At 39.4% G+C, this 144,179-nt stretch overlaps 4 protein-coding genes across 6 annotated transcripts; 2 read left to right on the top strand and 2 right to left on the bottom strand.

Moving 5' to 3' along the window:
* Window positions 1-22,947: 22,947 nt before the first annotated feature.
* Window positions 22,948-49,005, bottom strand: GABPA (GA binding protein transcription factor subunit alpha). Of its 2 annotated transcripts, none has more exons than XM_084303603.1 (10): window positions 48,873-49,005; window positions 46,550-46,650; window positions 44,228-44,372; window positions 43,565-43,649; window positions 37,015-37,260; window positions 33,610-33,804; window positions 32,753-32,809; window positions 31,596-31,736; window positions 30,015-30,207; window positions 22,948-25,901 (listed from the first exon to the last, which is right to left on the bottom strand). In XM_084303603.1, exons 2-10 carry the CDS (start codon window positions 46,624-46,626, stop codon window positions 25,673-25,675), a joined length of 1,368 nt encoding a protein of 455 aa, XP_084159729.1. In that variant the 5' UTR covers window positions 46,627-46,650; window positions 48,873-49,005; the 3' UTR covers window positions 22,948-25,672. The 2 variants fall into 2 exon arrangements, with proteins under 2 accessions (XP_084159729.1, XP_084159728.1); XM_084303602.1 differs by lacking the exon at window positions 48,873-49,005 and adding an exon at window positions 46,875-46,894.
* A 74-nt stretch (window positions 49,006-49,079) lies between these two features.
* ATP5PF (ATP synthase peripheral stalk subunit F6) lies at window positions 49,080-53,733 on the top strand. Of its 2 annotated transcripts, none has more exons than XM_084303633.1 (4): window positions 49,080-49,203; window positions 49,365-49,553; window positions 51,203-51,327; window positions 53,610-53,733. In XM_084303633.1, exons 2-4 carry the CDS (start codon window positions 49,384-49,386, stop codon window positions 53,636-53,638), a joined length of 324 nt encoding a protein of 107 aa, XP_084159759.1. In that variant the 5' UTR covers window positions 49,080-49,203; window positions 49,365-49,383; the 3' UTR covers window positions 53,639-53,733. The 2 variants fall into 2 exon arrangements, with proteins under 2 accessions (XP_084159759.1, XP_084159760.1); XM_084303634.1 differs by having other exon boundaries at window positions 49,133-49,194.
* A 242-nt stretch (window positions 53,734-53,975) lies between these two features.
* Window positions 53,976-89,910, bottom strand: JAM2 (junctional adhesion molecule 2). Its single transcript, XM_084303622.1, has 10 exons — window positions 89,648-89,910; window positions 69,199-69,264; window positions 65,178-65,291; window positions 63,790-63,942; window positions 60,855-61,060; window positions 59,312-59,414; window positions 57,367-57,474; window positions 56,606-56,621; window positions 55,647-55,680; window positions 53,976-54,888 (listed from the first exon to the last, which is right to left on the bottom strand). The coding sequence occupies exons 1-10, from the start codon at window positions 89,700-89,702 to the stop codon at window positions 54,856-54,858; spliced, it is 888 nt and encodes a 295-aa protein (XP_084159748.1). The 5' UTR covers window positions 89,703-89,910; the 3' UTR covers window positions 53,976-54,855.
* A 6,882-nt stretch (window positions 89,911-96,792) lies between these two features.
* MRPL39 (mitochondrial ribosomal protein L39) lies at window positions 96,793-106,124 on the top strand. Its single transcript, XM_084305988.1, has 10 exons — window positions 96,793-96,870; window positions 97,155-97,361; window positions 97,743-97,882; window positions 98,360-98,459; window positions 100,177-100,244; window positions 101,530-101,642; window positions 102,666-102,731; window positions 103,650-103,803; window positions 104,723-104,770; window positions 105,994-106,124. Exons 1-10 carry the CDS (start codon window positions 96,819-96,821, stop codon window positions 106,078-106,080), a joined length of 1,035 nt encoding a protein of 344 aa, XP_084162114.1. The 5' UTR covers window positions 96,793-96,818; the 3' UTR covers window positions 106,081-106,124.
* Window positions 106,125-144,179: the final 38,055 nt, after the last annotated feature.

The raw sequence follows: 144,179 nt of genomic DNA, 5'->3' as shown, positions 1-144,179 counted from the left end.
ATAGACAGAGGCAGAGCTCTAAACCCCTGAGGATAAGGAATAAACATCTACATCCTCAGTTTTTCTTGCTGGCTTGTTCTGGAGGGCTTTCCACTCATTATCCTGACTTTAAGACTTGATCTGAGGCTTGGGAGCCACACACATTAAAAAACTCTCACAGCTTTTATGTGCATCAGTCTTCTCTTGATCTGCCTAAAATCATGAGCCCTGGCATGTGGCTTTGATAGCCATGTGAGAAAGCTGTAGCAAGTTTAGTTGAAAGAAGGAGCATTCTGCAGCATTAGCAGTCCTATGCATGCAAAATGTGTGCTTGAGCAATGCAGGACCCTGAGACTTCAATATATTATGCATTCTTGTCTGCCTCCCAGTCTCAGGACCTTGAAGATATGCTCACATCTCACTTCCAAGCACTCAGCAGCAGTCACATGGGCTACAACCTGCTTGTGATGCTGTGGTCGAAGCAGAAGGTATGGTATTGTGAGACCCAGTCCATCACCAGCCCAGGAGAAATCCCTAATGTTGCTGAGACTGACAGAGAGCAAAAGATGGTACTGCTCTTTCGGGATTATAAACTTGACACTAAAAAATAAATAAAACAAGGCAAACAAACAAACACAGAAACCTTCCATAATGTGCTTGTGAAAGAAAGCAATTTCATGTCTGAAATCTTACCAAGCTAGCATAGCTAAAATACCTACTTCTTCAAAATGTAATGCTTAGATGCGGGCAAGACATCAAGAGTCAGAATTAGACTCACAAGCGAGCATGAAAATCCATTTTGTCACCAGCAAACTCTCCTCCCTAGCCCACTAGTATGCAAAACCACAAACACATCTAATACCTATTCAAACCATTTCTCCTCCTGGTTGGGAAAGAAGACAGAAAATGCTGCCACTTTTTCTATTTCAAAATAACTGGGAGCTGTTTGAGGTGCACGGTTCTGCGCCTTTATAAAATACACAAGATTCTCATTACCATAGAATTTTATATCGGGGAGTTCAAATTTGAATACACAGCTCAGGAAATTTGTAAGTTAAAGGCCATAATAAAAATAAGCCTTTGTCACACAGTCAACTATATTAAGAGTACACACTTGTAGATGCATCTCTCTGAACCTATAATTACAATATACTCTAAATATACACACTGTGTAGGCAAGCCAATGTTAGCTGAATGGGGTTTTAAATGGCTCCATATGCTTTTGACTAAACTACTTTGTAAATGTACACAATAAAGTCCTCAATGTCTTGCTACTGCATAATGTTTTCTACTGTTTTATAGTGCAGCAGACTATTACAGAGCTCAAGAACAAACTCCAGTTCCATTTACAAAACACAAAACCATGGGTTTATTTAGACTTCTACTCTGATAATTTTTTTTTCCAGCTTGGCTGCAGACTGCATAAGCTGTAAACTCTTCCGAAGTGTCTTTTTTCTCCCCCACTTCTGACAGCACTTGGCTCAAGGAAACTCTGGTCCAAATTTGGTGCTTCTTCAATAATAAGTAATTAGACCTCAATGAGCATTGCTAGCCTTTTTGTATCTGCAAGCAGTGATCTTACTTACTTTAAAAAGAGGAAAAGTATTTATTGTCTTTCTAAATATATCACATTTTGCATTTTGCATCTGCTTTATGTTGGGAATGCTCAGCCCAGGACAAGCAGTAAGGCAAGCTTGAGTGACTTACAAGAAGCCACATTTGTTAGTGTTGGGAGTGCAGAGGTCTCACTATTGCAAATGAAATGCAAGCCCTTCTGGGGCTGCATTAAAGCTGTTCAAGCAACTGGAAAAGGAAGGAGGGGAACCATGAAATATAAAAGCTGTTGTGCAGGAAATGAGTGCTGAGATGCATTGGAAACTTCACGCTGCTGCTGTTTTTGATGAAGAGAAAGCTGGTGTGACATCTGGCTCAGCCTACCTTAGCGATTAATGCAGTGTAATAAGTGTGGATCTGCTGATCAAAGCCTTTGGACCTGAGGCGTCTCATGTCCTTATTACAAACCAAGTTCAAGGTGTTTATTTCAGAGTGTCTATAATCCAGCCTCCAGGGCTAAACAACTTGATTGCATTTACGGTCTGACACTTTCAGGAGCTGAGTGACCCTACCAAACCCTGGCTCCCCATCTTGAAGCCCCTTCTTCAGTATGACACTGTCCTTTGGTCTGTCTGCTCTTAACATGTCACTGCCCACATCAGTTTGTATACACATCATCTCTCTTTTAAGTCTTAATGCCAGAAAAAAATGTATTTCTGTCCTTCCTGGTGCTGCTCCTGAGTGGCATTACAAATAGAGGCTTACTGTCTGCCTCTGTTGTATTTGTGACCTGCAAGTGTCCGTGGGCTGAAGGTGGGAGCCAGTCCTGTGGTGGTGCTGGGAAGACACCAGTGGCTGTCACCCTGGGCTGTGTTTTTACTAAGGATGAGGGCAGGTGGGATTTCCTCCTGGGTAAGCACTGTGCTAGGACTTCTCTATCAAGTCTGACCAAGGGCTTGGGGACATGTGGGGACCTGTCACCCAGCCAACATAAATCTTCTGGGTGCAAGAGGCCACAGTCAAGGCCATTGATTGTGAGCAAGCACCACACTCCAGGTCACCTTTTGGGCTTTCTTCCCTGGGATCAGAAGAGGAGGTACTGTCCTGGGGCATCCCACCAGGTACGTCCTGCCAGTCAGCCATTACCCAGTTTGGGGTTGGCAAGACTGCCAGGGTAAGGAGGTCCTCAGGGTCTGTAATGCCAAGACTAGGGAAGACTTCTGACGCTTTTCTCTATTGCTTTTCTCCACTCCCTCTCCTCAGAGAAGGTTTATTATTGCCTTCCTACAAACTTCTCTGAGATTTGCCTACTCCACTGTCTCACCATTAGCAACACTCGGTCTACAACCATGAGGCAAGCATGCTTACCCAGATTACACCTTCCCTGGCCCTCTGTGACCAGGACCTTTACATCCCCATCAGACACTGGTGTACATTTGAAACAGCTCTTCCAGGTTCATGTCCTCTGAAAGGGATCTAGCTTGCATACACCAAAACCCCTCTGAGAAACAAACACACCAACAGGGGAAATGGAGGCTCCTGGCGGTTGTTTCAAATCCCCGCACTATGGATCTTAACCAAATCACCAGAGTGAACAGTTTCTATTTTTACACTGTAAGACACAGTCAGTCTTTCCTGTCTTCTCCTCATCTCTCTTTCCACTCCTCCTTCCCACTCCATAAGATATGTTAGCACTACCCCTGTAACACCAAGTGATATTTCAGCTACACCTGTCTTGAATCTGGAACAAGTTAAAAGTAGTTGAAACTAAAGTCAGCTTAGTACGAAGATAGATTTGCTATTCCCTTACAAACTTTTTTTTTTTTTTTTTTTTTTTTTAACCCTTTGGACTGCTATCAGTTTGCTCGTGATAACTACATTCCCCAGCTAAAAAGCATACAGACACAGCCAACCTTTGAATTCCCCAGACACACCACAAAAGAGAGCAAGTGGGGTTAGGTCTTCTTACTTCTATCCCAACCATATCAGTACAGGCTGTGCAGTCTGTCAGTGCTTTAATGTTTTACAGTGTGTATTATAGTCAGTAAAGAGATGGTCAGTGAAGTCAAACAAGAGTCATCTCAACCCAAAATTTATACATTTGTCCACAGGAGTTGCATGCTAAACTGGATCACCATTGACTAAATGAGAAAGGAGGCAATTAGCATGGTAGGATGGGGGGCTGTAGCTGTTATAAGCACTTCTTGTGGCAGTACAAATGATAAAAATCATAGCTGGAGAATTATAACTTTCGCCTGAATTTGAGAAAATCTTCACTGTCCAGACTCTGGGTTTCCCTTTCTTTTACTTGTCTACAGTGTAGGCATCTGCTTCTGGGCTGATCTCCACTGACCATCTGGGTCTGGGAGACCCAGTCTGTCTAAGAGTAACCCCCAACCAACCCTGAAATGAGGTGAGATGAAATGCAGTAATCAAGGCTATTAACTGTAGGGGTCACTAGCTCTACAACAAGGACTCCAGTTCAGAACTGGGAGTGAGAGTGAAAAATTAGAGCAAATTAGCTAGCACAAACAGAAACTTTGTAAACTAATGATAAATATATTATGCATTCATCAGTTATCCAGAAAGAGCCCCAACTGGTAAATTTACTGACAGAGGAGTCTATTTCTAGGGCAGAAAAAAGCAGGAATTCCTACAGGTACCTACAGTTTCAGCTTTTTGCTCAAAATACCTGGAGAGCGAGGACATTTTTTAAAGCTTCTGATAACTGTCTCGGAAAGCGTCACTTGACAATAAACATTTGTTGCTGCAAAACTGCAACATTTTCTTCTTTTTCATTCTGCCTGTAAAACACCACCTTCACCTCTATGCCTGCAGACTGCTAATTAGACAGCTGGTGTGTGGATGCTGCTTATCACACTGGAGGAGAAGCCGGAGCATACAAGGCTTGGGGTATGAGTTACGAGGTCACTCGTCCCACGCACGCTCCCCGGGCAATGAGACAAATATTGCAGAGGTGAGTCAGCAAAGCCAGGCTTGGCAAACCCCCTCCGCAACAGAGATGAGATCCCAAACTTTGCCAGGCAGGCACAGCCTCTGCGCTAGTTGTCTGCAGGCACAGAGCAGCACGAGTACAGAAGGGGAAGTACCGGCTTTTGCACAGTAGGTGCAAAGTGGAGCAAAGCTGTAAGATGCTAGGGCAGGAGGACGGGGTATGAGAAGCAAAAATTGAGGCTTCAAGCTAACTATCAGTCTGCTGCTGGAAGTGCCAGTGAAGGTCTTCCTCCTTCCCAGGGAACCCAGGTTATAGCTACGTGGAGGAAAACAGAAGTGGAGAAGAAAACATTGAGACTGACTTGCAGATCCCAACACATCCCAGCTAGCTGATTATCCACAACAATTTTGCCCAGTACTTACTGTGAGTGATTTTGCCTACTGATACCACCCCACACCCACCAGTGTGCTGCATAGGTGGGTAGAGAGAGGCCAGTGGGGAGAAGCAGACCAAAACACAGCTGGAATAGAAAGGCTATCTAAAACATCCATATTCTGCTGCCTTGTACATTAGAGGAAGAGCCTCAGACTAATGCACCACCACTCAACATTAATAGGGAAACTAAACCAGAAATAGTCATGTAAAACAGCTTATGGAAACCTCAGTGAAGAGACAGACAAAAAAATAAAAGTGGTAATATGCACAACTGAGATATCAGCTTTTGAAGATCCTATTTTAACCTCTTAAAAAATGCATTTACACATCCCACACATTAGCTGTGTAATCTCTTCCTAATGCTAAGAAGCCAACAACCTTCCCCATCATTCAGAATGCAGAGAGTTCATCAGCTGCTTGGAAAAAGCAAAGGAAGCAGGTTTAGGAGAGGCCTTGGGGTGCGGCCCAGGGTTTTGATACTCATTACCAACTGTTATCCACCACCCTGTGCACAGCTAAAGCTTGAGGGCACCTGCTGAACCTCATGGGCCATTAGTCCCAGACAGACAAAAGCAAGTGCATCTTTACACCGCGGGCAGTCAGCTTGCACTCACTGCCTCGGGAGCTTGGAGCAGACACCTCCACACCTGGCCCAAAAAGGCGCTAGAAAAATCCATCAATAACAGGTCCATAAATAAATACCAAAGGGACTAGGGGAGGATGTAGCATCTAACAGCCCGAATACAGTGCCTGGGAATGCAGGGGGAGTGCAGTGGCTACTGCCACTGATAGCTGGGCTCACGTGCTCACATTAAATGGCATCCCCTGCTGGCACTATGAGTTAAGATGCCGGGTGGTCAAGATGGCCCATTAATCTGATTCAGTAAGGCATTTATCATGTTACAAATAACCTTCAGAAAAAAAAAAAAAAAGAAAAAAAAAAGTTAAAAAAAAAAATAATAATAAAAAACCTGCCATGTGACTGCAGAAAGTATGAGAGGCAAAGAGGGCATTTGCACCCCTGGGAGTTTCAGCAGTGCTGGCTACCTCAGGAGCTGCTTAATTATACCGCTAACCTCATTCACCTCCGGGGGCTCTAAGCAGCCAGCTAGCACTGGAGAAGCACTGGGGGGTAAATATTTCAGATGGACTGACAGCAGAGGTCACTGGCAGGGTCATTTTGCTGCTCTTTCATCCTGCTCTAGGTGCATTAGAAAATTAATAAGAAAATTCCTGTGATGGCAATTCTGAAGCAGGAACGGGTACTGGAACAGAAGAGTAACGCTGCTGTGCTGACAAGGAAGAAACTCAGCGCGGGGAGAGGTCAGATGTGTGCATTGTCAGTGCAGAGGGAAGCACAGGAGCACACCTATCGCCACCAGAGAGGTGCAGTGCTTCGGACATTGCTGAGCTGATGGTTTGCTGTTCCCCTCTGTGCAGAGCCAGTCCATGTGACACTGTCTCAGTCCATTGGTGCCACAGCCAAGGTTTTCTTTGATGGACATGCTGGGGAGAAGGGCAGGTGAGCTGTCGTGACCTGAATCACCTGGACGCTACACAGCAGCAAGAAGGGCTGGTCTGCTCCCTCTTTACCTACGTTTGCCTTTTCATTCTGAAGGGTCTTTTGGGCCTGGGAATACTTTTTTTACATGATTGCTAAGGTATTGTGGCATTCAAATCCAAGTTGGGACACCCATGTTCTAACAGAATTTGTAGCCATCAGGAATAAGTCAGCTTTACAAAAAGAGCAGGAAGAAAATAACTTGCTCTTTTTGTAAGCTACAGGTCATTTTGCTGGTGCTACCTAAAGGCAGTGGGATGATACACCTGCAGTTACCAGGCAACAGCCAGGAGTTATCTTCTCGTTTGGGCTTCACCCAGTGGACTTGCCAGCTGAGGCTCTCTGGTCCTGAAAGATGTGGAGGCTGCAAGCCTCAGGGAAGGAATTGCAGGCAGTTGCTCAAGAAGCCTGTGGAAGACGAATTCCTTGCTAGTCTTCAGATTTCTCTCCCTTTCCTGTCATCACAAGATATTAGTTGGTCCATCATTAGTTGGTCCATTCAGATTAAGGATCTGGAGCTGCAGGCTCAGATACAACCATGCAGATCAGAAGTTGGCATGGAAACATGCTTGTTGGACTATCTGGACTATCTAGGCACTTTTCTCTCTCTGAAAAAAAATAAAATAATAATAATAATAATAATAATAATAATAATAATAATAATAATAATAATAATAATAATAATAATAATAATATGTGATCATCACAGAGAAACTCAATTTGAAATCTTATAACCAAGTCCTATGACTTAACACAGTAATTTTCCTCTGAGCTTTCCTGGGAGGAGGAAGGCAGGAGGCTAAGCTGGGCTGTTCTCCCCTCTCCTTTGCTCTGTACTTTCTCCTCACCCCACTCTGTGCTGGGCACTGCAGCCATGCAGCCAGCTCCTGCTTCTCCCCCCCTCACAGGGAGAGCCTGACCTTTCCCGGGCTTTAATATATTTATCTTTTGTGGCTTTTATGATGCTGATATTATAAAACTCTGGGAAAAAAAAAAAAAAAAAAAAGCTTTCATTAGTGCAATGCTGGAATGAAGCAAGTGTGTGCAAAAAGAGGGGGACAAAGAAATGAAAAAGCCAGCTTAGCCTTAGAGTCTGTCTCCATAGAGAGCATTGGTGTGCCTGCTTGCCTTGCCTGCAGTAGCTTGTGCTGTGAGCATGCATGGCAGGGAATTTACCAAGATGCCAGTGCTGTACAGCCTCTCTACAGCCACTCTTTTTGCCCATCCCTTGGAGCTATGAGCTTCTCCCGAGGGCAGAGCCCCTGCTGCACACTGCTGGTGTGATTGTGTAGAGCAGGCAGGTAGATTGTGTAGAGCAGGTGCTTTCCCCCTCTTGAGCCTTCTCTGAAGGACAGCCTGTGGCAGGTAGGGTGGCTGGCAGTGTCCTGTCATCCTCATGCTCTCAGCTATTGGCACAGGTCCCTCAAGCAAACAGACCCCCTTAACATGGTTTGGTTATATATATATATATATATATAAAATGAATTGAATAGCAGTAAGCTCAGGTTGTTGCCCCAGGAGCAGTAAGTAATTCTCTGGCTAAAGAAAAGCAGCAAGTCAAGGAAAATGTGTGGGCTGAAATGCACGGTAACTTTCACTGATCCCAGCATCAGGATGAATCACCATGAGATGGTGTGAGGATGGGCCAGCAGAGGGCTAATAAATCTGTTAGGTAAGCAGGAGCGCCTGAAAGTGGAGTCTTCATTAAAATACTTCAGAGAGACAACATACTTTCAGGGCTGGCTTGCAAAAAAATTGAGACACAGAGGAGCAACTGCTGCTGACAGCTATTAAAGCAAGAGCAGCCACAGCACAGGGAGCCCAGGCAGGGAGCAGGAATGTACAGGCTGGGTGAAAAGGAGCAGTGACCTTCCTGTCTCTTAAAGGCCTGTGTGCACTCCTTCTTGGCAAGGGGTTGCCAGCACCCTGGGGTCCTTAGCACAGGGTCCAAGTCAGGTGTGGACTGCTGCAGCATGGGTGTCCCATGGGCGGCAGCACCGCCAGACCACCTGCTCTACCATGGGCTGCAGCGTGGAGATCTGCTCCATGTGGGACCCATGGGCTGCAGGGGGACAGCCTGCTCCACCAGGGGCCTCTCCCTGCACAGCCTGCAGGGGAACTGCTGCTGCCTGCCTGGAGCACCTCCTGCCCTCCTGCTGCACTCACCTGGGGGCTGCAGGGCTGCTTCTCTCACATTTTCTCACCCCTCTCTCCAAGATGCTGTTGTGCTGCAACCCCCCCCCAAAGTATCTGGGGTGATTAATGCCATGCAGGTTCAAAGAGCAAGGGCTTAATGCCATTGAGGGAACCATTTCCCCACTGGTCCCAGCTCCTCAGACATAGCAGACAGACACACACACACAAATTTTTATTGGGCTCACTGGGTCCCCACAGGCCCCAATGCCAGGCAGTGGCACAGGCAGTAGCTTTCCCTGCAGGCTGTTGTGCTTCCCAATTTCTAAAAACTACGTTATATGCTAAGATGTGTAGCAGTCAGGCACCAGACTTGCACATGTGCTTCATCACTGCTGACCTCTTTGATTTTTGCCCCCACAGACTGCTCCTGGTCCCCCAGCACCCTCCCACACTTGATGTGGCAAGCAGGACAGAGTGGTGGATGGGAGAGCAGGCAGAGCCTGGTATATCACTGTCTGTATCTCGGGAGGAAAACCAGCCTGCATATTTGTGCCCTGCAGATCTATGTGTCAGTCCCCCAAGAACCACTTTCATGAAATGGTCGCCCCCTGTGGCCCCTGTCCCTGGAGGGACTGCAGGATTTAGGACTGAATATTCAGTAGCTCCTGACTACTACTGGTCCTGATACTGACTGATGCATATTATTTAGCTGCATCTTAGAGCACCCCAGAGAGGTGACAAAAGCAATAACAGAGATGGAAATAAGGCTCAGTAGACCAAGCAAAGGCCTGAGGGAGGCAGGGAAGCTGGTTTCTAGGCCTATCTGATTACTGTTTCTGATCTTTTTTTCCATGATCATATGACTTTTAAAACAACAAGGAAAAAACAATTTATTTTTTTGCTGTTGCGGACTGTGGTGACATAAAATTCAGGGATGCTGTTTGTGGCTTTGCAGTCAAAAATGAATGCATTTATAGAGACTGGAAATAAAATATAGCCCTTCAAAGAATAAATTTCAGAAAATACCTCACTGGTAACCTGTCCATCAGTTCTAATGATGCAATATCTAGTACTGTCACCCTCTTAAAAACAAAACAAAACAAAACAAAACAACAAAAAAGACTCTTCCAACCAAGCATAACATCAGTGCAGAAAGTGAACTTTCAGAGCTTCACTGAAGAAGCATCTCATGGTCCCCTGGGTTTCTTTCTGGCTGTGTTACCCAGATGTTTCTAATAAACCCAAACCCACTCAGAGGTGGGGCTGGCACAATCCTCCCCCATGTCCTGCTGGGCTCTCATCCCAGGATCACATTTCCCATCTCTGTACAATCTGCTCTTTCTCCTTATACTATATATGCTTAGAAAAATCCCCAGAGCAAGTCCAGCAGGCAAGGCTGTGTGGGGAGCAGGGCCATAGGATGAGCACCAGGACACTGTCCACCCCAGAGGGCTCCTAGGCACAGCTGAGGAGCCCCAAGCCCCACAGATGCACCCTCAAGGGATTTTCTAAGTACCCAGGAGGCAACGTTGAGTGTCTCTAGCCTAAAACTAGCTGAATGGTGCCCCTGCAAGGACCACAGTTTTCCTCCAGGCAGCAAAATTCATTTTTCCCTGTGCTGTGAGAGAGCTGAACTGGCTCTATATTTTGCATCAGCAATGTTCTTTACACCCTGGCTGCTGCCAAGTGGGTTGAAGGAGAGAGGTGGGCAAAGATAGCTTCCCTGCTCTGGCAATGACTCACCTGAGTGGGAGACCTCCTTTTTCTCCATTGAGAAGTCTGACTGAGGGTTTTTCAGGCAAAACATTCTAATTTTCCACATTAAAATAAAATAAAATAAAATAAAATAAAATAAAATAAAATAAAATAAAATAAAATAAAATAAAATAAAATAAAATAAAATAAAATAAAATGTTTTGTCACAGAGATGCCAGAGGGAAAGACAGAGAAACCCTAACCCATGTATTTTCTTCAGAGAATAAAATTTCTGTTAGTGAACACCTAAATCTGAGAGAGTGCTCATCCAGCATTGATGCTGACATGGAAAAGTTTCTTCTTTTTTTTTTTTCTGGTCATGTCCTTTTATCCTCTAACCCAGAAAACTGTGGTATAATTTGTATCTTGCTCTCCAAAGACCTGAATAAATTCAACCAGACAGACGTATAATGAGGTTTATTTAACAGACCCTTTTACACTTCAGATGTTTCCACAGACAAGCATGAATGTGGAATCCATCAGTTTCACAGGAAGCCCTTAACACCCACTTGAATTTAAAATACACACTTAAGAAAAAATTGCATTGTATTTTAATGATTGTGGGTGACTTTGGAGGTCATGAACGCAGGGAGACAAGTGGCTGTATTAGCGTCAAACATTAATTCCCATTTTAAGTTCTAGCAATGCGTGGCAGTCCCTGACCTGTCACTGTGCAGCTGTGGTGTTTCTGATCTTGAGAAGACCTCTTCTGACCAGAAGCCAGCAATCATGGCACGCTGTATTGCAGCTTTGTTAGTCAAACGCCCACTGGAGACCACTATTTTCAGGAACAGCTTGCCAGCACGTTTGGTCAAATCCTGTGCATAATGCCAGCAGAGGTTTAAATGATAATTCAAATTTCAAGCCAAGGCTCATTTGTGCCCTATCAGGGTCACCCCTGTAGCTGTCAAAATTTCACGGCAGAGGGAGGCTGTGAAAGAGGGAAAAGAAATAGCCAGCACAAGCTAACTCATCCATGAATTGCTTTGGATGAGAGATTCCTGATGGCATCCCTTTATTTACAAAACCACTGATTTTCTTTCCCTGATGCTGGTTATGAAAGACAGATATGAAGAAGCACCGCTGACATCTTCCATATGTCCACGTACCTTCCCGTGCAGCGGGAGATGCGTGCGAACAATTCCTCATGGCAGGACACGGCTCTCACAGAGCTCCCACTCACGGAAGCAGCCCGCAGGCATCCACGTAGCCTGGAGGCATGGTACCTCCTTGGGCTGAGGGTCACTTATGTGATTATCCTTTTGTCTCAGCACTGGCTGAAAACTCACCCTGTTTGCATCTTGAAGAAATGATGCCTAGCCACACATTTCCAGGCCGCTGCCTGAGAGCATCGCGGCGCTCTCTTATTTTCGTCTGTATAAATGCTTTTAGGACAAATCTCTCTGGCAACCCATATTTATCATCTTTCTGTCACATGATCTACAGTCTTTTCAACATTATTCAGTCAATGCTCAATTAATCTCTGTTGCAAATCTTTATATCTAAATCATTTACATCTTTCTTTTCAACAATCAAAACAAAATTCAAACCTGGTATTGAAGCATAAGAGGTATTATTACATGGACAGCTTGTGTGTAGGAGAATATTTTATTACCTCTTTAGGTTCTTTGTACTCTCAGGACAAAAGATGAAGTGGTCAGGCTATCCCAATGTCCTTTAAGAGATGTCAGAAGCAAAGATTTTGTTGAGAAGCCCCTACTCAGGCACATGGCAGCAGGTTGCTAAGAGAAAATATTTAGCTCTGCCTTTTTAGCGTTGTAGACAACAATCTGGGAAGGCTCAAAAAGGCTTCAGGGGGCTTTGTGACTTTTTTCTATGCACCAAAACTTATCAGAAATAATAGTCTTTTAGGAAAACAAGATAACCTTGATTGGATATTGACTCCTATTTTAGGGTTGTGTAGGGCAGTGATTTCTACCTGCATGGCATCGCATGCAAAAACCACCTGAAACCAAAAGTTATCACAAGGCTCTATTAAATCCCTGTGACTAAGAGACCGTTTTTTCACACTGCTTTGCTGCCATATCGGCTGCCTCTACACAGTCAGAGAGTTGAAGTGGAATGAGTTTCACCTTGAGAAAGGCAGCTCAAATCTACAGATGCTGTGAGAACTTGTCTGAGTATCAATTTTTCCGCATCATGCTGCCTTCATGCATGGCCTCAGTCTATCAGTGTTGCTTGACATCAGAGCCTGGAGCAGACTGCTGACATGAGCCATACAGAAAGCAATAGTGTAAGTAATGCACACAGTCATCTGTTCGTTTTCAGTGGCCGTGCTTTACATGAGAGAGAGGATTCTTGCAAATACAGAATATGCTGTCTTGGGGTTCAGCGTGATTGCAGGCACCAGTAGGAAGCTTCTGAAATAGAAAAATGTCATAGTTTTAACAGAATAAAAGACTAATACAGTGGTTGAAGGAAGGGAGAGACCTTCTTTCTCCTTAAACAGTAATGGTTACAAAATGTGAGACTCCTGTGTCTCTAAATTACTGCTTACTAAGGCACCTCAGTGAATCAATCTCTGCAAATAGCTATCCCATTTTAACTTCTCTCTAGGCATCCACTAACCCAGCCTCCTGCTTTGACTCTGAAAGCAGAAGTGGCTGCCACTGGCTACTGAATTATAGGCTCTGGCATCACTGGAATGACATTTCATAAAAACAAAAATTAGCTGTGGTTTAAACTATATAAAATAAATAAATAAACAGAATAGGAGAGAGAAAGCATCTGAGGGGAGAAGGATGTATTTTCCTTCCAATTGCTGTATATGTGCCATCCTCTAAGGCAACATGAGCAGGAGTCAGTGCCAACACACAGAGACGAGCCGCCTACCACTTCTCATGAAACTAGATGCAAGCAGGATTCCTCTCCAATTGTCTAGCAACATTGCCAGGCCAGGTATTTGAGCCTGCGTTTAATTTTAGCAGCTGCTGGCAATCAGGAGATGTGGGCAGTCATATATTGTGCATGTTAATGACACATAATGGTGTTGGCTGATCCTTTGTTTCTCTTTACAAATTGCAGTTCCAGTAAGCTAATAACGGAGAGCTTTAGGTATCAAAGCTAAGAGCCTCACAGCTTCAGTCCCAAGCCATGTCTCAGGCTCTGCTCCCAGGGCCTGGTGGCAAACCAAGCTGAGCTGGGCCTGCCACTTGTCCATTCTGTTTTATGTTTCTACCCCCTGAGCTATCTTCTTGGCTGAGTCCATACAGCATGTTACAGGGACACATACTTAAAAGGATCACAGAACTAATCCAGCTGAAAAATATCCCTAACAAAATATACCATGAGGGTTACGTTAAATAAGCAATCCATTCCATGTAAATATCAGTCACACATAGTTGCACATTGACATATATAATTATGTATTTTTGTGCATGTAAACTTACACTTTTTTTACTATATCTGCTGCTAAACATCAAAACTTGTCATTTTTAATCCAGATGAGTTTATTGCAGTGGTTCCAGCTGGGATTCCAGGTCTGATCTTGTCACCTTATGACTGAAACCTACATGCTGTAGTCAGGACAGCAATATTTATTTAATGTGGCAAGCATAACATCTGGGCAACAACAGCAATGGCAACCCAAAGGATCGCCCTTTTGAAACTCCATCATCTGGCTGGTCCATGAGCTGGTGATGGGGAGAAACAGGGCAGAGGTGCTCTGCTTCTGCTCACTTCTGTAGCTGCAGGATGGGCAGCTGCTTGTACACAGCTGGAACGGGGAGTCAGCAATGGCTCCTTCTCTGCCTCCCACGTGAAAGCTGCTGGGGACTGAGGGGCTGCAGAGGTGAAACCAGCTGACCTGTTGGGCCAGGGCATCTCTTCTGCTTAGGGAGCTGCAGCCCCTGAGCAATTTCCCTCCTGCACTCAGGGCTTCCCATTACGTGGCACCAGAACACCAGGTTGTATGTTAGTGTAATGGAAATGATTTAAAAACAAAAACAAAACAATCAAAACAACAACAACAACAACAACAAACCACCTTGAAGCCAGAGGTAAAAAGATCATAAATCTTCAGAAACAGCTCATTAGCAAGCTGGAATTAAGCACAAGTGAGTAGGAATTTTAAAGATGACATGCTAATTTTTTTAATTCAAATTATTGATATTGCAATCTTCTATTAATTTTCTTCTAATTTGTGTATGCACTTAAGAGAAAATATACCGCCCATCCATCTTGTCAGGCAGGTACACCCAGGATTTTAACAGCAAGAGACGGAGAGAACAACTCCAAGGTTAGCGGAGAGAAAGCTGTAGAAGTACCGCTCCGTCGCTGGCAAGTCTGAGTGCCTCTCCAGTAAACAGAAGGGAGTGCAGTTTTGTAACACGCAGGGTGCATAAACCCTATAGCTTCACAGTTTCTTTTTCCTGCATTACTTCAGTTGGAGTGCTTCAAGCACACTACTGAAAATGTCAGAGGACAAATCAATATCATCAAGAGAGTGTTGTTGATGTACTGCTGCATCACATGTGAGGAGAGGGACAGCACTCCTTTCTGCAGTGTTTTTGCTGGTATGAACGCTACTGTCTGACACTTAGCCCCTAGGGGAGAGAAAAGTGTTGGGATTCTAATCTTGCTTCAAATAACCACCCTCGCTCTAATTCAGCTCAAAGCTCAGAAACCATTAGAAACCATCTCCAGGGTGTGTCACAGCAGAAAACCAAAATGCTTGTTTAGAAAGGAAGGGAGTAATTTTCACATAGTTGGAGGAGGCCTGGGCTGAAAACAATCATTATCAGCTGATTCACTGTGTTGGTGCCTGGTGAGGAAGGATGGAGCTCAGTACCCACAGCCACCAGCCACAGGTCATGGTGAGGAGGAGGAGGGACAGGCATCTGCTCAGGGATGTGCAGCCAGCCAGCTTCAGAAGAGCTAAGGTGCAGCACAGCGAATGGGCAGCTCTCCACTGGACTTTGTGACAAAGCAGTGAAACAGCATTTAAAAAAAAAATAATAATAAAAATGAGTGGTTCATACTTTTCAGAGCAATTGTGTCAGACTCCCTGCAAATTCAGACTAGAGGCCATGAAATTGTGTTGATCATTGTGGTCCCCACCTCCGTGAAACTATGTAGGCAGCCAGGTAAGGAATTAACAAACCCAAACATCTTTCACACAGGAAGAAGAAAAAAAAAAAAAAAAAAAAAAAAAAAAAAAAAAAAAAAAAAAAAAAAAAAAAAAAAAGAGAGAGGCTTGAGGCTCTCTTTAATGGAGAGCTTTGCTATTTAACATTGTCCTATTTTGGTAATGTAAGAGAGAGTTTTGATAATGGTTTGAGAAGACAATACTTGGCAACCTGCTGTTACGTTATGCTTACCTCATGTGCTAAGCTGAAGCATTTTTAATGACTTCCTTACTTTTCATTTGATAAATCTATTTTTTTTTTTTTTTGCTTGCTTTCCTGACTTTTTATGCATTTGAATGTCATCTTATTAGATATTTTTTTTTTCTGGGCTTTGTTCTCATGTGAAATATGACCAAGTTACGTGCAAAGCCTTGGAGCACATTCATCATTACTTCTTTTCTGGATTTAATTTTCCCCACACCCTTGACAGCACTATTCACGTGGTTCTTGGCTGGCAGCACCCTTAGTAGTACATTTAGGCTACGAATGCCCACTGGCTCTACTGAGACTTGGACCACAAGAAACTTCCCCTGCGGAGCTGCCAACCCCCCGCAGCAGGCACACACCGCCCTGCTGCCTGCCTCAGCCTGCAAACAAACAGCCCTTGGTCCTTGGTGTCGTTTTCAGCTGAGGCCAACATGGTGCTGTGCCCAGTGGCCCCAAGGCCTGGACCTGCAGCAGCCCAACCACAGAGCAGCCCAGGCCCTTGGGGCACAGAGCCAGAGCGGGGCAGAGCAAAGCTCCCAGCAGCCAAGCTGCGGTGGAGGCCCTGTCTGCGCACCAGCTATGGCGAGACAGCCTTGCTGCACCACAGGGCTGAGGCACCCTCGGCTTCTCCCTCACACAGGACTCCCCTTTCTCGCAGGGACGACACAGGACACCAGGCTGCTGAGTGATGCCCTCCACCCAGCCCCAGTGTGGCAGAGGCCTGGCTGCTGTGGGGGCAGCGGCACCTGCCAGTGTTAACCCCAGAGGTGGTGCGTGACCCCATCAGCTTGGGGATGCCTTGCACCATTGCTGTGGGGCTGGGCTGATGGCTGGTGCCCATGCAGAGCCTCCAGCTCTGCCATATAGGTTAATACATTTCCTCCTTACAACCCCAGGATGAGTGTCCTCTCCATTCAGGAGCATCATTAAGTTTTATAAAGAGTGCTGCTTTTCTCTCTAGTGTGTTTGAATTCATTGTCAGAGTGACATCAGCTGGGAAAAGCTGGTACTGGAGCAGAACTTCATCTCCAAGAAATTTCTTCCTAAATAAAAGCAAATTACTCCATGGCTCCACAGAACGATATCCCAGTTCTTCTGACATCCAAAAATCCTGGGAAAACTATAACTTCTCATAAGCTGAAAGCAACAACTGACCTGCTTCAGAAGAGTTACCCAGATTAATATCAAATGAAGGTGTACTTCATAAATTTAAAGTGTAAATTCTTTATACTTGACATTAGCAAGAGAAAACTAGAGGGCAACAGCAAAGCTCAGCCTCTTTGAAGGACAGAGCTGTGCACAGTGGGGTTTTCTGCTTCAGTCATACAGGAATAAAGCTTCAGCACCAGCTCTCATGGGGCTTGGAGGTGGCAATTATCATATTGAAGGGCTGGCTGCTTGATACATTTTTTTTCTTTCTATGCTAGCTGTAGTAATTGTATTTTAATGTTATATTAAGACTACAGGCTTCTCATTAAAAGGCAAGGCAGTTGCAACACAATACTAAGTGATTCAACATATGTTTATAATAATTTCAGCTTCTGGCTGGCAACTCATGTAACACACAAGAGTATAATGGATTTCATATGATGTTGGCATAGATCAGGATTATATTTCTTTCTGAAAGATATCAACAACTGCTGTAAAATAAATTATCTTGGACAATTCTGGCATACATAGATGAGCGGGAAATATATCAAGATTTTCTTTAGAAATGAAGCACGCATACTTTCTGAATATGTGATAGGTAATGTTGGAGAAATCCTCCTCAAAGAAGAAGATATGTAAAGCAAGCCTAGGAGACTCAGATCAACATTGAAAGATTTTTTTTTGTTCTCTTACAGCAGGAGACCGTAATCTTTATGGAAGTTTGTTCAGCCAAAGATCTCCGTAGGTACAGCTGAGCTGATCTTTTGGGAAGAGAAACTGTATGAACTCTTATATAATAATATATGTGATGTTTGCTGCTCTAAAATCTATTACAAATACCAACATTGACAGAAGGATTTTGGGCTAGGATTTTGTTCAGTGAGCGAAGTTGTGCAGTCCCAGCAAGTGACAAGCATTTTCAGTGTCTAAGGCAAGCCTTGCAAAGGGAAGTCACTTTTTCATGAAGTGCTGAATACTATAAAGGTCAGAGGAAACAAAAGTTTCTAGACACAAGCTAATTTATGATACTATAGAAATATCCCACGGAAACAGAGTCTGCACAGAGTAAGTCTTTTGGGAGAAGGGAAAGAGCTGAGATTCCCAGAAGAATATCACTCTTGAATTTTTGTTGGCACCAACACCCTTTGGTAAAAAGACAGGTGCTGAGCTAGCACGTTCCCTGGGATTACTGTCAGGAAAAAGGAGTCATTTTACCTTTAGTTCTTCCATTTCATGAAACGGTTTTCAAGGTCATATCAGGAAAGGGAAGGAATGAAGTGCTGATGGGAGTAAACAGCTCCAGTAATTTTCATACTATTCATGAAAGTTAGATTGTGTCGAAATTCTGTAGTTTCGCAGCAGCGAACAGCATCTGGCTAAACTTTAATTTTGCTGCTGGTTAAAAGAAAATTATGAGCAGTAGCTGAAGCAATGGAAAACTGCAGAAAAAGCACAGAGCATTACAGCACTGTTCTCTTTAGCAAGAGTTGTTCTACACACGCAAGGCCAAATACAGTTTAAAAAATGAAACACAGGATTCACTGGGATTTAGAGGCTGCAGAAGCGAAGGCTTTAAATGCATCATTCCAAATGCTTCATTGCTCTAATACAACACTTTGTTAGGAACCTGTCAGCTCCCCAGGTTTACAACTCACAGGCCATATCTGTTAGCTGGTGTTGAAAATAATTCCACTCAGAACACTTGAAGTTTAATCAGACTTTTTTTTTTTTTTCCAAAACACTTCACTGAAGCCCAGATCATTAGAGGTGAAATGTTTCTAGGTGTATGCTGTTAAAAATGAAAGAGAAAAACTACATTTAGATGTTTACTCTTTCTTGCCCAAGGGTATAATCAATTTCAGTTGCTTCAGTTCGCAGATAGCAATGATACATAGGCAAGAGCTATGCTAATGCTGTCTGGTTTATTTTACAGGGACTTTCTGAGATACAGCACCAACAGGCAGTCTTTTGGCTTACAGAACCAGTATCAGCAGCCCTCTCACTGCTTTTCCTCAGAACTTCTTCAGCTGAACCAAGAGTTTCTGGGCTTCCTTGATTTTTTTTTTTGCTTCTGTTTCCCTCTCCTCTTGCTTGTGTGCATCTTCAGTCAACATCAGTGCTCTGCCTGTATGTATATTCAGCCTATCAAATAACGTGTCCATCCTCAGACTTAAAATTTGAGTAATTTGCACCTGTAAGGAAAAAGCTTAAACTTCTTCCTTCCTTTTTTTTTTTTTTTTTTTTTTCCTCTCCTTTTTTCTCTTTAACCATGTTCCTTTTAAAAATAAACGCAGAGGCTGATGGCCTTCCTTGTACCTCTCGGCCTGGTCTAGCTCACCTTCTGGCCCAGGGAGAAACTCTCATCTATTGCTGCCTGCCTGGTGTTACAACCTTTTTACAGTTGTTTTCAGAAGCTCAGTGCTGCTGTTTTCAGCTCAGTGCCAGTTCAGTGTCATAAATCAGCTGTTGGTCTTGCACCATACTCCATTTGGCTACTGCCTCTCCTGGAAGACTATCCTCCTTTTGACAAGACATTTCATGAGCAAGAAGTAAACCAATGAAAAAACCTGTTGAAGCCTCTTTTCCAAAGCATTTGAATCCTTTCTATCCCAACACGCACACCCATGAATCAGCTCTCTTTGAGTTCTTCCTGCTTCCCTAGTTGAGCACAACTCAGCAATGGCTGGTGCGCAGCTGCATACTGCTGGTTGCATAAAGGCTCACTTATGCTTTATTTTCCTACCTGGGCACACTGATTTGAGAGTACAATCTCACTCAGCTATTCAGCCTCACAGAACTTGGGAACATCTACTGGTTTGTATCCCTTTGGATGTACCTGGCCTGTGGGTAAGAAAGTTGGTAAAGCAGGGAAGATAAAACACACCTTTTCCTCCTACAAAAAACACACTACAAATCAAACAAACAAAAACCCCAGCTAACCAAAACAAACAAACAAACACTGAATGTCTTCGCTAGCTGAATTCTTCTTTTTTCATTATTAAAGAGTTCGCTTTAGGGATGGTGATTTATTCCTGAGGAGAAGTACAAGCTCCTGTTACAGTTCCTAGATCCACGCTGGGTAAAGTTCAGGTCATCTGATTAATTTACAGTTGTTAGCCAAAATGCTGCTCCATCAGCTCTGCCTCCCTCAGCTGTTTACAGTGGATGACAGCCAGGAGAAACTCAAGTTACACAGCACGTTTCACACCCTCACAAACCGTCTCTGACCTCCTTTCACTAATATTAATTGGAAAATCAAAGTCCCACTGTGGGTATATGGATTTCTGCACAGGAGATTTTCTGTGAAGCCCAACACTTTTTGGCATGCCTCAGGAGACAGAGAGAATACTTCATTTGAGGAAAAATATGGCATTGAGTTTCTGGAATAAAACATTTAAAAAAAATCCCAATGAAGGTAATCTTAGTCCTAAAATTTATTAAAACTGTACCTTACAGATGGCTTTCCTCCTAGTTAGTCTAATTCTCATCCCTTGCATTCTTTTTCCAACTAATTTTTCCATTTACTGTTTGCAGCTTCGCTCTTAGAAGTTTTATGGTGGTGGTGTTTTTTTTTTTTTTTTTTTTTTTAAACATATACTGATGTTTATGTAAAATCATTTCTCATTGCCTTCTAAAGCTGAATCTTCTTGCATACCCGCATCCTATGAAACAGTTCCAGCACACTCCCTAAAAAAGTTTATTATTTTTTTTTAAGAGTACTGAAAAAAATAAGCTTAATGGGAAGAACAGGGAAACAGTTGACATGTTTTCATCCAAAAATACCTTTCCTTATAAGGGAGGAATTACAAATAATTAACAAACCTCCTCATTTCCAAGAAACAGTTTTAGTATCACCTATGCTTGCTTAAATTAGAACTTACACAATTATTTTTTGCTCATCTTTGATTAGTGAGTTCTGATACACAGCATACATTAAGTCTAGAAGTAAAGCTTGTAAATTCTTATTTCTGCCGTTGAGATTATATTGTGAGTTGCAAAGGTAAGAAGATACCAGATCTATTATGGCCAGAGCTTTTTTTTTTTTTTTTTTATATATATACTAAAGACTGCCAGCACATTCAGATCATTAGTAGCAACTACAATTAAGCAAACAAGCAAAGTTTCCACAAGTTTTCACACTCATCAGAACTATGCTGAGCTAGCCAAGCAGTTTTCCTGCAGTGTTCCTAATCAGCAGTTTCAACACTGGCAACCTGAAAGCAAATATGAAGAATAAACTGATTTTTTTTTTTTTTTTTATTAACGTCCACTGCCCAATGGTTGTTCTACAATTCAGAAACTGTTTTTTTTTTGTTTTTTTTTTTTTTTTTTTTTTTTAAAAAAAAAGCATTTCAGGTAACTTCAGCTGTTTCTGGTTACATTAAACAACTATTTATGTAAGGAGTTCAGCTGTTTCTGATAGTTATCTGCTTTTTTTACTACTTGTCTTTTTATTCAGTAACAGCATAAATAAGTTGCTTGCAATTATTATCAATAATTAATTACCTTTGGATTCTTTCTTTCCTGTCATAACTAGTTATGGTGACACCACCTCCAAAAAGAAAATGCTTGGGAGTTGTGTGCCATGAACCACAAACACAACAATCAAACCCTCTGTCCTTTGAGGTGAATGATATATTTGTAACCCATTAAGTGGTTTTCTTCTAATACCACTCCCGTTAGCAACATTTAATTTAGGTTTCCAGAAGATCAGTTCCACAAGTTATTTTAATTAAAATCAGACATTAAACATTTGTTTTTCTCCCTTCTCAGCATTTTTTAATCTTAGTTTCAAATTACTAATAGCCAAGACATCAATATCCTACAATTACAAGCTGGTAAGGTTTCAGTTTGGTGCCTAGTTAGGTGCTTTGGGCTCTAATCCCAAAATAAAGATGCAAGATGTAAGAGTCATAACACATCTATTGTATTAAGTCCCACATTACAACTCTAGAAACTTGTCAATCATTCTTCTCCCTAATTACTGAAGTAATATTGTTTAGCATCATCTATACGAAGAACTACTTTTCCAAAAGAAAAGTTGCACACTAACACAACACAATCACTAATACATTTCTGGAGGAAAAAAAAGTCTAGTTGGTATATTTTCCATACACTGGTGCAAATGGATCTTCTGCAATGCTTCCTTCAAAAAATGTTCCCATAAACCCATGTCAATGGACAATATATATCATGCTTCTTTCATTATCAGGCAATACAGTCCTGTATGAGTTTATTTTGCTTAGGATCAATAATTGCGAGATATGAGTTTGTAATTCTCTATACTGTTCCAATCAAATTTTATTCAGAGAATGCAAATCCCAAAACAAACTCAGACTGACATTAAGACACTAATTACTGCGAACACCAATAAAAGGTCCTCATTTCATAGGATGCTGAACACTCGCAAGTGTACTTTAAAAGGCCAACAAATTACTGAAACATTCTCAGAATTACTTTCCAGCATTACTTACCTGTTTACATGCTATTGCTGCTGAGAGAAACAGAAACATGAAATCTGTTAGGTTTAAAGATGACTAAATATTTCCATACTGAACTTGGCAGCCTAGACGGATGACTTAAAAGGTACGAGAAGATTTCTATCAAGACACAATTTAAAAATAATGTAGTAAGAGTGCAAACAGAATTTGATTTTCTTTTTAAGAACGCTACTCACTACTGAGTTAGCAGGCCACATGAAGTTAAGTGAAACTATCTGCAAGAATGAAACCAACTCCTTGCTGGGATGTATTCAATTTACAGTTCAACATTAATCTTTCCAATTTAGATACCCTTAAAAACTTAACATTGGTGTTCTACTTGGTTCCATTTTGTCCTACTGTTAAGTTTCCATCATTATTTTTATAAAAGCACCAGTTTGAGGTTTGCAATGAAGATGTTAAAGAAAGCTGTTACAGCATCTTCGGACAGTATGGTCATTTTCCTTCTTCCTGTAACTAGCTAGCGATCTTAAAAGTAATGAGAATGAAATGCATGTGTTAATCCTTAAACTGTTTGTGCACAAACATTACAGATGGCTTTCTGAAAAATTAAGAGGTAAACAAGCATTAGCCATATAACATTTTTATTTTACTATATTGACATTTTCTGCACAAATATTTTAGAGTAAAAATAGAAAATAATTGTTTCATGTAAAATTACCAAAAAAATGCAAAACAAAAGAAATACATAATTTTAGCAGAGTATAAGTGTCTTTATTTAAAGAGTAAAAAGTATGCAAAAAACCTTCTGTTTTACAAAAAAATGAGAATATTCTTTCTGTGTTTTCCTTCTGGCAGCAACAGAACAACTCTCGACAATATATTCTACATCTTTTATTTCATTGAAGACATCAAGTTAGTCACAGGTTTCTCCCTCAACTACAGAAAATGTGACTGATTTTATAACTTTAAAAGATTTCTTCTTTACTAATTTGAACAAGGTGGAAAAGCAGATGATCCCACAATAAAAAACCCAAAGGACTGTATCATACCCACTGAAAAGCTTCAAAATAATAATCAGATATATTTACAAAGAAAGTGTGATATCAGAACTTCTCCCTAGAGGGCTTATCATGTAATAAGAACATTCGGGGGATAAAGTATTGATATTACATTTCAACTTTGCTATTAGTTTATCCTACTGCAGTCCAGCTCTATTTAGTAAAAATATTTTAAGCTCTTCTTTTTGTACTGTATTTTAAAAGGCCTTTTGGTGAACTCTGCTAAATATAACTAGTGACTTGTTTTGGATTTTTGTTTAGTAATGGAGCAGTGTTATATACATTGTTGCTGCCACTGAACTATCAGCTTCATCTTATTAGTAGTAAGCAAATCTACATCTATTTGCGCTAGTCACCGCAAACACTTGCCAACTGGTGGAATTAGACTATTTTAACAGTAAGAAATGGATTGATGATTGACCTCTTGTGACAGACACATACTTTGCTCAGGGTTTAAAAAAAAATGTTTTAAAAAAAAGTCAACATGCTCAGCAGATGGAGTGCTTTAGGCACCCAAGAAAGAAAACAATATTAAGAGTTATTGAAAGAATCTGTCAAGAAAATGTTATAACTGTGGAGGTAATGAAAAAAGCAGACTAGAAATGCATGCAAGATTTCTAATGTATCAAAAGCTATCTGCAGATGAACATCCACCTATAAAACAAAACAAGTTTGTCCTCAATGCATTTTTAAAATAAACATAAAAAAAGAGTATTCTGTATTTCCTGCCCTCTGACTGCAAGTATGACCATTCCTTTTCAGATCAAGAGCAACAGCCCAGTACTCAATATAAAGAAGTTTTATGTTTAGAAACTCTCTGTACAAGCACTTTTGATTTAAGGTTTAAGGGTAGCTTACTCCCACTGAATTAAAGGTTTTCCCTTAACCACTTTCGTTTTAATTAACTGTGAAGCGTTCGGAAGGGGGGGGGGGGGGGGGGTCAATTAGAAAAAGTTGGAAAATATGCCTTGTACCATAAATATTTATACTGTTTAATAACATGAAGGGGCAAAAACAAAACAAAACCACGCTATTTTCAGACATCAAAAGGAAGTCCAATAGGCATCAATATAGAAGCTCAAACATTGCAGCCTACTTTTTACTGCACATTTGCATGAACTACTCTCTATTCTAGTGTCTCAGGATTCAGAATACATTCCAACTATTTCTATTCATCATCCAGACTTCGAATTGCACCCAGCTCTGGAGCATGCATTTGGCTTATGAAGCTTCAAAAACATCATCTGAAGTTCAGAAAGAAATTAATTTTAAATAAAAGTTACACATCTTTGTATTTTTATATATGTCAGACTGTACAATAATTTGGAAATCAGACTTCAGTTCTCTTTAAAACTATTTCCAATTTGCATTTTGTTTCTAAACAGGAAGGGACTACTGACTGTGATTAACTTAGGTCTTCAGTTACTAAGGTTGACTACCATGCAGGTACGAGCACCTTGCAGAACAGAGCATTAAAGAAACCCCACCAAAGCAAACTACTCTTTGGGCAAGGGATATTTTTTCAAGTTTTCAAATCACCTGATGAGGGAGCAAGGGAGGGAGTCTTTTTTTTTTTTTTTTTTTTGTTAAATGTCTAGCATCAACAATGTCTTTCAAAACAGGTAAGTACTTGCCCTCATACACGCATATTATCTACATATTACAATGAATACTCATAATTGGCTTTTCACCTAAGCCAGATCTAAACCTGGATCTCCTTCTTCAGCACAGATCTTCAGTTCGGTCTAGTCTTAGTTTCCTTTGCTTATAAACACGGAAGTCATTTTAAGAACCTGATGCTTTGTAATGTTTAATACGTCTTTCAACTCTGCTTGATTAAATGAAAATAATGAACATGTTTTAACTTTGAAAGCATCAAATTCCATTTGGTAGTTCAGCAGAGAACAAAAGACTGGAAAGAACTGAACCCAGACAAACTGATCAGCCTGCTTACTCTATGTACTTCATTTTTGTTAAAAGCACTGCAAAAAATATTTCGTAGAGCTGTGGGCACAGAACACTGACCAGTTCAACTTTTCTCACCAATTTCAGATTGTATACCATAGAGGCCCTGACTCAAAGTTGCAGAAGCTGCAGTGATCCCTTAACTTACACTGAAATATATGCTGTTAAAAGATCCAAATTTATGGCAGTCCCGGTTCTTTGTAGAAAATCATGCACTGTATTGTACTGTGAAGAAACAGAAGAAGCTTCAAATTCTGATAAAACTAAGAGCAACTGCTCTGGTTATATAGGAAAGGCCTCAGGCTCCCACTTTTAGGTCCTAGTGCTCAATTATCTTTCTCTGTTTGCAGGGATGCTGTAGCTAGTGCTACTGCTGTAACTGGCTGAGCAATGCCGTGAAGCTGCATCTTGGCCAGTTTCTTTTGCTCACATTCTGTAACCAACCGATTCAACTCTGCTGCACTGTATCCAATGAGAGTTTTCAAGTCGCAGACAAATTTGTAGACAAACCTCTTGCCTTGCACTTTGCAGATCATGTCTCCATCATAGTAATATCTGTAAAAAGAAAAAAAAAAAAAAATCAAGTTTTCAGCATCTCTAACTTCCGTACACAGTCATTTACTTAGCGACAGTTGGACACCAAAACATGAATCCTTTGCACATCAATATTCTCATGTAATTTCATATACCAAGATAACATTTAGTCTTTTTTTTTTCCCCCATAAGAAAAGGGAAGAAGGTTGAAAGTTTTCCCTGCACCTTGATATGTTAAGTGAAAACAAACCACAATAATTATATTATGAACTGTAGAAAGCACCAAGGCCATTTTTAAACTGGAGAAAGTCAAAACAGCTTATGGGGACAAGGGAATAAAGTTTATATAGTGCTTTGCCTTAATAAGAAAATGTTATCTCCTCCCTCGTTATTGTCCTTTGCCTTCTTTATTCACCTCTGCTTTTCCGAGACAAACTGTTTATGTTGGAAACAGCTTGAAAATTAGTATTGTGGTTTTTACGCTACTAAAAACAAGGAAGAGAATGACTTTTAAAAGACAGAACTATAGAAGCACACTTTTTTAATAGTTACTACTTGCTAAACAATGTCCTCTGCCTTTATTTACAACTAAAAATGATTTCTCAAACTATGAACACTTTTTACCTTATGTCACAGAAGAGCTATCGCACTGAGCAGAGATGCAGAAAAGATAAACCCTATATGACCCCATTGCATTCAAGAGACATTACAGTATAAGTATTTAGGTAGTATCACTAAAATAAAGAAGCCAGCATTTAGTTTTGTTGATGTTCTTGTCTGACTGCAGGGATTAATTCAATGCACATCATATTTCTCATTAAGAAAACCTAAGTAGTTAGGAAATAACTTGGACTTGATGAGCTTAACAAACCTGTGATAAATTTAAAAAAAAATTAAAAATCCCAGCACACAATTTAGTTTCCTCAAAACCATCACCCAGATGTTGTACAGGACAGCAGAGATTTCTTGACTGCCTTGACTCAATCCTCTGAGTGACGTGCTGGTACAGTAAAGATATTTCTCATTTACCAGTAGAATCAAGTCAAGTAAAAGACTAACTTTAGTCTCCAAGTTCTAGGGGAAAATAGGTAAATTACTAAGAAAGCAACTATTTTTTTTTTGACACTTCAAATTCAGCATTTATGAAAAGGACCAAAACCATGCAAGATTCCCACACCTCATGATAGAAACAATCCAATTAGAATTGAAGCTATATGATACACACACACACACACATATATTAGTATTATGTTGAATACATTTCTGGTTACAGCACTTGCCTATTCAAAACCACAAATATTGAGCTAAAATACCCATGCAAGTTTAGAAATCCTTAGTTGTTGGAATCTTTTGAGTTGCAGGAGCACTTTGTTTCAGAGTAATATAGGAGATGAATTCTTTCTCTTCAAGTCTCACTTCCCTACTGGGTAATTAGGCAGATGCTGATTTTAGAACATTCACCAACTTGTATGTAACAAAAAAAGCTGCTATTCCTTTTTTTCAGGAAGATACTGCCTGATTTTCCTGCAGCTGGGCAGAAAATTTAGCACATTTAATAATATCAACATCATTTCTGGTACTAATCAAAACTGACATAATGATTTCAGTACATTAGTAAACAAAACATATTACCACTTTTGTTTTAATAAAAGTTTGGCTTGACAACACTGTTTATCTCAGTAGTAGTAAGAGGCATTAAATATCCCTTCAGACATTCAAGTGTTAGAAAACATGTCAATATTGATGCAGCTGCCAAAATGGCAAAACTTTGTGGAATGTCATTTTTGTAATTCTGACTGAAATATCAATGCAAAACTTCCCGAATAGTGATTTACGCAAATTAGTATGCAGACATCTGTTTAATATCCCAGCAATAAGAGCATTATCCCAGAGTTCTTCAGCTGCCTTTGAGATCTTCTGCATAGTTTGTTGACAAAACCCCAAAACCATTAGCATCGTTTATACGATTTGATGTTCCAGAAAGTTTTCACATATACCTTCAGTGCATAAATGAACAGATTCAGAAAAGCAAGCAGGAAATATGGGAATGGTATTGCAATGATAGAGGCTGGGGACTGTCTGTCTGGGGAGTGGCTCTACCTATCGGGAAAAGGCCCTGAGCACCTGCATTAACTGCAAGCTGAGCACAGACCAGCAGCATGTCCTGGGGGTGGAGACAGCCCAAAGTGGCCTGGGCTGCACAAACAGAAGTGCAGCTGAGAGGTGAAGGGAAGTCACTACTCTTCAGTTGGTGCTCACGAGAGCGTATCTAGAATACCACGGTCAGTTTTGAGTTCCCCAGTACAAGAAAAACAGACAAACTGAAGCAAGTTCTGTCAAGGGCCCTTGTGACAGTTGGGGCTGGAGCACTTCCATTGCGAGAAGGTTGAAGGAACAGGGCTATTTAGCTCAGAGAGGGCTTCAAAGGGACCTTCCAGTTAGACAGGTCCCAACACCTATGGAGAGGTCACTGAGAAGAAAAAGCCACAATCCTCGTAATGGCACACAGCAGAAGGACAAGGAAAAAAACAAACAAACAAAAAATAATAATAAAAAAAAAACAGCATAAACTGAAACAGTAGAAGTTGAAACTGGATATGAGGACTTTTTCCCCCAGAAGACAGGCAAGTAGTGGGAGAGATTGCCCAGTGAGGTTGTGGAGGCTTGTGGAAGATTCAAGATCTGCCCAGAAATAGGCCCTGAGCAGCCTTGTGCCAGGTTGGACCACGAGCCTCCTGAGGCCCTTCCCAGTCATGGGATTCTGTGATCCTATGAAAAAAGTAATGCTCTAGTTTAAAATATAAATATTAAGATTGCGAGGACAGCCATACGAGTTCAGACTTAAGATCTATCTAGAACAGAATAATTACTCAAACAAACCAAAAGCAGATGCCTAAGGAAATGCATGAAAGTAGATATATAATAATGCTCTTCCTTGCTTTCAAAGACCTGGGGCTCAAGAACTTCCAGGAGTTCCACCTTTCTGTATTTAATACACCTCAAAGTATTTTTTTCATTAATTTGTCCACTTGCCTCAAACTCATATAATGATTTAGACATCCACAACAATGCGCCTAAAGGAGTTAAAAGACAAAAAACAAAAAAAAAGGTTTAGGCTATGTATTTGCTGCCTGCCAATTTCTTTTCATGCCTCCTGTTCATGTAAATGAGATAGGGAGCAGTCATTCTTTATAAAAACATGAATGGCATAGTCAGTAGCTTACAACCTCCCCCAGCATTAGCATCATTTCTTACAGAGGTATATTTAAAGAGAATTTGATGTTTTCTAAACAACCATAGATGAGTTTACTTCCTTCTAGAAGGATAACATAGCCAAAAGTGGAAGTGATTAAAAGTAAATCTTGCATCTGACTTCAACCGACATATAACTTTACTCATATAAAGAGAGTTCTTAAAACTGCTTAAATATTTATTGCCTAATGCTGAAAATACCTTTCTTGAAAGCTGATCATATCTGAATAAGAAATAAGAAACTCAACGATTTAAGAGAACTTGGATGAATTTTCTAATGCTTCCAGAGACCAAATTAACTGGGAAAAAGTGTAAAATTCATCTATTTGCATTCTTCCCTATTCCCCACCTACGTTGTCTACAGTGATTCAGTAATACAAATTCTTTTTACCAATGTCAAACTACAGAAATCACAATGGAATGAAGACAGCATGAAACAAAACATTACAGAGGAATATCTGCTTTATATTACACAAGCAAGAGGAACATGAACAAGTAAACTGCAAAATATAAATCAGTAATTCAGAGTATTCACATATTTATGCATCTTTCCCCATTAATGAGCAGTTTGGCATGCTAGTGAAAGCATAAATGGTGAAGATGCATCTAAAAAATATATTTCTGAGCTGCACAAATTGACTGTCATGTCAGAGTTCAATAATCTTGAAAAAATAAAGTTTTCAAATGTTCCAAAATTTATTGCACTAGCTGCTACAAAGAAAAGTATGACCTAATAGGAAGGAGTGTCTTCAAAGGATCTGTTTATCCCCTTACTGAAAAAAACAAACACACAAGACTTGCATTATGATACTTGGAGAAAAAAAAAAAGTAGCCAAGACGAAACAGAACATTTTAGACCTGATCAGTTTCTAAATTTCTTACCTCAAAGCCCGACTAAGCTTCTCATAGTTCATTGTGGGTTTGTTTTTGCGCTGACCCCATTTTTGTGCAACCAGTTCAGGTTGGTTCAATTTAAACTCTCCTTCATCACCAACCCAAGAAATACAGTCCCGAGCATCCTTGTCAGTGAGAAGTTCTAATAAAAACTGCCACAACTGGATCTGGCCATTATTTCCTGTTGATAGAGGAACAACAAGATCCATTTCAAGTAGTCCTTTTTATGTTCCCATCAAGGCTAAAAATTTTCAACCAACATATTAAAGCAAATAAGCAAAAAATGTATGATGTAAGGAAAATTTCTTCTCCTCTACAATAAAAACACCACAATACTTTCTTGCAATACCAATATTAACCTATGCAAAAAGAAACTGAGTATTATGCAAAACAAGACTTCTCATATACTTGTTTCTATAACTTAGGGAAAAAAATTATGAAAACAAAATGACAAATAGTCATTTAGGCACACATCCATCCCTGAAATAGAACAGATTTAGCACACTCTGTTTACTCCTCTTCAGGCACGAATACAAATAGATATATTTTTTTTTCAAATGATTGTTTATTCTCTAACTTTCTACGTGAAATATTAGCGCTAGGAAAACAAAAAATACCCACAAACCACAGCTTAAGTCTATATAACATCTTTCATGTACAATCATTACATTTCTTTTTAACTCAAGTATATGCAGTTAAATTTCTGAATTCTCACTGAGATATGGATAGCAGACCTAATGCCTAAAAGAAGAAACCCAGAGTGTTTCCCACTGATATAAGATGATAAATTCTGGGCCTAAAAATCGTGAACAACAAAATAGACTTCCAAATAGACTTTCTCAAACAAGCAAAAAAAAAAAAAAAAGCTAAGAAAAGGAAGGGATTTAACAGAACAAAGGATTTAACAGATCTGCAGCAGTAGGAATAATCAAAGCAAAAATGATAGCAAGAAACAAAGAATTAGATGAGTTGTTAATGATCAAAGGGTATATATGAATACCAGTAATTCTGAAAATAAACTGCAGATTTAGCTTGCCATTTTCCAGAAGGTGTATTCACTTAACAGAACAGAAATCTGAGGCCTGCTAAATTCTGAGGCCATCCCAGAGGAGGGAGGTTGGGGCTGAACAGGGGTAGGCAAACAGATCAAGCAGTAGCTAGACTAGGTTTCTGCAACATACAGTTTATTTTCTCCCCCTTCTGCAAATGGAAGGTGGAAAAGTCAAATGCTGGAGTAAGTGCTATGCAATGGTTTGAGAGGACAGACTGTTAGCTACAGGAAGAGAAAAAATTGTGGGCATTTTATTTACTATGGCTAGCTCTATCTGCTCTGTGTCAGGAAGATTCAAAAGCTGTGGGACCATGCTAACAGCGCCTGTTAGAGCTAACGAACCTGCCAGGTTTGCATGTGCTTGAGATATGTTTTGTAGGTAACAGTCCCTTTTTTGTATCTATATGGATTTGTCACTCTGGTTATAATGTTTGCAGAAAAAGATGCATCCTACAAAACTGTAACTCAAATTAATGAATGTTTAGCTCATTTGCATTTAAAAATAATGTAGACAATACCTGTTCTGTTCCCAGGGGAACTTCTATCTTCCCCAGAGATCCTTGGAGCTCTCTGTACTTTAGCTGCCTTTGCACTGCTGTTTATTACTTTAATGGTGGTTGGGGTTGCAGGCTGTACAGATGCTGGAATAATCTGCACAGCTGTAAAGCAGAAAACATCGCAGAACATAAATTATAAATTGCTGATGAAGAAACGTCAGATGCATAGGCATGTATTATTTATTATCTACATTATAATATTAGGAGGTAGATTTTTTTCCATTGTTAAAAATATATATGCTGTATAAATCACAATGCCAAGAATTTAAAGATTTTTTTTACCGCTTACAGTAAAAACTCCGGTTTTAGAGTTGTAGTAAAGATTCTGTGTTGTAGATATAACACTAACTTTAGTCTACTATCATGTGTACTAGACATGTCTGTTAAAAACATCTCAAGCCTTCAATTTCAATTTTATGCTGTTCCTTTACCTTAATGCAATCTTCTTTACAGTCACTGTGCAATCCTTCATATTTGCTATTCAAACAATGAAATAACCTGCTATTGCTATGGTGTAAGATGATTCAAATGCCCTACCCTAGGTGGATTTTAACTAGACTCAAACCCAGGACAGAATACACAGTCCATCTATTTAACATGTAAGCTGCTTAAGTCTTCTGGAAACTGATCAATTTTAATAATTGATGACACTATTACAGCTAGAAGAAAATTTCAAATATTCTTTCCTTGTATTGCTTTCCAAACAAGTCTTCTCTTTCATACACTTTCAATTCTTTTTGGAAACATTTTATTTTGAAATCAAAATTGATAAATTTTAATTTATCCATTCAGTAATTCAATATATATCCTCAAATATCAAAACCTCTGAAGTCCTCAAGTATGTACGCCTAGACCAGAAAACCTACTGTCCAAAATGGGTTAGAACGTTCCATAGTTCAGGTCATACAACATCTTTCAGCCAGTAACAAAATACTGAGAAACCAAGAATTTTGCTTTGAAGTTTGAAGAGCGGAGAAGGGGGGGGGGGTGTATTTTAAAGAGAACTACTCTCTCTAGTGATTTTATGACTGTTGTACCATTATGGCGTGGAACCAAAGCATAGTGCCAAACTTGCAAATGGTTAATTGTATAAACTAACTGCTGGCAGAAATACTTACGCTGATCAATAGTAACGGTTGCTATTTCTCCAGAGTGTTCTTGACTAGCCAACACATCTGCAGACCAGAAAGAAGAACAATTAAGTTCTTATTCAACCCACAAACTTCAAGTTTACCTTCATCTTCACTTGTGTATCAAACACTTTCATATTTCACAGATGGAAGAAAAGCCAACACTTTGTATTAGTTTGCAAGAGACGCGCACAGCTCATGGTCTTATAGGTATGTATAAACATTTAATGTCTGTCATTCAATTTTTAGAAATAAGTATGTCCATGATGAATTTCAAAATATCTTTTTCATTCTTCATCCCCTAAAGCCATTAGATATTTAATGTAAATTGAGATTGAAATAGTTTATTCTGCCAAGTTATATTTAAGCATGGTAAATCTAAAAGCATATTAATGCACATACAAATACATCACTTATCAGTCAGGCTGTGCACAGTCTAAGGATTTCATTGCCTATGCTTAATACTCTTCAATTCTATGTGAGACAGAGATGTACATTAAATAACTCGCAATCAATATTTAATTATAAAGCTGTCCAATTCAGGAGAAGCATAAACTAAGAAAAAAAGGACTTAGAAAAAAAAGGACTCATCAGTCACTACTTCCTCCCTCCTAGTTATGAAGTTTGATGAAAAATGGGGAAATTGTTTAGTATGCAGACATGCTTTGTAACAGCCGACATTCTCAGTAATACCTCCTGTTATCTTGTGTTGATGCCCTTATTTATACTGCTATTATGAAGTGGAGAAAAAAGAGCTGCTCACAGCTGATTTAATTTTAAGCAAAAATAAAAGAGAAGATGCGAAAGGAATTAAGTAAAGTTGGTTACAGAAAGACATCCCATACACTTCCGAAGAAGTTCCAAATGACTCCAGAGAATTTCTCCACGTGGGACTCGCTGGAAGAAGTCTTCTTGAGTCAGGCTGCAGAGCTCACGCCCAGGAATGCTGAGTGCATTAAGGTCAATGTCTGACATGCTGAACTCCTTCATCACCCACACCACCCAGTGGAGCACCTGGTCTGTTGACCACTGCACAGGGTCTGGGGTAGGGGGAGAAAAAAAAAAAAAAAAAAAAAAGAGAGAGAAAGAGAGGGAAATGAAACTGAAATACATCTCACTGCATACCACACCGTTCCTCAGCAGGGAGGGTACAGAAGCAGGCCTTACTGTAATTTACAAGAATTAAATACACATGGCTTTTGATCCACAGGGTTCAAACGAGTAACCTACAGCTTGTTTTTTCCATGTGACCATCTCTGCAGACCTTTTTCAACCCTTATGTTGGTGTTTCTTGTTATCTTCCTTTTATTTTTTTTTTTAAAAAAGAGTATGCTTCTACACCAGTCAGTGCTTATATTCAGTCGAAGTATTGCAATAGTATGTTTTCAATTACTTCCATAAAGATAAATATGTAACATTAAGGAGAGACATGGTTATCATGACCTAATCTGACTGGTCAGAAAGTTGACTACCCTTAAAAACCTGATGGAGTGATGTGGCTTGGTGGCGAGATGGAAGGGATGAAAAAAGGGATTTTCTTAAGCAAAAGCTACATCAGAACTACACAACATTCCTCAAAACACAAAATGACATGTTTTATTTTTTCCATGGGTCTTCAGTTTCAAGAGTAGGAGTCTCTCAAATCAGGATGGTCCTTCTGCTAAACTCATTCAGCACTATTCCAGTTCCTATACTACTTAAAATCACAGTTGGACTGGGTTTTGCTAGGATGGGGTTAATTTTCTCCATAGCAGTCCATATGATGCTGTGTTTTAGATTTGTGACCAGAATCGTGTTGACAACACACCGACATTTTAGCTGAGCGGTGCTTACACAGCATCAAGGCCTTGTCTTTCCCACTTGGCCACCCCAGTGAGTAGATGGCGGTGAGCAAGAGCTTGGGAGGGGATGCAGCTGGGAGAGCAGACCCCGATGGGCCAATGAGATGTTCCATACAACACAACATCGCTCTCAGCAGGAAAAAAAAAAACAAACAACCACAAACAAACCCTAAGGTACAGTTTCTCCAAAGTAGCCCTTGCGTGGAGACTGGCTGGACATCACTGTGCTGGTGGTGACTGCTATTTTTATCACTTCCCTCCCGCCCCCCTCTTTTGACTCTCCTCTCCTCCCACCCACCCCCTTCACTTATGAAACCGTTGTGTCATTCAGCATTAGTATGAACAAGCCAGAGAAAGGATGGGTAAACGTAAGCATCTTCAAAACTCTTAGCACTGTATGCAATACATGAAACTACATCAATGAGTGAGAAGTGGAAAGGGAACGTAAAGCGGAAGTATTTACTTCCACTGTCACGAGTAAAGGGTAAATAAAAGACCAGAACAATTATGTATTTTTAAATTATGATACGCCAAACATTTTACCTTGACAAGATTTCATTTTAAGAAGCAAATAAAGCAAAGCTATAGACATTATGTCTATAAACAAATGTCTATAAACATTATTAAACACAATGGAAATTGTGACTCCAAGATAAAGGACAGTAACATTGCATCACTTGCAATTTTTTACGCTACCTAATACTATTAAATGTAACCCTTCGGGAAAAGCTACCAAAAGTGTCTTGTCTTACAAGACATGGGAGTGAATTTTCACCAAGAAATCTAATCTGCTCTTTGATGGAATATAATTGCAACATGAATTATTACTTTCCCAAACTAGCTCCAGTGTTTACAAGCTTTCTGCTGCTCCATTTTCTGGCTTTATTTCTCATACAAATTAATACTTTAATTCTTGCTAGGAACCTCTGCTATGGTACCAAGCTTCTGGATTCCATTAGCAGAAATAACTTTAAGAGCTGTGAATCTGTAGTCTCTGGAAAAGCCCACCAAAACATAACACAACAGGAAAGCCACAAAAGTTTAAAGACCTGCTAAAAGCTAGTTTTCCATTTGCGGGAAAAAAAAAAAAAAAAATAATAATTAAAAAAAAGAGAAACCTGTAAGGATGAAGATACTGAACCTTTCCTCGTGATGATTATTATTTACTGCTTGTATTTGAATTTTACTACCAACATACCAATCTTTTGCAAAGATTCGAGAATTTCAGATGAGTAATTTCAGAACACTGCACAGAACCAAGCCTCACAACTCTTTCCATCTGTCCTCTCTTTCCATTTTTTAAGATACTTATTTATAAATTAAGATTAAATTTAGATACTTATTATAAATGTTGAGAAAAGACATTTTTGGGGCTCCATAAGAACCTTAATATTCTCAGAAATCTCTGACTATAACATAATAGAAAATTTTACGGTGCCTTATTTCAACCCAAGTCCCTGCAACATGAACTCAAACAGTACTTAACATTTTACTCATTCTATGATGACAGTTTAGCTCATTCCTGTGATAGCAAACATTCCTATTCTTAATACAGAGATCTCTATCATAATTAACTAGTAGGATTTCCCTGGAAAACTTTGCATGGAAGACAGTTGTGGATTTTAGAGTTTTTCTTAAAGCAACAGAACTTAATAAAGCTTACTAACAATTTTATTCAACATGGTTTTAAGTAACTTTCTTCCTATATTATACAGGAGAGCACGCTAAAGAATGTTCAAGTCTGCTCTGGTAATGCCTTACAACCTCACAAACATTCTGCATCCAACCCTTGACTATCAACAGACAAGCACGATAAAAGTTATTTTGGAACTAGTTGTTTATGAAAACAATAAAAAGGCATCAAAAAGCTATTGCTTTAGTTATGAAAAATATGTTTGAGACATTGGAGAGCTACATGTCCTGCCTGCAAAGTCCCGTGACTTCACTGGAATTTTTAAGCACTTTCAAGTACCTTCCAAAGTACCTTTCCAAACATACTCTAGTTCTGCAAGTCTGATCACAGAGTATATTTCAACTTCAGACGTGTGAAGAGCTTTATCACTAACATACACATTTTTAAGGAAAAGGAAGAAATCTGCTTTCTGAAAGCTGCAACAACAAGAAGGTTCTGGAGCAAAAAGCATGATTTTAATCAAAGTACTTGAAGCTTTGATGATGGTTCTCTTTAGCTTTCTCCTATGCAGAGATATTTGTATTGCACTTATCCATACAATTACAAGTCTCCTCAGAGGTACCAGAACTCTTTAATTATATAATCAAGGTTAATTATCATGTATGAAAAATATGTGCAACCCCTCCGCACCAACTATAAAGTCCCCCAAATATAAAACCACCAACAACCCGAAGAACCAGCCAACATTTGCCCACTTCACAAACAGGTATTATTACCATAGGGTATTCCGAGGCGCTCCTGCTCTTTTCTGTAGCCTTCCAGAGCTGCAGCCCATCGTGTCACCTGTTCAGAGGTCTCATCTGAAATGGTTGTGATGTGTTTGGTTCCATCTAAGGTTATCACTTGAGCTTCCTCAACAAGGTGAGCTTCAGCTTCTGCATGATGAGCATCTGGATCAATCACTACCTCCACAGTTTCCACAGGCTTCACAATTTCAAGGATATTTAACTTGGGCTCTATCCCTAGGTGTAGATAGAACAAACAAAACGATAACAATGCAAACATAACAAAAAAATGTTTAAAAGTTTTGCAAAATTAGTAAGTATTAGAATACTTAGGAAAGAAGCATGATTGAAAAGAATGATCACCGTATTTCTGCAAGTCTCCTAAATGAGAACTATGTAGTCCATTATACAGAATATAAAGCGAATATAAAGCTGTCCCTCTTTTCTCCCCTGGTGTTACAGTTTATCTTTTTTTTCATTATTCCGTATGCATGAGCACGTGGGCATATACATAAAAGTTTGTGTTCTTTAAGAAACATATGGGGCCAAAACCAACCAACCAAAACCCCCAAACAAACAAAAACCCCCAAGCATCTGCCTCCCTCCCCCCACCAACAGGTATTACTTTCAACCTTTACAGTACTTCCCCACCATCTACATAAGTGTTAACATTTTCTCTCAAAGTGCCCTGCAGGAAGCAGTGCATTCAACAGCAAGTTAATTAAAAAAAAAATAAATAATAATCTTCTGATTTTTAGTTTTACCAGGTATTCATTTTTGTTTTCTTTTAGTTCTGCCACTTAAGAAGTTTGACTGTGGAGTTTAAAGATGTCTGCACTCCACAACAAAGAATTCACTCAGTAATGCCATTAATGCCTTCCATCCCCATCAATGCTATTGCCATCCCCTCTGTAGTCTCCTGAGAATGCATTTTGTCCAACTTGTACCTTACCAAATTTCACAGAATCATTTAGGTTGGAAGAGACCTCCAAGATCACCTAGTCCAACCCCTGACCTAACACTAACCAGTCCTCCACTAAACCATATCCCTAAGCTCTACATCTAAACATCTTTTAAAGACCTCCAGGGATGGTGACTCCACCACTTCCCTGGGCAGCCCGTTCCAATGCCTCACAACCCTTTCAGTAAAGAAGTTCTTCCTAATATCCAACCTAAATCTCCCCCGGCACAACTTTAGCCCACTTCCCCTCATTCTGTCACCAGGCATGTGGGAGAACAGACCAAGTAGAAGATCCTGCCCATCGTAATATGTTAAACTAATTTCTTTTCATTTTTCTGATGCATCATTTCCAATACAATGATAAAAAACAAATGCACTTTAGCAGATTTACATCAAACATGACTGCACATTCCTTCACCACTTCTAGGGGTGCATGGATCTGTAAAATTCTATTTTATTGTTTTATTTTGACCTTAAAGGCATTGACTATAGAGTTAGGCAGTTGACAAGGAGGAATCACAGAACATCACACTGTTACGATAACCTCAGTGTTTTTGTGCCATGAGGTACTGCTTTGTGTATCTCCTAACTGATAGTAAAGCTTAATGTGACACATGGATTCTGTATGTGACACAGCCTTAAGATCTAAAACCACAACCTACTCAGTTTGTAAAGAAGAATAAATACTTACCCATAGTATAAGTGAGAACAAACTAAATATTTTTGTTAAGTATAGACTTTAACAACAATTTAACTTGAGACAAATGTTAGAAAGGGAAAACTACAAAGACCATATGTACATCTTATTCACCTGCAAGCTTTAATGCAAACTTGTGAAGACATGCAATGTCAGTTATATTCTTCCCCCCCTTTTATTTCTTAAACCCTACTCCACTTGGGGTAAAACCATAGTTTTGCTGTTAAAATGAAGCATTTCATTCTACTCATGAACATTAAGTGTACTTCCTCTCCCAGTGCATGACTTTAGATTAAAAATCAACTGAGAAAATGACAATTAGAAAATGTGGTAATTTTTGGTACTCTGATTCAAGAAAAGGTTTATTTTTCTCTTTTACCAGAAATTTACTGTGGATGCAAGACAAATACTACCCTTTGTAGTACAGGAATGAGGTACTCCTCCTCTTGGTGATTTGATCATTGTCACATTCTGAAAAAAAAGACAACTGTGCTGCTGACAACCTTGCTGTCCTTTACCTGTTATTTGCCAAGATAGATTTTGTTCATAGTGCTGCTAATTCAGCATCTTTTTGAAGCACTAAAATAGCTTAAGAAAAGTCTCCTTAAGTATGATAAACTTCTGGTATTGTTCCTCTATAAACCTAATTAAAACAGTGTAATAATCTCTGCTGAAAAGTACTGTTTCTCCTTTAAAGAAATTCATTTTAAGTGTATTTAAAACAGACCCACACGCTGAACAGTTTGCCCTGAAGTGACACTCAAGAAACTTGAAGCTCCTTATTATATTTACTAGTTATGTACTTTTAGCTATATAGAAATAACTTATTATTTCAAATCATTTTTTGCAGGCCTACTTCTGCTTTTGATTACCAGACTGCAAATATCAGAGCTACTGTTTTAATGTTTATGCAACAGATTCATACCAAAAAGTTCTAAGGCCCAGTGAAGCAAAGAAAATAAATTAACAGGTACAACACACAGCAATATGAAATTAAGGAAGTGAAAGTAGATGTACACAACTAGTAAGTGATGGATTTGATGAAGAAACAAACATGAACATAAAGCAAACAAGAACCTCACCTGGCACAGTAAGTGTTTAAAGTAGGCCATCTAAGCTTAATGTTCAGCACAGGCTTGTTTGAAAGTCAGACAGAAACAGATAAGGGAAACACTAAGGGTTACGGTTCTATTTTTGATCTTCAAAAGAGAAGAAAAAAAGCTTCTAGAGAGGAACAGTTCACTACTGCTCCACAAAATAACTCCCTGTCTGTCAAACTACATGTCGAAAGAACTGTGAATCTACTGCTTTATCCACAAATCATACATGGAGATAGTGATATATCTCTGTAGAGGAATCAGCTTAGAAGTGTTGTGAAGTAGCAGAATGCCAGATAACCTAATGCAACATGAAATCCAAATGAATGTCCAGTCTCTATGTCTTGTCTTCCATGGACAGCATGCAAATTGTGGGACATAATGGTATAGAATATCACATCCCAGAAATATACACTGGTCCAAAAAATACAAGAATTCAAGGAGTTTAGCTATCAAAACACGTTTAAATGTTGCCTACACCACAAGTCCTGTCACCGCAAACTAGGATAGGACTGATCTGCAGGTAACCTGATTTTGTTCTCTAAATGCCTGGTATTAACTACAGCCAGAGAGAGGACATTAACCAGACTGCACCTTTAATCTAGATCAGTACAGTTCACACTACACTTATGAATCCTTCCTTTTCATACTAAAAACAATAAAAGCCTAGTTATTGCTAAAACAGTTTAGAAAACGTGGTCAAATGAGGAGTTACGCACTTAGAACAGGACTCAGTCTTCAGGTACTTAAATACAAAGGACCTCCCATCCTTATCACTGCTTAGTCCCGAATCTCTGTAAACACTGCACAGCTATGTGCATACACTTGCTGGGAAATTCCCAGAGCAGCTGGACACTAACTTCTTAAGTCAAGCATTCAGAAAGTCTGAGGAGCAGCATCTGTTCAGAAAAATGTTAATCCTGCAGGTGTGCTTTCGACATACATAAAAGAATTGGGCTTAACAAAAAGAACTGCTACAGATACTTTCATTCACAAACACTCTCTTGACCTGTTCATGTTTGTATGCGGTATGCGAACAATTTGAATGCCAGGTTAACTGAACTACCTGTTTGTAAACCTCACAAACAAGAAACAAAGCAAAAAACACCGCCCAGATACAAAACACAGGTCTCTCTTCTCCAATTGCTTAATACAATGTCTGACAGATTGCTGTTCCCTGCTGCCATAGTAACTCCTTCAATGTTAGGAAATGTCCCACACAGATCATCTCTGGGCAACCAGTGTGAAGAGTTACTCCCATTCTACCTTGCTGCCTCTACTCTGGTGATTAAGGAGGTAAAACAGGCAAGAAAGATCTCATCCTACACCATACCAAACACTGCAATTCACCACCTTTTTTTCCTTTTCTCCTTCTTTCCTCTCAAAAAAATAAAAATAAAAAAAAGGGGGGGGAGAGCAAGGATAAGCAAAATAAAAGGTCAGAATCAATTTTAGCATATCTCGAGAGAAAACACCAATCAACCTTTACAGTTTAAGGTTGGTAAAATGTTAATCTGATATTATCTGCACTCTGACAAGCAGGAGAAATCCTTGATCTGGTATTACTTGTGTCTACATAAAGAAGGCAAAAATAATCTCTATGGAGGTCTTCAAAATTAAAGATTCTTTCATATTCTTTGACATATGATGCAATGCAGTTACTTGTCTCTCCATAGACTTGCAAGAGGCTTACTTGACAGAAGTACAGAACAGGGCTGTGCTCAAAAATAGCTGTTTCCACAATTGTAGGAAAACCACATACATCTCCATTCTTTAAGCTAGGAGAAAGTAGTTACTAAAAAGGCCATTCTTTCATTCCACCTTGTTTTAAAAGGATATAACAGGAGAAGTAAAACAAACAAACAAACAAAAACACACACACATAAAAACACCTTACACATTATGCAGTAGTGGCAATGCCAATCTATTAAGTGCACTGCAGCCTTTTTGCATTTATGCTAATATTTCACCTGCCATAACTTATTATAAGGTATCTTTGTATGAAATACTGCAAAAGAGCTACAACAGACTAGATTCCAGTTGGTGTTTATTTCTTTGAATTTACAGATGTCTAACCAAAATCTGATAGAACACATGAACTGCTGTAACAGCTTGTCTCTTCTGGAGTCCACTCCAGAGCAAGGATTAACATCAGTGAATATCGCTAGCTTAATTCTATAAATGACACAAGCTGGGGGAAAATAAATAAATAGCCAAAAAACTCTTTCAGTGAGACCTCATTTGTGGAATAGAAGACAAATAGAGGAATTGCACAATAATTAGTTTTTCCCCCCTCTGGCTCAAAGGGACACTGCAGTCAGTGTAACAAGTTCATCTCTTCTACATTACTTATATCCATGCCATTTGTTTTGTCATTTTCTGCTATACTTAACCACATTCAACAGGCAGATTTCTTAAAAGTTGCTCACGTAACAGGTATCATGACCTGAAAAACAACATTGAGGACTGTTCTGATGTTAGACAAAAGAACTTAATACTAAGATGTTGCTTTTAATGAGGGGAAAAAAAAAAAAAAAGCTCCTTTAGCTATATGGTCATGCACCTCGAGTTTATGTTAAAATACAAATTAAAAAAAAAAAAAAGAAAGCACAGGAAGAAAATGAGAAAATAGAAGCTAGTAGTGAAGATATGTATCACCTGCATCCTTCTGAAATTGGAAGGCTAAGCACTGCATACTACAAGCTACTGGACTTGAATTAAGAGCAGTTATTCTAATACAATAACTCAAGAATATTTCTATTTATTTCTAAAACAAAGAAACAAGAAAGCTACTTGAATCACTATTACCTATGGGGAACTGAGGATTCAATCTAGCACTTGACACCTGACGCAGCATTAAATGCAAATCCTCAGTCCTGCTCAATACTGTTTAAATACAGTTAAAACAGACAGGCTTTCTTCTGTCTCATCTGTACTGAAGCAACAACAAAACAGAAGTGAACCCCAAATTTTGCTAATGTACTTTGCTGGCATTAATTCAAGAACAGATAATCAAAGATACCCTACTGCAATAGGAACTTGTTGCCACTGATGACTTGAAAATACAGCAACATCCATAGCTGTTTCCCAGAGCCCAATATGGACACTGTTCTCGGCAGGTGGTGGCAGTACTTCGATCCAGGCACATCGAGGGGAAAAGGACAACAGTACACAAAGAACTGTAAAGCTACTAATTGCTAGGGATTCAACAATGGGCAATCTTGGTGCAAATGCTGCTACAAACAGCTAGAGACATGCATCAACTTATACCTACCAACATGGTAAATGCCCCTCTGTCTTAATGGTTTACCCCAAGCTCCCATCCAAATAAGACAGCTGATAGTGGTCCTAGCCTTTCATACTCATTTTCAGTTAACTATAAACTCTCATAATCTAATAATTCACGAAACACACAAGCTCGTACTCTTCACAGAGATGACACCGTTGCCTATCTAGATGAAAATCCTTTGCTTGCTTAGACACTTTGTCTGATATGACTAACTAGTCACTTTTAATGAAAGACTTATATTTTAGGTAACTATGGCTTTTTGATCCACAAATTTTGCTTTGAAATTGATACAAATTTTCAGAAGACATTTTGCATGGCATCAGTTCATGACATCTATTTTAATTACTTCTACATATAACCACAGCACACAATGAAAAAGACATTCTGAAGCTATATTACCATCAATTTACAACTAGAAAGAGTATAGGATTGGGTTTGCTCACAAGCACTCCTGCAGTATTAATTTGTCCGTAAAACAGACAAATGTAACTGCTTACCTTGCCTAGATATCACTTGCACACTGAGCTGTACTGTTCCATCCGTTTTTACCCCTTGATCAAAAAGGCTTCGATCTGGGTCCAGCTTGAAAAAAAGCAAACAGACGCATTAGTCTTAATGTTGTAACAAACTCTTATTCAGTTATACCTTGGGCAGTTATACTGTCTAATATATGGTGATGCTTGTATATATGGTGATGCTTGTAGAAATAGGCGGGCAGGGAATTTCTTCAAATATTGGGCTATCTATGCGCCTGACTACCATAAAAATCTTCCTACTTCATTCAGATTCAAAGCTAGATTAGACTCTTGGACTTTCAGACAGCAACAACTGATGTGGGATACCTCAAGTCTTTGCTTATACAATTATTGTCATTGCCCTCATTCATCTTTCACTTAGTGATTTTTCCCTTTTAGGTAAGGGGGTTTCATCCCCCCCTTATAAAACATAATCCCCCTAAGCTTTTTGATGTTATTCATACTGAACTTGCACGTACATATTAAATGATAAGGAAGATTAGATGATAAGGAAGCTGACATAAAATTAATTTTGTACGTTGCAATATGGAGTTCAAGTGTGAATTCGATGAACAATGAAAGACAGGGAAAAAGTAAAAAGCTTCTCTTGTAAAAGTTTAAATCTGCCATAACCTTTCAATTTACCTGGATATCTTGCAGGCAAATTTCATGTGCGTCCAAGGAACATTGCAACCTGGGTTCCAGCAACTTCTTAAGATTTCCAATTGGTTCATTGATATCAATAGCTTGACTCACAAATTCTGCTGTGGTGTAGGTTTGCTCAACGATGCTTAAGTACCAAAAGAAAATAATAAATCATTATCTGTATGTTAATAAAGCTTGCACAATACAGACAGTATAGGTAGAGCATAAATTGCCAAATTTGGTCACGTTGATTTTACAACTATAACTCTTCCCTTTTTCTTTTTTTATAAAAAAAAAAAAAAAAATCATGTCACAGTTCCAAAGCTATACTAAATTATTTTCAGAATGGTGTTTCCAAGACATGAAGTTATGATTAATATATTATATATTGTTATATACATGTACATTATATATATATATATAACCTGCATGTAGGTAAAATAATTCTAGTACCTTGTGTAGACTGAATTTAAAAGATCCATGTTAAAAAACAAATACAGAAACTTAACAGGTAGGGAACAAAGAAGGAAGAAAGCATTCCCTCTCATAAAGAATAACCATCCCCATCTTTTAACTAGTCAGCATAAGGATAAGCTTAACACCTACAAGAGACGCCAGAAAGAAATATAGCAACATATAACCTTGAAGGAAACATTATCTAGGTATCATGGCTATCTTGCATTAAATTGATGACACTATTGGCATAGGCATTCCAAAATATCAATTTACAGAGAGGAAATCAGAAAGTATATGGACACAGTAAGGTCATATGTAATAAAAATACACAAGGAGCTCAGAATAAGGAAAAAATAATGAATGTTTTTGAAACAGTTCTCCTAAAAAGGTTCTTACAGAGCAGGTCATCTACCAGCCTCAGTTATTTCTTCTAAATGCATTAACTGCATCTCTGTATTTTCAAAAACAGTTGTGAAAATTAGGAGGGAAGCTCTTGGAAGAAAAAACTAGGCTGAGGTAACTACAGCAAAAGTGACTTTTGTATCTACAGTTTACAGGGCCCTGTTAACAATACAGTCACAACATACAGAATATAATTTCTGCTCCTTTAAAAAAGGGACACTGAATAACAATAAAGCAATGGACTGGAGAAACTGAAAATTTTTTAGTACATGTAAACACACTCCTACAGACATGAAAGTAGTGGAAAGAAAGAGAACTACTAAGAACCTAGGAAGAGATAAATAAAATGTTTTGGGATTTAGGCAATTAAGATTATGATAGAATGTGGGATGAGAGGCTGGAGTGCAGCACTGCAGAAAGGGATCTGGGGGTTCTGGTTGCTGGCACGCTGAATAGCAGTCAGCAGCGTGCCCTGGCAGCCAGGAGGGTCAACCGTACTCTTCGGTGCATCAAGCACGGCACGGCATGGCTAGCCAGTTGAGGGAAGGAATTGTCCTGCTCTGCTCCATGCAGTTTTGGGACCCACAGTACAAAAAGGACATAAAACCATCAGAGAGTGTCCAAAGGAGGGCTATGGAGATGGTGAAGGGTCTAGAAGGCAAGATGTGTGAGGAGCAGCTGAGGCCCCTTGGTTTGCTCAGCCCCGAGCAGAGCAGGCTGAGGGGAGGCCTCATGGCAGCCTGCAGCTCCCTCATGAGGGGAGCGGAGGGGCAGGCGCTGAGCTCTGCTCTCTGGGGACAGCGACAGGACCCGAGGGGACGGCATGGAGCTGGGACAAGGGAGGGTCAGGCTGGGGGTTAGGGAAGGGTTCTGCACCCAGAGGTGGTCAGGCACTGGGACAGGCTCCCTAGGGCAGTGGTCACAGCACCCAGCCTGCAAGAGTTCAAGAAGCATTTGCACAAGGCTCTCAGACACATGGTCTGATTTTTGGGTGGTCCTATGTGGAGCCAGGAGCTGGACTCCATGATTCTTTGTGAGTCTCTTCCAACTGAGAACACTGTACGATTCTATGGCAGCACTATACTGGTTTCCAATAGTGGCTACAGTTCCACTTCAAGAAACCACCACTTAATTGCATAAGAAAAGCTGAAGAGAGCACAAGCAAAATGACAAGCTTTGTATCCAGCAAGAAAGCTGAAAATCTATGGAAGTGATCAAGTGCAGGAATGTGGAGATGACAGTGATCCAGTTACTTCAGCCAGTTTCAAGTTACTTCTTTAGCCGAGCTAGAAACACTTGCACTTATTTCATAATCATGGCCATCTCTGAAGCATTACACGATACCTAATAATAAATCTGAGTAACTGAACTTAGCGCATGCAACCACAAACCTGAAATCAGTAAAACACACCAAATAAATAAATCATAGCCTAATGATCCCCCCAAAGTGAAGACAGTACCTACCTTTCTTCAGTGCATTCCTGTTTCTCAGTTCCATCAATTTCTATTTCTATCAACTCTTCTGCATCTCTCTTAGTCATGGCTAAAACGTCTTGAAAACAGAGCTATGAACAGAAAAGATTTTTTTCGTAAGTCACAGACAAACAAAACTAGACAATGTATACTATCCAAAATTTTTGTATACTATCCAAAATTTTTGAACCAAATACCTAGGCAGCTTTTTAAATATAAGAATTCACTGAAAAAAAATAAAATAAAATAAAAATAAATAAATAAAAAAAAAGAACAAAAAAAACTAATACAGATTTCACAAAGTAGATGACAATACCTGTTTCTCATACGAGTGTTCCATGGGACGAATTCAGGACTCTGAACAGACATAAACACTGAGTACAAAGCTTTGTTTCCTTGGAAGCATCCCTACTTACTGAATGCTTCTGGAATAAGCCAAATAACTTTTTAAAGTTCTTTGAAAGTTAATGCATATTTTTATGCTACATACTATCTTCATAACAGAAGAGGCTAGCAAGGTTTCAATCCTGGAATCATTCTTTCTGATGGACTCATTTATCCCAAACCCGTTAATACAAGATTTTAAATTATTCTCAAAACGAACAGTAAACAAGTCATGCAGTTTTACAAGGAAGGTTTAAAGGAATTCAAACTGCACATCTTATCGTGCCCTTCAAAAACTATTATGTAAAATTAGTTTTGTTACCAGAAGAAATCAAGTGTTGTATCTGATGTCAATCTGTAAGAAGCTATTAGGGCTAGGCAGGAAGTAAACAGCACCTCATTAACATCTCACCACCAAAAACAGAATCTGTTCCACTCTCACATCTAGCTCTGTGAAAACTCCTGAACTGTAAGGGATGGGTTCACTGAACTTTCCATATCACCTAACTTTGTATATCATCCTCATACTAAATGGGAAAGAAACACCGTTTCTGAAGAATGTAGACAAGCTTAACCAAATCTCTCTGAAGGAACTGATGCTACAGGTGAGCTGGTCAACTGTTAAGATTTTTGGAAATTAACGTTTGAGCAAAGTGCCTTACTGAAATCTCCCAGGGAAGCTAACTTGTACTACATAAAAAAAAACAAAACAACAACAACAACAAAACCCCTCATGTGTTAATCAAATTAGAAAAAAAAAAAAAAAAAAAAAAAAAGAAGTCCAAAACAACAGAAATAAGTTATTTTTTGTGAGGAAGGGAGTTTACTAGCTAGGCTGCAAGAAGGGTTGGACTATAATTTCTGCTATTTGACATGTTCATGACTTATTTATTAGGAATCTGAAGAACTCTTGAAAGAACTCAAGGTCTTGAATGACCGATGAAAGAAAATATTCAATATTGGTAAACGCAAAGTCACGTGCATTGAGTAAATATTATAGGAACGCTGTAACTGGAAACGTATAGAATTAGGTAATACATTTTGGAGTCCCTGTGGACTGGACTCTCAATTGGCAGCTGGACTAGCGGCAGCTCACTCACGCTTCAAAGACAGTTTGCCTTTCTACGTTACGCAGTTGCATTTTGCAGGCTATGCAACAGCCTAACTTCTGGTTACCCTAGGGAGGTAGAAAAGGTGAGCACAGACAGCAGGTAGGGAAAGAGGAAAAAGGACGGCTCCATTGAGCACAAACACAAGAAAGGGAGATGGCAGGGTGGAAAGAGGAAGAATAACGTTACCAAAATACATGAAGTCATAGAACAGTCTGGAGAAGAGTAGTGGGGAAAATTATTCACTCTCTTAGAGAGTGAATAATCGACTCCCGATAACATTACCAAGCAGCATGTTTAGAACAACGCAGACATCTCACAAGAAGCCCCACTGACGGCCCCTGCTCAGCTCCCCGAGCCCTGTCTGAGGACCCGCGCCGAGTTCTCAAGTTCAGCCCGGGGGAGCTGCAGCAGCCGGGCTGGCCGGGAGGCTCAGAGCCGCAGCAGCAGCGCTCACACGCCGGGCGGACACGCGAGGCGGGTGGCACCCGCAGCCCTCTGCCTTCTGCCGGCTGCCCCCACCCTGCCCGCTACCAGCCGGGGGGCGCCCGCAGCAGGGCCGGGCACCTGCTCGCGGCGGCTCTGCCCCTGCGGCCCCGCGGCCCGGCCCGGTCCCGTCCCGTCCCGTCCCGGTTCCCTGGCTGCGCACACGGCCGCGGCGGCCGCCCCCGAGCCCCATCGCGCCCCCCCCCCCGTGCTCTCCCCCCCCACCCCCCTCCCGGCGCCGTTTGAACCCGAAACGGAAATGAGGCCGGCGGCACCGCGGAGAAACGGAAACAAAACACGGGGCGGCCCCGCGGCTCGGGGCAGGCCGCCCTTACCCGCCGCCGCTCCCCGGGCCCGGCCCGGCCCGGCCGCGCGTTGCCGCCGCCTCCTCCTCCTCCTCCTCCTCCTCCTCCTGCCGCGGGCTCCCCCCTCCCGCCGGGTCCCGCCGCCCTGCGGAGGCCGCGGCGCGCGCTCGCGATTGGGCAGCGCGGGGAGGGCGCGCGCGCGCCGAGGCACCGCCGCACGAGCGCCGCCGCCGCCGCCACCCCCCGAGGCCCGGCGGGGACTACGACTCCCGGCGGCCCCCGCGCGCCGCCCGGCCGGGCCGCGCGCTCCCAGCAGCCCCCGCGCTGCAGTGGTGAGGGTGGCCCGGGCAAGGTGACCGCGGTGGGTGCCTGTGCTGGGGGGGGGCGTTGATTAACGGCTAAATAACGGCCAATTAACGGCTAGTTGCCGCGCTCATTACCCCGTGTACGCGCTAAATGTCCTGTTTGCGTGTCTGTGTCAGCGGCGGGTGTAGGTAACTGCGCGTTTTCCCTCGCTTTCAGCCCGACCGGCAGCGCCGCCATGGTCCTGCGCCAGCTGCTGCGCGTCCCGGCCCTGCTGCGCGCCGCCGTCGCGGTGCAGCTGCGGAGGAACGTGGGGCTCTCGGCCGTGGCCTTCAACAGGGCGAAGGAGCTCGACCCGGTGCAGAAGATGTTCCTGGACAAGATCCGGGAGTACAACACCAAGAGCAAGTGAGCGTGTGGGGGGCTGAAGGCAGGGGGCAAAAGTGGGGGAAAAAGGTGATTTTAGCAAATTACGGCATGCGTTAACGTTGTAGTTGGGCCCTGTGCATTGCAGGTGTGCTCCTCTGCCAGCAGGCAAAGCCTTGGTAGGTGCTGAGATCACCGGGGAGCAGACTGAGTTCATTCAAAAGGCATCCGCTTTAATTCACACTCAAGGTTTGCCTCCCTCTGGTAGTGGAATCAGGATACCTCAAGCTGGGAGGGATCCACGAGAATCAGCCAGCCCGACTCCAGCTGTGCTGCTCCCCTCTCACCTACTCCTACCTCTTGCACACTTCCTTATGCAACCAACCACTGATTAACAGGCCTTTGATGGCATGAAAGACTATGATAGGCATGATGCAGGGAAACTGCGAAGAGCAGTCTCTTGTTGAGTTTCTCTTTAAACAACCTATGAGACCCCGCATAAATCTGGATAAAAGCATTTCACATAATGTACTTAGCTTTAAAATTGGAAGGTTGGCATGATGATTTGTTTTCTTTGTAGAATATAACACTTCGGTGCAGTTCTTGCCGGCAGACTTTTTTGGTACAGAATGACAGCTTCAGCAGGATGTATTCCCTGGTTTAAAGCTAGGTTTAGAGCAAGGGTTTGAGTTTAGCTTTTACATTTTGAAAGAACACCTGAAACCACTGACCTATGTATCAGAACTGTGTATGTACAAATGTATTCTGATACTTGGTGATATTATTTCTCTGGTGGTGGTATATCCTGCTATAAGAATACATTTGGAAGGTGGTGCTGACAGTGTTGAAAATAGAAGATTCAAGTCCTTTCCTATAGTTCAGGAGAAAGTTGTCGTATTAGTACACTGACCATATTGAAACAGGTTTTTGGCTTGCTCACAAAAAGAAATTGAGTGTGTTTAACTCTGCTCTGAGACTGTTCCAAACGACAATTCTTGCTTTCCTGCAACACTTACTGATATTGTCATGAGTGAGAGAAGGCTTGCAGTTGGAAAGCTAACAGGAAATGTACGCTTCTTTCTCACCCTTAAAAAAACAACTGATGTCTTACTTCTTAGGGCGTTACGGCACTCAATATTTTTTTGCATACTGTGGAGCATGAGTAATCTGTAGAGTTACTATTTCAACTACTTTATATGTGTATCCCAAGAAATTCTTCTCTGAATCTGTATGAATTCATGGTGCCCTGTCTCTTGTTCTTTTTGCTTGTTTAATATTCAAATAATGTTCTTTTTGCAAAACTGAAGTTAAGCTTTACTAAGATCACAATTCAGAAATAGTAGAGGTACAAATCACAATTTTGTCAAGAAGTCACACCTGGAACAAGTGAAATGCCAGAGCCCTGCAAGTCTGGATATTCATTGTAGTTTTGTGTCTCAAAAGACTGCCTCTGTAGCTTGGATTTTCACTAATAGTAGCAAAAAGCCTGTACTTTACCAAGAGAAAGTTCTTTATCTGTAAGATAGGTAGGCCCTAAGGTGTGTCATATCTCGATTTTTGGAAATGCTTTAAATTATTTGCTTTAGTTGATTGTCAAAGTGGTAATTCGTAAATCACCATGAAAATGTAGAACTTCCACATAAAATTTCAGAACTGAACTGCTAATCAGAACTTCTCATTCTTTTTTTTAGGCAAGCTGGAGGGCCTGTTGATGTAGGCCCTGAGTTCCAGAAAGACATGAATGAATCACTTGCTAGACTTCAGAGGATGTATGGTGAGGGAGATCTAACCAAGTTCCCAGAATTTAAATTTGAAGGTGAGTTAATAATCTTACTGAACTTCTGATTGCAAGTAAAGTAACGCTCGCTAACTGGTCTTCACATAGTTAATTCCCTTTTAATTTTTATCTGGACCATTAATCGCACATAAGATACCCTCAGTGAATATCCTTATTTTTCCAGTTAGGATGTGAACTTACACTGATGCTTGACCAGACTTGCAGGCAGAGTGAGCTATCTTAATTACCTTTCACAGGCCCTAAAGAAGTAGCCCCAGATGGCCTGTTGCTGGCACCCGTATTTCTCCCCAAAGAGTTCAGCAGAGTAATTTGAAAACCAGTCTGTATCATCCAAACTGTTGTTCATAAACTTTGTAACCTTAGGATGTAAGGGCAAACATTTTATTTTATTGTTACTATTTTTTAATGACAGACTCTTTGTTGTTCCTCTTACTTTAAGAACACCTCAAAATCTCCATTGCTCTCAAGCAGCCTTACGTACAGTCAGGTTGGGAAGGGGGATAAGACATCTTTCATGTAAGCAGCCGGCAGCTAGGATTCCCCAATATTTTTTGAGGGGCAGCGCGTTGGGTTTACATGGCAAGGTTTTGGTAGCAGGGGGCTGCTGGGGTGGCCTCTGTGAGAGGAGACCAGGGGCTGTCCCCACATCAGGCACAGCAGGTTGCAGCAGGCTTACAGCAGGGCAAGGCTCAGCTCATCAGTGGCACTGGAGGCACCTCTGTGGTTTAAGGAAGGGTTAAAAAAAAAAAAAGCTGCACAGCAGCTGTGAAAGGAGTGAGGAAAATATGTGAGATAAAAAAAATTCCTGCAGACACCAAGGTCAGTGAAGGAGGGGGATGCAGGCAAGTCAGAAACAAAGGAGTGAAGTTGAGACTGGAAGACAGTGGGTCTGTAGGAAAGGTGTTTTCAGTTTTTTATTACTCACTGTCCTGCTCCATTAATCTTGCACAAGTTGAGTCTGTTTTGCATATGAGGGCAACTGATAAACAATCTTCTTTTGATTTTGAGTTCACTTACCTATGAACTTTTTCATCTTATTTTCTCCTCCCTGTTAAGGAGGAAGAGAGTGAGCAGCTTGGGGGGCACCTGGCAGCCAGCCATGGCTAGCCCACCACAGTCAGCGACCTGTAATTCTGATCAGACTAACCAGAAATTGTGGTTTAGACCAGGAACTCACCTTTTTATTTTTTTTTTTTTTTGGTGGTATTTCAGTTGGATTGAGGAAGAATTTGGTGTCAAACTCTTACTGGTGCAAATAAAACAGAGCATCTGTCAAGTAGGATCTATGGTGTTTCTTTTTTTTTCTGTTCCCAGTTTTAGGGATGTGGTTTATTTATATTCAGCTTTATTTCTATGTAATATATGAAACAATACATATGAAAGTTCAGGATTTTTTTTTCTTTTGTAATGAAACAATTTGTGTGGCAGTAGGGACAAATCAAATACATGAGGGGGACGCCATGTTACCCATTCCTTTATCACTGTTCTCTGTCCTTTCATCTAGGTTCAAGGAGTTCTCAAGACTGGCTAGGTTATTTCTTGCTTTAGCGAAGATTCCTATAAACTGAGCCTCACCTTTCAGACTCCTTGTAGCAAAGAGAAGAGGCATTAATAGCCTCTATGTCAAAACCCTTAGCTCTTTGAGTTTGTACTTTTGGCATCAAGAATTTGTTCCTCCTGGTTTCTGTATAATGTGGAAGTTACCTTTTTCTGAGTGTTGACTTTGTGCACTCCGTTCACTTAATTCTCTATGAGACGAGAACCAAGAGGACAGAAGAGCTTGGTTGCTACCTCTTGTATCAGAGCAATGTTGGAAGTAGTGGAGTCAGGTTGTCCCGTAACATTCTGGTTGATTTCTTCAGTTCCCCGTCTGCCTTTTTCCCCCGCCTCATGTGTTGCTAAAAGGTGTTGCAGTAGAGTGTTACGAGGGGGCATGTCTGTCTTAAACCACACTATACGCAGCTGTGAGGTGGTAAGCCCTGCTTCTAGTGTAGTTTTTGTTCTTTTGTGCTGGTGGTTTAACAGCTGACGGGCAGCTAAGTAAGTACCACAACACTCTGCTCTAACTTCCCTCTTCTTAGGACAGGCGAGAAAGAAAGCCTGTGGGTTGAGATGAGGACAGGGAGATCCCTCTCCAAGCAAGTGGAGGTGTAGACTGCAATGCATAGGAGCTTGTCTTGGCCTGCCAGCTGAAAGTTTAGTTTTCTTTGAATAGCAGATGGATGGTGGTATTTTAGGCTGCAATAAAAAGAAATTAACATGGCTTTTCTCTTTATTTGCCCTTCTTCTTTCTCCTTCAGAGCCCAACTTTGAGGAGACTCCGAAGTGATCTCTGCAGGTGGTACTCCAGACAGCAGTCTGCATCCAAGGAGTTGCTGAACATGGCATCAGTTGTAATTTAATAAATGTGATGTTTAAGTTTGATTTCAGAAGTGTGAAGTTCTTATGTGCATAGGAATCTGGTTAGCTTTGATTATCAACTCCTACAGTTATTGAGGCAGTAAGTAGCATTTCTTACTGCTAAACTCCTTTGGCAAATAATGGTTTAGTGCTCAGAAGATTATAATACCAATGGTGATGTACCTGAATAAACTATTTTTTTCTCTTGAGTTTGTGATATGTCAAGCTTCTGCAAGGAAAAAAAAAAAAAACGAGAGGACCCTAAGTCGGTAGCAAAGTCCAAGGGAGGTGAAGTACCTGCACAGCCAAAAGGATAGGTGCTCATTTTACACTGCATCAATGAATGCAAGTGAGGAAGGGTTACCCTTATACAGGGGACTGAAACCTGTAAATGAGGTGGTGTAAAGGCGGTGGTGGTATTTAAACTTCAGTAACTAGACTACTGACACAAGTGTTTCAGGTTCTGAAGAACTATTTATTTGTAACACTTCAATAATTAGGGTCCAGATACTACAGCTTTAGTTGTACTGGTATGATTCTTCTCATAATGCAAGTTACATATGCAGTCCACAGAAAGAGATGCTTCCTTGAAGAGATGCTGTAGGCATTTTATGTTCGACAATAAAATGATGTTTGGGCCTCAATTACAAAGCAGCTTTGGTCTCCCAGGCTAGTGAGTTAAAGTTTGAGCAACTACTTCTAGATGGCTCTGGCAAACCTGGTACGTTGTCAAAGTACGTGTAAGAACAGAATCAGAAGTGGGGGACAGTTCAAGCCCTTGACAATCTGGAGATTTGAGTAGTAGAAGCACTGGTAACAAGGTCATCTGTCAAAGTTGTTTGGATAGACTACTCCAAGCGTGAATCCTTTATTGCTGCATGTGTACATCAACAAAGTGAGAAGTCATCACACAAATTGACTTGTATATTCAACTTAGCTATATCTTTAACTTAAACGGTCTGTTTTTGTTTGTTTTTATTTTTTATTAAAAAAAACAATTAGGTTGACTAGATCTAAACAGTAGTAATTCCTACTTTCTGTATGTAGTACATGGAAGCAATATTTACAGAGCAGAGGTCAAAAATCCCTTTGATATTTTTGTATAACAAGTAGTCATTTGATGTCCCTCACAGAGGCTGAAATCTTCTAGATAACAAAGGACTTGGTATGCTTGAAATCCTAAATGAAGGAAAGTCATACGTAAGTAACAGTTCAAGTATTTTAATCATATTAACATTTAATGTGCATTTCAGAAGAAACTCAGGCATGCAGGCTGAAAAGAAGCACACCTGAAATGCTGTCAGTTACTAGTATATGATCTTTCTATAAAGGAAAGTCTACAAAATGTAGTTACACAGAACAGAAATAATACCCTATTAAAAGGTGAAAGTATCATGCATCATTCTTCAGCGTGCTCTGTTTTGATTAAAGGATTGGGGTAGATTTCAGAGACCTTTTAAGCCTACTAGTGTAGCCTTAAACTACAGATAATGAAATTTTCTAGTTGGAGCTCCATTCTTTTTGCACCAGTTTGGAAAGCTGGAGCAATGTATATGCAATTAAATCCTTTGAGATCTGTCACTAAGGAAACAGGAAAAAAAAGAAAAAAAAAAATACACTTCTAGCTTCCATATTTAATCAAGCCTTTTTAACCCACATTAATCTTAAGAGGAACTAAGGCCCAAATTTCTGTCACTGCTGCCTTGGTGCTTGTTTGACTTGCAGTTTCTTTGGTTGACTGATATGCACAAGCACATCAAAGTGGAACTCTTCCTCACAACAAATGGCATGGTTAATGGACAATATCTATTTTTACTCCCCTTTCCCCAGGTGTTAGTGGCATGTAAGGTTCTGGGTGCATGCAAAAACATCACAGATCTAAGGAATTTTGATGGAACCTGAAAATGTAAACACACTACCAAATGCAAAATACTTGCCTTTTCACTCATAGCTTGAGAGTTGGACTTCTTTCTGTTAATAGAACAGGAAAGGAAATTAGATTAAACAGTGACTTTTTTGGTGTTTGTTTTAGCTCTTTGACAACTTTATATATGAATGCATTTGTCCTGTTTTCCAGTAGTGTTTATTTTTCTTCTCTTAGGAAAATAAAGTTACAAAATCTGTAACAAATCCACTAAACGCTTTTAGACAGCTGTCATTATCTCATGAACCACTGGCAAATTACCTTCTCCCTAGGCTGACCCTTCAAGGCTTCCAGTTATGCTTCGTCTAATTCATGACCACTATAAACATCACAGTATTTTAAAATAGTATTTTTCCTTACTATATTGCTATAACCTGCCATTACCTGAAACTAGTAAGATAAACTTTAAAATCAATAAATAAAAAATGTGGAGGCCATCCAACCTCCAAGAAAACATGATTTTAGTCTCATGTGGGAGCACTAAAATAGATTGAGGAATTCTGACCTGCTAATAAGAATTACCTAGTGGCAATTCAAGTGCATTAAATAAATCCGTATCAAAGGAGTAGACCTTACAATGTCTATTCCAGTCATATTTTTACAAAACAACTCCTGAAGTAATCTGTAGTTATGGATATGGTTCAGTTTGGCCCTGAGCACCTTTTATGAGGTTTAGATGAGAAAAAAAAAATATGCCTCTAGCTGAGTTAGGGGTGTACACCATAACTACAAAAAAGACTTGTCTCTGCACATTTATCACAGTAATAATAATTGATTTTCTGACCAGCTCATTGGTTCTAATGAGGAAACTAGTTGGCGTGCCAGATCAGGTTTATTTCAGTGTTCAGAAAAGCCACTGTATGAGAATCAGAACAGAAAGACCTTAAGCATCACAGTTACTAAGTCACCAGAAATGTAAATGAAATTTATGGTGATTTGCATATGATTTGTATAAAACATTAAGATACTTACTGGGAAGAACTTTCCTCTGCAGGAGGGGAAAAAAAAAGAAAAATTAGCACAACAGTAGTTTCCTTAAACTTGTGTGAAATATTAACTCATAGTTTCAGTTACTAAATGAAATTTCTCATTTTGATGTACTGAGTTTGAACAGAAAAAGATTAGGTTGCTTTCAAAGGTAGACGTTTTAAGTGAGCGTGGATTCTAACATCAGCTCTGTTACCCTGTTACTTTCAGGCAGTGGCCTTTCTCACTGACATTTGGGGTCCCTTTTTGCTGTGCTGAACTCTACAGGCACTAACACAAATGCTATGGAGAGGTTGCTTGATGTCAGGCTTTTGCTAGTAATCCTCAAAAGCAAGTTGTCTCCATGTGCACTTTCACCATGAACCAGAAGAGGGAGCCCGTAAATTACTTCATCAGAGCTCGAAAAACTGCTTTTGAAGTAAGCTTGTACAGCTTGTTTTCATGGTGTCTTTCTTTTCCATGCCCTCTTGAAACTAGAGCAAAAAGGCTCTGGAAAACAGGGTTCTGCTCGTTGCTTTTCCTAGATTGCTGTCTGGTGGCCTTATGCAACTGTACAAACATCTTCATTCTTAGTGTATCTTTTATGGTAGAAGTAGGCAGAATAAAACTGCACAGTAAAGTTGCTGTTGTGCTAAATAGCACTTTAGCTTAGGACCACAGAGCTACAGTCTTCACGAAAAGGAGGACATGTAGAATGACAGCCCTATTTTTTTGAAACAAAGGAGGAGTGATTTTACTGTACTTACTTGTAAAATAACCCTTTTTTTGGGCATAAAATACTCCAAGGCCACATAATGCCATTACCAGTGCCACGAATACTACAGCAGCGATGATGCCACTTACATTAAGGTCATCTGTAATTATAAAACAGAAATCCAATGCTGTAAGTTTTCAAAAGTCTTTTTTTTTCTTCTTCCCTAATTACTGCAGGTTCCTTTTGTATTTATGGGTGTACTTCGGCCCAAGGTTTATAAATTAGTTACCAACATGCAGATGTGGATAAACTGTCTAAAAGCATTGCTGTATCACAGCCACAGTAAGAGGAGTGCTTCATACACTTCAAATCCTTACTCTGACACAGAAGTAAGAGAAGAGTAACAGAGGTCAAGGGATACAAATTTCTTGTTATATCTACCAACAGTAAGTATTCAAATCATATTTCTCAGAGACTTCAAGATATTTTCCCTTAGTCTATTTAAACAAGTGTTTTCGTACACAGTTTGCCTAAAATAACTGAAACAGCTGGTGTTGCGTCAGTCTTGAAGAACTCTTCAGGTGAATTATTTAAAATTTAATGTTTTTTAAAATTATTTTTAAACAGCGAGGTTTTTAAATTAAACACACTGAAGGAAAAAAATATTATCACATATATTTAAAGTTAAATTTTACACTGGGCTACTCAAAAGTGCAGCCGTTTCTATTTTGAAGATGACAGCCTATGCCAATTTCCCAATATAATCCCTAAATGCTTCAGGCAATCATCCATTTTAGCAAAAACAAACAAACAAAAACAAACAAACAAACAAATTAAAAACAATAAAAACAAACAAACAAACAAACAAAAACCCAAGCAGAATCATTTTAATTGTTTGTTGTTATTCGATCTGTTTTTGTTATATGACGAATTACTTATATGGATCCTGACTTTAAGCATACATTAATACATAGTTGGAAATTTTTCCACCAAACTTATCAATTGTGCACTGGCTAACAGCAATTCAGGACTTGGGTGAGTATTTCCACAGCAGAGGAATTCTGTCTTGGTAGCTTGTAGAATACTTTCTTATAATCAACCACAAAAGTTTAAGAAAGCACCAGACAACTTCTTTATGGAGTACTAACAGGAAATAGTAGAGTTTCTGCGCGGTATTTGTTAGGACCTTTTAGAAACTTTAAACATCTTTTTTTTTTTTCATAGCGAATTTGTAAGAGCTAATTTTATATTTTGCAAAAGCATTCACACATTTTGGATTATTATAGATTCTGGCCTTCCAAACTTTGCTAAATAACTGTATTAGTTAACCAATACTACAATTCACCTACACTGTGCAAGTAGAAAAGAAACAGGCAGCAGGACTGTTTTTTTTAAGTCAGTGTACATTCCATGTTCCTCTGGCAGGTATAAATGAGCTTTTTTTCAGCTAAAGCTCTGATCCCTTACACGACAATCTCATGTAAATGCATCTCAAAAGGGAGGCTATTCATTTAAAACAAACAAACACCATGTAACAACAAAAGCCCTACAAAACACACACAAAACAAAACATCCCAAAAACAAACCAACAAAAAGACACTGAGTGGACTGGTACATTATGCTGTACAACATCCACAAAACCATTCTGAATTGTTAAGGACCTCATGTGAATACTGCTGCTCCGTGACATTCAGTGTTTCACTACCTTAATGCTGCATACTGCAATAATTTTAAAGTACTCAACTAGGTGCTTTTTTTTTTTTTTTTTTTAATGAAATTCAGTGAGACATGTTTGTGCTGCTAAAAAAGAATGCTTTGGGTAGCTACCGTAACTATGTATAAGGTGCTCTAATGTATGAATATTATTCCTCCCCTAAAATGCCATTATCAAACAGTAGTCTGTAATTCAGTCTGGCCTTAGCTTCTCAGCTGCATCATGCAATGAAATCATTCCAATTGCAAGACTGCTTTCTGCCCCTCTTTGCTCTGACACATACCGACTTGCATTCGCCTCACTGAGCATTTCTGAGGTAATCCAATCCCATTGGAGGCTTCGCAGAAATACTCTCCAGTGTCATTCTTTGTAACGGTGTTAAATAGCTGTTAAGACAGAGTCCAAAACCATTATGAGAATGTGGAAAAACACACAAAAAAATGGATTTCCTACAGCATAAAAAATTTGACATATCAACAGTTAATATTTTTTTCAAAAAATATGAAAGAAAGAGAGAATTTCAGTTTCATGTCCATTTTGATCCTGCTCTCTAGACACATTCCCTAATACTTAACTTCAGTTACTGGTCCAAGTGGGTATTTTAAATGGATATTTTAACTAGATAGAGAATATGTAAAAGGAGATTCTTTTTCAGTGATCAGCACTTTCCAGTAATGTGTATTTTCTTAGACATGCTCCCATTTCAGAATCCCTGAAATCAAAACATTGTGTTCATTCTACAAAATAAATAAATACCTAATAAATACTTAACATGGTAAGTATTAATAAATATTAATAAATACTTAACATAGTACAAAATATATTTTCCAAGCTTTTTTTCCCTAGAAATGCCACTTTCTCTGTGATTCCAATGGAGAAATGCTGAACTGCTTTACTTATGAAATACTGTTGATGTAAAAACTCAAGTGAGAAAGCAAATAATGGATGCTGACCTCATGTCAGTTCCTGTGCTTCTCTGTATTTATTTTCATAATTAGCCCTGTTACATCTTCTCCCTTTAATATATTCCATACATTAAAACTAAGATTTTTCAGAAGCGATTAGTAATTTTGAGTAGCCCACTGAATTTCCACAGTGTACTGAAAGATCCACAGCACCTCGGAATGATTAGTTACACTGCAGTTTCTGAACTTGATCATGCACAAGAGCAGGATGTCCACAGAATGACCCTTCCAAAGAAAAATATCAGCTTACATTGCACGGTAAGTGGTATATAATTTTTATTTTTAGAAGGATCAGCTATAATGCAGCGCAGGGGTAGAATGGAATGAGAAAAAGATGGCTAGTTCTCAGAGGGAACATAACAGAAAACACAGTAAGCTTACTTAAAGCCACTACTCATTCCCCTTGACAACACAAGTACAAGACTGGAACCTTTAAATGCCACTGGATTGCTGAGACTCCGGACTGCCCTTGGTGCTTCTGCACTTCCCACTGAAGTGCATGAAGTTGCTATTTTAGATTTTAAGGTGCTATCAAATATAACTCTGTTGACATACTAAGAGATCATTCTCACCTCACACTGACTAACTGACAAGGTGAAATTTGTCATTTATTTGCTAGATTCTGCTCATTTATCACTACTACAACCTTATAATTCACCCAGCTTGCCTATTACACTCAATCTCTCTGTCTTGTCATTGGTCTGAGGCAGAAACTATACCTTGTACACGTTAGCACATTTCAGCGTGACATTGATCCCTGACAGAGACCTTGTGCCTTGGATTAAGCCAAGGAGCATCACTGTACAACACTGTACATTTGGTCTTCATAGATGGTTATTACAGAGCTGTTGCGACACTTACCAGAGTGCCGGACTTTTTATTCATGGTGTAAGTTACGTTTGCTGCTCTTGCACTGCCTGTTCCTGTCTTTTGCAGCAAGGGAACCCCGTTCTTGTACCACTGGTACTCAGATGGAGGGGACCCCTCAGTCTCCTTACAGCTCAGTTCCACCACTGTTCCCGTCATTGCGGAGCTGGGTACCTCACATACCGGAGTAGTTGGAGGAACTGGAAAATGAAATTGCACTCGTTACACAGTCTTACCAGTACTGCCTATCTCACAACAGTTTGAGAGTCGCAGAGGAGGTGACCACTTGTGCACATGCTTAACAACTACCACCGCAATGAACAGAGGCTCTGGCGACAGGGTGGAAGGCAGAGTCCTGCTGCTGAAGAGCACTGTAAAATTCCTGAGTTGCTAAAAGCAGTGGAAGGCAGAGGTTTGCTCTCAGCCTCCCCCACCACATGCTGTGTCATCCTGTCTCCAATCTATACATATTCATCCAAACCCTCGGTAGCTTGCTCCACTCCTCTGCAGAGGCCTCTGTGGGACCTCTTGCTTCCAGACAGAGAAGGGATGTCTCAGTGAATCTGGAGTCCAGCAATTATTTTTTTCCCCCTCATTAATATTTAAAAACAGAAGTGGAGAAGAGTAAAAAGATTTCTGTATTAAAAAAAAAGTCTACTGTGTTTTGAAAAGCACTTGTCAGGAAGAATTAACAAGACTGGTCATCATCACAGCCATGGTGTGAATCTCAAATAGAAGATGAAAAACAAACAAACAAACAAACAAAAAAACTAGTATTATGCCCACGCCTCCCTGGAAAAGTACTTGTTTAGCATTTTCTTCCATAATTCTCTGAGCAGTGAACATCAGTGTGGAAAGAGTTCAAATACTTTCCTTAGGTTTTGCTGGAGTATTCAGAGAGATTTCTGTCAGGTTCTGCATCGCAGATGCAGGACAACTCAGCTCTGTCATTAATATGAAGGTCTTTCATAGCTGCACCGATGGGCTGAGGCCAACTGCATGAAGTTCAACAAGGCCAAGTGCCAGGTCCTGCACCTGGGGCGCAATAACCCCAAGCAGAGCTACAGGCTGGGAGAGGAATGGTTGGAGAGCTGCCAGGAAGAGAAGGACCTGGGAGTGATGGTGGATAGTCGGCTGAATATGAGCCAGCAGTGTGCTCAGGTGGCCAAGAAGGCCAACGGCATCCTGGCTTGTATCAGGAACAGTGTGACCAGCAGGGCTAGGGAGGTGATCGTCCCCCTGTACTCAGCTCTGGTGAGGCCGCACCTCGAGTACTGTGTTCAGGTTTGGGCCCCTCGCTACAAGAAGGACATCGAGGTGCTTGAGCGGGTGCAGAGAAGGGCGACGAAGCTGGTGAGGGGCCTGGAGAACAAGTCCTACGAGGAGCGGCTGAGGGAGCTGGGCTTGTTCAGCCTGGAGAAGAGGAGGCTCAGGGGTGACCTTATCGCTCTCTATGGGTACCTCAAGGGAGGCTGTAGCGAGGTGGGGGTTGGCCTGTTCTCCCACGTGCCTGGTGACGGGACAAGGGGGAATGGGCTTAAGTTGAGCCAGGGGAGTTTTAGGTTAGATGTTAGGAAGAACTTCTTCACTGAAAGGGTTGTGAGGCACTGGAACAGGCTGCCCAGGGAAGTGGTGGAGTCACCAGCCCTGGAAGTCTTCAAAAGACGTTTAGATGTAGAGCTTAGGGATATGGTTTAGTGGGGACTGGTAGCGTTAGGTTAGAGGTTGGACTCGATGATCTTGAGGTCTCTTCCAACCTAGAAATTCTGTGATTCTGTGATTCTGTCTTTTTTCCAATTTTTATTATGTCAACAGAAAAGGAACTTGATTTTCTTTTGGTACCTTGAAACTATCCAGAAGAAAACTAATGGTGACGAGGAATGAATGTTACATTAAAAGCACTTTAACAAGTATTCACAATTTCTTGGTTGACTTTAAAATAGAAAGCAAAAACTCTGAAATCAAAACAAGACACACCAAACACCCATAAACTTTCAAAAAGGTTTGTGCACAAGACACACAGAAACCCACCACTCTCTTCAGGCTCCAAGATCTCAACTTTAAATTAAGAAGCTACATTTAAAAAAGGAAATCTGTTGGGAGAGTGGAAGAAGGGAGGAAAAAGTGTGGTTACCTCATTATTGGAGTTAAGCAAAAGCTCATGAACTTATATTTTATGAAGAAATTTGAGAGTATTTTTAAATATCAATTATTTTTCTAATAAAAAATACAGAAACCTCAAAAACAAATACTTTCCCTCCTCCTACAAGGAAAAAAAAAAAAAAAAGAAAACTACCCACCAAGCATTAATTAACTGGGAAAAAATAGGAGGGACGATGTAAGAAGGATGTGCTCGGTATTCAGTTTTCCCTCCTTTTCTCAAAGGGGGAAAAAACAAGCAAGAAAAAAAAACACACAAATAATAATAATAATAATAAAATAGTAACTTCTGTCCTGTAAATGAAGTCCACAGACTGTTAGCTGGCATAACGCAGACACTGCAGTAGTTTCTCCTTCCAAAAACAGGAGTAGACTGGAGCATTGGAACGAACTGCTGCTTTGGAATATTTGATAAGTGTTGACAGATGCTGACTTTCCAGTGCCAAACATCATGATCAGCTTATCTAGATTCTCAGCCACTGAGTGACTTCAGTTTTTGTAGAAACAGACATTTCACCATCACATAAATCAGCATACTTGCTAACTTCTGACAACAAAAATACACATTTATATCAATAAAGAAACTAATTATGTCCTTTGAACTACGTTACAGAATATGAACCCATGCATGAACATATGTTTATAACCCAACACAACGAAGACCAAAAAATCTAACAGGCACACACTATATGGACAACCCTGCACACAACACCTCTTGCCATCATTCAATTTCTTTACAGAAGCCCAAGTAGAAAAAGTTTCTTTCTACCCAATACTGTGAGAGTAATGGTAGCCTCTCCCAGGCGTTGCCCCTCTTCACTCTTTGCGCTGATTTCACAGCGGTAGGTCCCAGAATCCTTTCTAGTCACATTCCTAATACGGATTCCTGTATTCAGCATCTCTGCTCGGTCTTTAAGGTCACCTTTAAAAGAGAACAAACAGTGGCTTCTGATCATCGCTTATAGAAAACATCTGTCTCACTGGCTTGCTCTGAAATCACATACAGTTTGTGCACTATTGCTCATTTATTCAGTGTTAGTTATCTATCACCATGGAGCAGCACGTAATCCCCCTCCCATGACATTAAGAACCTTCCATAAACTTGTCCACTTAGTCCAAAAAAAAGAAACTCAGTTCAAAAACCTATATGACATTTTTTAGTTGGAAGATGAAATGCGCTTTGTTTGTTTGTTTTTGGTAATCTGTGGAGATTTCAAGAAAGCATGTATAGATTTAGTCATGTGACAAAAAAAATAATAATTTTCCACTTGGAGGGATGGCAATCACTTATTTCTCTTACAGAAATGATTCTGACCACAGCAAAGTATTTGACATTTTAACCTGGCAAGAAAAAAACTGAAGGAATTAGCAAAGGATATTGCCATCGGACTTCCTACAATGAGATTTTATTCGTTTTACATCTTGTTATGAAATTAAACTTACTTTTAAAATGAAATATATGCAGAAAAAAACAAGTTCATCAACAAGATCTACACATCTTGCAAGCTCTACAAACCAAGAACATTGCTGTGAGAGTTTTATTGCTTTAATTGCTTTATTTTACTTCTCAAGTAATATAAACATCTCTTTATTTACTTCTCTTTATTTGTCGTGTATCAGGGACCCGTATTTTCTTCAATACATAAAGCTGTGTTGTCTTTTAAAGAACATGTAAGCAGAAATTCTACTTCCAAAAAGTAGATACGAATAATTTAAAATGTACTGCTGAATTTATTTTTGAATGTATATATAAAATGTTGCATTATTCATATCTAAGCCCCCTGATCTACAGGAGGTTTCAGAAACCTCTTTGTAAGATAGGAGTGCAGAGCTTTCAACAGTTTTAAAGGAGTTTATGAATGAATGTAATTTCATTTAAAAAAATCAATAAAATGCAGGATCATTTTTCTTGTCTCCAGTTTTATTTTATTTAACTTCATTCAAAACGTGGCTAACCACTGAAGATTTTATTAAGAAAAGCTTTGTTTTCCCCTGAGGAAATATTCTTTTCCTCAGAAGGACTGATGTTCAGTTCAGCACAAGAGTCACGAGCATCCTCTTTCAGTCCTTTTCCTATTATTATTCCCCAAGAAACAGATGATATGTATGCTAGAGAAGGGCATGTTAAATCATCAGTCTGAGCTTGTATTGTCTTACCTGTAAAATCACCGTTGTAGTAGACAAATGAAACTCCTTGAGACTGGATTTTCTTCCATTCTATTCTTAGGCTCATCCCTTTTGAAAATTTGTGCTTGCAACTAAGAATAGCCTCTGAGGAAACAAACGAACGAACAAACAACAAAGGAACAAAAAGCAAAAGAGAAAGTTAGAGCTTTCAGCATTGTATTAGTACACAATCAGGTTCCATAAAATTAACATTCCCCCTTCATGTATCTTGAGCAGTGAGCAAGGCCCAGATCTACTCCTAACAGTGATGTCATCAGACCTTCTCCAGATTTATGCAACTACACAAGGGAAACAGAAACTACTAATTTCCCCATTAATTAGGTGGCCTTTGGATCGAAATTCACGTGTTGGATGAGCAGAGATTCTGTACTACTACCCTCATTTTATGTTTCGATATTTTTGTCAGTGAGCAAACCATTCTTAAAAAAAGGACACTGACCCAGTTATCATCTATATTATGAATTACCATTCTGAGTTCATTATCAGTAGTTTATCTGGTTAAATATGTAACTTAATGCATATGAAAAACACACGAGTAAGATGGTTAAATATTCTATTATTTAGTTACAATTTCACCTTGGTTATTTTGAGGGTACATGGATGGTGAGAGTCTGCTTCATTAAGGTTATCCAGTCAAGGACTTTTCCAATGCAAAATTGATAATAAGGGGGCAGCAACAAACAAAACCAGAGACACAAATATGACAAACAGAGCACCATGACAAAGACCATCAGTCTCCAATTAAACTGATGGGCCTGTGGTGCCAGCGAGTGCAGTCTCTGTGTCAGCAGTAGGAAAACCACAGATCTCAGCAGTGTGTGTTGGCGAGTCCTGAAGCACATGTGCCTGGAGTGCCAGGCTGGAAGGGATGGAGGGGAGGGGACTGACATATCTTGGGGCCAGCAACTGGGGTCACACTGGGGGTGTAGGCACCCCTGAGCCTATGGCACTGGCTGCTGGAAGTGGAAGTGTGTGGTGTATGTGCCGTGTTTGCATCTTGCCCCAAACCTGGTGTGCCTGTGGGCACGTAACTCACTAGCAAACCTCAGGCTGGGTGAACTGGCAAGTAGGAAGCCCATGGTCCAGGCAGGGGTATCAGGGCTATCCATGCCAGGACTCAGGGGATCCAAGAACATGCATGTGCTTCTGCACCCCGAGAGTGTTTGTTGTATGAGCACTCCCACCAATGAACTCCAAGCTCGAAAGTGGAGGAACGATGCTTGGTCTTCTACATTTAATATTTTACATGAGCCCAGGTAGTGTTCCATGTGGGTGCTGCCAAAAGCAGCATTTTGTATGTGGCAGTCTGCACATCCATCTCTGGTATACACACTGAGCCTTGCTGCTGACTGAACCTGCAGAAGGAAATGCAGCAAATTCGTCTGTCAGCTTGGGACAAAGACGCCCAGGACTCCAGGCACGCTGGGCTGGGCTCCAGCAGCCAGGCAGTAAGACACCATTGTACACAGAGGCTGAGATTTCAAGAGTTGCTGATTTTTACTATGGTTGCCATAGCTGGGTAGAAACCAGACCAAACAGGTTAATTGTTCTTTCTCCCTCACAGCAGGGCATAAGCACATGCCATCTCTAACATGGAGTTTGCATCATAGTAACTGTGGCCTATGGTCAGTGCTAGAGTTATGGGGGAACTGAAGAGGGAGAGAAGACGTGAGCTGTATGGGCAAATTATCAGGAACAGCCCAGCATTTCAGTAGTTCCACTGTCAGTGGAACAGCATGCTGGAAAATATATTTTCTTTCCTCCAGCAAATACCTTAAGTCAAAGTATTATTCAGAATTGTCTGGATTCTTTCCTCTAATACTGTTTCCAGCCACACATCTGAATGGCTCTGAATCTATTAATAAAGTGAAATTTAGCATCTCCCAGGAGTTTTTGCAAAAGAAACAAATACAGCATTGATCTCAACTGTTCATCGTCCAATACAGGGCAGAGCATCATGGATCAAAGGCCTTCAAAGTTTTGGCAGTGGCTCTCTAGTTTTCAGGAAGCAAACATCCACTGATCAAACACACAGTCTGTCGGCATTAACTGTCACTCTCCTTTCCAACCTCAGCAAAAAGGGCTGCAGTGTGATTAAGAGGTACCAGCAGATCTACCCCTTCACCCTTTTGTCTCATTTCCCAGGTCTGTTCTGTGGAGAAACAAAATGTTTCAAAGGGGCCGGGCTGGTAGCCTTGAGAATCCCTCATGGGGAAAAACTGTCCAGACTTGAAAGAAGAATTGGGGCAGGAGTGCATTCTTTGCCAGAAACATGTTACACATGCACTGGCTGACTACGAAAAACATGCTGTGCACTCAGGAAGCCTGAGGTTCCTGACTTCAGGTTGCGTGGATGGGTGGAGGCTTCCTGAATCTTAAGATTTGCTAAAGTTTCCTTTCCATTTTGTTTTTGTATCCTTCTAACAAAGAAAAGCCATCATTCAAGCTCAGCTTGCTTTTGCTACTGACCTTGTGACAGCTGGCAGGGCCCATGAGCAAGTCTGTGTTAGCTGACACAGAGACAACTCAGCTGAAGTGTCCTCAGCTTAACAAGTCACCTCTGTCCTGAAGGAGCTGAGCTGCTCCTGCCTTGCATGCCACATTATCTTCCTTTCAGAAAATGCTAGTATCAATGCCCTTCCACTGATCTTATCCACACAAAAGGTATAGAAAGAAAGATGAGGAATAAACACGGAACGGAGACATCATAATAAAATCCCCCTTTAGTTATAGCTCCCTTCTTCTGCTTTTTTTTTTTATTATTATTTTTTTCCTTCATACTAATGGTATCAGTGAGAAGTATTTTCCAGAACAGGTCTACTTGATTTTCATTACGGTGGACCCACAGGAAGTTGTGCATCAGACTGGTCTACCAGTCAGGGAAGAACCATCTTGGATCTTGGAGAGGTCTGGACAATGTTTACTTTTGGATGTATATCTGGTCCAGGGCGATCATTTGATTAGCCCTCCTCAACTGTACCAGAAGTTGGAAGAGAAAAGAAAAACACATTTCAAATCAGCTACATTTGGATGAATAGCTAAGTCTATCAGCTGCTACTGTTCCCTTGGTGCTGCTACACATAAAGAAAAGAGCATAGCTTTTAGTTATGTTAAACTGATCTCACTCTGTTATAGAAATAAGAACAAAGTACAAGCCACACATTTAAAAAAAAAAAAAAGAGAAGACAAAGAAGAGAGCATGAAGCCCATCTAGCTTTAACATTACCTCAAGAGCTCCTCTCTCCTCTGTCCTGTACTGAGCTCTAAATTTTTCTTCCTCAAAGGTGACAAAAATACTTAACACAGCTGACAGTTTCAGAGATCACTATTTCATTATTATCTCAGACAGATGAATAAAGCCTAAACCTCAGCAAACAGTTCTTTTAATTTCCAAATTCCCTTCTCTCTGCATTCTAAACAAATGCAATAAAAACAAAGAAACCCATAGCCTACAAACCGCATATACCTACACACTACTAGCATCTCTTTCTCACCTATCCAAACATCAGGTTTTCTTCCTTGCCTCCTTAACTTCTGTATATGATTATTTAAAGTGATTGCGTTTACAGATAATAAGTTATATACATATATTTTAAAACAGAGATTATAGTCATTGGCAATTAAAAATAGTCATTAAATTACAGATACCAAGAATAGCTGATTTACAATTGTTCTCCCTCTATCTCCTCACGCCTCTCTTTTCTATCATTTCTCAGCACTTTACATGGAAGGAAACCAGACAGATGTTACAGAGTGGGATATCAGGACTGAGAAACAAGTCACAGAATAGGTGGAGAAGGACCTCTGGAGAGCATCTAGTCCACAAGTAACCTAAAATGGGGCAAAACTAATGTTACAATAAGAGTCAACATAGAGAGTAGGAGCAATATCCCACAGGTAAAAGGAACACAATCTTAACTGCCCAGCTGTCTACATAGTTTGCATGTATTTATCCCATATATTTTTAATCAGAGCAATGTGCATACTGTACCTTTAAATTCCTCTGCTTTTACATTTTTGTTATCCGTTTCAATAGAAATTCCAGTCGCCTTACGACCTGCAAGGGGACAGAAAAAAAAAAAGAAGACAATTCAGCAATAAACTTGTACTTGCATAGGTGCTTCAGTAGTTACAATCAATGTGTTTGAGATTTCCTTACACAGAACAGATTAGATATTCTCTGGTAGAGGGCATGGGGACTAAGAGTTAGAACAGGGCTGGCCACGTGGGTGGCCTTAACAATTCATATCTTTCTCTCTATGTCCTGGCACCTGTAAAAGAAAATAGTAATATTTCTCTTTTACAATGGCATGATAATATTTACATGTGAGAAATACTACATAAACAATAGGTGTTGTTTTATACTGTGGCAACATCTCAGTCTGTTTTTAATTCTGGAGACTTTATTAATCTGTGAGTGTATTTTCCATGGTATTTCTATTACAAGGCAGACTTGTTTAATAAAGAATACCACGCACTACTTCTCCAGGATAACAAATGCAAGCAGTAACTAGCAGTTACCTCAAACTCTTGTTGAACTGAGAAGAAAATATGAGTCAACATTTCTATAGGTTTATATGAAACAGATAAAAAAAAAAAAAAAAAAGAAAAGAAATAAACAAACAAAAAGAAAAGCATACATTCTTGGAATTTCAGTATACTCAATACAAGAGAAACCCAGACAAAATGCATGAAATCACCATTAGCCCCGCATTGATCCCCACCAAGCTACCCTCTCCCTTACTGCATCTCATTATACATCTTCTCTTGAGAGCTGCTCTCCTCAAGAAAGGACACCAGTGTGCACTCCCTCATGATTCAAAAGTGTTCCTACAGGGCAGAACAGTCCATCAGTTTTTCTGGTTACTCCATGGCAGCCAACAAGCCTACCAAGCGGTTAAAACTGCTTATTAATAGAAAAATACAGTTCCTTACACAAGTTTACATTATTTTCAAAAGCATCTCAAATTCCAGTTGTTTAGACTAGTTTTGAAGACAGTATGAACACTCATCTTGCATCCCAATTCCTATGTCTGCATCAGCCAACTGAACAATTGCTACAGGAGGTATGAACAACTGAGCCCCTTTTGACATCAACATTTAGAAATATGGCTTGTTCAAAATAAGAGTGTAATGTGCTCTGACTGACAGAAACTAGTTTAGCCTTACTCCATTTAATCTAATCCCACCTCACTAATCTAATCCAATCCCTTCATTACTTCTGTTAAAGTATGTTCCTCATTTCTCACTTGTGTGAGTCCATTTGGCTTTCAGCTAGGGGTTCTCAAACCTCTGAGTATGCAATTTTCTCTACACACAAACATACAGTCAACGAGTTATCTCATGGTTTTCTTCTCAATTAGAGATCATCCCCCATTGTTCAAGTGTGGCACTGCAGATGGAATTCTCCATCTAAACTGTTCCTGTGGCCCCTTTCTCCATAATTCTACATTTTGCCCCCTCCCCCTCCACATATTTAAAAAGTACTGATTGCAGCCTATCAGTATCTTCAATGATTGTGTCTGAGTCATGGAGCAGTGATTAGAATAGCTATTTGAGTCCCCACTACTACAGCAGTTGCTCATTCATGGCATCCTGTAGTGGTGGGTTGACCTTAGCTTGCTGCTGGACACCCACCCATCCACTCTCACTCCACCTTCTTAACTGGACAGAGGGATGAAAAAAATATGAAAAAGTTCAGGGGTTGAGACAAAGACAGACATCACTTGCCAATTACACCACTCCCCTCACCGCCCCCTGCCCTGCGGTGTTTGCCCTCCCTTCCCCAGGCTGCCCCTGAGGCGAGGCGCCGCCATCTTGGTGCCCTGTGGTGCGGCCGCTAGGGCCAGCTGGGGCAGCCCCGGCATCGCCTCACGCAGTGGCCCCACAGCACTGCACTGCCAGCACCTCAGCACCCATACCCACTCCTTCTACTCAGAGATGCTGCTTCCTACACATCTCACCACCTCCCTCCAAATGAAACCCCAACATTTCTTATTTCTACAAGAATATAGCTTCATACTTGGCAACAAAAAGTGAATTTTCACATGTGCAGATTACCAAAGGATCCAAATTTATGTGTTAACTGTGCTGTCCTCAATACTCTTTAATTGTATTGTCATCTTTGTGTCACCCCAAAATAGTTACGGCAGAAGTCTGTAATATGAAAGTATAACATGAAGGTAAATATAAAGTGAAGATGACAGTTCAAGCAATGCCATTTATGTTCCCTTATAATACTGAAATAGCAAAAAATATTTCCATTACAAATAGTGCGTGCAAATTTTTTCCACTCGATCCAGAAAGGAAACTTTCTTGTTGGACTTCTAAAAAAAAGAACACAAACCACAGAAGGAACCCTGCTGACACCAGAGGAGGGAAGCCCTCCTCTCCTCCAGCACCTCCCAGAGTAACAGCTGCTCCTGCACATACGCACAGAGCACATCTCTGATTTTGTGCAAGCTTGGTCTACAATAAGGGCTGAAATAATTTTCCTTTATGTTTGTTAAGCCTTATTTAGGTTTATGGGAAGAAAATAATCTTTTTATTTTTACCCAAACTATACTGTTTCTAGAACAATTAAAAAAAAAAACGTCCTATACACCAATAGATAACAGATCACGTTATCTACTGACACATCTTCCTTCATGTTCTCGTGATGGGGGGGACAATTTTGTTCTGAGGCCCTGATAACAGATTAACACTTAGGATGTCTAGGACATGTTGGGGGAAGAATTAAAGCCATTTATAAATTACTGGCACATCAGCCATCTCTTTCTGGACACAAAACAGCTTGAACATATGCAGTTCAACACTTTATTGCATCCACTGTTCCATAAACCTGAAAATTCTCTCTCTTCCTCCGTAATATGGAGGTCACAAAGCTCACCAATGTTCTTTAAGTATTCACGAGTTAGAATGCACAATAAGAAATAATATTTTATAACTTCTGGGGCAGGATCATGGCACTTATTTGCATGGAAATTATTAAATTACTTTGCGCAGTTTGTATCGTGAACTTGCAGTTGCATCAAGTCTGTATAATTCCTCTTGCATCAAGGGAATTACGAATGTACAGGGACCCTAGTATGCAATGCAGTATGTACAAAATATGCCAGAAAAAAATTAAAATCATACTCAGTATGCACACAGCCCTACTCATCACACACAAATCACACATAAACATGCTCCTCTTCAAGCAGTGCTAGAGTCTGAACTGTAAATTAAGCTGGTGCAGAGAGAGGTGACAATTAAAGCTCAATCAAGCAGAAAAACAGAAGAGGTCTTCAAAGCTAGAGTACCTCTTCCTTAAAATGCCCTTTCAGAAGTGTCTGCCAATTATTCAGAATCCAAGACTTAAGCATTGCATTTTAATTCACGATATAAAGAGCAACAGAGAAAAGATGACAGATTACTGTACCACCGAACTTTTTGTTCATCAAATGCTTTTATACAGACTTATCCCCCCCCCCTTACATGGGAGCAGCTTCATTTGTTTAGAAGTAGGCCCACAAAGCGCACGCTTTCCATTTGATAATCCCTCACACAGCCGTAAACTGACGCTGGAGGAATCAAAGAAAAGCACATTAGTCAAACCAAATCAAAGGAAACAGTGGTGCCTGAAGGAAATTACATGAGAACAGAATCAAAACACAGTTATAAGTACAAGAGAAAATGCAGTCTCTCGGTGTTTGTTTTGCCAAGTTCTAAGTAGCAGGTGGCCGAGGGCAAAGCTGAACAAAGGATTTCAGAGGATACTGCAAGTATAGGAAGTCCGATGTCCCAAGAATAAAGCGATAATGCAGACAGCTCTCTTACCGTACTCCCCACCAGAGAACAGGAAGCCGACCATTACATAATCAAATGATACCTTGAGTCTTGCCATGATCTTGTCATTTAAACACCCCCAAGGGGCTTGGCTCTTCTGTTGCCGAATTTTTCCCTATGAGAAGTACCCATAGATGGCATAGTCCATAAATGAGGAACAGGAGAGGAGAAACTACCTAACTTTGGACAGAATTTGTGTATCACCTCAGAAGAGATTAACTCCCATTCTTCTTAGGAGTCCAAAATATGGTCACTACAACCAAAAGGCTGCCACCCAGCTCAGGGTAGCACTGGCAGGTTAGAACAGTGTTACCTGGAGGTGAGTGGAAAACAGGCATTCAGGGCTCACATCACAGGTCTGACCCAGCCATGTTGCTGTTGCCGGTTGAGTGTTTAAGCTGCTTTTGTCTTCCATCCATTCTTCTTGGTGAATGCTAGCCTCCAGCAATCATGCTGGAGGGAGCTCTGGAGTATTAACAGCCTTCATGACTGCAAGAGTCTCCGGAGTGTGCACCAGAGTCCTTAACTAATCTCTGAAATCAGTGATTTATGCACCAAAATGTAGCCTGAACTGAGTGAAGTAGCCTCATTAGGAAATATAAATAGGGCATTAAGTGCTCAAACTTCAGACGAGGGCTAGAAGAAATTACCAAACCTGATGGGAAAAAAGGGAAAAAAGCTCCACTTCCATCCTTCATTTATCCTGAGTTACAAATATTCTCGAATCTTAATAACGATAGAACAGGATTTACTTTGTGCAGAGTTTATGTTTCACAAAAAAAATACAACACCCTGCACACCTTTAGCCACAGAAAACAAATAAGGTATTAGTCTCAATTTATGCAGTGGCTGTAGAGTGGTAATAAAGAGTTCACTAAAATGCAGATGTGGATTGCAAGTTTTTATTTTACTAGGTGTGTTTTGAATGTGTAAAGCATAGTAATCCAGGGAAGAAGGCACATTTTTGGGTTGACAAACTGAGTCTAAAACATAAAAGGAACTTAAGGGGTTTCTCAGCCACCCCTGTGCTTGTGTCGTAGCTGTCAGCAGCACTACTGTAGTGTTTTAGAAACTGTTGGACTTAATCAGGGCAAGTTTTAGTCATTCAGGCACTGGAGCTGGTGGTAATACATACAGCTCCTGAGAGCATCTAACACACTATGGAATATGTGGCATGATTTTAAACACTCTTATTGGCTGATTAGGACATAGCCCTTGTTGATGTTTTTAACCACAAAAAAATACATACTAGAGATCCTACTTCATGTACATGTGTTATCCACACATCAGTGACAAACGAGAAGTTTTTCTACTAGCTTGAAGAAACTGCTTTTAATTTAGTTAAGTTTCTAAGACCTTACAGTTATAAGGAAAACTGCTCCTCAATATGATGCAGTGCTGGTCTCCTGGCACTACAAAGAAGTTGTTCTAGTTGCATCTGTGCTCTGCTAGTGTTTCAAGATGAAGGAAAAACATATGACTAGTTATTTTCACTCCTTAAACAGTACGAGAAATGCCGTGTGTTGGCCTTTACTCTTGGGATGACAGAGGTACAGAGGCAGTAAGCTTTTAGATATTCAGAAGGGACAGAGAATAAGGGGATAGGGAAAGAAATTTATAGGCAGAGTAACAGCCTAACTTTTATGCCACAGGAAGTGGCTTTTCTATAACTAGATCAATAATCTTATGAAAAGCCTTGTAAGGTACTTTGATTTGTGCACATAAATACCTGATAGCCTTTCCTCCTTCCCACACCTCCCCCTTTTCTGCAAGCCCTCTTCTAATTCCTGATGAATTTCTTCTTCATGGAAAAATGGACTAGTTTTTCAGAGCATGGGAAGAGAGTTTGGAACTAAAACCAAAAAAACTGCTAAATCCAGTTATTTGGTTTGGCTTCTCTTCTGGAAGAGCAGCTATTAGAAAATTAAAATTCCAACTCTATAGCTGAGTAGTATATGACACACAAAAATTGACCTTTCCCCCAATCCCTCCAAAACAACAACAAAAAATTTCCCCAAACCCTGTGACAATTTTCCCCTTCCAGCCCAGGCTCAGAGCCATGCACTGAGTAATGGAGTAATTCTCCCCTCTGTCTGCTCCCATGAGCAAAGCCATACATTCAAAGCTGATAACAAGGCCAGCATCCAGATGGTAGGGTAGTTAGCAATCTAACACACAGACACATTACGTGTCTTGCTGGGTAAGTCATCAGACACTCTCTACACTCTTTTTCATTAAAAGCTCTCAAATTAACAGCAAGGGCAGTCAGATTCAGAAGAAAAAATTGTCTACAGATACCCGAGACAAAGCAGTCAAGTTTTAAGGTACCTTGCCTGCAAAACTTATATCATAACAAAGCAAAGTGTACTTTAGGCTGGTTTCTCAAAACATTTCAGAATATTAGGTTATTTCAGAAGAAAACTTAGGTTAAAGTGACAAAGAGTTTAAATGGCCAAGCTGATCAACTTCAAGTAGTTTTTCTTTACTTATTGTACATCCAGAGATCTAGAACTTAATACAGAAATTTGCTGTTTTATTTAATATAGCATAAAAATAAAAATGAAAACAATTCTTCACACTCATCTGTTAGAGAAAGTTTTTTTTAATATCAGTGTCAGTGAAACTCTGCCTTTGTGATGGAAATAACAAGAGAAACAGAACAGAAAACCTCGGGTTCATCCAGCTGTGAGTTACACAGGGCAGTAACAGCGTTGTCAGAAAGTACATCGGAGTGGGATTTCTACCTGTATTGAAAGCTGGTATTGGATGATCTGAGGAGCTCTCAGTCCCACAGGAGGGGGAAGAGCTCTTTTGTTGTAATGCCTCAATTATGGAGCAGACTATCAAAGAAGTTTTCATTCACGATGTCAGCCTAGGGATGATTTAATGCTCAGCTTCATGTGAACTGCTCGGTACAATATGAAATTGGCACACCAGACGATGATGCCTTTTCTTTCAAGATATTTTTACTTAACTAGAAGGTCAAGAATAAAGAGAAACTGTGATTTTCGGAATGAATTATCTGAATTTACCAGCAGTGGTCCCGAGATTTAAGATCATGTTAGTGATCGTTTCTGAGCACAGCCCCAAGGACGGTCAGGCCTGGCAAGACTGAACTGGAAGTGCTTGTAGAGGAAAAAGCAGGGAATAACAAACAAGCGGCATGGGACAAAAAAGGGGGAGATTATTTAGGTCAGCCTTTCCAAGGAAACTGAACACCAAAGTAAATGAATTCCAGAGAAACTAAACAGCCTCCTAAGTGCTTTCAGCAGACCCAACACAAATTACTGTGTGACATGGTGTAGGAAATTAAAAAAAATAAATAAATATTTATAATCAACATGTAAAATTCCATTCCCTTCAAAGTTTTTTTGTTTTGTTTTGTTTTTTTGCCTCCTTTTCTCCTCCACAGCTTGCACAGGTTCAATGCAGTGCAGACTGCATCCCAGCAGACAGACAATCCAGAAAGCTTATGTTATTAACTGAGCATTCATAGCTCTGACTTTCACAAGACTCAAACCCACTTCTCCCCGTCTCCATGGAGCCTGTGACACTAGGGTACGGAGTTTTGTCCAGGCCAGGCCCCATAACAGGGCCGCTTTCCCGCTCACTGGTGCTGCTCCACAGCGGTTTCCACAGCAACCGGGCAGGGCGCACAGGCAGGCCGCAGGCAGGGCCCCAATGCTTGCTTTGAGGTGGATCCGGATGCTCAAAACTTGTGTTTGGTGCCACTGGGTTAAAAAAGACCATTAGAAGGGGCTACACAAGGAGATGTCTCTTTGCCACTGCTGTCGCACACGCCTCATGTAACATGCAGCAGTGGAGTTGAAGAAATGCTTCAGCTGAACACTGGCCTGTGCAAATACCTCAAGAAATAGTCATAGCACAATGACCGAGTTTACAAAACAAGGCTGGGTCCCTGGTGCAAACTGGCATGGTCCTCTGAAGTCAATAGTAGCAGGCTGATTTACATCTACCGTAAAATCAGCCCTGAAATACAGAAGAGCTGGGGAAGTGGAAAAAACAAACAATCTGCTCCAAAAAAAACCCCACCACACAACAATTAAAAACAAACAAACAAACAAACAAACAGAAAACCAACACAAATAACCCACAACCATCCAGGTCACATTTCGCGACAAGTTTCGTAAGTTTCATGCTAGATTTCAGAGGTCTGCATCAGGCTCAAGTGACTTTTGCTGGAACTGCTGGGCAATTTCAAAAGGATAAACACTTTCAAGTTGGGCATTTATATACCTGCAAATACACACAAACCTAAAAGAGCCTGAAAACAAATTTAATTTGCTTTCCAACTGTGACAGCCAGCATTAGTTATGATTCCGGTATACACCACGTAAAACTGGAGTTCCTGCTTGCTCAGAGCCAGAGGAGTCATCTAACTCCCTGAAGGTAAGATCCTGTTTCCAGATTCAAGGAAAGCCATCAGGCCTCTGGGATTTCCACACACGGAAGTAGACTTCACATTGTTTCAGTGAGGGAATGTCTCTTTCTATACGTAGTCTCATCCATATACGCTGGAACCAAATTTCCTGTGCAACCTCAGTCCCTTCTCAAGTTTATAACAGGTTTTTCCCAGTAGGTCTTCTCAACCCCTTTTGTGATTAACCTAAGCATTTCTACAAACTGCACTGCAGAGGATGTGTACAGATTAAGTTCTGGCTTTTAATGGTAAAGGAACACATAATGAGCCAGAACTGCACACTGCAGAGATCCCAAGTAGCAGGTGGGATAGCTCATTAGACCAACTACACCCAAACGTCTCATTTTCAGGAAAGTAATAATCAAAACCAAGTCAGCATTGTTACATGTCCCCCACTGAAAGAGATGATCCATCTGAAATCTGGGGGCTTAAAAAAGTTTGTCTCTGAAGCAAGCATTCACCCAGAATATACTTCTACGCTAATAGGGAATGGATGCAAGAACAGCTCATTGGGGTGAGTTTTTAAAGAGGGCTTTGCACAGGCTTCCTTCCATTCAATTTTTGCTGACTGGGATGACTTCATTCTAGCTAGTGTGCCCATTAAAAATAAATAAATAAAATAAATAAAAAAAAAGTCTCACCAAAAACAGTAGAATACTCTTTAAATGGAAAAATGGAAATACTCCGTGAGAAGCTGTGTAATGCTTTGTGAATTTAGGATTGAGACATTTCCAGTAGGTGGGGGTGGGGTGCCACTTGACTGAATTTCATTTGAACCATGAGTTCTAGGACTGCATCTTGCCTTGATCAGCAGCAGTGAGCTATGTATTCTTTTTTCTTTTTTTTTTTTTTTCTTCTTTTTTCCCCTTCAGACTACAAACCAGACTCTGCTAATATGAGCTGCAAGCACAACGACCTCTTCTCTCTTGGCCAAAAGAATCTGGTGAACCCTTCCTAATTATCTGCATACAGTTTGCCAAATTAGCTCATCCCGTTTTCATTCACACATGATCCCTTACGCTGCCAAGTTCACTCAATTGTCTCTTCCTGCCAGAAGCAGCTAACAGTCATGTTTGATGGCTATTACTTTCAACCAACATTGTGGTTTACAGTACAAATACACATCTTCAGCCTTAATTCTGCAGGCCTTTAATAGGCAGATTAGTTCTTCAATATCTGATTTTACAGGAGCACCTTCTGGCATATTTATTTGAACAGGACTGAACCCACTCTTTTGACTCAATTAAGGCTGTTACGTACCAAGAGGAGCTAGAACAAACAGAAGATGTTTTGCACACTGAAAGGAGAAGGGTGATTAGAAGAAATCCTCCGGAAGCCAGAGCTAGGAACAATAGGTCACAGTATAATAGGTGCCAAATTTTCCTTAAAGGGGATGAAGAGGGTAAAAAACAAACAAACAAAAAACCACCTTAAAGTCTTCATCACATTAAAAGCTATTCAAGCAAAACAACACATGGATATTCAGATTAGAAAACACTAGAAGAACACTGGAAAGTTACACAGGAAACAGGAATAAACACAGTAACTCTGTGCTTTATTTATTTTTAAATCAAGCATAAACGTTAACTCAGTAATCATCCCAGCTTTTCAACAGAAGAGATGTGTCAGGAGGCACATCCTTGAGAGTATTTGGGTAAGGTTAGCTAACAAACAATTCTGCAGCTTTGCGTCAGAAGAAGCGCAAGCTTAGGAAGCAAGCTATCGTGCACAATTCACTAGTTTGAAGCTTCACGTAATATGTTTTGATTATCTTGTCAGCCAATACTTAAACTGAGAAAGTACCAGCTCTTTCACTGTCACAGAAGTGAAATTAAAAAAAAGATGTCAGGAATTATGTAATATAAAATAAAAATAAATAAATAAATACTTCCAGGGCACCGAATAATTGTATAGAAGACAAATAATCTTGCCAGAATCAAACAGACAATCTTGTCATAATTCAAAGACAAAGATAATACCAGGAACACATAGAGATAGGAATTCTGTATTATTTATGCCATTAGATATTTTTAAAATAAAAAATACCTGATTAATGATTCAGACCCCTGGCCCATCTTCTCAAGTGCAACAAGTGCTTAAAAATCTGATGGTTACAACAGCTGTATCTGGAATGCTCTATAGTTCACTTAACGTATATACTATCAAAACCCCATATTACATTTCTAAAATGCCTGCTAGAGGCAATAGATCAACACGTTTCATGAAATCATGACTTCTAGATAGGCACATAAGCCACTCTAAATTGTTTTGCCATTTGCTTTGCCTACTTCTGCCCTGTATTATCTTTATAACCAACTCCTCCTGAGATATTGATACTTTATAAACTCATGTGACACTATTTTTCCTAAACTTAACTTTCCAGTAGAAATAAGACTAAATATAGACTAAAATATAAAACTAAATAAAGACTCTGGAGTACTCAACTCCAGTTAACTGAGTTCAGTTCAAGGACCTCTCTTTTTGAGAAAGGTGTCTGAGGAACAGTCCAAGGACTATGCTGGCATAAAGATATATGCTGGCATTATCCAGGCAGGCACATAATGCGCAGGCACATGAGCACTGCAATCACATTGAATCCAAACACAAAATGAGGTCTTCAGATTTCAGGTCTAAAGTCACAGAACAATATTTTAGTAAGATGAGGATTTGTCCCTTTTACCTATTTATTTCCAGTGTTGTTGCAAGGCATCGAGCCCACAAAGTACGGAACTAGCATCAGCAGAGAGAGCTCTGAATGATCAGGAAGCCAAGAAAGGGAACAAGATGGTTTGTTGAATAATAGATAGTTACCTCTGTTTCTCTCCTAGAAAGGGAACTCATCACCACCTGCTCACCACCATTCTGCTCAAAGCACCTCTGTTAAAATAAGCCTGTAAGTTTTTATGCTTTGTGTTGCTATGCTGTGAATGCCACGTTATGTTTTAAAGCAGCTAAGGACCAGGTTTCTTACAAGACAAAATGAATTATTCTTTCATAGAAAAAAGAGTACCCACTTCAGAGCTTACACCTATGTGAGTCCTTGTAGCCAAGTCTACATATACCTTCCACTTAAACAGTCTGATTACATAGCCAAGCCCCTTGACATATTCAGCTGTATGAGATTTTTGGAAACCCTCTGTCCACCCTGCATGTTTCCCATCCCAAAACAGAGGCAGCTAAAGGTCATGGATTATCTACTTTTCCGTCACTGCAATTAGCAATTAAAAATAATCAGATTTCATATTACATTTCTGCTTATAAGTCTTCAGCCATATGGACAGCACTCCATACATTTATAGGGATTCAAATGCAGCATCTAGCCACAGGATTGGAACCTGAACAGCAAAATCATGATGTATTTTCTTCTGATTTTCAGATTTTTTACCCCATCCCAAAACTGAAAGGGTTTTAGTTCCTAACCTGTCTATATTTTCAATAGCATGCCTGTAAGCAGGGTTACTAACAGTCAACTTCTGTATGTACATATTGGCCACAAACTACAGTTAGTTCTACTGATATTGTTGATATTATATATTGGTGTTATCTCACTGTCTTTGTATTCCATGAAACATGAAGATAATTCAGCTTCAAAAGAAGGGCAAATTCCTCCCTACCCCCTCCCAGTATTTCCTTAAATGCTTGCAACAACTAATCTCTGCTGGAAACCACAGATACAGCATTGCTTCAGAACCCCTCTCTGCTTCCAAGTTGACCTTTTGCTTTGTGAGCAAAATACAATAAAATAAATCATACATTAACGTAGAATCAATTGTTAAAGGTGACAATAAGACCCAAATTCAATTTTGCCTGCCCCTCCCCTCCCCCCCCCCCCCAATAACTAGATGAAATTAAAAACTGTTTTGTTCTGAGTTTGTCAAATACTAGGCTAATCACAAATACTACCTCATTCCCAGTTTTCCAACATAGTGTAAAACAATCTTTTGGTTTTAGTAGATTGTTACATAGCTATTAGATTCAACTGTTTTTCCAGTAAAAAAAAAAAAAAAAAAAAAAAAAGTATCTGCCTTAAATTTTTGTGATATTTTCCTAAGAGAATACAAGCTTTCTGGGATTTTTTTTGTGGGTCTGAAGACTAGCTTAAAAAGGTTAAAAAAATCCTTCTGCACTGCTTTGTTGTTCCCTAGCAGACATTAAGTTTGCTTTAACTCAAAAACATTCTGCACCTGCAAGTCTCTCAGCTGTATATGTAAGAATTGGCCATACCAACTCCTCTTTCTCTATTTACATAGCTTTAAAAACTTTGCACAAACTTTGTTGAAAAGCTTATAAACAGACATCACTTAATTATTCTCTCACAAAAGTCAGTGTGTTCTCCCAGCAGCTATTTATGTTAGAAAACTAATGCATATTACAAAACCTGGACAAAACCTTTGTAAGAGTGCTTTCTCTTCCCTTCCTCCTCCTCCTCAAAAAAGGAGACTAAAAATCTGAACACAGCTGGAAAGCAAACAGCAACTGTGTGGGCTGATGATAGTAGAGGACTTGGCTAGAGATACAACTGGAACACGACTGAAACAAAAAGTATTCAGCAACAAGGGAAATGCAGAGCTGAAAACAATTTTTAGTCCTGTCTCAATATATGCTGCTGATTCCCTGTTGATAATCAGCTTTCCCAGATGCCTCTTATGTCCTGGAACATTATTTACTGAAAGGCTCCAAAGACAAGTGCTATAAGTACGTTATCTTCTGGAAGTACCCGTCATTTCAACAACACTTAAACCCAACACAGAGAGAATTACGTTTACTTCTCATACTTGATACAGAAGTCTCCCAAAATGTTTTAATTAGTACTGTTTGAATCAAGGAATCAAGTGATGTCCAGGATGTAGGTCTTATATAGAAAAGGGAAAGAAAAAGAAATCGACTTAAAATGGAATTACGTGAAGGTCTCAGACTGTATTGCAAGAAGCAAAACCTTACCTTACACACATTGCTTTGTGATGTCTAAGCACACTTTCGCTATGGTGCACATCTGCATACTGCTCTCTACCTCCTCTCCTGGGCACCAACTTTGGTATTATGAGTAAATCTGGAGTCCCTGAATTTGTATGCTTTACTAGTCACTCCAATACTACAAAAGCAGTTTCTTAAAAACCTTAAGAGCTCTTACTATTACCTATCTGTCCCAACCTACCCCTCCCTCGCCACTTTTACATTTTCAACTGCTGTATTCAATATGGAATTACTGGTTTCCTTCAATACTGATTTCCTTTCAGGACCCTCTCAAATGATTACAACACTCTTGTGCATCAGTAAATCACATTACACCTGGGAGGACCATTATGTTGGTCAGCAGAAGGCAGCAGGGGCATTCACTGCAAGATGCAAAGAAAACTCAAATACTGACTTAAAATAAAACATTTACATTTCATTCATTCACACACAAATATTTAAAGAAAGGCATTTAAATGGAAAGTTATTAAATCTACTCATAGAATGCAGACCTTTTCTGCACAAACTTTTCTGATGTCTAAGCACTGCTATTAATAAACTTTTAATTGGACTTCATGTGGACACTGGGCTTAACCTGGTGAGACCAGCTATCAGGCTTGGCAAAGCCCTGCAGTGCCACGTGCAAGGCCCCGGGCACCCCAGCCGCACACAGGCCTTGGCATGGTGGGGCCTGTGCACCTCACCCCCAGGCACTGAGTGCTCTCAGAAAGGCTCCTCCATTACTACCTGGGCAAGCAGCCTTCCCAATTACAGACACACAGCCCACAGTTATTAAACACACAGGACAGCCCGCTTGAGTCACATTTTCAGAAGTGTTCACCACCAACAGTTTGAGCAGTACCAAAGTTGTGTCAGTGCCTTGTCACGCTACCCAAAACCCCAGTCAATCTGGAGTAAGGGAATGTGAAACAAGCCACAAACAAGAAGTCATAAATTTAAGCTCTCATCTTTGTGGTTTACCAGCTTCAAGACTGGGAGAAGTGTCAGAAAAATCAGTCTAGATGGCCCAGTACTCAAATGGCAAAACCCAAGTGTTTGCTTCTTTACATCATTTTATAGAAACAGAATGGGTACTTGAGCACAAAAGCTAGCTGTAACATGAGCCTGAACACGGCTACACACACTATAGATACCATTCCAGATGATGTGTTTTGGCTTATTTTTGTCACTACAACTACTAGAAAGCTTCAGTTCTGAACCAGTGACAGGTACTGCCCATACACTCAAGTGGTAAGTTGCTGTCTAACTCACATAGTATTATCCAAGCTCTGGTCTTCTGTGCATCATTCCCTCGTATGTTTACAAGTATGCCAAGCGTGAACATCTCTGCAGCTCCAATCCAACTCCAGTCAGCATACAGTAGCCCTTACCAAACTGTCCACAAGAATTTCTCCCAATTCATACTGGGCACTCACGTATGCCTCATATAAACATTTTGGTTTCTGAATTATATATTAATTTGACCAAGACCCACGTCTCAAGAATGCATGTTCCATCACTACCTCCAGTACTACGTTAGCAGTTTGCAAACAGCAAATGTAGCTGCTATTGTTAACATTGTCTGGTGCCAAAACAACCCTATAATCCATCGCTTCCCATCCAGACCACGTTTTGTTTTGCCTTGAGCCTCATCCAGTGGTTTGGACTGACTTGAGCGTATGTTATACCCTTACAAAGTTAATCCTAACAAAAGCTAAGTAAATATCTATCTTTTGAAACTTCATACCTGTAGGAACTGTTCTTTCCAACTCAAGTCTGACCATTTCTTACTTTTTTAAACAGTCAGGATCAAGTTGTTGCTATTACAATGCAAGTTGGAGATTCTTACTGAAAATTGCTGAGTTTAGAACTCGTGGAAAGCAATAATTCAAAAATAGCTTATTACCAGATTTCCCCAGTGTGTTTTCCCCTGTGAATAACCTTTGAGAGAAACTGGATGCCTCCTTAAATTCCTGTTAACCAAGGGGGGGCTACACTCATCAGTAGTTCAACAACTACTGCTGTTGTATTGCTTGCTGTTGTTCAGAAGTGGATATTTTTCCTTTCTTGCCTCTCCAAAAGCTCCTTCACCTCCTAGTGTATGTTAGAAAGTGACAAGTGAACGGGACCAGATGTTCAGCTGCCAAGCTTACCTTCTGCCTGTTTTTAAAAAATCATATCTAAAGTGCTCTACTGTATGCTGCTGTGAGCGTAAAGGTGACATAAGTCATTTGAGCTTTCCAGAAAAAGTGACTTTGGAAATACAGGTGAGCACAAGTGCTGCCAATCATCCAAATACTGCTCCACTTTCATTTTTGGGATTTCCAAAAGACTACTATTTAGATGAAGGAAACGTATCATTTGTCTTGATTACAAGACACCATAATATTTGCTTTAAGCTTCCTGTGGTAGAATTACAGCACAGTAACGTCCAACGCTTCAAGAAAGATGTGGCGGGCTTTTCTGCTGAAGTGTTTTGTTGAAACGGATAGTTCTTAGAGAAGTAATCAGGATGGAAAAGGACATGCCAGAAAGTAAAACTAAGAAAAACAGTCTTACAAAATCAGTTTTCCTTGAGAGGAAGAGGTGACCTAACAGTAAGAGAGAATTACCAGTAAAACAATTGTCTTTCAGTTTCCACATGTTTCCCTCAGTTTCCATTAAAGCATTCACACCATTGGATATTAGCCACCAAACGGGAAAGTAAGAACTTAGCCCATCTATCTTCCCAAATATGCAATGGTGCTTTAATGTTACCACGGTGGAGGAAGAAATCTCAACCAACCAAACAAAAAAAGCAGCAATAATATTGGGTCCCTGCGGATATATGTGATAGACTATCTATTTTAAGCAAGTGTCCTTGTTTTATATTGTTCCATAACTTCAAGGGAACCTTAATTTAGCCATTCCATATGGTCCTCACAAATAGCCTGCAATGACAAATATGAATGTCTACCTCACACTTTAATTGTTCTGATGAATGAAATATTTATACTGCTGTGTGGATACATCTTAATAATCTTCCTTTACCTAAGTTTTCACACTGGACTGACCTCTAGTATTGTTATGAGAAAGTATGACACCACACTTTACTTACTCTGAGAGAAGTAAATGGGATTGCCTCTTGTAAGGACCTGATTACAAATAGACTGTCTTCAGAAAGGCTCTGAGGGAAAGATGACATTTTAGAGTGTTGGTGAAATCTAAGTAGATTGTAACATACTTTTAGATCCTGATTCCACAACTAAACTAATAATTGTTTCTGCCCCTCCAAATGCTCTGACAGCCTAAACCTACACCTCCCCATCTAACAAGGGAAGCTTGCTTACTGTTACTGCAGAAGATTTACATACACGTCAATGTCTGTCTTCGGTGAATAAGCATCACTATTTTACACTCCTATGAAATGGTATGAGAGCTGAATTTTCTTTTGTATTAGTTGTACAAGAAGATTCTCCTGTATATAAAAATAGTTGCCTCTTTCACAACCACCGGCATCTGAAAAGAAACAAGAGAACTTGGGGTACCCTTTGAGGAAGCCGTATGTAAAAAAGCTCTAACAATTTCAGTGTATTTCTTTAAAAACAGGTCTGCACACATGCATCCCCAATAACATTTGGGGTTAGGCAGTGGCCTCAGACAAGCTTGGTAGTTCTAAATCATGAAAGATGAGCCTACAAGTTTTAAGTCAGTTAACTAAAGAGAAAAGATGAAGTCAAAGTTCAAGTACTTGTGAGTTCTTCCTCTTTTGCTATGTCATCAGCCAATTCCTGCAGCAGAACCTGGCAGCCAGCATGCTGCTGCCAAAATACTCTATAGTGGGGAATTCAGATATCATAGAGGAAATATTACAAATAATAATAATAATAATACTTGGTGTAATTCAGTTAAATAGCCAACAAGAAGACCTCATCCAGGCTCAATTAGATTTGCTAATAATACTGGTAATTTTAAGTCTCATTATAGATGCCAGATGCCCTATGGTAATCACAATTACCAGAAATACATGTCCTATGACATGAATAAAGAATTGTTGCAGCATGAAAGCCGAGAGAACAGGACCATGGCGGCCAAGCGACAGCAAAAGCAAGTCCACCACCTGCATACAGTCACCTTAAACAGAAGAAAATAGGGGGAATTGTGACTGTCTTGACATGATAGTACAGGTGCATTTCCTGCTTCCCATATGCAATGAATGAAGGCATTCATCTTCATTTTTCCTTCTGCACGTCCAATAGCAGGCTTTGGGGCCAGTAACCTGAACTAAGGATATGGCAGAGTGAGCCTTGGTCTTCCAACCAAGTCCTCATTTTTTATCCTCTTTGGAAGAATTCTAGTATCTTGTGCAGTGTCACCACAGTTCAAAGTGGGGAAAAAAAAAAAAAAAGTTAGGCTGAACATTTGAAACAAATGCCACTTTCTGTAGTTAATTTTCATTTGCTTCTTGGTATTTAAAGCCATCTGACACCCTATATTATGGTGCCTGAGAGCCTGTGCAGGTTTGTAGACCAACAGCCAAAGCTGTTTTCTATAGCAAAGAAATGTCACTTCTTAACTAAAAGAATAAGAAAAGGAACCGTCCTTGAATGTCTCTTTTGGGGCTGCCCCTGTTCCCTCTCCAAATAATAACAATAAAAAAGTAAGCAACATGGTTCATAGCCTTATTTTGTAGAGATATTAGGGAAGTATGCAGCCTAGCAAGTTTAAGAAATCCCGTCTCACCCAAATAAGGACTCTAATTCAGAAATTATAACTCCCTACAAAAGTTAATCCAGCAAACACAGAAGGTACGATAGAAGACAGGGGGCTGATAATGTTCTCAACATTGAGACAATATTATCATGTATAATATGGAAAGCACACTTTAAAGACTTCCAGCCCTACTGTCATTTCCTACAGCTAATACACTCATGCTTTGTAAGTTCTTGGAGGAGACTGAGGGTGGAGACGTGACTTTTTTGACCTAGAACCTCTGTATTTGGCTGAAAGATTCCTGAGCGCTAAAGAATGTTTGCTTTAAAGCCAAAATAAGGTGAGGTTTTATTATTTTTTTTATTTATTGCAGAATCAAACTACCCCTGTGAGCTCCATCAAATGTTTATGTAAGACTGTTTATTGCCTCTGCATTGTCCTCGCACAGACACATTGTACTGAATTTGTTTTCAGCATCACCAGCTTAAATTTAATTTCTCACTTACAGTAAGGCAGGAAAAAGGCAGGCCTAGAAGCTTCACAAAAGGGCTAGTTTATCAGTATACACCATCTCCTCAATGGTAGCCATGGCTATTAACAGCAAGCATTTCTGTAGGTTTTCTAGCTCTCTCAATAACAGAACTCACAAGTCTTACCCTGTTGCACCTTTGAAAACTTTCACAGATAACATGAGTTTATTGATCTCACGCAGACTAAGGCTGACTGATGATCTCAAACTTCCTAACTTTCCCCTAAATTAAAGGGGATAAGCTTTAATGCAAGAGAAACCACTACTTCTACAGGTCAATGGTATTTCCTAGTAGGTTCTCACCAAAAAGACCCCATCTACCTCAGCACTGTTCTTGGCTATGCTGATTTCCTATGATCAACTTACATGGCTCTTAAATTTCTACAGCTAAATTACCAAGCAAGCTCTCTACACCTGCTCCACAATACAATGCTCACACGCTTAAGGTATCAACCCGCTTCTTTCTTTTCCTCCTTAATGGGGAATGGGCAGAACCCCTGCCCTACATGAGAAACTACTCAACATCTGACTGGGATGCCGGTATTACTCAGTCTTATTGTTCATGTGAACACACTGCAGCCGCAGGAGGAGCAGCAGACTCCCGGCTGCCTTTTCTGCCTGGATTTTCTCCAACTCACACAAACAATCAGCATTTGCACACCCACCTACAGTTGCTTTCTTCACGTAGCAACATCTTATCAGCAGCACCTTGCTGGTGAACTCAGTTCTCCCCATCTGGCATTTTCTTGGGAATAGCGAAAAGAAGCATGAAAAAAAAAAAGTGAGCCTGCCAACAATTTATGCGCCCGATCCACTGTACTGCTTCCAAATCACCCTGTAACATTTCCACAGTGGTCAAAGCCAGCACCATCAATGGACACAATAAATCCAACAGCTGAGCAGCCTGAACACGCTGAAACCAGTCACCAAAAAACCCATAGCAGCCTTATCCAGTCATATATACATCATGAAATGAAAAAAAAAGATCAAAAAACTTTCATTTTTAAAATAAATTTATTATATGAAAGAGAAAGCCTACACCAGCTGCCCATCAAAATAAACCAAGTTTTCCATAAGGTCTTGTACAAGTGAAGAGAAAGGAAAAGAAAACTGCCACCAACCCCAAGCACTAGCAATGCGTATGTCATTTAAAAGTCTGTCCTCTTGGGACAGACTCGTTCCTCCTCTGCAACGAAGGATTTTCCACAGACACACACAGGTTTCTGCTAGGTGCGGAGTTAAACGCCAAATCGCCCAGCATCAGCACAGTCCCACATCCACAGCAGACTGAGCGCCCATCCCGTGCGGGTCCCAGGTCTCACCAAGCCCGTGCCACGCCGTGCTTTTCAGGGCATTATTTCCACCTACAGCCTCTTTCCCATCTGCGGCAGCGGGGCACCAGCATCCAGGAGGCGCAGGGTGCACTGCGACCTGCAAGCACGTCTCGGGGCAGGCAGGGCTGCCGCTGGTAACGCTGCATGAGCGACTCACCGCCTCGGGGCAGCGATTTTTCACTCGCTCCCACGTGCTTTCTGAGCGGGGCAGCTCTCCCCAACTTCAACGCTTCCTCTCGCTGTTTTTAACGAGTCACGCAACAGGACCACCACCGCACTGCAAACGCACGCCTGTTTTGGAGCTGCACCAGCCCGTGCCGGCAGCAGGCACCGCTCCCCCTGTCCCTCAGGGGCCGGGAGGGGGGCGCAGCCCCAGTGCTGGCAGACGCGGGGGGCTCCTGGCAGCTCCCCCCGACGGACCCGGCAGCTTCGGCGCCCCCCTCGCCCTGCCCGGGGCGCCCCCTGCTGCCCGCCGGCACCGGGACGGGGCTGGGGCTGGGGCTGGGGCCGGGGCCGGGGCCACTGCCCCGCTCCGTGCCCCGGGGTGGGGGGATAACAGCGCGGGCAGGCGGACGGAAAAACGGACGGACGGACAGACAGACAGACAGAACAGGACAGAGCGCGTACGTGCCCCCGGAGGAGAGGGGGGGGGGGGGCGACTTACAGCAGAGGACCCCCAAGGAGCCGAGGAGCAGCAGGCGGAGGCTGCGGCTCGCCATCTTCCCGGCAGCGGCCGCTCCCCCCCGCACCCCCGGGCGGCAGCGGACGATCGCCGCCCGCGGGGCGACGCCGGCTGCGGCGGGGCGTGGGGCGGAGGGGGCGGCACGGAGCGGAGCGGAGCGGACCGGCCTCGCCTCGCCTCGCCTCGCCTCGCCTCGCCTCGCCGCCCCTCAGCCGGCGCCCGGCGGCCGAGAGAGCAGCGGGGGCTCGGCCCTCGCCCCGGCGAGGCGGTGCCAGGCTCCGGGGGGGGCGGCTCCGGGCCGGTCCCTCCCGGTCCCAAAACGGAGGCGGCCTGGGGCTCGGGGCCCGCTGGGACGGGCGGGGCAGCAGGTGGGTGGCTCCAGCACACGCACGTACAAACACACACAGAGGTGTGAGCTCTGCATGAGCTGAAGGACGTTTCTTGCCACAGAATAAACGATAAGCTTTTCGCAATCGAAGCCAAACTTCCTAAAAGCTTATACTTCTCGCAGGAGAGGTTCCCAGCCTCTGCCTGCAGTATCTTCCCCCAGTGAAACCCGCCCAGTGTGGAGAGGAGCTGGATGGAAGCAGCCCCAACAGGGCGAAATTGTGAAACAAAACTGCAGCGCGGATGCTGCTGGCACTGTGGTGGCGAGGTAGCGCTTGTCAGGCTCACAGTGAGTGGACAAAATGCCACCTGCTGTAGGGTGCATCCCTAAACCGACAGAAGATGGACCACGCGGTCACCTGCAAAGCCTTCTTTATTGAGAGTTGGTATGAGCTTAGCAAATCATTCATCAAATACACACGGGCTGCAATGGCCCTTTAAATTTATGAATCGGGGAAAGTGCCTCATCGTGACAGTAAGTGGTGCATCTGAGTCGTTTCTGATGACATCTCCAAATATATTACTGTGGATGTAATATGGCTCTCTAACAGGAAAAGTATCACAAGTATTTGATAATCAGAGCAGCAACACTGGCTGTATTTTTAGACTGGCAAAATGAGGAAAAATTATTTATAAATAAAGCATCTAGCAGCTATTTTAATGGAGACCAAACAACTAGGATGCCATGATACTCTTTAAGTCTTCTTGGCTAATTTATCACTTGCAAAAATGTATATAGAATACGAGTAATATTTCTGAAAAATAAAAGACCATATATATATATATATATATATATATATAAAGTATGTATCACCACTGTATGGGAGGATCATGAGGGAAAAGTTACAGAGGTGGGGAATATTAAGAAAGAGCAGTATGGATTTAAGTTAAGGGGTAGCTTATAGAATAGCTACTGAAGCCAATATAACGGCCATGAATTGATAACGAGAATGAAGAGGTAAGGTATCCTGTTTAGCTACAGTAGTGTTTCCACCCCAGTAAATATTCAGTTATAATTGTAATAGCCCAAATACATGGACTCATATATAGCATTTAATTTGGATTTCATTAGCATGACTCATACCACAGTAAATCCACTTAAATGCTTTGGGTTTATATAAGCATGAGGTCAGAGTAAAATTCCTTTTTTTCCCCCCCCCCTTTTTTTTTTTTTTTTCCCTTCACTATTTTGTTTCTCTTGGAAGAAAAAGAAATACCTAGTGTACAAGATTGTCTAATGTACAAGACATTTTTTCTGACATTCTGGTACAGTTTCATATTGTTTTCACAGTTTCTTTGCATTCCCCTCTTTTATTTCAGCAATAACTGGATCATGGCTTCTCTGCTTGCTTTATACAATTGCTGGAAATACAAACAATTAAATATGAATATTTTGAATGCATTTACAGAATGCTCTGGAAAAAACACACTTGCAATGCATATAATTCACTTAATATATATACTTTTTCTGTATTTGCTGAAAATGGTATTCTTAAAAAATCTGTAAATACTTTGTTAGAAGAGTACAAGACTGCTATCAATATGCCTAATCTTTTAAAGTTAAAAGCAGTAAAACAGTAAAAATAGTTTCATTAAAACAACACAGAGAGCCCAACATGAAACAATTTGTTCAAAATATTCCATTTAACAGTTATTCTGGGAGAGCTTTCCATGCAGACTCCTTTTTAGAATAATAAAAATAGTCTATAATTAGCACCTGCACAGAGAATGCAGGTCAAAGATAGCTATCTTATTTTCTAATAACTATTCTAGTCAAGTTCTTTGCATACAAAAGCCTGTAAGAATTGTGTGGAAGTTTAATATGATTTCAAAGTTAACTCCTTCTTAATGATTTTAGTTATTCATAAACCAAAACTTTACACCTACTTCATTAGATGACTTGTTAGAGTAATCCACATTCTTACCTTACAATGGAATTCCTTCATCATTTAATGAAACTATAGTACAACTGACTGCAGACAATAATCTAACATTACAAGTTCTTCATTACAATACTATTCTGTTAGGTTATCACCACTGTGTTAAAGAGCTCTGTGGGGAAAAAAAAAAAAAAGGTTTCAAAAATTAATTTGCAAAAACTCTCTGAAATAGCATAAGTCAAAACTCATCATCTTAAGAGTGTTTAACATTTTATAGTTGCATGATGATAAAATCAAATACAGAGAAATTAATCTATATTAAAAATGACTCCTTTTGGTGATTTCTCCATTCAGAATGTCTTTTTTTTTTTTTTTCCAGCAGGAACAAAACCACCCTATATTTATTTTGCTGTGCTGATTTCTAGAATAACTTTGAGTTATAATGAAAAAATGAATACAACAACTTAGAAATGCTGAATTTGGCTTAAAGGCATTGCAATGCAAATAATCACATTACAGATACGTAAGAAAGGAAGATGATTATGATTCCTCATCTTTAAAAAAAAAAACAAGAACAACTTGTAATGGGGGAAAAGTACTGTGCTACGAGAACTGGCTGTTTAATTAACAGAAGAGTAAGATTTAATTCCTGTGTAATCACTCATTTACAAATGCCAAACTAGAAGACAGTCATGGAAGAACTAATGAATATTCATCCTTGTACTGCCATCAAAAGTAAAACAAAAGTTTAATGGAAATCCATGCTTCCCCACTATATCCCATTCAGGCATAAACCTGACATATTTCAAGTTTACTTCTTGACTTTAAGTACACCAGCTACTGTAAGCATAGTTTCATGCAAGCAACTACGTATTTTTAATCTGGTGATGGTAGTATTGCTGTATCTGTGAGTAGGTTATCTCTTGTTTGTGGAGTGAAACATCAGGGAAAGCACAGAGGATTATAGGTCTGCACTGCCTTTCCCTTTTCTTCCTGTGCTTTCCTAAGCCCATTTTCTTTAAACTTCTTTGTGTCTCTAAGCTGAGCTATGGTAGGCCACTGAGACTGCTGTTAACTGAAAGGACTAAGGGGAAAGATTTAGGAGATGGAGCCACTGAGGACGAGAGGGAAAGACATGCAAAAAAAAAAGTGCTCCTATGCAAACGCATATCCATATCTTTACATGGACAGTAGCAGGGAGACAGTAGCAGGGATGATTGTTATTGCAATTTACATTACTTAAGTTTTGATCAAGAAGAACCATTTGAATATAATTCCATAGTTAGAAACGTTACGTTTGAGGTGGTCAGAGATGCTATAGCATATATATGGGTTGAATCTATGTGTACATCAAATTGTTGTCATGTGTGTTCTCCTAAGTGCTGAAGACTGGAGCAAACAGCTGTAGAGTGATTGTTCTGGTGTGATTGGGGGCACGACAATGAGACAAGTTGACGGAATTCTATTTTGTAAAACTGCTAAAGCAGATTCCACTTAATTAATGAACTTAATCACGAAACACTTATTTCACACTCCATGTAACAAATTTTATTTCTGAAACTCATTGATCAATGTGCTATGTATTTTAGTTTGTGCCCAGACTAACAGCCTGAACTACACTGAATCCAGCTTGAAAGCTTTGCGCTTAGTATGAAGAATTATTAGCAACCGTGTATGTGATATGGTACACTTTAAGGAGGAAGTTTTTTCTTGTGCAATTTTCAGTGTCACCACACCTAGTTTTTTATAATGTTCTGAGTATTGCTCTAACAGCTGTCCATCCTCCAGATACAGTAGGCCTTGTCTCCTTTCTACTTCTGTGGCATTTTGTTAATTTGTTTTGCTGCTTCATGTTAATTGCTTTAACTGCTGTCTGGAAAAAACAAAAAACAAAAAACAAACTGATTTAGCTGGCAGATTATCTTCTTGTTTTCCACTTTGAAACTGAAAATTGCAAGTACAGTTTTGAGAAAAAAAAAAAAGAAAAAAAAAACACAAAACAAACAAAAAAGCACAAATACTTTTTTTTTTTTTTCTTTTTTTCCAATGAAGCTGTCGCTGATGGCTGTTTAGAGACAGACTATGCTGTAAACTACTTGCCTAATAATGATCTCATAATGAATGAGATCAAAGTGAGCGTTGTGATACAACATAATATCTCTATGAGACTGTCAAAATGTTGCATATCTAATGTGGCAGCCAAGCTAGAATCAGGAAAGAGAAAATGTGAGGCTAAAAGAAGAAAACAGTAATACATCTTACTTGTTCTCAATAGTTTTTTTTTTTTTTTCCTGAATATCCCCCCAATCTGTTGTATAGTTTTATCTTTGACTTGCAGAGTACAGTATTCATTCTGTTTTTTCAACTGAACTTGAAAGATTACTGTCACTGAGCAAGTAGTTCAGTAGCAATCAAAGGTACATTTCTAAAAAATATCTACCAAAGTAGGTGGCATTGTCGGATGTTTTGTGATTCCGTTTAAGCAACAGTGGGGAACATGATAGCAAGGATGCTGCTGATGGTAGATTCAGAATTGTATTTAAAACATTTTTCAAGAACATGTAGTTATACATCACACTGTCTTACAAAGAAATTGCTGCCTCCAGCCATGAATTACTGCTACCACCTCTGTTGTGCACAGGCATGTGTATATGAAGCTGTACTTTAAGCCAAGTCACTGAAATAACACAAACAAAACCCAAATCCCTGAGAAATACTCATTCTGTAACGTGTATCTGTTGAGTGATCTTGTGTTCAGCACATTGTAGGACTCTGCTGCAGTGGTGTGCCCAGAGGGTGAGTGGTAAGAAATGAGGGAGATGGGCACACGGAGGGACAGGCTTTGTTAGGGCCATGCTGCTCCTGCAGTGATCTGTCAGCAAGCCCAGGACCGGGCTGGGAGCCACAGGGCCACCAGCAGCCATGGTTTGTCAGGTACAAATTGCCAATGGGTCACACATGGTGGTGTAAAAGCACGGACGGGGAGATTGCCTCATAGGTCAATCTCCCATTTTCTGCACATTATAAAATACTATTTCTGGTTTCCGTGAAAGTCAAACAGCTTTATGAAGACTCATGCCTTGCAATTATTTTGGACCACTTTTTCTCTGCTTCTATTACCTGTCCCTCCTCCATACCACAGACACGCTTAGTGTTGTGATGTGCTAAAAGCCTCTGGCCTTCAGCCAAACCCCTCCCAGCGTACTTTTCAGGCAGAAGGCCTTAGTTTTGGGGCACTGACAGACAGATCAATAGCTCGGGGATTAAAGCAGGCCTGTAAACCCCCCGCCGGCTGCTGGCAGGGCCATGCGGGGCAGCTGAGCATAATCCCCAACCGGGCCTCGGCTCAGGCCCCAGCATTGTGGTGGGTTTGTGATTTTTTTTTTTTTCTCTATCACAGAAGCCTCAAGTAAACACACAGAAGTAAATGATGTTACAGTTGTAAGCCAGCTGTAGCATCATGTATCAAAAATGAGCTTGAAGACTGAACTTTGTAATTAACCCCAGATTGATGCCAATGTTGTTCCTCTTTTCTGCTTTTGTCCGGGGGCTGTAGATTTGGCAGGTGAGCCCCGAGTGAAATGTCCAGCAGCTTCAGATATCTTTTGATTTCCACTGGGGGGTAAAGCTTTGCACTGTCACTCTGTGGCCAGGGATTACCAGAACACAGAGGGCCGTGGCCATGCTCCTCCCAAAGCCTGCAGTGTGCTACAAGGCCCAGGAGGCTTTTCATCCTCTTTGTACTTCCAGAGCTTCACCAAGCAAGTGGAAGCAGGGAACAGATATGCTACCACCATTTTCCTGAACCTTAATAAGAGTTGCATATATTCATAAAAAAGATTTAGAGATTGGAATTTAAATTAGAGAGACTGTCAAAGTAATGTGCAGTATCAAATGGAATTTGACTCTAGTCGTTTGAGTTAAGTGAACAGCACATTCAAGAGTGACAGAATAGAGCTTATTTCTCTTTCATTCTCCAGACATTTTGAATTGACATCCTCAGAAACTAAAATATTCTTTTTGTATTCTTATTATAGTGTATCTTGAAAACATTTTTCAATTAAAAAAAAGATTATGTGATGTAATCAGTGACTGCTTATGAATCCTCAAGCCACAGAATAAAAAGATAATTGAACTGGCAGAATTGAGTGATAATGATGTAAGTACTAACAGCATCTTTGTGTTTTCTAAGGACCTTTCACTTGTAAACTGTTATATACACACAACCCACAGTTGTGTGTATATACACTACAATGTGCCCGCTGCGCTAAAAAATAACTTGTATTTAACTTGTTTCAAAAAGTGAGGAAGCACGATGTTTGACTTGCCAAAAATCTGTCTCTATCAAATAACGTGATGAAGGGCAGGAACAGCCACCGTACCCTCACACCTGGTTTTCTGGATGACAGCCTTGGTGAGCAGGGCTGCCAGTGCCAGGTGCCGCAGCAGCAGGAGCCAGCAGCCCTGGGGCTCACCTGGCCGCAGCCCATTGCGGTCACAGTGGAAAATTCCCTGCCCATTACTGTCCGTGGCCGGTATTAGCACATTTAATTTTTTGGATGCTGAGTTTAATTACAGCTTTTTATTTATTTATTTTTTAATGGCACCATGTCAGTGTAGCTGTTTTGACGCTAGCATTCCTGGTGGCCGTTTTGTCTTTGCCACTGGGGGATCTGGCTGACAACCATCTCCATCAGAACTGTAAGACACGGGAACAAATCGTGACTTATTTCACCAATTTTAACTTTGCCTGGTCCTCGCTCCCGGCCCCGCGGTGCCGCCTGGCGGCCGAGGACGGAGCGGCGGCCGGAACCGAGCCGCCGCCGCCGCCGTTTCCAGCGGAGCCGTGGGGAAGCGGCACCGGGGCGGCGGGGCTCGGCCGCAAAATGGCGGCGCGCTGGGCCGCGCACTGCCTGCGGGCCGGGCGGGAGGCACGCCGTGAGTGTCGTGTCGTGTCGTGTCGTGTCGTGTCGTGTCGTGTCGTGTCGTGTCGTGTCGTGTCGGCTGCGGGCTTGTCCCGCGGCCGTCGCTTCCAGGGACCGTGCCCGGCCGGGTGACCCCTTTACACTTATAACGCTAAATTAAGTCTTTGCTGCTTGAGAGGGTTGCATCGCTTTGTTTGTTTGGTGACTTTGCTGAATGCTCGCCTTTCTGCAGAAACGGACTTGTAAAGAGGTTTCAAAAACTGTTTATTGCTCACTTTACGTAATTTCTTCTACCAGGGTTTGTATCCACACCATCAGCTTCTCGGCTGACATCGGAGGAAATTATTCAGATGCGCAACGAGCTCTTTACCAAAGAGAAGGAGAGACAGCTGTCTCTTTGTCCACGAATTGAGAAAATAGAAGTAAAGTACACTGGAAAATCTCACCCTGGCAGTTTGCTTATAATGAACAAAGCCTTGTCTACTCCATACAACTGTGCCATGCGTAAGTGAACGGGCTCCTAAGCTAATGTGCCACTGAGGGTGTAAATAAGGCTGCCTGTTGAAGTATTTGCCTTCCAAATTTGAAATGTTAGTGTTGTAGACCTTGTAATGACCAAGGCAAGGGATGTCCATTCAGAGTATTTGTATTTAAGTTTATAGTATATTTGTACCGTGAACTTCATGACCTAAAATACATTTTACTGATTCAAAATACATCAGCATAAACTGGTTAATTTTTCTAGGCTCTATCTGCAGCTTATCCTTCTAAGTCATTTACAGTGGTAAAACACTTGCAGATTGTTGTTGCAAATACAGGGGAATAATTTGTTGACTCTGAAGAGCAATACTAAGAACTGTGTAACGTGTTTTTCACTTTCTTCAGACTTAAGTGAATGGCATTACAAGAAATCTGTGCTAGCTCTTGTGGATGGTGAAGTCTGGGACATGTATAGACCCTTGACCAAATCATGTGAAATTCAGTTCCTTACATTCAAAGATGAAGATCCAGAGGAAGTGAACAAGGTAAGCCTCCATCATACCTCATTGCAGGTGACCCTGATTGCAGCTTCTTGATTCTGTATGACCCTTTTAGTGCCATGTCCATCTGCCTCCTTGAACTTTGTTGTGAAAGTTTCAATATTTTTAACGGTTGGTTGGCACCTCACAGTTACTGTTAGCTGGACCACAGTGTGGGCTAGGTGATGTGTGGACATTCTTTTCAACCTATATTCTTGCATGATTCAATGATCTGAGATTTAAATATCCCAAGGGAAACATCTGGCTTGCCTTTCAGGTGCAATTTTGATTATCTCAGTGGATGTTTTAATCATCTCCAAGTAGAAGTCTACATTCTAAAGAAAGTAATGGTAGGGTAGACATCTAGGTTTGTGCCTAATTCAATGAAATGTTGGTGGATTTTTTTTTGGATAGCTGATGTTCATCTGGTATAGGTTGTTGGTTTCTAAGTAATAATTCTGTGTTTTGTAATTCTCTTTATAGGCCTACTGGCGTTCCTGTGCCATGATCATGGCATGTGTGTTAAAGCAGGCATTCAAGGATGAGTACTCTGTGAATCTGGTTAAAGCTCCAGAAGTGCCAGGTGATATAAACGTTTTACTGTTGATCATCTTGTCTTTCACTGCTTCTTAAGTGAGTGTGTAATTATGTAACAAAAAAAAAACAATCAGTCTCTTTTTCCATTTTTTGAAGGTACTTAATGTTTTTATATGTATTAAATGCTGTTGTTGCAGCCTTTATTTGTATTTGATGTGATGGGTGCGTTGAAGTAATCCAGAATTTGTTTTGGTTGTGTTAAGGCTTTGAACGTTATGATGGGCTTTAAACTGTGACAACTCAGTGGTCTCTACATAGCTGCTAAGCTGTGTGATTGCTTTGAAGGCCATTGAATGGACTGGAGAAAAGACAGAAGCCTATTTTCCTAAACTGCTTTTTTAATATCAGTTGATAAACTGAGGATTAAATCTTAGATCTTTGCAATATTTCCAAATTTCTAAAGTTTTAGCTTTGTATTACACTTTTAAAATGTCCAGAAGCTTATTTGGCCTGACATTATTGGTGGGGAGAAGGAAGAAGGTGCAAGGGAATGTATCCTCTTGGGTGCTCCACTGGAAGAGTAATTATAAGAAGAAGAGTGTGATGTACCAGCATTTCTTTAACTTACATTCATCAGGCTGAAAACAACTTCTTCATTAATGTGTGGAAGATTGGTCTATATGATAACTGAATTTCAGACCGCTTTGGACTACATAGATTAAGTTAGTAACTTAAGGGCATAGCCTTTTGATTATGAAGTTACATGAGTAATATATTTAGAAGACTTGATGTGTTTCTGTGGGATTTGTCCAAATAACTACGTAACCCTATGAGCACTTGATGTATAAATGGTGACTTTTAATAACTCAAGTTGCAAGATCATTGAAGTTGGTTGTTAATGGTGTTTGTTCACCTGTGACCCAAGATTCACTAAAATTAGCAAACGCACTAGGAAGGAGGTTACACGGATTTGATGATTTTTGTGGGACCCTTCCAACTTGAGATATTTTTTCTTATAAATAAGAGAGCCTACCACACAATTATATATTCGATATATAAGAATGTGGTTTGTTGTTTGGAGCCTTCCTGTGATCGATTCCCTTTTTAGTCATTTCAGCACTTGTCTTGATTGGTAGGTTTAGAGTGGATATTTCAATTCTGCCAGGATTTGGAATAATCTTGCATATACTAATTTGCATCATTAGAGTGTATGTGTAGAAATAGCATGAGCTTACTAGGTTCATAAGCTTGATTTTTAATATGTCAATAGCTTGATGAATATACACAAAAAGCACTTTAAGGACTACCACAGAAATTCGTGTTAAGTGCGTGTCATGGATAAATATCTTAGTTTAGCTCTAATAGCCTGATTTATCCGTGCAATAAATTTCTCTTTACAGTTGAATGGTGCAAATTTAGTATATGATGTGAAAATACTGTGAAATATTTTCAAAGTCTATTGTCTTTTTCAGTGTTTTTGGGAAGCAGTATAGTTTTTTTTGTTTGTTTCCTTTAATGGGTATATATTATATCAAAATTAAATTAAAGCACATTTAAAATGAATATTTCTCATTCAGTGAAATTAAAATGATACAGATTTAGTCTGCTGTTTGACTGTATAATCACATCTGAAAATTTATTCTTTATCTATTTCTTAAGATTGTGTTTTTCTTACTAATTTTCATACATCTGTAAGACTATAATATGGCAGTGAAATATGTACTTCATTAGAAATAAGAGTATTTTTCTTTTTGGAATTTCAGTGATCTCTGGAGCTTTCTGTTATGATGTAATTTTGGACAATAGACTGAATGACTGGCAGCCAACAAAAGTAAGCGCAATAACTTAATGCTCAAAAAGCTCTGTAGCTTACATTTTCGTCCATTGCTTTTTTTTTTTTTTTTTTTTTTGGCAGTGGGAGAGGTTAGTGGGGTAGCGGGGTTTTTGTTCTTTTTTTTTTTTTTTTTTTTAACATCAGGAATACACTTCAGAAACTAAATCTCTTCATTTATCATATACTGGCTCACGCTGAAGAGTGCTCTCAGCACACAAACTACATTTTTTCAGATGCAATAAAATCCAGAGCTGTATTCCAGGTACTTACAGGTTTTAGGTCTATAGGTAGCTCTGATCTGAAATATAATTCCAAAAACAGTTGGTATGGCTGTTGGGACCTAAGTGCCATCCATGTTACTGTACAGACCCACTCGTACTTAACTACTCTTGCCTGGTAGTGTAGATGTGACCATAGGCTTATAGACTGTATGAGTAAAACCCTCTGACAGTAAGGACGTATTTTCACCTGTTAGTTTACAGCACAATCAATTTATTGTTGTAAAAGAACTGTGAGCACATTCAGCTGAAACTCTTCTCAATAGCTTGCTTATGTTTCATGCTCTCTGGTAAATCTAATCATCTACAAACTTCTATAAAATCTAATCATGTACAAACTCCTAACAGTTTGGTAACTGGTGTGATCACAAACGTTTCACTTGTATGGTGCCTATTCTTGTTCTCATGATGAAGTATCAGCAGAGGTGTGTGTGGCTAACAAAGCAGTGTTAGTCCAATACAGGTGTTTTTTTCTTCAATATAATCTTGTAGTTAAAATATTTCAGACTAAGTTACTTTATAAGTGACACAGTAAATGCAATTTTTCCTAGTAACAGTTTATTATTTATCAACAAATCTGCGTGTACAAAGCTTTGGATTCTGGAATGAGGCAGTGCATTTTGTAGTTATTCAATAGTTTTTTTCTTTTGATTCCACCAGAGTGGATATTGTTTATAACTGGGATCATGACTATGGGAAACAGGATACACAACTGAAAATTGATCAGTGTCAAGACTGCATGTGCATATGTTATGCTAAGAAAACAGAGGATTTTTAACTCCGATTCATGTATATTGTTTCTGATGGGAGAATGCCTATTGATTTGTTCCTTAGCAATATGTTGCTGATATATAGTAAGAATTACAATCCTACAGTAGTATTCTTATATTTAGGATTTATACCAGATGGGCCTTGTCATTTTGACTAATCTTTAGTGTTTCCTGTGTCTATTCAGTACAGCTGTGAGACAGTGGTGACAGTTTTATGTTTCAATCACTTTTTAGGACAACTTCAATTCTCTTACAAAGGATGCTAGTAAGCTAATTTATAAAGACCTGCCGTTCGAAACACTACAAGTTGAAGCAAAAGTAGCACGTGAAATGTTTCAGCATAACAAGTAAGTGTATGAATGTGCTTTCCTTTTAGAAAGGCAATTACAAATTCATTTAAATCTCTGCATAAGATGTGATAGGTGAAGTAAGAAGGTACATCTCCCACTGCTCTGATTGCACTCAAACACATCTCCGTTGTCTTTGTTCCACTAGCTGATTACATTTTTAATGTTCTCTCCAGAGGCCAACACCTTTACTGGAGGTAGTTTTGTGAGAAATGGAAAGATTGTAGACTTCTAAGTTTAATATTGAGCTTCAAGATTTCATTACTTTTAAACTGGAGCTCTGGTGATTAGACTTTTTGCATGCTAGTTACCTTAAGCTTTTGCTGAAAGGCTTTCATATTCAAGTTTTTTCATATCTTGGTATCTTGAAATGCAGATTTGATGAAATGCAGTTTTTGAGCTCTACGTAGGGAAAATGGGTAAAATACACTGCCTTTCATTATAGAAAGGCCTGTTCAAAACTCTTTTTTTAGCTGACAGACCACTTAAGCAATGCTTTGGAAAAATTACCTGGTCCACAGCTTTTTGGTAGTTGGAGAGAAGTGGGGGAAAATGATAAATTATTTGTCATTTTGTGAACCAAAATAAAATTTTGCTTGAAGCTAAAGTTATGACCAAAATAAATACTGTTTTTAGCTTAATAATGTTTATGTGACATACCAACTAGCATCTCTTTACAATGTTGGTTGGCAAAGCATTTACAGCAGATAGGAACTGAGCTGATTTACGTGTAGTTTGTAGAAAGAGCAGAGACTGCTTTTTGACATCTTGCAGGTGATCAGTTGTTGAGAACCACGCATTGCATAAGACCAGTTTAGGTCTTACATACATGCTTTATGAAACATATCAATACACACTGGCATATAAAATTAAGAGTTTAATTTCTTTCAAAGCTCTCATAAATACCAATACAACTTTAAGAAATGTTCCCTGAATCAATCTGTTAAGAATTCTTATAAGAACTAGGTGTTAAAGGTTAGAAATTTTAATCTTTTTTTTTTTTTTTTTTTTTGTCTTGATCAGATACAAAATGGAGATGATAGAACAGAAAGCTTCTCAGAACATGGAAGGAATTGTAACATTACATAGGTGAGCAAAACTGAACTCATTCTGTAATATTTCGCTGAAAAGTTTGGTCGTATTACAAGTAGTATCTGCAAGTAAAAAGAATAAGTTATTTATGATGGCTTTTAACTTAAAAATAAAATCGTTTGTGTTCAAAGTGTTGGAGATAGGAATGGAGCTGATTTTTGGAATGCAGTGTAAGATGTAAAGTTCTTAGGCTGGAGGAAGGAAGCTTTTATTATAGCTCAATCTTATACATTGTGACTCGCTTAGGCTGGTGATACTCAGTTTTCTAGATGCCTAAACCATGTTTGATTTTGGAGTCCAAATCTTTTTAAAGGAGAGATGCCTTTGCCATGATGGTTCTTGAAATTCTAGAACCGTGTTGTGTCTGTTCTCCTTCCTCCTACCCTCCAGCTTGTTCAGGATGGGCTTGCCTGTTGATTGCTGGGAGACGTTTGTTCTGAGTATTCATTTGCTGTACATCTTCCTCTTGTCTCACTTTTCTTAATCGATTTACAACTTTCCAGGATGTGAAAGGGAAAAACCTGTGCAGGTAGTAAGCAAACTGTTCTTCAGAATGTGTGATCTTGGGGACAAACCTTGTTCTAGTGAATTGCAAAGTTAACCCACTATTAAAGTCAATGTGGCTTCAAAAATTTGAGAAACTAGGGATTATCTTTCTGGATTTGGGATTTAAATTTCATAAATTAATATTAGGACATTATGTGACCTGTATGTTTACTTCAGGAAATCCAGAACTGGGGATGTGTTGAGGGTTGTTTTGGGATTTTCTTTTATGGATTTTTTGTGGATTTTCTTTCATCCTTTTTGAACTGTTCTGTAGATAGGATTTTGCTAACCAAAAATAAATAGGATTGTAATTCTCTTTGATTATATTTGTCATAACTTTTTTTTTTTCCTTTTTTTGACTTCCATCAGGTTTGGTGACTTCGTGGATGTTAGTGAAGGCCCTCACATTCCAAGGACAAGTTTCTGTTTCCAGTATGAGATAACAGCAGCTCACAATCTTCAGACTAACCAATCTGAATTGATAAGGAGGTTTCAGGGTGTGTCCCTGCCAGTCCATTTGAGGGTAACTAATGCATTTTCTGTAATTTTTCTTTTCTTTTAAAGTTAGGGCATTTGGCATATTTTCTGATCGTTATTCTATGCTTTGATTGGAATAATACAGAGATGAGAGGAGGATGAGTAGCAGAAAGTGATGGCCCGTGATGATGACCTCATCGGGTATTTGGGGTTCAATTGACTTGGAACTATAATGGCTATGGAATCAGAGCTTGAAAGTTTGTGTCAGAGCACCCCAACGTTATTTTTTTTCAATACCGAAAGCATGATTTTGGTTGCACAATTGCTGCATGGCTATTTCATTCCCCTTGCCTTAGTGAATTGTTTATCGTAGTGCATGCTGATCATCTGAAATCGAGGCTGCTGGCAATGTTAATTCATTCAGGAAAGAATAGAACTTTGAACTGACAATCATGATGCAGGAGTCTTCCATGATACCAAAATAAAACTTTGTAACAACAGCAAATCTCATCACTAATCTATTTTAAGGAAAGGCTCTGCAAAAATATAACTGGAGGCAAGAGTCTTCCTTCCCATTTCTTTTGACTTGTATTGTCTTGGCCTATGGTCTAGAACATGTGTTACTGTCTCCATTGGGGAAGTTTACAAGTTGGGCATCGTCTTTCTTGCCCTCCTCTGTGTACCCTTCCTTATCTTTCCCAGTCATAAGATTTTAATGACTATTTTTGCCCGTTACCGCCTCAATGATTTTACACAGTGGATGAATGTCATAAGTAAACATAATTTCAAGCCCTCTTCAATCCTCCCAAACTGGGCAAACTGGACACTGAGGTAATAAGCTGTAACGTTTGGATAGAGATCATTAGTATTTGTTACATCTTTTCTATAAACCTGTCAGAATCTAATCTATAGTAAGATATTTTTTTTTTTCTTCTAGTAATATCATTTAATGACATTTGTTACAGGCTCACCACACTGTGTGGCACAAACTGCTGGAAAGATCAAAGTGGCTGGTAAGTCTCAGTGGTGAAATATGACTTAAATATATATATATAAAAAAAAAAAGGTGCTCTGATAGAGTAGCATTTGAATGATTAGAGATGGGTAATATCCTCAGTAACATATCTTTAAGAATGGAACAGGTGAAGAAACAGATGAAGAAAATTGGATGCACATGAAATTTAACTGCTTTGTAGTAGAAGATTATCTGGTATTGTTTTTGATGTCTGACTGCTGAAGTGTATTGTACCATTTAGAAAAAACATGCAGCGTTCAACCGATATTTTGTAATATTCTAAATAACGGGAGCAAATTCTGTCAGGCTTATCATCTATGACTGAAGCTGTCTGCTTTTTAATAATCCCTAATCTGTTTTAAATTATCACTTTAAACTACATCAGTATTTTTCAAATTAATCTCTAGAATTTATGTTGATACCACGTGTGTAGAACTTAAAATATTCTTTTTCCTGTTTTAATCATGAACATGAAATAAGAAAACTAAAATTGGAGTAATGTATTTATACTTACCTAGATTTTAGGTAATAGTAAGTTTTCTGTCACAGGCTTGAGAGAACACAAGCAAACATAATTTTAATAACTAAATGCAGGGATAAAATCTACCATTGGGTGAACCTAGGTGGAAACTACTGGAGATGAAAGGAAATACTATCTCAGTAAACTGCATAAATGCACTGGTTTATTTTTCTCCATTAAAAACCTGAATGGAAAATAAAAGTTTCTTGCAAATACTCTTCTGCCAAACAGTGTTCCCAAGTTGAAATGGGCTTATCCAAGAGAAGTTTTTCACTGACCGAATAAAAGCAAAAAGGCAAATTTTTTCAATAAATGGAACAATAAAATATCATAAGCTGCATATAACCAGAGACCGACTTTCAAAGCATGATTAAACCTAGGAAATTGTTGTGAGAAGTAAATAGCAGATGGTTTTGAGTGTTCAGAACAAATATTTTATTTGGATTTGGAGCAAAAGAGAGAAAAAATACAGTATGCCTACTGAAATTTGTTAGCCAAGGATGTTCTCAGAGTCTAGTCCATGATTTTTTTTTTTTTTTTTTTTAAATGAAATTGGTTTGCAGATGCTTCTTGTCCAGATTGTTTACTTTTGAAGACAACAGTTGTCTTTCTTGCTACACTGACAGTGTGAGGGGAGGATTTCCAGGATCTAGAATTAAGTCATGTTTAATAAAAATAACAATTTTGTTATTTTTCTGCAGGTCACTGAAGAGAAAATTGTGGAAGCAGCAGCAGAAAGTCATGAGGAAAAAGGTGGAACGGAAGAAGAAAAAACTTTATCAATTTAAATTAACCTCTAAATGTACATAATAAAATGTTTTTTTTTACATGGCTTATTTGTGCTACGTGTGAAACTGTCTTCATTAATTCATTTCAGTTCTGTGGACCTGAATTGTGAATAGGTACAAAGCTGGTATCATACATTTCAGTCTACTTTAATTTCAATTTTCTGTCCCTGTTAGAAAGGCATGGATTTTTTTTCTAAAAATCTCATTTGTGTTAACTCATTTTCTAAATGAGTTCTCAAGAACAGTATATGTCCAGATATTGTCCTTACTGATTAGTGTGCTTTAGGCATCCTTTTTAAAGTTGATAACAATTTCAAGACCACATTTTTAGGCTATCTCTTTACATGCTGTTTTTCTTGCTGGAGTTTCCCAATGAAATTCCAGTGACTTCTTTGCCTACTGTATTAGATAATGCATTATAAGGCAATGTCTTAAACAAAAACTTCCAGAAGCCCATAAAGGGTTACAAAACGGTTACTTCCCAATTTTAATTTTGTCAACTTAAATTTGATTCTTTTGTATTTGCTATTCAAAAGACTCCATTCAGTAGCTTAGTGCATAATTACCATTGCTTTATGAGTACAAAAATAGCTGAATGTAGAAACTGAAAAGTTCTTTGAGGTTATTAATTGTCCGCTGTACAAGAGCAGTTAAAGAGTATCACTTCTAAAGATCTTTTTCCAGAACAATACCAGGAATGTAGTCTTATGCACATCCCCACCGTAGTAAGATTTATTATGCATTTTCATTCCTTGATATTTAACTACAGTGGCTTCAGTTAAATTTCATAAGGGGTTTTTGCTGGATAATGCTTTCTGACATTTTGTATTTTCATTACTAGCTCATTAGAGCTTCTCTCATACCAGAAACTATTCTATTACTATGTGAAATGCAAATATTTTCTCTGAATTTTATACCACTTACTGCTTTTACCATTAATTGCATCACTTGCTTTCTAATCAATTGATACTACAGTTTTGCAAGAGCAGTAAAACATTTAAGTAAGGAAATCTTACCTAGCTTAATGAATCTACAGTAACTAATAAGGAAATAAATGCTAAATGTGTCAGAGCACAGAAGAAGAAATACAAATGATAAAAGCTGGTGAAATTGCACAAAGTATACTTATGTGTTAAAATATGTTTGCTCTTAGGCATTTCTGTGTGTGACACGCTATTCAAATTTGCTGTCTTACAATGAAGCCTGTCAGTATAGTAACAGGCTATGCCTTGTAGTATAGTTTCATGTTAAGTGCAACACATCCTTGAAATATAACCCACACCCTCGCAGATCATTTGAAGAACTCTTTTTCCTCTCAATTAGTATTGCAGATGATTCTTTAATAGTGTTGGACTTACTTAAAAAAAAAAAAAAAAAAAAGGATTCTGGATACAAGGTTTACGTTATGAATACACTCTCACATTCTATTTATTTTCTTAAGACTAGAAGTGATCTCTGTTCTGAATACTCGTGTTTCTTTTGAATGTAACCTGCAGTATACTTTGGCTTTGGATCTGTTGCTCTGGTGCTACTGAAAAAGCAGACATTGGTGAGAATGTGTGTGCTTTTTTTTTTTTTTTTGAGGTACCTACTGTCTCTGATGAACCCACAGTGAAGTGGGAACTGATCTAGGCCTCCTATTCTGAATTTCAAGCTGGTTATATACCCAGCTTAAAATTGGGGGGGGGGGGGGTGGGGAAATAAAACCCAATTTATGTAGTATTTAAAAAAAAACAAAAACAACAACAACAACAACAAAAAAAAACAGAAGGTAAATTTCTAGGCTAAAAGGTGTAGGGAGTGAATTTCTCTATTCTAGCTTTTTCTGTTTGATGGCTGCTTAGTTGGCAGCACTGCTGTGGTGTCGGCAGGCCTCAGAGCTCTGGGATGTGAGGTGCTGCCTCCCTGTGGGTGAAGCTTTGGAAAGGGGACTTTGCAAGCGTGGAGCTATGTTACTGAGAACTGTTAAGGCTGTTGAGGGATACCTTTATTTTTCCCCCAATCTTAGGAGTTTTGTTTGTAAGAAGGTGGGAAGGTGAGCTGCTCCAGAACTTGGTGCTAACTTGCATCCTGGCTTAGGTAGTGGAATCCAGAAGGCAGGTGCTCGTCTGGGAGAGGTTGAGCTGTGTGTTTGGAAGGCGTGTTTGGAAAGCAGTAGAAGACAGTAGTTAAAAGAGAACCAGGTAACAGAAGGTAGTGTCTGCTTCTCTCTTACCACCAGCATAGTGGTTGACAGCATTTTTCAACGTAGATGTAGATTCAATTTCACATCTAGCCAGAGAGAGGTTCAGAGCCATAGTTACAAGAGGAAACATCTGTGGGGTTGTTTTGGGATAGGCCATAAGTTACTCTGAGTACTCCCTACCCAGTCTGTATGAAGCAATTATGAGAAAGTCCAGAATTAGACTAAGCACGAGAACAAATGTAGACACTGCTCAGCGATGAGGGCATCCATAGAGTGATGGGGACATATGGTCCTTGAGCTCAGAGCCTCCTGTATTTTATCGTTACTTTTAGGCATAAAATGCCAAAATTGTCTACCCAAGAGGAATGTTAAATGGCTAGGCTATGATAATACCTCATCTGCCTTTTTGCTCTAAAAATTTCTGATCTTTTGTTGAACTGCAGGGTGGCACCCACTTGGTTGGCTGTTTATCTTTGCTCAGACACACACCTGGAAGTATTAAATGACCTATGTACCAAATTTAAAGCTGTGGAGTAGTATAAAAGTACCACAATGAACTTGGGTATGGCAGAGCTCTGTCTTGGTCTAGATTCTAGATCTGTTTGCCATGTGGCCTGGGCCCATCTTCTACATTGGAAATAACCCAAAGAAGTTATAGTAGGTCTGTTCAAAAAGAGACAAGAAAGTAGATCCTGTTGTTTTTCTATGTTGAATGCTATAATCTAGAGACTACAGGGATTAGGGGAGGGTAGATAGACAAAAGAGACTACAAGAGTGAACAAAATCATCTCCTTAGCTATTTCTCCCTCTTATTAGATTAATTTTCAGGTTTAAAGAGCAAATTTTTATTGTATGCAAAAGAAATGCAGATCCAGCTAGAGGTAAGCAGAGTTCTAGGAAGAAAACATATTGCAAAATACAAATGACGGAGAAAGGGGAGGACAGGGAGATTTTAGGCCAACGTACATGAGCAAAAGATGATACTAGACATGTTCTGATTACATGGGAAAGATGGGAAGGGGATCTCTAGCCTTCTTCATTGTTGTATATCTCCATAGTAGCTCCATTGCTTTCCACATTCTGTGCCACCTCTACATCGTGTTTGAAAGAAAGAAAGAAGACGACCCTAAACTTTTCCAAAATGCAGAAAATTTGCTCTGAGTTTAGGACTCTTGAGCCTTCCCTTTCATTTAATGGTTTGAACCAAAACTGAAGCTTTGGAACATAGTTAATGCTAAATAGTGTATTGATTGTATGAGGTGGTGGTTGGAAGGCTGAGCTGAGTAAGTTCAACCGAAGTGTACACATTGTCTAAACAAATGAAATGATTTTTTTTTTTTTCCAAATAAATACTCTGTAATCCATGTTTTTGTGGATTTTGGAAACAGAAAAGACCATTAGTCTGGCTTCCTTCATAACAGAAGGAATTAAATGTCAAGAGAGATTTTTTTTTTTTTTTTTTCAAACTAAGTAAGGGGAATTCTTCCCTGGGAGATTGTACACTTTTGAGTGATAAAAATGCTCAATCATCAGTAGACATTGAGTCCTTTATGAGCAAGTGGAATGAGTTTTCTTTTCTATTATAACCTCTGGGAAGCAGTAATCTCTTAACTGCTGTTTGGTAATTTAGCTAATTTACTCAGTTTATCACAATACTTTTTTATACTTGAAGTTAGTGAACTTGCTAGCGCAGCTATATTATTATTTTTTTTTTCCTAAGGGAGTCTAAACACAGGAACTCAGTATCATAGAGGCAGTTGATGGGAAGAATTGCTAGTGTATATTTCTTAAAGAACACCAAACATCTGAAAATGGTAATGCTGTCATGCTGTGGTCTTTCATAAGATATAACCTCAGTCATGTACAGCATTAACATTTTTTTCACAGTAAAAATAAAGCCTTTTTTTAAATTATTTTTTTTTAATACCTGCTAATATAATATCTACAACTTAATGTGTCTGTTTATCTGGGGAATCAGCTATGCAGGAAAAAATATATAAATGGTATATTGACCATCTTTAAATTTGCTATTTATTTCTTACGTTCACAGATCACTCTTCATTTACTTTTTGAAGAGAAAAAAACAGCAGAACATTCATATGATTTTTCTAGTACGTGTTTTCCTCCTCGAAAATATGCTTTCCATGGGCTTGGGTACAGCCAATATATATATATGGGCTTTCTGCCCTATGTAGGGCAGAAATGGGGGTTCCAGGCTGGGTAGTGGAGAGGTAGGGTGAAATGAGTAAGTCAGATCTGGTCATTGTTTGAGTACCATGCCACTCATGAGCACTGAGGTTGGCACTGTACTCCAGGTACACAGCTCTGATGCTGACTAAAGGCTCTGAAAAAGAGAAAAAAATCTCCTACTGGCTGCACGTTTGGGGTGCTGCGCAGTAAATGAGGCTTCTTTTAATACAACAAAGATCCAAGTAGTAGTATTTTCCTTATGCAAGCACATAAAAAAATGTAATGGCTTAATTAATAGTTCGCTTTAATCTGTACATCTGATGGGAATTTAACTTCTGGAGATAAGCTCAATACCATCTTCAGCAGTCTTTGCATTAGAATAGGTTTTCCTCTTTGCCACAGCATGGTTCTCCACAGGCTCTGCAGCCATGCCAGGGCAGCTTTGGCTTTACCACCAGTTCTGTGGTAACTGTACCACCAAGAAGGAAAGCAGTGGTGATCTGTGACCTGGGGACTGCATGCACTTAGGAGCTCGGGGATCACCTTGACTTCATGAGGAGAACCAATACTTGCCTCAAATGGATGGTGAAATCAAGATGTGATGCATTGTTTCACCCTGGACTCAAAAAATGATAATTTCTATCGACTCGTCTCTTCCTCCACCATTTCTTCCACACTTTCAGAACTAATATTGCAGCAAAAGGAATTGGAATGTGCCTTTTTTTTTTTTTTTTTTTTTTTTTTAATACAAACCAAGGAACCAAAAATGAAAAACCCAAACTGAACTGTGCTTCACAACATTGAGAATCCCCCCTCAGAGCTATGGCTCTGACTTTGGAAGGGATGAGCTGGCTTCTGCATTGGGTGGGCACAGGCCCTAGTTACATACATCCCCAGGGGAGCCAGTGACCTTACAGCCTGATTTGGAAAAGAGTTACACCCTGCAGCAGCCCTGTCTGAGTGGAAAAACTGTGTTCAGTGAGATTGTTCATATGTGAGACCGTTTTATATGTGAGGACATTGATTCATAAGTGTTTGCGGTCTCAATTTGCTCTGTAATTACACTGCATGCTGGGTGTTCACAGTTAAAACACTGGGAACAGAAAAGTGTATACATATTGATACAGCACAAACATTAACCTTATTTCTTTTCTTACTTAACAGTGAGTGCTTTGGGATTTTCTTTCCCCGCTTACACTCCCCCATGACTACTCATTAAGCAGATTTAATTGCTGAAAATAAGATAGAAAATTTTAAAGACTGGCTCTGGCAGTTTTTGTGTGCCTGTGAGTAGCCAGTATCTACCTATTTTGACCTTCCACAAAACAGATACAACGATAGTTTCCTATCACTTAGGAATTTCTGGAGATTTTTCTAAAGGCTTGGAATGCACTGGCAATGGCAGAGTAAATATATTTTCATTTTCTCCTAATGACCCATTAATAACTGACAAATCTCACAAAAGCATTTTTAGTTAGTCTTTCTCTAGCATAGAATAAAATTCCATAGAAATTAGTAAAATACACACTTATGCATGCCAAAAGTTTAATTCATCAAATTTCTTTCCTAAATAAAATGAAATAATGAAATATTTGTGTTGGAATTAAAAACAGAAAACCTGAAAAGCAGAAAAATAAAATAAAAATCAGGTTGCTGAGCTCAGAATATTACACATTCTACATCCTACTAAGGATTTATTGATACACAAAGCTGCTTTTTTTCCTACTTTTTCCTGTGCCTTTAAAACTAGCAAACAGTCTAGCAAGCATGTCCGTATGCAGAACAACTTGTCTTTTTACAAGTAGAATGGAGGTTTTCTTGGCGAAGTGGTGACTGATTCATGATTTCTGTTCTCCTCCCACAGCAGCATTTTGTTCCATGTGAATTCTGGTAAGAGGCATGATACAGTGTTAATGCTAACATGTAGGAGTCAGTCAGAGGTAAAAACCCCTATCACAATTAGCATTAACAACATACAGCCTACAGAAGAACTCCAGAGACTGGAGTATGAGACTTAAAGAACTGAAACCACCGTTTTTTCCCTTTGATATACCTAAAAAAAAAAAAAAAAAGAGAGAGAGAGAGTGAAATGCATCTAGAAATTACGTCAGAAAGAGAACAGACATCAGAGTAAAAAGATAAAAAAACAAAATAAATACAAAAATTTTAAATATAAAAGAATCATCTGCTATATATCTAGAAAAAGTCAACTCTACAATTGTTTTGAAGTTACTTTTAAGAGAGAAGTAGAATATATTCACTATTCTTCTCTGAGGGACTTTTATTTCCATCCTTCTGTTAACTACATATTTGTGCTGCTTTATTTGCATTGAACAGAAGGAATATAGACTATTGTCTTTCCCAATTTTGTGCCCCTTTTGGTAGCAGTTAATAAAGACTTCCAATACTACCCAAGTTTTGTGAATCAATAATACTGTAAAATATTTTAAAAATCTGCAAAGAAATCAAATAATGAAGTAGAAACGCACTCAACAGAAGAAAGATTAGAGAATCCTGGCTATATTATTTTTTTTTTCTTTACAATTTTTACTTACATCAGTGTTAAGGATGGAATAGTTGAGACAGTCATTCCAAACACGTGTAAAAAGGCCTAAGTAATGACCAGTTACTTCTCTGCTAAATGTGTCTTGATTGAAATATATTTTCCTTTTTCCATCCTTCTAAAATAAAGTATCAGCTCCTGGGCAGAGTTCAGGCTTTGTTGAATCTTGTTTGCTTTCCGCTTGTTCTCCCAGTAACAATTTTTTCAAAATAAATATTTACAGTTATTTAAGAAACAACTAACACGAAAAACTGTATGGGAAATGAGACATTATATATGACACAATTTTGGAGATCTTTTTTTTTGTATGTAAATTTAAAGAAACTTATGTACATTTATAACTTCCCTACTCTTACTAACACATGTTTTAAGAGGAAGTTAAAATGTCATAGTAAGACCGTGATCTAATTTAGAGATTTTAGGGAAATTACCTTTCACTTTGTGCCACTCTAAATGAAACCGACCAAGTATATGGTTGTGATAAGTAAGTAGCAAGCAGAAATTCCAAAATGAATATAAAATTTTGGTAGGCATAAAAAAGTGGTTTAGAAATTTCCAAACCTCAAATTTAAAATGATGATTCAGAGCTCTGTTGAGTGTTCAGGCTAAACTCCTACTGAAGTCAGACACTGAGACCCGTGGGATTACATTTGCATTTGTGGGCAACGAAGTGAACAGTTTCTAAACCTGCACATCAATACTCCTAAATGGTGTGTGTGGGGGTCAGGGGTGCAGGTCAGGGAGGAGGATGGGGGATGCAAGATAGGGTATCCATTGTGGGTCTTTCTCTCTCATTCTCTCTTTCTCAGTTTCTCTCTCTCTCTCCCCCCTTTCAAAGCAAGCAACCAGATTAATTCTGTCAATAAAAGTCATTGTATTATCTGAGTGGATATTATGGATTGAATCTGCTGTAAGCAGGGATTGGAATGTGATGACCTTCAGAGATCCTTTCTAACCTAAGTTATTTTGTGATTCAATTATTACACTTTTAATGTCTCTAAGTCCCTGACTCCTTATTCACTTACTGTCACTCAGTGGGTATATATCTTTAGGAAAGGCTTGACACAAAACACCTGTTCCTCTAGTGGGAGCCCTATCTTGTTTTCACTGAGTTGGACAAGAGCTTCATTACAAGAAGTTTCCATGACTTCAGTCTGTTGCCCCAAGACTACTGCATTCGTAAATTTGCAGATCTTAAATCTATTACACATTACTAATTTTTACAACATGCTTCCTAAAAACTAAAAACTAATTCTTATGTGTTTTTTTTTTTTTTTTTTTAGTGTTTGCTAGAAACTCCTATAAGTTTTGCTAAAAAAGAGGATATTTTATCTGTGGTTTGCAGCAGCTATTTGTGGTTGATAGCACTTTCCTCTTCTTTCTGCTTTTTACTGCATTCAGTTTTGGAGAATGAATATTTTTGAAACGGATGGCTTCAATGGATCTGATAATTGTTTCTCTAAAGAAGCTGAAGGACTGATTTATTTGTACTTGTCTACTTCCAACATTACTGTTGAGCAGTAAGGGAAGCGAAAGGCTTCAGGGAGCAATAGCTTTCTGCAGCTTTACTTCTGAGCATCAGCTCTTCTAGGCAGAAGTGGGTAAGCAGTTTGTAACAGCCACTGACAAGCCTTTGTCTTTGGTGCTTTTCTAATCCCATGGTCTTGGATTTAAATAATGGAATAGTTTTGCCTAAACTGGCACCCTAGCATTTTAATTTTGGGTTTAAGAGCTGCATTGCATCTCTAAAGTTGCAAACCGTTCTGCTTCTATGTGCTAAAAGAAAAAAAAAATCGTGCTTTATCCGGAAGTGGTGAGAAATGGCATGTGTTTCCTCTTGCTGAACCTTTGTAACAGCCTTTTGTACAGCTGTCAGATTTCCATTACATGAACAAATACATGCATTGCTGCCTGTCTTCTCAATCAGCTCTAAAAATGTCGCCTTGCCATCAATGGAAATGATGATCATCTACTCATGCTTCAACACAATGAAATAAAATCCCCCATTGCTATCCTCACAACATTAATAAAGAAAAAGCTCATAAAGTCTGGTGTGATTTCTCTCTTCCTCTTTCCAGCACTCACTCTTCCTTCAGTTACTGGCATTGACATAACATGTTTATTCTCCCTGTCATATCAGCTGATCTCTTTGGTCATCAGATCCTGTCTACTCATTTACTCTTCTGTTCCTTCATCTGCTCTAGTGACCTCAGAAAGACTAATGTGTTTTAATTTCATTTTCAAACTTCAAATTTTTTTTCATTGTTATTGACTCCACAGAAGCTGCCCATAGTAAAATTGATCTCTTAGGCTTGACATTCTACCCCTTGCCTGACCTACATGTGCAAATGTTCCACCTTGCCTTTTTGTGCTTGTCCTTTCTTGGTTCTCCTTCCGCCTCTGTGGGTGGCCACAGAGTTGTCTCTGTATTCCAGAGCCTTTGACTTTGCCTGTTTCTCTGAGATGTTCCTCAGGATTTATTAGTAGCAACATTTGACTAAAGACATATAAACCGCAACACTTAATTTTTCCTCCAGAGTCATCTCTGCCTCAGTTGTTCTCCATTGACATTCAATTCTTACCACCACCTCTTCTGCTGATAACATACAGAAGTGATCTATTCCACCAGAGACGTTCCTTATTATCTTTCATTTACTTCTCTTCACCCTTTTTTTCTAGGCCACCCTACTTCAGACAACACTGTTTCTCCACAGTTCCTTTTCGCTCTTTCAAACACCTCCTAAAGGTCAGCTTCTCCTAGGACAGCTTCAGGAAATCTCCTAGTGCTTTCTGAAAAGCCTGTGGGGCAGTTGGGATAAACTCAATGGTTGGATGACTTATTTTGAACTATAAACAGTGAAAAACAAACATTAAAATAGTAAAAATTTACAATATTTCTCTGCTTTTGTATACACATACATGTATGTAATTTCCTGTCTATTTTTGCAGTATCCTTAGTATGTGACAATGTTTATCTCTATTTCTGTTACAATATTAATGCATCTGATTAAGACTTTACAGAGATTTGTGGCATTACCGGGAAAACTAACAATTTTTACAGGCAATAATGCATAAAATAGCCTTTCTCAACATCTTCCAGAATATGTGAGAACGGACATCACATACATAGCTTTCTTTTTATTTCATGTATTTTTCAAAAAAATCTTTGAGGCACTTAGTCCACTCAAGTGCAGGTAGCTCATTGTTCGGTAATGTAGGCATTTCTTTGGTCAGTAAAGTAGACATGGATAACCAGTTCGTCCACATATTCAGCCTATATTCAGATTCCTTTCAGAAGGAGTAATGCCAGTACAGTTCAAACTACTTAATTTAAGTTCTGCATGTGCTCATTTCCACACCTGTCCATTTGAACATCACTCTTACCCTCAGGGGTCTAAGTGGACTCTTACACTGGAACACTGGTGGACTACAAGCATCCAGCTTGTTAGTCTAGTTATGTGATTATCCATTGGTCAGCTAGACGGGATCCTTTGGCATGAAGATGTAGTAAAACTCAACCTTTTGTCTCTGGTCGATTGGTAGGAAGAGGACATGCCAGCTTTTATAATACTTTCCAATATGAACTATCAATTAAAAAACACATGCAGGTTAGGAAACTAATTCAAACTCTTCAGTATTTGGTAGCCAGTTCAGAAAGAATAAAAGGTATCTCTGAACAGCAGAAGGAATTTACGTCTTCCTTTTGGGGAGCCTCATCATTGCAGTTGTGCAATCACTTCCATTCTGAAGCACATTTTAAGTGTTAGAGAGAAAAGACAATTCACCAAAGGCATTATCTGCAATGATATCTGTTCACAGTTATGTTGGTGGAACCAGACTGTGATAGACCCTAGAGCCTAAATCTTTGAAGTTAGAGAATAGAGACCCACACTGACCACAATAGGCTTTAAAGCAGACCTGGTGAGCCCTGGTTTGTTAGCTGCATTCACTTGTGTAAAAACCAGACATAGCAGAGAAGCACAATGCCAGATTACCTGCTCAAAATTAACTAAAGGCCTGATTCTGGGAGAAGAAACTTGAATGAGCTTCGAGGTCTTGAAAGAGATGTGCCAGTGAGCAGACTATGTGAATAACTTTGTAGGACACATGGGGAAGACTCACACCACCTAACTGGAACTATATAAAAATAATGTCTTTGTCCTGTGCTATCTATGTATTGTCCTTAACACTCAGCAAAGAGATAGAGAGATGGAGAGAGAAGTGAGCACTGGCCAGAAGTTAGCGTGCTTCACCTCTTTCTTAGAGTATGACAAATTGCCTTCTGGAGGTGCGCATTTCCTTTAATTTTGCAAAACTAAAATTTTGTGTAGTATTTGGTGGAGTGGCTCTTGAATGTCTTCCTTTGCAGTCATGAAAAAAACATTTTGTATAGAATACAACCAAAAAGAAATGTTCCAGTTCCAGACATGTTTTTACCCATGAATAGCAGAAATCTAATTTGACTAAAAAAGAATCAGGGTTGACAATTAATGCAATTAGCACATTCTGTAATTCTTTTGATTACCTACAAATGTGCATTTCACATAAACAATACACCACAGGTATTCTGCATGCATTTTCAGAAGTACTTTAAGTCAACTATTTGCATCCAATTTATCAGAAAGTAAAACATTTTTTTTTTTTTTTTTAAACAGAAAAATACAGAATTCAAGTCTGTTACTTAAGATACTAGAAAAGCTACAAGGATGTCTATGTGGGTAGAAGAGGCTTTTCTCTGCTGAAAATTTACTTCTAAATTAAAACATCCTCATTAGCTCTATTTCACATTGTGGACCAAGAAGCTGGAAAATTCTGGAATACATTTCAGGTATTTTCTTGGTTCTATAAATTAAAGATTGCTATATTGAAAAGTAATAAAATAAATGATTAATGTTAGATACTTACTGCCAAATTTGAGTTCAGAGCAAATTTTTATGACAAAATTAAACCTCAAAGTTTTTACCAGGCAGGTATTTATGCTGAGCAGGGAGCCACTGTTTTGTCAGTATGGATATGTATTTCAAGAAAGTAAGTTCCTATATGGGTTTTTTAAAACATTTTCACTTAAAAAAGAATGAAAACAAACCATATCTTAATGACACGAGTCTAATGGGTCTAATGCCTTTAAAGAAGGCATTTCTCTGTTGCTTATTTATGAAATAAGGACAAGAACTGGTCCAAAATTAGTTGCATGGCCAAATTTAAGCAAGTCAAACTAGTCTGCACAGTTACTTTTCCCCACTCCAAAATCTCTATGGCAAGCTGTAAGCAAGAGGAAAACTGCAGTTTAGTCATAAACCTCTTTCAAACAGATAACCAAAACATTGTAGAAATTATATTCCATATAGTGTGATCTTCTAAACTATCCATCTCAAAGCAAATAAAGGAGGAGTGCAGGATTTAAAAAGCAGCATGCATCCACCCCCCATGTCCTCCTAGCTGTCCGCAGACACCTTTCTCATGCTCACTGTGCTCTGAGCTGCATGAGGGGTAACTGCCCGCAGAAGTGCACGCAAGGACACCAAGGGGACTAGGTTTGTATTCGCTTTAGACTGGTGGTCCATGTGTGATTCAGGATGGCTGAAGGCATATTTCTGTCAGGATGCCTGTCTGAGTATTTCTGTATTTCTGTGTTTAAATGTTTGAAGTTTAGCCTGTCTGACTCTTCAGGCTTCTCAACCCTGTCCTTGGGCCCCTTCCCTTGGCCTACTCCCATCTCCTCTAACATATGACCTTCTCACTTAAAAAAAGAGCACACACAAAAACAAACAAAAAAAAAGCCAAAGAACCAAACTGAAAAACCTACCTGCTATGAGGCAGTTTCTTTACACAGAGATGCAAGCAAAACCAATGCAGCAAGGAGGCCACAGACTTCCTTTGTTCCATCTCACATGTTAACCATGATCACTGAGCTTGGGCTGTTTTTTTTTTTTTTTTTTTTTTCTTTCTTTTTTTTTTCTTCTAGAGAGAGCAAGAGGGAAAGAAGGGGGGGGAGGGAAGAGAGAGAGAGAGAGAGAGAGAGAGAAATAAGGCAAATAGAATTGAAAAAAAAAAAAAAAAGGAATTGAGGCAGCAACAGTTGCCCCACAGGTCTGCTGGTCTGGCTTGTTGCCTGATATCCCTGCAGCATGTTAGGTGAAGAAAGCCCGCTCCAAACAACTTGAGACCCTTTATAAGTCATGAAGGTGACTCATAACTAACCGACTTGCCTTGCCTTTAGTAAATCCCCTGCCTTCCTTTTCTTAGAACAGAGTTAAAAAAAAAAAAAAAAAAAAAAGAGAGAGAGAGAGAGAGAGACAGACAGACAGAGAAAACCCAAGGAAAACAGAAAACTCCAATCAAACTGAGGATTTTTTAAAAAAACACCATGTACTTTCCTTCCCTCAGACAGCTTGGCATCAAGCTTTGAATTGAGTAATAATAATAAATGCAAATGATTGTTTAGTAGTGACGGACGGTACACTTAAGCAAGTTAAGGGTATGTTGTGCGAGCAAGAGTTCCTGCCAGTATCGTCAGAGACCTAAGCTGGAGAGGGAACTCACTGTGGAGAGCTGTTTCTTACTCTTACTTGTGCTTCTTTTTCATCCACAGCTATTCTGCATGGACTCTGCATATCATAATTAACCCTGGCAGATCCAGACAGGAATAAAAAAATCAGAGGCAGATTAAATTCTCCTTGTCCTCAACAAATGTGCCAAGACACCTGACAGTTGTAGCTGAACAGTTGCAAACCTATAAAAATAGGGACAAGTTCTAACCAAATTAGGGTTCATATGGAAGACTGTGGATTGTGAAACAGTGCTATTAAAATTATATGTGATTTTTAACATTCTTTACAGTCTCCTGCAGATGATTTGAAAGATTTGTTGGTCTAAATGTACAGAAGATACAAATATATACAATTTTCAGGTTCTGAACATACTCCTAGAAAAATCCAGTTTATGTGAATTTCCTGCAAGGAAAGGTGTGGCTGTTACCTCCTGATTTTCCTCAGTAATGGAGGGTTGTGTGCTCTCAAAATGCTATACTTTCGCTATAAATAACAGAATTCCTTTTGCATTTCCTTTTGAAAGTTCAGCGATTTTTTTCCAGAAATATTTTCTTTTCAGAACTCATTAAGACAGCTGAAAGACAATAGTTCTGTGTGCCAACCATTGAAAAATAAGGAAAAAAAAAAAAAAAGACAAATCCCATCTTACACACACTGGTCTTCTCTTTGTTTTAGGTGTATAATTAGAAATGTCTTCATTTTCCCTGTTGAGCCCACAGAAGTTTTGGGTGCTTGTCCGCAAATCCTGTACTCACATGGTTGCATCAGGCACTCACGCCTCATTAACAGCCTGATGGATTTTGGCTCCTGTGGTTGTACATAGAAGATAGATGCTGTATGTAGTTGCAACAGGGATGTTTCTCTGACACACCCCAACGGAAGCAGTTCTGAGAAACACAAACCTCTCTGGGACCCTCAGTTATTTTTATTTCCAAGGTCCCTTGCCCTGGGGATGTTGCCATTACCCCAGATAAGCCATGCATGCTGCATGAAGAGGGCTGTGGGTGGGGAGAGTACAGCAGTCACCTTTGCTGTTTCGTTTCTATGCCTGTTGGTTAGAAGGAGACTGAACTTCTCTTGGGCCCTTACCCAGGAAAGAGAAAAAGTACTGAGCTACTCGTGGTCCTCTCCCCTCTGTGTCTCCTCTTACTTGTTACTTGTTGCTGTAAGGGCAGATTTTGGGGCCAGCTTTCATGAGGAAGAGGAGAGAGGCTACACATCAGTAAGATTAGACCCTGGGATTATCTCCAGCTTGATTATACTACAGTACAAAAATCTTTAATTTTCACCTCATTCTCTTTAACATGCATTTTTACTTGATTTCCATATAAATTGGAAACTTATATTCCTAAGGAGATGAGGCATATGCAATCACACTGGGCATGTGAATGTCTGTGTGTGTCGTTCTCCTCTCTGATGACTTGAAATCATGGAACAATTTGAATCCACTCTGATGGAGGGATATCTCAGGGATATGAAGTTCCTACAACTTTTGTGAAAATAAGTGAGCAGATTAGGAAAGGCCTTATTCAAATTCCCATTTGTGGAAAGGATGGTAGTTGGATTTCAATTGTCATTAAATATTACAGAGACCAAATGGGAACTCAATTACAAATCCATAGGCAACCAGATTTTGTTCATTTTACCAATCACAAGATGACCTGATTTGTAAGGGATTGCATTAAGTGCCTGAAAATACCAGTCATTAGATGATTGTGGGTTGAAGAGCAAATACAATTCTACAGCCACTAAGAACAATATGCATGCGTAATTTATCAGGAAAGCTGTCAATTAGGCATTGATTTCTAATCATGGGTAGTGTAATTAGGGCTGTGTATGCACATCTGTGTTTGAAGGCAGGCAAATAATCAGCTTCAAATGCCCAGACTGACAAGTGCTGTGAGGCAGTCTGGTGCCATTGCCATACTCCAGGACCCACCAAGGCTCTCCCTTGCTCTCTTCCTGCTCCTATAAGCTTCATTCCCTCAACTCTTTTTTGCTTCTTACAGCAATTGTTGCCATGGTTCTGCGCTCAAGTACAGTGCAGAAACATTGCATGGTTTCCTGGGAGAGACAATTGCCTCTTGGTAGGCACACCGTGAGACTCCTTGCAAGAACATCAAAGAGGACCTTCAAAGTCATTAGAAATATTCAGTCTTTAAAGTATACCACATATTTTTAAGTACCTGGAGTTCTTGCTGTCCAGAGTACTCAGGAACATAACCAGCAATGCTGGTAAAGATGGTCAGGATTCCTGACTACTGTGGTGCTCTATGAGATATGTCTGACCAACAGAGGGCAATATGTCCATACAAGCAATAGGCTCTGGTCCAAAACTTATGGAAATCAAGGAGAGTTTGAGCTTAGTGTGACACTGATCAGACCCATAGCTCTCCTAATTTCACCTGAGAAAATCACTAAAACTCTTAATGACATCTGTCAGAGACAGCAGCGGATGACAATTTGGTCTCTATTAGAAAATTAACAGACAATGAGAAAGGTAGAAACACCAGATTTAGTTATGACTGTTTAATGACAGAAATGTTATCTTCAAAGAGAGCCTTTTCATGAATAACTACAGATATTTGACATTTGGATTACTGGAAAAGGAAATAACAATCTAGAGGCAGCAAATTTTAATTAATTGCAGTTTTCTTCAGATTTTCCAGGCTCATTTTCTTTTACTCTTTGAAATAAACTGTTTATTTTATCAAATGACTTTTCTGAGCTGAAAATTCCAAAATTGGTTAAATTAGGCTTTTCAATAAAAGCCAACTGTAAACTTGATTTGTGATCACACTTTTAATACTTTTATGAAAATTGTGACGTTGATTTGTCAAGACAGTTTTGAACAAAAGTTCTTTAAAATGTAACATTTCTATTACCAAAATTTATTCTATGGCTTTATCAGTTCTTGTCACACTAACATAGAAATGTCTAAAACATCATCTAAGATGGATGTTTGAAGCTTTTTCAAACTCTCTGTTTCTGTTCTCCTCCAACCCTTCACAACGGCAACATATGCAGTCCTGGGTCGTAATAGCAATTGATTTGCATTTACATGAGAACAGTTTTTTGTTGTGAGCACCAAAATCTTGCTCAAATTGATCTTCAAGTGTCTATCATTATGCCTTTCAGTTGTGATACTGAAATTGTATTGGTGAGCTACAGAGGAACCAGAACACGATTGCTCAGGTCTGCCTTTTCTGACTCAAAGGTCATAAAGTCCTAGAAAGAGCTTCAAACACTGCTAAGCAGTGCCCTCCCTTTTTTTACAATGTCTCTTGTCCCTGCAATGGTGATTCTGTTGTGTTGCACACAAGCAAGGTGTTCTGGGTGACTTACTTTCCAGAGGGACTTGTGGCCATATCTGAGGAGCCAGAGATACAGCCAGTACCTCCAGAGCTGTAGGGGCTCAGGAAAAATAGCTGAGCTGCTTATGGTCCTCTCCCACTTGTGTGAAAACTGACAGTGAGAAATTCAGGAGGACATACCAGAGCAGTAGGCTGCATAGACCTTGGAGTGCAGCTTGGAGGAAGCACCAGTGAAAAAGCTGGAGGTCTGGCTTCAAACATGAACACCTTTGCTTGAGGCTCCAGAAGAAGACAACAGTGATCGAGAAGGCTGCTTAAAAAGCTACATCTTAGGTAAAACAGGTTCCTTTTGTCTTTCAGGAAATTAAAAGACTTGTTCCTGGAAAGCAATGAGAACTGGAAACAGTAAGGAGGACTCCAGATCAAAAAGAGAATGAATGTTATTGTGAACTGCCTTTGACATTAAGTGTTGGAATGGACTATGTTTCTAAAATACACATTTTAATGCATCCTGGATAAGTCCAGGTGTGACTGAGTTTTTAAACTCACGTATAATTAAAAATATATAAATAATACAAAATTACTGAGTGTAATTTCTAAGGGCTCTGAGTTATATCCACACATCAAAGAATAGTTTGGATTTGTATCCTAATGGCATTTCTCCTAACATTGTTCTCAGCTTACAGTTACAGCTCCCATAGTTTTTGGATATTTTCCTTATTATAGCCTTTTTTTGTTGGGAGAGAATTGACAACTTTATATTTCCAGACTTTAAGTAACTTTAATTTCTAGCAGTTCTTCATTTTTTACTATCCTTACCATCCATGCTTTGTCCATTTTGATGCTACAAAGAAAGTCAATAAAATATGTATAAACTGGAAAGTCATTTTTACATACTGGAAGTCCCTTTCCATTATTTCATTGATTGTAAAAAAATATGTTGTTTCCTTTCAAATATGGAAAAAGAGAGGGAATATGGATATTGCTACAAACCATAGAGCCAGAGGACAAGGCAGTTAGATACTCATATTCCTCTATCCAGCACACTTCTGTAATCCTCAAATCTCATCGTGGGGGAATGCAACATTTTACTCCAATAAAATGTATATTGTGATTTCTGTGTGTGCTGGATTTCTGGAGCTGGCTGGATTTCTGCTGTTCATTTGCTCAGGTGGGTTCTGTCCTCTGTTCTGTGGGTTCTATGGGAATCTTCTCTTTCATCCAGCAGACTAGCTCCCTGTACCACAGGCAGTGCCAGGCCATATGCCAGGCACTCAGAGCCATGACTTGATGGGGAACAGCCCTGAACATGGCACAGGGATCCACTGCCTGAATCTTACAAGGAAAAGAAGGAGTAAAGATGTAATGATGCCAGGAAAAAATGCTGCAAAAGAGGAGAGCAGGTGGTTAGCTCCTCGACTGACTGTCAGAGGAAATGCTGAGAGGGTTGGGGCTGTTCAGTGTGGAGAAGAGAAGGCTCTTAGAGGGTATTTCAGTCACCAACGTCCAATTCTGCCACCCTGCCCTCCTGAGTGGGGTAGCCGAGGTGACACGAGGGCATCCTGCTGTGCCACCCAGCAGTGTTGTTGTGTGGCCCCTGTGGTCCCCTCAGCACCATGCTAGGGGCATGAGCATGGGCCAGAGGCAGCTCCCTGGGTTTGCGCACTGGGGGACAGCTAGTGAGAAACACTGGGGCATGGGCTGGTGGCAGGTAGTGCTCCCTTCCAGCATGGCACCAATAAACCACTCCTTTCTCAGGAGGCACCAGCTGAGGGGCAACATATGACAGGGAGAAGAGGAATCTCTGCTGGATTTGGTAGGAAACAAGTGTAACTGGGGGAGTGGAGAATGTGTTAAATAATGAACTACTACAGGATAATTTCATATCAGAGTTCAGAGAAATTGAATTGGCATGTATTTCCTTATGGCTTCTAAAGAACTTAAAAATATGTTTTAGGAAAAACATTTTTTTTAGGCTCACAAAAATCGAATTTGGCCTTATCAAATGATTTTGGCTGATTTTTGATACGGATTCCTACACCACAAATTCTTATTTTTAATTTGCAGCACCAAAATAAATGTTTGTAAATAAATGTTTACAAAAATATTTTGTTTAGATAAAATGAAACATTAATAAAATCTTTAAAGTTTATTATTTAGATTTTAATTACAAGTTTTTTTTTTTTTTTTAATTAAACTAAAATGAAATTGAAATAGGTTAAATGAATATGTGTAAATATTTAGTAGCTAAAGTGTTATTTTTAGTAAGCCATTGGATCCTGTTACTGAATCATACCAACCCTAACTCTCCTTGATGTTGTATGTGGTCAGTTACTGACTGTGTGTAATTTCCTTTATCTTCCTGCACCCTCATTTTTTACCACTTGTAGAAAATAGTAAACCTTCCAAGCCATTTCATTTAAATAAAAGCTGGCCCTTTACCCCTTCCTCTATCCTTTTTGTTTATGACAGAAGTTTGGTAAATCCATATTTTGTTTATTCCTTATCAGATGAGTGCTGTTTAACTACAGAAGTTCTTTGCTTTCTAAGATCTTTCATCTTCAGCTACGTCCCTAATTACATTAGCAAAGGATAGCCATTAAAAATATGACTGAGGAGGTTAATCAACACAGAAGTGTGCTTAGCCTGTGTTGAAACTAGGACTACAGAAAGATGTGTGTAACTTAATGCAGAGAAAGTTTTATATTTATACTTTTTTTTTTCTTTTCTTTTCTTTTTTAATTCTTTCCCCTTCAGTCTTGGTAGGCATGGGCTGAAGGGACTCATGTGTCTCTGTCTTGGAGAAGTGATCTTCACAAATTTGAAGCAAAAGATTCTGCAGGTGTCTTAGTTGGGAGCCAGAGATAAACTGGTCAGAGTCTAGATCTAAAACTAGAAGAGAACATTTTCTCCCATCCTAACCTGACTATTGTACTTGCAGTTTCGCAGAGCAAGGGAAAAGAAATCAGAGCAGTGAAGAGAAAGGGAAAAGAAATCAGAGCAGTGAAGAAGACTCTGTGATTACTTTCAATGTTGTGGAACCTCCTTCTATCTGCAGGTTATATGCTCTGTCTGTATATGTAGAAAGGTAGGCTTGGCTTACACAGCATTTGAGAACTTTATATTCCTTATAATAAGCACCCTGAATTACTAGGGCAAGTATGATTTTTGTGAGTTACACAGAAAAATGCATATATAAGTGCTCACAAGCAAAGATCAGATATCAAATTCTTCAATCCTTATTTCCTCCTAAGAAATCAGAATTGTGTTTTTAGGAATCAGAAGAATATTTGCATTGTTTATTGATCAACAAGAAAATTGGCAGTTTGTGGAATTTATTTTTTTCAGGAGTATTATTGTATTTCTGAGAGCGTTATTATTATTATTATTATTTATTTATTTATTTATTTATTTATTCTTGCTTTTACCAGGGTAAATAGTTTTAGCTGTGAAACTGGGCTAAGGGACAGTTGACTTTGGCAACAACCACTATCTATGTGAACTTGAAAAATTAAAATATACCAGAGATATATGGGGGCACATCCTCAGCAAGAATGGGGGAAGTAGCAGAGTAGCTGCAATTCAGAATTTAGGAAAACAGAAGACTGAGTACAAAGCAAAAGAAAGGCTAACCTAACCTGATGTTCCCTCACAACAGAAGAGTTGGCAATGTTTTATCTAAATTAGATGCTATCTGCAGCTATTTGTGAGTGCCACTTGAAAGTAAAAATCCTTTCCCCAACATATGACCTATTTTTCTTTTGAAGGCAGTTCTCATGCTGTTTTTCTCTGATTTGCTTTTGTGTACCTGTTAAATGATTTTGTTCAGTCATTTTGCAGTGTAGTCAGACACGGTGAGATAAGGCACAGAGCACGGGATACCTTCCTACATGTTATCATTCAGTGGTTCTGACTTCGGAGTTCTGCTCATTGTACAATATTGCACAGTTACAAGATTTATTAGTGAAGAACACAAAAGTCATAGATAGTAGACAAAAATTTCTGATAAATGGAGTTAATTGTATGCATTTAGGCTTGGGATCTCAAGTCTCAGATTCCTGCTTACCTCTTTTGGTTTCAGCAGTGGACCTCTATGCTGTTTTCTCAGTTTTGGACTGCAAAGTACACTTTATTCATGTAAAATATTAGGATCTTTGAAGTGAGTAGGTGTTTTGATAAACCATCATCTGCAGGACAGAAAGAATTATTAAGGATTCCGCAGTGCAAGACATCTTTATTACAGTTCCATGCTTTCTCTTTGTCTGAATGTCTAGGGAAATTTAGACAAGAATTATGAATTTATCTAGCCTTATTCAATGCTCCTAATTTGCTGCAGTCTGTATATCACTCTAACAATCTAGCAAGAGGTTTCAGCAAGAACTAAATCAGAAATATCTCCCAACTGTTGAAAATTTAGAGCTCAATCTGAACTTATGGCACAGCTCTGTTTCAGGAACACACTGGGCTGTCAAATCAAGAAGAAAAACAGATGTTTATTCCCTAGGCTAAGAAAGTATGTTAATGTTTAGTATGAAAATTTTTATTTTGCAGATGTTACAAACAGCAATATGGTAAAGCAGGACAACTCATGAAAACATCCACAAGTATTTTCTGTGGATAAATAAGAAACAAAAACAAAACCAAACACCCAATGAGTATAAATGAGGTTCCTAAAAAAAACACCCTTCCCCTAACCATTGCTGTTTCCCATTGAGACTGTTGTTCTTTGTTCTAAGGCTGCGATATGTCATGTATTGAAAGGGTTAATGGATTTTATCTGCTTCACTTGTACTCACAGGAAAACTAGTTAGGTCGATTTCCTGTAACATAGAGAGCTGTATCACAACATGAAACACTCAGCTGACAGTTTTATGGCAAGAAATGGAAGGAGCAGATCTCTGAGACTGTACTTCAAAGAGAGTAATGTGGGTGGGGAATTTTTACAAGCTGCACACAAGTTCAGAAATTTCTGAAGAAGTTAGTGTCCAATCAATGATCTTTGTTTCTGTAAAGTACATGGGATTTTGTGCTTTTTTCAGTGATGAATATTTCCTTCCCAGAATCCACTTAATGACAACGTTGGTTGTTACTACAGAAGTATGGGATTAAAAAAAAAAAAGAAAAAAAAGAAGAAGAAGAAGGAAAAGAAAAAGAAAAAAGAAAAAGAAAAAGAAAAAGAAAAAGAAAAAGAAAAAGAAAAAGAAAAAGAAAAAGAAAAAGAAAAAGAAAAAGAAAAAGAAAAAGAAAAAGAAAAAGAAAAAGAAAAAGAAAGATTGCTGGGCTGTATGATAACAAGTCTCTTTACGTCACAGAGAGAGAGATTGAATTAAAAAGTATATATTTAGATGTCTTCTATACTCTTATTTGGGTTGGTTCCTATGGAAAACAAGTCATTTTATAAATATAAACCTGTTAAACATATTGTAAACATGGCTATACAATTTTTCTCTTTAAATGTCAATAAGGTTTATTAATAACAACAGCAGAAATAACAATAGTAGCAGTAACTAATAATTTAATGCATAATGCAGATACTGAACAACAGTAAATAAAAATTCTTATTAATTAAAAGTACTCTCCACTCAATAAATGTATGAATAGTTATGTAAAACAAAAGCAACACATAAATAAGACAACTGAAGTGGAGAGGGATGGTTTCAGTGATGTTTCAGATCGCTGAGAAAGGACTTGAGGCTGAAGAATGTCACTCTTACAGGTGTTGCTGGGAGCAGAAACTCATCAGGTTGAGATCTCACTAACCAATACCCTTGTAACTACAAGTATACTCCCATTTCACTTTTTAGAGGGGAAAAAAAAAAGGATTCTACCATTTTCTGGATTTCTGACCTCATGGCTGCAAGGAAGGCAGCCAAGGAAGGATGCTTCAGTGCCATGAGGAGATGTAGGGCTCCTAGTTCCTACCCTCAACTTTCTGTAAGTGGCGACAGGAGAGGGCAACAGGAGCGTTAGAGTAAGCAAGACTTGAGGGTGTGACAGCATGTGTTACCAGCATCAGGTTGCCTTGAGAAACCAACTAGTAATTATGTGCCTAAAAATCACATTGTCAAGTCACATCCAACATAGCTTTCAAAGGAGAGGCTGTGGTCTTAAATGAGGCCAACAGTTTTACTCTGAGTCACAGCCCCAACTGATTTCTTCTCAGTTGGAGGAGGAATGAAGAAGGAATTTCTGTCTTTTTCAACAGTAAGCAGTATGATCCTGCACCAAGAAAAAAGTTATAGCTGCATTTGAAACAAAATGCACTATTTTTAAAGAAGGACACGGTAGCACAGAAGACCAGATACCCTGTGGTTTTGCTCAGGTAAGGAGTACACCATCACATTTAACCAGTCCTGTAGATATAACATAATAAGATTATGTTTGTGTCTGTCAGCTGTAGGATCTGGACCACCTCTTCCCTGTACATTTCTGGAACTGGAGAAAGACAAAGAAAAATGCCCCAAAACAGAACCTGCCTCAACAGCAAACACATGAACAGGGAAGTAGCATTATACCTAATAAGCTGGCTAGTAGTGTGACAGTGCAGCAGAGTATATCTGTATCCATGCAGATCTCAATTCTGTGAATGATCCATTGAGCTTTCAAGCTAACTCATCAGGGGCCTAAGTGTGTCTAACACATAATCATCCCTCTGCAGAGCAAAGCTGAAGGTGAGATTCACAGAGCAGCCTGTGCAATGCAGTTGGCAGTCTGGTCTAATCCTCCAGTTGGTAGTTGGGGATGGTCCCTTCTCCCAGCAGCCATAAGGCTCTGGGCAGAGATTTGGGTTTCCAGAGTGTCTCATGTAAACAGGGGTGGCTGGAAAGTCCCTCAGGGCACTTCCCTGTGATCAAGTTCAAAGCCCAGGAGCCAGAAAAGCCCTGTATGTCTCTGAGTAGCAGGGAACATGAAAACTCAGTGACCAAGGTTCTTCTGCTCTCCAGAGCTGCCAGAGTTTGTGCTCAGGCATCTTTAAAGCCTTATTTTAATCTGGGGCAGTTTAGTTCTCAGGTAGTCCTAGTGGGAGAGATGTGCTCTGGTCCCACAGGCCTCAGTGCATGCAGCTCCCAGAAGAGAAATGAGGTGGCAGGAAACCAGGGAAAATGATGCTTGCTATTTGGTGAAAGTCTTGTGAAACAGAAATGTTCCCATAAGGTTTATGGTCATCATAAAATCTCACTATGGTGCAGAATTCTTTACCAGCTTGAGGTAATGTCTTCATGTGCAAAGAGCTGGAGCCAGAAGCAAAATATCAGAATACTGATTTAGAAGTGGCAAGGCAGGTTTTCCTGTTCCTTCATGTGTTCTGCATTTTAGGATCGTGTTTTTTGTGTGCTTGGGTGCCGTGCTGAGGGCTTGCAAGCTACCCTAAGTGAAAGCTGAAAGTCTGATGCTATTGCAGGATTGCTGAGTCTGAGTTTGTTAAGAAAAACACCTAACTTCCCAACACACCAGTGCTATGATCTGCCCAGCGAAATGCGGCTACAGCACAACTTAATTGAACTTGTTTTTGTCCTTCCTTTCCCTGTATTCTCCAGTCCCGTGATAAGAAGAGATGTCAATGTAGAGCAAGAAAGATTTAGTATGAGCCAAAATATTTCCCTGTCACTTTAGTGCCATGTAGTAGTTGACTGCTCAGCACAAAGTGAGACTTAAGAGGGAAATAGTCCATTCTACTACTTTAAAACACCAAATGACTATGTTGCTGTGTATTAGATGCTCACAAAGAGACAAATGGCTATGAATAATCAGTCAATGTTCCGTAACTGAAAATAATAATAGCAAAGTTCCTCTATGGAAGCAGCCATTTTGGAATGACACTTTAATGTCTTATGCATTCTTGAGCTACTAAATTTATCTGGGAGGCTGAAAGACCAATTCATATTTTTCCACTTTTGTGTCAGCATACACCAAAACACCCATCTTTCTAAAAATTTTGCTTCCATAGCAGTACTGATGAGATGAAAAGGGATACAGTTGCAGGCGATGAGACAAACTGGTACTGGTAAAACACATCAATCTGAAGGAAGCTTGGGAAGAGGAAGCTGGTTGAAAATAGGAGCCCATTTCCTCTAGGACTTTTCACTATCAAGATGTAACTTAGTTTGTTGTTGGAGGTTTTGAAGGAGATTGTTACGAGTGTGTACATGTGTAGATATACATTCCTCCTTTCCCTCCCAGCCCAATGCAGTGTTTGCAGTAGGCCATCAGACAACTATGTGCTGTATAGGCAATTCCCACAATACTAAACATATATACTAATGATTTTCAGGAAAGACAATGTCAGATGGAGGACCAGTAGATTTGTAAATTACTTTCTGATTCAAGAAGATATGCATGGTTATGTACACACACAAACACATGCACTTCCAGAGTCCCTACAACTCCAATGAGGACTTCCTTTCTATAGGAAATATCTACACCTTGACAGAAAATGAAAACCTTCATGTACAAATATTACCTGCTTCTCTGAAATTTCATCCTGTGAAAGACAAGCATTTATATAGCAGAGCCCACAACTAAAAACAAGAAATGTACTATTTTCATGCCCACCAGACATGTTTGTGTCTTTTCTAAGTGCCATGGCTTCATATGCAAAACTTTGAATTTTTAAAGTGACTCACGAAATGAATGGGGGCTCTGTTTATGCTTTCTTCACCTTGTTAGCAAAGAATGCCAAACCACTGAACGTTAGGAAGCATTCCTACTTCATTTCTTAGAAGCTTTTGCTGTTCCCCTTTCTAATGAAGGCTGCCGTTATAGTTGTATGTCAAGAATGATTCATATAACACAAGATAAGTTTACATATGCCTTGCTTTGTGTACTTTCACTTATTCATAAACTTACACACTCATTCTTGTTTTAGATTTGAATTCCTGGATCAGGATACGTGCTCGTTTTCTCAGAGGAAGACCATTTATCACATTGCATCACGTTTTATGCATAACATTTGTCAGCTGGGCATTTCGATGCTTTACCTTAGATAAAAACAGACTTTCAAAAAAGAGTTCTAAAACACAATGTCAAGATACACGTACCTTTATCTTCTGTATTTCATACTACAGGTTTTATCTTATGTGTACTGCTGAAGTAATTTTACTGCTTTATGTGATTGATAGTCATTTTTATAGTAACTTTTTGCCTGGCAGCTGTGGGTGGTTATCTACAAGATTTCCAGAAAACTACTTCTAATAATGAATATGCAGCATAGGCTACTGTTTTTTTTGAAAATCCTGGTAATAGGTGCTAGGTATGGACATGACATAAGAAAACTAAAATTGAGGAAGTTTGGATAAATGCGAAAGGTCAGTCCTCGCTTGAGACTTGCTGCACATCCAAGTGAACACATTTGCTAGTGCCCATTTGTTGCCGGGGCATTTGCTTTAATGGGCTTGGGTTTTTCTATGGGGAGGAGGATAATACTGAAATCCCTTTGGGCTTGAATTCAAGCAGATTTGGACCTTTGGCAGAGGATTCGTCTTGTGTAAAATGGACTTTCACATCTGTGTCTGTGTTCATTACCTTGGATTCTCTGTAAAGTCAGTGGAAAGTAACAGACATTTTTGGAGACAACTCAGACAATTCATCTGGCCTATTTTAGATTTCTACTTTAGATGGAGATGATGGGTACCCTAGAAAACATATCTATCTCCATGACTGTACAGAAAATCCATACTTTTATCTCAGATGCTGAGGTCTACTCACTTATCTATATTTTTATCTGAAGCCTACTTAGTCTAGACACTTTTTTTTTTTTTTTTTTTTTTTTTTGGGTGAATCCTACTCATAGGCCCAGGACAAGACAAAGATTAAATGGAAAAGGACAATGAAGTGCACTAAACCTGGTATCTGCCTCAAGCAGGAGGTGTTACAGCTGTAGTGATTGAGACCCAGTACTGATTAGCAATATTAATAACATAAACACATTTAGAAAGTTTTGTGGAGTTATCCTAGAAAGATTTAGGTTGTGTATTTATTTAATTTTATAAAATTGCAATTTCATTTTTTATTTGGCTTTATTTTTAACATATGATGTTGCAGACAGGTATGCAAATTTACTGTGACATGATCTGAATATAACTGTAAGATTTCACAATTAAAAAAAAGTCTCAGGAGAAAACATCTGAAATCCGTTCATTAAACCTATTAAACAGCATTTATCAATTTGTGCTTTTATTTATGATTGGTTGAAACTAAATGTACCTGTAATGATCTGTATTTGCCAAAGACTTTAAATATGGGGCTGGGCATCTTCTGGTGCCGAGAGAGAACTCTTGGCAGGCAGTGACTATAGCTAACCGGTGAGTTTCTTATTTATGGAGTGCAATGCAAGGAAATTTATCTTGATCTAAACATCAAAACTTTCTGTGGATATTTATACGGAGCATTCCAAACTTTGATGACTGTATTTGACTTCTTAAAGACATGTCATATTCATATGATCAGCTCTGTTTAAAGTTAGTCTGGATTTACTCCTCGCTAGTCTACTCTCCCCAGTCTAGCAAAGCCACAGAGTAAATGGGATTATAGGGAAGGAATCAAGTCACACCCTTGCAGAAATGCAATTTTATATATATATATATATATATATATATATATATATTTTTTTTTTTTTAGATGTGCATCTAAGAACCTATTCTAATGTTGCATTCCTACCTCCTGGTAAATAGGTAAGACAAAACTTTTCAGTTTAGGATTCGAACAAAGGAAGATGGCACCTGAAGAATGCTCTAGAGCCATCAGCTTCGGCAACACCCCAAGTTTCTTGACCAAAAAAAGAAAAATTTGGTTGTCCAGATGTTTCTGTTATGGCAACAGTGAGGATCTTGTAGGAGAACTGAATTAATTCATGAATCAAATGATATTTTATTTGAATGTCCCCATGAACACATTTGTTTTATTTTAAAGGGAATATTTTTTTTAATGTTCTGAAGTGTAGACTAGAGTTACCCAATATGCAGGCACTATGTGCTGTGCCATGAAAGGATTTGCCTCACTTGAATGTCACAAGCATTGCATGCTCCTAAAAAATTCTGTTGCTCCTCTCTTTCAAACAGGAAATGCCACTTAGATTTGTCAGATTTTTCGAAACACGACAGTGTTGTTACCATGACATTTGCAATATGAAGCAAGACTACTATATCCTGACTATCTTCTGAGACATGCACAGGGAAAAGAAGAATACTAATTAAAAAGAAAATTACCTTACTTGGATTTCACCCCTGGGAAGTGGGGTGACCAATCAGGGCTAGGTGCAGTGAGAGGATTTGGTATCTGAGCTCATTGAAAATGAAAGATATTTCATTCCAGTCAATTATATCATGACTTTACTGGAAATTTGTTAAGGTCAGTTCTTCCTGGGAGTACTAGGTAAATTAATTTCTCAGCTGAATGTCAAAAACAAGTGTAATATTTAATTAAAAAAATACAGAGATAAAGCTTTCTGAGTGATGAGCATGCTTCCATTGATTATTTTTAAAAACAGGATATGTGTTCCAGAGTTTTCAGGTGGAACAGAGTTGCTGAGAAAAAAATAAAAATGTATAAATAAATAAAAGCAAGTTCTGTAATATCATCTGGAATATGTAACTACATGTTACACTGCTGGAGTATAAAGACAGGTTCTTGCAGGATGTAATATGGTATTAAAAATAAATAATTGTTAACTTGCTAGTTAAATGGATTCTTAAATGAAGTTTATTCAAATATATCTTGTGGTATCTTGTGGTACTTAGGGATGTGGTTTAGTACGTATTATTGGTGGTAGGGGGATGATCGGACCAAGTGATATGAGAGGTCTTTTCCAAGATGATTCTTAATGATTCTATGATTCTTAACTAATGTCTTTTTTTTTTTTTTTTTTAAATACTAAAGTCCATCCATACAGCATATACCATAGAAATAAGAACTATTTATTTTATTTGAATATTATGTAATATTAATAAGGTTTCACTGGAGAGAATTATTGAATTCGTTAATGCTGGTCTAACATATGTTGTAGATAATGTTGTATATATGGGAGACACCCACTTGTTTTAGTGTGAATTTACTTCACTGGAAGCTGGATCCAATGTATGAAGACAGAAAATCCCAACTACTTCTAATAAGAAAGCGATATATATATCGTATATGAACCTTTGCAATTTGTATGCACTTACTCAGATGCACTGTGAAAATATACTGTTAAATTTAATTGAAGGTCTGGAGTAACCTAATTTTTTCTTGCTGGCAACTTATTCACTATTATCCAATGACTCAACAAATAGATGAGTGATTTGGAAACAGATTTCTCTGTTTGAGGTAGGCAATAGCATCTGTCTTTTTTTTAAAAAAAAAAAAACAAAAACAAAACAAAAAAACAAAAAAAACCCACACACATAAGCTTGACACTCAGGTAATATATTTTATTCAAAATTTAAAAACAGGTCTCAGAATGATGAGCTATTTTGAGTTGCGGGCATGTGGAGTTTTACACAAATGTCCCCTCTCCTTGTTTATTCTCAAGAAATGAATCTGATTTTTGCAGTGACCTGCAGTCATTTTAAGCCAAAAGTCTTATTAAAGTAATTGGTGTGGAGTCTGATATATCTCTTGGGAACATTACAAGGAAAATCTAAAACTCTCACTTTTACACCTTTCATCCTGAAACTTCGTTTAATCAAATGAAATTACTCAGGGTTCTTACCAACCACAAGGGAGAAGCAAGCTCCTAAACACGTCTTCCACTCTCCCAAAGTGATGCCTTCCCTTTGTTTTAGCTGGGGCCATAGGCCCACCATATTTCATTATGTTGACTTACGGCCTCCAAATCAGTACTGATCTAAATACATACTGCAGTGTTGTGGCATGAGCAATGTCTAATTTAAGAAATTGTCTTTTGGATAATAAAATGGTCAGGACACACTTGTATTTTACTTAAAGCAGTCTTCAGGTTTCATGTGTAAATCCCTATCTACCCCCTGTTGCGTTCACATGGGTGTTGACAGTGGTTTAACTAAAGCATTGTTTAAAGTATATGTCTTACTACCCACTGGGCAGTTTTGTATGCAGTCAAATTGTAAGACATGATGAGGGACCTAAACCTTCAGTATTTCTTGGCAGAACAGAAGTGTGAATGGTTCCGTGCACAGAGGAGGTGGGAACCAGTCTGTTTAATGTGTCAGAGAAGAGTATATCTAATCACTTTTTATGGAGCATTGTGCATGGTGAGAATAATATTTGCTTGTGTGGGTTCTCACAATTTTATTTATTTATCTATTTTTGATTAGTTCATTTTTAACTCCTCAAGTATACTTCAAATTATCTTATTCCAGGAGCATGTCCAGGTAGAATATCAGGTATGTCACCAACATTCTATGTTTGTGGAGCGCTCCTCAATGTGACGTTAGGTTGTCTAAGTCCTACATCTCACTTTCATTCCCTAGCAGAATCCTGTTAAATGACCTCTTTCTTTGACAAGTACTTCTATGAGTTTTGGAGACTGTTTTTGCTAATCATAGAAATGCTGATAACACTGCTTGACTTCAAACGAAAGAGTAATTCCAACAAAGCTAACAGGATTACTCGGGAAATTAATGTGGTGTACAGCGAGCTATCCCTGCTTACAGAAGCAGAGCCTGAATTTCTGTAGGATTCAGAAGATCGCTGTGGTGCACTTGTGAAGGCAGTGAAACAATTTTTTAGATCCTTTGAAATGCATACACAACAAATACCATTGCCTAAAGGACATTTGCGACTCAGTTTTGGTTTGGTAATATTTCCTTCTTTGGATCTACATTCATAACGAATTGCTTTTTGGTATTTCAAGACCAATAAATCACGGGTGGATAGAAAAGATGATACTTATAAGGCAATTGTTATTTTCTCTGGATACCTACATGCCACTAAGTTTCCTGATAATTCCACCTGTTTCTTGTGTCCCAGGGTAGAGACGTCTTACTGTTTGATGCATAAGAATACAGTTCAGTGGTCATACTAGTTCCTTGTAATTTTTTTGCCCTTTCATCTCTTGACATTTGCTTACGTTAATTTTTGTGACCTTTATGCTTTTGCCACTAAAAAGAAAAAGAAAAACTAAAACAAGATTGCCACCAGACTAGAGGCAACAATTACAAATGTATTATTTCTTTGATATATATTTGCTTTTACTTCAATCTTAGAGTTAGAATGAAGGAAAATGGCTTACACAGAGGGGACTTTCAGCTTGAACACATACAGAAATAAGTGCAAATGAGGTCTATGACTTAAAGAGCAACATATTTTTTAGTGATCTTACACCCCAGATGTCTGGAACCTAACATGTCTGGTATTGGCTAGGGCAGGTTGGACCATTGCTGTGATTCATCCTGGCAATTCTCAGATGATTTTGTACATTGAATGGGGATTCCCAGTGAACAAGGGTAATTCTAAAAGAGTGTTTGTGAGTGAATTTCTGCATTTCAGAATATTTCTGACCTCAGCCCATTTGTAAAGTCCATCAGGACTTTATCATCCTAAATGTGTGTCTGCCGATGTACTCACTCTGCCCCCAATCTGTGGGGATTCTGCACTGTGCACAGTGTGCGGGAGTGATGTATTCCTATTAGTGCAGTACAAAGACAAAGACTAAGTTCTAGAAGCAATTACTTCTGACTCTCTCATTACACAAATCTCTGCTCTTTTCCCAGCATCCTCTTATCCTAACATCATTTTGTTTCTTCTGACCTTTCTTTTGTTTCTTCTGACCTTTCTTTTCTCCATTCCTTTACTCCTTCATATTATACTCAATCTCACTTTTACTTCTACCTCATGGATTGGAGCATATCACTCTCAGCTCATTCCCCCCTTTTAGTTATCTCCATCATCACCATTCACTTTCCTAGACATTCATCTAGCTCCCCAGCTTCTATATACTTCTCCAATCTTTTTTGTAATAATTGCTTTACATATATCCACAACTTGTTTCCTTCTCTTTCTTGAGTGACAATGCCCATCTTCTATGACATTTATCTCTCAACTGCCACATACACTCACACATCAAGTAAGAAAATTAAAAAAATCCACTTTCAACTGTTCTGCAGTTCTCTTAACATGGACTCTTATTTCACAGACCTTGCCTTATTTTTGGTGATGGGGGGAGTTGATCTTATTGTGTCACTAACATTCTTATTTCAAAATATACAGGTTTTATTTAATGTTGAGAAACATTCTGAAAACTTAAATCTCTCCTCCAGCTCCTACTCTTATTCCAGATAATCCCTATGTCTGTACATCTGTCCAACATGTCAAAGCTTTGTGTTCTTTTATGTTATATATTGTTTTTCTTTCAAACTTTTCAGAATCTTCAGCTTGGGATGTGGAGAAGTACTCTGTCATCCTTAGTATCCTCATGTTAACTTTTACATCCTCTCTTTTTGCAGAGCAATTTTTCAATCCTTTCACCTTCTCCTTTCTCTCTTATTTCCATGCTTTCTTCTCAGTGTAGGATACCATCCCATTAATCCTGAGCCTTGGCTCAGTTCTTAGTGCCCACTCCTTTGTCTTTGTTCTTTTGCTGCTGTGCAGTTTTGAAAAAAATCCAGTTCTTCCTTCAGTACAATTTGTTCCATCCTCCATCAGCTTTTTATTCTTTCAGGCCAAGGAATAATTCTTCCCTATTGGATTTCATGTCCAGCGATACCACTTTGATGCAATCTTATTTCTTACTTTACTATTGTTTTCCTAATCTCCACCCTTGATTTTTTTTCCTTCTTTTTTATTCCCAACCTCTCTCTTTTTATCAGAAACAAAAATGATGAAATCCTATATTATCTTACCCCTCTAGGGTCCTTGAATTATTTCCTACCTTTTCCCATCAACATTTTAGTGACCGTGTAAGACTGTCAAAGCTGGCTCTGGAGATTTGGCATCGGAAGAATTGGTTTCTAAAGAATTTTTGAGATTCAACAGTCATGTGTGGATGCTACAGAAGATACACGGAGAAGAGAAACAGAAAGAAATCAAAATAGTGTTGTTTAAAACAGCCTTTGTAACTACTGTTCTGGCACTTCTAAGAAGATGGAGCTTAGTTTTGGTTCAAGAAGGCTAAGTGAGCTAGGACATCAGTTCTAAAAGGTGTAGATAAAGAAAATGTCTTAGAAGCAGACTAAAGTAAATTGCATTGCAAGGCTGAATCTGAGAAGCAGATAAACACCCAGTTATGTGCTACAATTCTATTCTATTGATAAACCAGATGGAAGAATCTGATGATCAGGAGTGCACTGAAGCATGCCAGAGTACACTGTGTTTCCTGCTTTCTCTGGGTGTCTCCTTTTCCTTCAAAAACCCCTCTGTCTCATCCTGAAGTGAAGCTGAAATGCCTATAGAGTAACTTTTCATGTGGAAGCTCTCAGGATAGACATAACTAATAAACTGGTGAATGGGATGTTTGTCCCAGGAAGGTATTCCAGGCACTCATTTCAACTTAGCCTTTGTTTCAAGTCAGGTATTCAGACTGGAGATGAAAATTTATTAATGATGTTTCAGCTTATAGCAGTTCTGAAGGAAAGCATCAGGTTCCTCAGTTTGTCTTGAGAAGTCTTTAATTCCTCTAGAGTATGGGTAGGCATGGGTAGCCTCTGCTGGGAATGGAAGAACTATTATATTTACTGTGTCCTTAACTTTCAAGAGATTTTTATTTAGGATAAAATATTTTGCCTAAGTTACTGATGTTAAAGACACTATTCTTTTCTTTCATTCTTTCTTTCTCTCTTTCATTCCCTCCCTCCTCCCTCCTCCCTCTCCCCCTCCCCCCCCCCCAATAAACACTTTGGCTGGACAACAAATATCTAAAAGCATCTAAAAGCATGGCAGACAGGTTTAACCTAATTAGCTACAGGAAAGAGAAGTAGATTATGGGACCAAGCTTATGGAACCAGTGACTGCAGGGTTTGTGCCTTCACCTGGGTCAGTGCTAGCAAGGTTTGGTGGAGTCTATGGTCAGGGAGTTTCAGATGCACAACTAAACTGTCCTTTGAGGTTGGGCAAATGTGGAGATTAGATCAAGGACTTATCTTTGGGATGGGTGACCTTAGTGACTAATGAGTGATGTTTTTCAATAGGCCAGCAGAATTAATACCAGAAACAAATAAGATACATTTGAGGGAATGGGGGCTGAGAGTTACTAAAAAAACATTAACCTTTCAAATCATCTTGGCTCAGTGGAGTTTCTCACTAAACACTTACAGAATAAGCTTGACATGACCTCAAACTCATTCACAGTTACCTTTGTAAACTTTTAGAAAGCGGTTAATATTTGAAAATCTGCAGGACAGTGAGTACTTCACAAAGATAGGAGAAAAGACTCTGGGATTCTTCTTATCACAAAATACTGAAAAAAGTACTGAAATAATTTATAAACACCTAGAAGAAAACAGGAAATAATCTATGGCCTATATAGATTCATTAAGAACAAATTGTGTCATGTACCTTCACTCAAAAATGAACATGGCTTTGTGCTCGGAAAGGTTTGATATTACATCCTGGCATAAGTAATGCTTTTGACACTTCCTCACATGACATTGTCACAAGCAAATTGGAGAAAAATGGTCTAGATTAAACTGTTATAGAGTGGGTACAAAGGTGGATGGAAAACTGTTCTCACAGATTATTAATTAGTCATTCATCACCAGAAGAGAAGGCTCTACTGAGAAGGGTTTTAGTAGCCTGCTATTTTTATTAGTGTCTATGAGGAAGGAATAGAGAATATGACTCTTAAACTTGCAGATGACACCACGTACACTAGAAGTGTACTTCATTCAAAGTGTTCCTGATAAACTTGAGAAACAATCTGGAAAAGAAGGGTGAAACACAGAAAAGACAAATGCAAAGTTATGTCCTGAAACTAAACTTTCTGGTGTTTTCAGTATATACTTAGCATTTAGTGTGTATGTATTTATCAACAAGAGTAATACTTTCAATGCTGGGCATCACGTGCCACGAAGAACACAGAACAATTGGAGAAAATCAAGAAACGAGCAGCAAGTGGTCCACATCTTAAAGTGTGTCATTTATGATGAATACTTGAATGACCTGGGGTTATTTAGTCAACAGAAGAGAAGACAGAGGTATCAGTTGGTAACAGTCTTGAAAAATATATGAAACTAACAGAAAGAAGAAAGAAGAAAGAAATAATCTGTTCTCTATGTCCTTGACACACAAGACAAGAAGTAGTAGACTTTGAAGTCAGAGAGACTGGGGTAAACTATTAAGAGTTAAAAACAACAACAAAACAACCACAAACACATGCACAAAACAGGTATCTTCCAGGAAGGCATGAACCTTATAGCTTCGAGGCAAAAGCCTTATGGAAGGACATCACCAAAGATTTTTAAAAACAGCTGTTAGAAATGATATAAGTATAATGCTACAGCCTTTTGAGGCAGGTGAATGGACTCAAAGAGAGTCCATTTCTCTCCTGGTTTGTGTGATACAGTATTTTATAGAGAAACCAGAATGTACTGCTTAGAGAAGTATAACATTTGAATTTAAGAACTGTCTTTTGTGCTTCCTGAGAATGCCTCTTTAGGTAGGAACAACCATGTTTCTATTGTGCTCTAGGTAGGGACAGTCATGCCAATACTTAGTTTTGTACCTATACAAAACCATAGTCTGGCATAGCTCTATCCATTCTGAGTCACAATTCACATTTTCAGGGATGATGCTGAGTGCACTAATAAACCCTAAAGGCCCTGACCAGTCTCACCTGCAGCCTCCATCTACATCCACGTGTCAAGGACATCTAAGGTCAGCCCCAGCTCTTCATGCCTTCCTGTGCCATGGCGGAGAACTACCTTGGCCCTGCCTCTCTCTAACATCCCTTTGATCGAGCCTTCAATCTGTGGACTGGTGCCCTTGCTTCACTCAGGCACAGCCTCACCACCAGGGACTTGCCCAGCAATTGCAGGACCTGATGCTGGCTGCAACCTGCAAATTAACTCACTGGGTTGATTCCAGACCTGCCTCATTGCCATAATGCTGCCATATGGTCTGGCTTCTTAGTTGGACCTGGCCACCACTTGTGAGTCTGTCTTGCTCCCTCACTCAGGTGCCTAGACCTTGCCTGGGGATCTCCCTTCCAGCTCCCGACTCCTGTCCCTTAGATGGGCACCCTGCTTCTGCTGCTCCCAGGGAGTCTGGTGTCTGGCTGTGCAGGGCCTCGCCTCCACAGACCCTCCTGAGGCACTGCCCCATGTGTGCACACTGATCTCTCCGCAGTCTCCTCTACTCATCCGCAGTGGCACGGGTCCACTTTCCCCATCACACTCACCCTGTGCTCACTGCCCATCTGTGGCTGCACCTGCATCTCTCATGTCATGTGCCTTTCCCAGTTACTATCCTTGGTCTTGGTAGATGTCTGCTGAAATTCCTTCCCTGTCTTCCCACAGCACTTAAATCACTCTACAGCAGATCCCTGCTGAACCCAGACCTCTGCAAGATGTGAGGACAGACTTTGCTGGGAGGGGAGACTCCTGCTTAGCCCTATGGGCACAGACAGGCCTGCCCACAACTTGGGCTCCTCCAGTTGCTTGAGGGCCCAGAAGCTCACACCGGCCCTGGGGCCACGAGCCCCAGCCCCAGCAAGGTCGCAGCAGGGCTGGGCTCCAGTTCTCCACTTCCCTAGGGAAATGCCTGGCGTCCAGGGCAGAAGATGCCTGAGTGTCCCTGGTTGCCCTGCTCCTGGCTGTGGCGGTGAGATGAGACCTGGCTGTTCCAGAGAGCCCTTGGCCTTAGGTCAGCATCTCCACGCTGCCTGTTTGTTGACACCCATCTAGAAATGGTGAAAAATGATGAAAAAGTTGTTCTGTGATCTTTAACAAACTGTGAAGGCTGTGATTATTTCATAGCTCAATTAAGTATTGTGGATTGCTGTCAGGAAAATAATAATTTCTGTTCAGATAGGCAGTACACAGATATAATTTGGATTTACCTATTAAAGTACTTTAAGTACTATTTTTATATGTTTTTCATAATGCAGTCTTGAGCTCTTATGTATATCATATCTATTTTTCAGGGTCCTGAAGTATTTTGCAGAATGAAAGTGGTAAAAAGGGTCAGATAGGATAATCTGCATAAAAACATTATCAGGGAAGATGTATTTTGATTATAAATTTCCCTATCATGTTAGGCATTTAAAAATTTTTTTTTTTCTTTTCTTTTTTTTTTTTTTTTTCTCTACAAATGACATCAGCTTGGAAATAACCTACAACTTCTCTGGATATAAGAGATCAGCACACACTCCCGATAGTAGTATTAATCAGACTTTTCACTTCTGTTATGCATACCCCTGGTAGTACAAACAAAGTGAAAAACTATTTGAGCTATGATAAAAAAAAAAAAAGTTACATATGATGAAGAGTCTTAAATTATAATTTAAAGTAGTGTGCATTAAATTCCTGAGGAAAATAAAAACTGCAAAACACAAATTCAGCAATGGAGTTATATTGTAATTTCAGTGTAGTCATTTCTTTCTTTAACTTGGAAGTATATGCATATTGGTTTTAATCCTTAAATATTGTTTGTGCTGAAAGTAAAGTAATGAACACTAACATCTATTAAAAAATATGTTTATACAATATTTCTTTTTTGAAAAAGTCTTGGAGAAAGTGAGAACAGAAATTCTAAAAAAAAAAACCAAAACAACCCTAGTTATACCCAGTTGTTCCCTTCCCCCTCCAGTCCTGGAAAATATTACTCGAGTTGTTTTCTTCTTCTTTATAGTTTTTGTTTGCATTTTCAGTCTCCTGACTGGAAAAGAAACTGAATACTCACATAAACTGAAGAAAAAAAAAATAAAAAGCAGGGTTAATATTTCTGCTTCAGAGAATGAGGAAATTACAGAAAAGGTAGGGAAAAATCATGTCTTCAAGGGATTTCCATACAGAGTTATATCAATCTTTATCAAAGAAGAAACTGGGAATATTTAAATTTTTAGGAACATTTTAGTGCCAAACTGCTCATTCTTTTTTGTATATTGAGTTTTTGATCATCTTGGAATACTTAAAAGTGCAGAATTAAAACACATCTGCCACTTGCCAGAGCCCTGCCTCCAGAGAAATTTGACATCTGGTATCAAATTGTTCATTTACAATCCACTTAAAATAATTAGTGGCAGACATTTTTTAATACTGGAGAAAGAATAAAATTATAAAATGCCATGTAACCATGCAATACATCAGTAGAAGTGATGTTCAAGGAGATCATACTGATCACTGAGGAACAGCAAGCAACAGATGAATGAAAAACTTCTTGCAATGAGGAAACACGTAATTTTTTATTTT

The sequence above is a fragment of the Netta rufina genome (genome assembly GCF_964035555.1).
Source record: "Netta rufina genome assembly, chromosome: 1".
Taxonomy (NCBI): Eukaryota; Metazoa; Chordata; class Aves; order Anseriformes; family Anatidae; genus Netta; species Netta rufina.
Note: the sequence above shows the minus strand (reverse complement) of the source record. Positions and strands in the feature narration are given on the sequence as shown.

What these genes read in the sequence shown, in the direction of transcription:
- MRPL39 (XM_084305988.1), top strand. Translation starts at nt 96,819, where the DNA reads ATGGCGGCGCGCTGGGCCGCGCACTGCCTGCGGGCCGGGCGGGAGGCA. An exon ending in GGCCGGGCGGGAGGCACGCC is followed by an intron (nt 96,871 to 97,154) that starts GTGAGTGTCGTG and finishes TTCTTCTACCAG; the next exon opens with GGTTTGTATCCACACCATCA. An exon ending in TAAAGCTCCAGAAGTGCCAG is followed by an intron (nt 98,460 to 100,176) that starts GTGATATAAACG and finishes TTGGAATTTCAG; the next exon opens with TGATCTCTGGAGCTTTCTGT.
- JAM2 (XM_084303622.1), bottom strand. Translation starts at nt 89,702, where the DNA reads ATGGCGAGCCGCAGCCTCCGCCTGCTGCTCCTCGGCTCCTTGGGGGTC. An exon ending in AAAAGCAGAGGAATTTAAAG is followed by an intron (nt 65,292 to 69,198) that starts GTACAGTATGCA and finishes TTGTTTCCTCAG; the next exon opens with AGGCTATTCTTAGTTGCAAG. An exon ending in AGTGAGGCGAATGCAAGTCG is followed by an intron (nt 57,475 to 59,311) that starts GTATGTGTCAGA and finishes TTATAATTACAG; the next exon opens with ATGACCTTAATGTAAGTGGC.
- ATP5PF (XM_084303633.1), top strand. Translation starts at nt 49,384, where the DNA reads ATGGTCCTGCGCCAGCTGCTGCGCGTCCCGGCCCTGCTGCGCGCCGCC. An exon ending in GAGTACAACACCAAGAGCAA is followed by an intron (nt 49,554 to 51,202) that starts GTGAGCGTGTGG and finishes TCTTTTTTTTAG; the next exon opens with GCAAGCTGGAGGGCCTGTTG. An exon ending in CCCAGAATTTAAATTTGAAG is followed by an intron (nt 51,328 to 53,609) that starts GTGAGTTAATAA and finishes TTTCTCCTTCAG; the next exon opens with AGCCCAACTTTGAGGAGACT.
- GABPA (XM_084303603.1), bottom strand. Translation starts at nt 46,626, where the DNA reads ATGACTAAGAGAGATGCAGAAGAGTTGATAGAAATAGAAATTGATGGA. An exon ending in AACCGTTACTATTGATCAGC is followed by an intron (nt 31,737 to 32,752) that starts GTAAGTATTTCT and finishes TCTGCTTTACAG; the next exon opens with CTGTGCAGATTATTCCAGCA. An exon ending in AAGCTTAGTCGGGCTTTGAG is followed by an intron (nt 25,902 to 30,014) that starts GTAAGAAATTTA and finishes TTCTTTTTACAG; the next exon opens with ATATTACTATGATGGAGACA.